The sequence below is a fragment of the Durio zibethinus genome, chromosome 23, assembly GCF_047325235.1.
Source record: "Durio zibethinus cultivar Kanyao isolate XHJ-2024 chromosome 23, ASM4732523v1, whole genome shotgun sequence".
In the NCBI taxonomy this organism is placed as follows: domain Eukaryota; kingdom Viridiplantae; phylum Streptophyta; class Magnoliopsida; order Malvales; family Malvaceae; genus Durio; species Durio zibethinus.
The window spans coordinates 8,907,151-9,048,970 of NC_143184.1; the positions used below are offsets into that span (position 1 = coordinate 8,907,151).

Consider the following 141,820-nt stretch of genomic DNA (forward strand, 5'->3'; position numbering starts at 1 on the left):
AAACCGACCCTGTTAGACTGCACGAAAATGGAGGGATTGAGAAGCAAAAAGGAGAAAAATGCCTTTTTGGGCACTGCTGTGGCGTTGGATTCGTGCAAAACGAAAGAAAGTGAATCAGAAAGTACGTGGGCACACGGGTTTCGCATCCCAAGCACCATTCACCATCTGTCTATCGCCCTCTTTCTCTCTTTCCCTAGCAATAATAGCATATTCTTTGGAATGTACTCTTTATTATTCCCCTTCTATTTCTCAAATATTTTATGCCCATTTCTTTTCTTTATTTCCTCTTTTCACTGTTTTTTTTTTTTTTATCAGATTTTGATGTTTCAATCATGATTTATTTTTCTTTTATCATAGTATTATTGGATATTGGCCCATATGTAGCTTCATTTGATTTCAGTAGTAATTTTTTTTACTTGCATGTTGCATAATGGAACAAGAAAATCAATTATTGGAAATTAAAAATAAAACGAATTTGATAAAAAAATCTTACAAAAAGTCAAATCTCAAATACGTTTATATTGACAAGTTATATTTATATTTATATATATTATATAAATACATATAAAATATAAAAATTATTATATCATATTTAATATATTTTTTAATATTTAAAAAATTTATATATTTTTTCATGAAAAATTTAATTAATATCACTTCCATATTATTTTCTCATCATATTCTTTGACTAAGTCCAAAATTATCAATCACTTCCGAATTCATGTTTTTGTTTTTCAAACGAAACTTGTTAGAACAAACAACGTAATAAATTAGACAGCTTAGATTATAACTCCTTTTGGATTAAAATATACTTAAATTATACTGTCAAAATTTAACAACGGGGAAAGTGTGTTAGTATTTTTCTTAAATTTTTTTTCTGTAGATAAAAAAATCATCTAATCTGTGTTTTTGAAGAAATTGTAAATTTATTATTAAAACAATGGAGCGTTTTCAACCCAAAAAGCCACCTGTGTTCTTTTCCATGCCGTCCGTCTCTCTTCTGTCTATTTTTCACTAAAATTTCTCACTTAAAAAAAAAAAAAAGCCTTGTTTCGATCTATAAATAAACCATGTTCATTTCAAAATCCAATCTTCAACCACTTTTAACCACCAACTTCCCCCACTCGCAGCACCAGTTTTTTCTTTCTCTTTCAACTGTCATCACCCGGCACCTCAACTCAGAATCATCCGTACCCCATAAAAGCACATTCTCTTTGATCCCAACTTTCTCTTTTTCTCTTTCTTCTGAGTATTTGTTTCATTTTTTTCATTCATGAATGAAGACACTAAAACCGAACTCAACCAAAACCAACAACAAGGGAGTCAACAGATATGCAGAACCATAGAAGTGGTTGCCACCGTTGACCACGTCGATATGTCGCCGCCGATTATGTCTCCAGTGGTGGTCGCTTACAACACGGGTGATGACCTTAGCTTGATTCCACCATTGAACTTTGCTATGGTTGACAATGGCATCTTCAGGTCGGGTTTCCCTTATTCTGCCAACTTCTCTTTTCTCCAAACGCTTAACCTCCGCTCCATCATGTAAGACCAAAGTTTCTTTTTTTTTTTTTTTATTAAATAAAGTTAATTTTTTCATGCAAATTTTTGTATTTTGAGTTAAAGGGTATCTTTCTTTTTGGTTTGTTTGCTTTTCTTTTATTTTTATTTTTTTTTTTATGTTAGATATTTGTGTCCTGAGCCGTACCCAGAAGCCAACACTGAGTTTTTAAAGTCCAATGGAATCAGGCTTTTTCAGTTTGGAATTGAAGGTAACAAGGTAACTTTTTTTTTTTTTTTAATCTTTCAAAGTTGCTTATTTTTATTGACCATATCAGGTTCTTCAAATATGTTTTGCAATTGAAATGCCAACGCCTGGAATCTTTTCCTTATCCCAGGCAGCGATCTCTTATGTGAAAAAAAAAATGTTTTGCAATTGAAATCAAATGTGATTGCCCTAGTTTGTTATGTTTCTGAGCCTAGAATTTGATGATGATCCTGATTCTTAACCAAATAATTGCCAAATTTATTCATTTAAGTGATTATTATATTTTAAAGACCTACAATGTAGCATTAGCAGGATAAGGGAATTATGGTGCTATGCTTGAGTGTCATAAACCCTAATGAACGATAAGGGGATTGGTTGTATCTTAATTTTGTTAGGCGTTACTTTAACCATCCACTATGCTATCAGGTTTAGGTTCTTACAATTATTCTCATTTAATTCGCCGAACTTCTAGAATGAGTCTAGTTAATTTTTGAGGGGTTTTTTTTCCTCAATTCTAAACAATGCTTTTAGTCCAAAAATTTGCTTGTCCAATTATTGCATTTGGTTCATTATTGTATGCTTATGAAAGCTTAGGGTTCTGATTTGTATTATTAGTCTTATTTGATTTGTTACACGTAATGGTTCGTTTTATGTTAATATGCATTCCACAAAACTACAAGTTACATTTTGGTATTTGAGTTAATCGTGAGAAATGGAATCAAGCAGCTGGCTGACATTTCAATTGTTTTTTGTGAATTCTTGCTCTTTTTAATTTTTAATTCCTAAAAGAAATTAGTTGCAACAATTAGCATAATGCATTCTTTTCTTTTTTCCTTCCAATAATCTTAGATTCTGTGGAAATATATATTTGATGCTTTAAATGCTAAAATTTCTAATTGAGGATTATAGTCTCAAAGATGAATTTGTGTATTTCCATATTACCGTTTCATAAAATCTTCAAATCTTACTCAATTCAAGAAATTTTGGATTCTTTTAAATTCAGTTGTCTAGAACTGAGGTTGGGGCAATAGTACACATGATGACATCAAGCTGGTGTGGCGAGCACAATTTGTTTGTCATCTTGTAAACTGTAGTCGAATCAGTCACTATTATAAAAACTATCTGAGCAAGTAATTTCTTCTGACTCATGGAAATTTTGTGTTCCTTCTGAATTGGCAGTATTATATGACTACATTGCACTCACTTTTGGATAGTGTTAACAAAGTAGACTCTGTTCATGGTGGCATTATTGTTGCAATTCTTAAAATCTTATGACTACTAGCTAAGCTTAGCATGATATGTAAGCATATTCATTGTGGTCCATGGATATTGTTAATTTCATGTGCTAGACGTCTTTACGAGGACTCTGCATATGATTAGCATGATATGTAAGCATATTCATTGTGGTCCATGGATATTGTTAATTTCATGTGCTAGACGTCTTTACGAGGACTCTGCATATGATTGTTTGAGGTCTTGCTGACAAATACTCCAAAGATGTTCCTTCATCATATGCTGTTAAACTTGTTTGGGGTCAAAACATTTGTTTGAAAGTGAGAGCCTTTTTGTTGCAGGCAGCATCTATTCTGTGTATATTTTAAGATTGGAATTGATTATAGTAAAAACTTATCTATTTGATAATGAACATGCTTATATATATTTGTCACAAGATTAAAGTTTTTGGTGAAATTTGCCCAAGTGAACCATACTTATGCTACGATTTGAATCATTTCAAACTTCAACCTCAATCTATGAATAAAGTGAACCTCTAAGAACCAATAATTCCTCATTTTATTTGTTCAGTTTATATGAATTTCAATTTCAGAGAAATGCAACTATGAATTTGTAATTGTGATGTCAATTATTTTGTGAGGTTGGAATGTACGGGCAATATTTTGAGTAAGAAACCAAACAAAAATTAGAGAGAAGAAATAAACTAATAACTATCCCTTAGTGGATTCACTCATATTTTCTATTTTATTTTTGCCTTGTCATCTTCATCATTCTTTTTGGTGTTGGTGATTTGTTTGAGCATGCAGCAGTAGTTGTAGCATTGTGTAAAATTCTTTTATTTCTTTTACCAAGTTGTAAGTAAATCCTTTGCAAGTAATGATATACTCCTTCTAGTCCTCTTGCCCCTTCTTGTACTTGGACCTGTGTAAGATAATTTCTCAAAATTATTCTTTTGCTTTGCCTGTGATAGACTATTGCCTTTTATAATTAACATCGAAAGCTCTTAATTTGCAATAAACTTTTCAATCCTGCTCTAGATTTAAGAATTTGAATAGGTTTCGTTTTTAGGGCAACAAGGACCACCTTGATGGGCAAAATGACAACACAATGAGGCTCTGTGCTGTGACCCTCTTTAATCATTTTTGTTTTAGCATGTTTCTTTATCCTTGTTGTTTGATTCACTGTCTTAATTTATTGGTATCTGATTTATTATGTTTTTTTAACCTTTGATTATTGCAAGATTTTGTGGCCAAAGATCTATGTATTTTTTATTTTGATTTTCTGAACTTGTTAAGCCTAAATCCGCTTTACATTTTACTTTATAGTTTAGGGACATATATGGTTGCCCATGTATTTATTCTCATCTTTATCACCAGTTGGTTCTTGGTAAAATTTGTATAGCTGCTTAATTTTTTTATTCACTTTTCAATCTATGTAGTTTTTTCTCTCAGTCCTTTCAATTTCTAAATTTCAATTGTTTTCTTTTCCATGTGCTCTCTGTATGTAAGCTATATACATGGAAGATTTTGCCTTACATCAATTTATATCTTAGGAGTTGCATTGTATGTCATTTCTTCATGAAAAGGCAGGAAGTGCCTTCTAGATATTTTTATAGTTCTTCCCTGGTCATCTCTCATTTTGCCGGCTATAACCTACTCCCTTTGCATGGTAGCATTTTTTTTTTCCCATTCTTTCTTTAGCTTGTTTTCTCTTGCATCATTTTTGGATTGGGGTGTTATTACAGAAATTGGAGAATTGGATTCCTGACTTAAATTAGTTAAGTCCCAGGGAAGTTGCTGTGGCTTTCTTAGGAAGAATACGGATGCAGCAACACTAATTTCTAAAAAAATCTCGAGAAAAGATTTGAAATTTCAGTTGTCTGAATCATAAATCTCAAGTCTAAGATAAATGTATTTATAAGAGCTTCTCAAACTTAAATAAGCCCACAAAAGTCCTTCCTTAAAAGTACTCCATCAGTTTGCACCTTCTTGCCAAATCAGCTAGGTTCTATGTTCTCCAATTTCTCCATGTGAAGAACATCCCTTATATGTCAATGAAGCATATATGATCATAAATTTCTATGCTGGTTTTACTATTTGGACTCTTATGAGTGAATCACTTGTCACAATCATAGAGATAAATATTGATAGAACAGAACCTAATTCTACCATAAGTCTAGCATAACTCGACTCATTGTTGAATGGGTATAATTTCAGAATCATGTCAATAAATCTCCATGGTGCACGAGAAGAAAGTAAAATTTTACTGATTTTGATCCTCTGAAATAAAGATAATTACTCTAGAAAGATGGTCAAATGATCTGATGCTGCGTGAGCTTGACGTAACTTTGAGTTAGCAAAGAGATGTTAGTATCATCACATGTATACTAGACATTGCAGAAACTGCAATGAAGCTGGCTTGCTCATAGATGGTTAAATAAGTGCTGCATAATATATATGGTCTATTATAAATGTGATGATTTAAAGAGATTGAGATGTCCAATATTCATGTCATATGGCATGTAGGTTATTTAATATTATATATATATATATATATATGCACGTATGTATGTATGAACTCCTTTTCTTTGAGCTTTTGAAGTGACTAGTAGCACGCTTATATATCTGTAAATGAATGCAGTATTGTTAGTATTGTAGATAGGTCTTGACAATAGGGATGCCATTTATTATCTATCCACCTTCTTCAGTTAAATGTATTGAAAAGCCTCAGTTCTTGCATAGAATACGTATTATCCATCGAAAGAAGTTTATTGCTACTTTGAAATGGGATCTTATGTAAAACTAATATACACAATTCATCCAGGAACCATTTGTAAATATACCAGAGGATACAATTCGTGAAGCTCTAAAAGTGGTCCTTGGTACTACAAGCTTTTAACACTATTACACTTCATCTCTGGTTAATTTAAACGTGGTTGATTACTTTCAGTAATTTAATTTTGTCTCTATGCGATGCAGACGTAAGGAATCACCCAGTTCTAATTCACTGTAAACGAGGGAAGGTATGTGCATGTTGATTCTTTTTTATTTCATACCTATGACAACTCAATACCTTCTGAGTTTAATAATGTTGCTTTGTTCTTGTATTTCCAGCACCGAACTGGCTGTCTGGTTGGATGCCTAAGAAAATTGCAAAGATGGTGTTTGTCTTCTGTCTTTGATGAGTATCAAAGGTTTGCAGCTGCAAAAGCTAGAGTTGCGGATCAGAGGTTTATGGAGTTGTTTGATGTTTCTAGCTTAAAGCATCTGCCAATGTCATTTTCTTGCTCCAAGAAGTAAACAACTGCATGTATTGAAAGGCTTTTGCTTTCTTTCATTTGCAGAGGAGAATGCTAGGTCCGGAATAAATAGGAAAAGGCGATGAGTTCCTGAATTGCATTTTGGCGGTAAAGGGATTATTCTTCTTTTTTCCTTTTCGAAAACAATAAAAGGCTAACATAGTAGCGATATCCTGTTGTGATGTTCGGTGTTCAGATCTCCCTCCCCATCGTTTCTTCATGTTTTTGTTTCGTTCTCTTATTGTTTTACTCAGAAGCTTCTCTGCTTGCCATAGTTGATGCCTCGAGTAGTTATATCCATGTTTCTTCTGAAAATTATTGTCAGCTTTTTCTACTGTTTTTAGACAATTTTTGACTGTGAACAAGAATCAAGATTACAGCTATTCTACCTGCCAAGCTGTTATTATAGGCAACGCAGCTAGAAAGGCAATGTATACACTTGATTCCAGTTGGCTAGTCAAATTATCAATCATATAGAATTTAAGTCAGTCCTTTGGAAACATTTTCCTTTGTGGCGTTACCTCATTGTTTTATATCTCAGTAATTATGTTTTAACATTCTGCAAATAGATATTGGAATGACCTTAAAAAGACATATTCGAATCATGCTAAGATGAAGGTGATAAGCATGGTGAGGCAAAGTGAAATTATTGAATTTTTATATATTTAGGACAGGAGGTAAAATTAAAAAGACAGTTAAATGTGTGAAGCAATGTTTTCTTGTAGATTCGTTTTATTGTTATAAGAAGGATGAAAGGAGCATAATTGCCTCTTGAACTTGAAACTAAGGCATAAATCCAAAGAAATAAAGAACCAGTCTTCACGAATGTAATCCAAAGATACACTTGAGCTCCAGCCAGTGTCACCATCCGTGATCTCCCTTCCCCATCCATTTTCTCCCTGAAAGTTGCGTCACCTCTCAAACATATTGCTTGGCTTTGCTTTTTATTTTTAATTTTTCTTAAGGTTAGTGGAATCCATATAGTATTAAGCCATGCTCAAGGCATGATTCATTGATTTGCAAGTTCCAGTTCCACAATTCAGAGTATTTCTTAAAAGAGCTCTTCGCCTTGTGGCCTTGTCCGCCAGATGGCTGGTTGTCAAGACGACCGATCCGAAGACCTTCCACACGTTTGATTCTACCAGGGGAATAGGAAGGATCTTTTGGGATGATTGAAAATTTGTATATTGAATTATTGCATCAATTCCTATAAATATTTTGAGCGGCCTACGCTGTCTGCCTGAGCAGTGCGAACTCTTATTTCCTGATCATGATATGGGCAACCCTGATATCATCAGTCATACATAATATATATATATATATATATATATATATATATTTGTTTTAGGCCTTGTACTTTTCGGGCTTGTTTTGATGGCCCCCAAAAAATAACTATAATCAATGGAGTGGAATCTCGAGCAAATACGATACCTGAATGAAACTCTATCGGAATCTTATTGAATATTTAATAATCTATTTCGTACTTTATTAAAAAATCAGTCCTTGTTTACCAATCATATATTGTTTAATCAAATTTAATTCTCTCGATATATTTCTAAAAAAATCTGATTTCTACGGATTCTTCCTCCAACTAACAAAAAGCTTTTTTTCGAAATTGTCACATGAAATTGGGTACAATTTTGTGAAAAAATAGCTCATTTACCTCTAGAGAAGAGATAAGTAACATGATCAATATTATTTGATTGAATAGTTGATCCAACTCTTTATTATTTAAAGAATCCCTTTACTTCAATTGGTATTTTTTCACGAAAAAGCAACATGAGATAACAAATTTGGTTTTTCACTAAGATTTCAAATAGCTATCCCAAGTTCAAGTCGATTATATTTCACCTCTTACTTGGAGAAAAACAATCAAACAATTCCCAATCATGATCTTTGCAGATCAAATCATCTGTATAGTATACCAAAAGAAACTCCAATATTTGATATTTTTCACCTACGTTTTCATTAGATATCTTACAACTAGAATCCCATTTTTTCGATCCAGTTTCTGAATGGGTGAAACCCACCAGGAAAACAGAAGGCCTTGTGGATTCTAAAGAACTGCCAAATTATAGTCTCCGAAGCAGCTATTTAGGCAGTTCAAGTGACTCGTTCAAATCCACTATCTTACAGGCGGTTCAAGTGACTCATTCAAATGCACTATCTTACAATTCATATATTCGTGATATCTAAAATATTAATAATTCATGTATTTATATCATGTTTTACATAAATATTGTGTCACAATTAATTTCAACATAGCAAAATACAAAATACATTTTTTGTTAACTCATATGATTTTTTTATAAAATTTTAAATTATATCATTTTTATTTTTTTATTATTTTCATATCAAATTTTAAGTTATCATCGTATTTTAAGTTTCCAGGTTGATGCTCCAACAAAAGCGAAGATAATGTAAAAATCAAAGGTTGCATCCGGACTATAGAGAGAATGCAAATTGCATTTGATATCAACACAAAAATGATCAAATCAAATTGTACTACAAAGCATTCATTGGGAAGCCATAATTACAATCATGCAATCACTTCATAAAAAACAGAATCAATTAAATTAACGAGGGGCTTTCTTCTTACCAGCAATAGTAACCCTCTTACCCTTCAAAATTCGACAGTTGTTTTTGGTGTGCTGTCCTCTACAAGGCAAGCCCTGAATATGGCGAAACCCTCTGTAGCACTGAATCTCCTTCAATCGCCTTATGTTAAGAGCATTGAACCGCCTCTACAATACCAGAGAAAAAGATAAAAACAGAAACTCAAATGGCTTAGACATATAAATGTTCACAGGTAGATGTGTTGAAACAGGGCAAGAAGGAGCAAGGCAATTACCAAGTCGCCTTTAATCATATACTTAGAGATTTCATCACGAATCGTAATGAGTTCTTCCTCGGACAAATCTTTAGTGATTTTGTTCTCCGTTTGGAGATCACATAGAATTTTACGAGCCCTAGAACGGCCGATCCCATGGATATACCGAAGAGAGAACCCCACTCTCGTTGTTTGGAATTTCCACTCCTCCAACACGAACGCATTCGATGCTTAGACTACGATACTAATTGATTCCAAAACAGAAGAGATAACAAAAAAATGAAAACCCCAAAAAAAACAAGAAAAATACGTTAGAATTTCGCTTCCAAACTTATTAAATTACAGTTAAACTAGGAAAAAGCACAAACTTTCGAATTCTTCATTTTGAATATGATTAAAAATTTTCAGTTTGAAACACCAACTAAGCATACCAAAGTTATCTTCAATTTTCAAATATATAGAACCTTGCTTTGCCTAAACCCTAAAACAACAATCAAGCAAACCAAATTAATTTCCGTTTGTCATTTTCAGGGCAATAATATGAACAAAACTGCACAGACATAATGAAATTTTAGCTAATATTTGCTACTTTCTTTGTTTCTTTTTTTAAAGAAACCTAAACAGAGGGTGAAGCAATTAAATGAAATAAAATGGCAAAAAAATAAAGGGAAAACAAAAGAGTCAAAAACCCAGAATTGAAATTGGAAATCAGAAGCCAGAAGGTATTTACCTTTGGATGGTTTGAAACTGGAAGGGAAACAGCATTAGAGAGAGAAAGAGAGCTTGTTTTGTGGCATATAAAGGAGAGAGAAGATGCGACGGGCATCGCCAAGGTTTGCGCCATTTTTCTTTCAATTTTCTGGGTAACCAAACGAGTGAAAGGAATAGCTTAAGGTTGCAAGTAACTTTATCCTGAACGGTGCACGTTTAAGGTACGGATTCAGCTACCAACCATTTACATTGCACTTAGAAGTGAAAGGACCTGTTTAGGATGCAATCATACGTCACTTTAAAAGGATATCTACAATCGAGATTATGTCATGTCATCTGTAACAGTATCCGACTACTAAAGTGCTTTACATTTTTTGGTCAATAGAGTATAATTAATCGCTTATAATTTAAAATTCCATAAATAGATTAAAATTTTATACCAAATCCACACTAATAAATATTAGAGTTTTCTAAGAGTTGGTCTTCTCTAAGAAGTTAATATGTGGTATGCAAGTGAATTTATCTCAAGATTTATTTAGTTAAGTGGTCTTGGAGTTTTGAGGATGGAAGTTGCGGTAGTAAGTTTTGTAAGGATGGATGAAGAATTGGGAGGCTTATGGAAGCATTTACAATTGGCTAAAATGGAAAAGTTGGCCAAATAGGTGGAAATTGTGGATCTGGATGATAATTTATTTCTATTTAAATTTTCAGGTTTTGATATGCGAAAAGTGATTGATAGATGGCTATGCAGCTTTGACAAACAATTGATCATGTTTAATAAATTTGATGAGAAGTTGTGGCTGGAGGATTATGTATTTTCAACTGCTCTATTCTGGATAAAGGTGTATGGCTTGCCTTTAGGGATGATGAATGAGATGAATGCGATAATGATAGGAAGGAAGATAGGTGGTCATAAGTCGGTTGATGCAACCCTGGAGCAAATGGATGGGCTCGGTTTCTACGTATCAGAATAGAAGTTGATATTACAAAACCTCTATATAGAGCGGTATTGCTCACTATTGGGAGGAAGGAAAAGAAATATGGGATAGGCTATCCTATGAACGGCTACTAAGCTTCTGTTACGCTTGTGAGAGGTTGGGTTATGGATAAATGTAAGGAAAAAAAAAAAGGGAAGGGGATCATGATAGTTCAACAAGGCAATACGGTGCATGGCTCCGTACTTCACCGTTAAAGAGCAGACCTTCGGCATGGAAGATAGGATAGGCTATTAACAGGTTTCAGGGGAACAACAAAAGCAGGAGCCACGGTAACTGATCTCCTACGATGATGGCCGGCGATGGAGTTGCACGAAATTTGGATTTGGCGTCCGATCAAGGGAATTTGAACGAGCTTGAATCACGGGATTCACTTAATAATGAGGGAGCTATTTTAGGGGATAATGATAGGAATTTATAGGATATGAAATCACACAGCTGGAGTTCCAAAAGGTATAGATCCAAGTCTAAAGAAATTAACCAAAAGTTTGAAAATATAACCAATCCAATGAATATGAGCCTACAAAAAAAAAGGTGATAATAACAAGACCATTGCACACGGGATTAATGGCCCAAATGTGGATAACTAGACTGATGATAAGGTTGCATTAATAGAGCAACTCCAACCAGACAAGGAAAGTAATATGGTAAGCACAGGGATGCACAAAGCATGCATGAAACAATGGGGAAGGTACACAACAATAAGGACTAAAAAGAGGAACAAAGAGTAGTCTCCAAACCGACATGTTAGAGGTTGGTAAGACAAGTAAGGGATACATAAACAAGTGGACAAATTGAGATGGGAAAAGGAAGCATGGAGACTGTGTACCAAAGGATATGGACGTTGATGTGATACAAAAAAGAAAAAATATGATGAGGGGGAGGTAAGAAAGGACTATTATGATGAAACGATGGTGATTGGCTTTTAGTCCCGTTAAATGCAATGAAGCGTCTAGCTTGGAACTGCCATAGACATGGGGGAACCCATGCACAATTTGTAATCTTCAGAATATTTTGAAGAAAGAAGATCCTGATGCGGATTTTTTGTCAGAAACCACGTCAACAAAACTATTGCTAAAACTTTAGCTAATAGATTAAAGCCGGTGTTACCAACTTGCATTAGTAAAAACCAAAGCACCTTTGTCCCAAGTAAGCTTATATCTAATAATGTCCTTATTAGAAAGTAAACTTTAGCCTATAAGTTACCGCATACTATGAAACAAAAAAGGAGAGGAGTTCCGTCAAGGGAATCCGCTTTCATCTTATTTGTTCCTGATATATACAGAAGAGTTGTCGACACTTTTATCCAGTCACTAAAGGGAAGGCCTGTTACAAGAAATCTAAGTTTAGTGCCTGAGGCCCAAAAACCTTATTTTTTGCAAATGAAAGCTTGCTTTTCTTTAAGGCAAAGCAAAGGGAATGCAATACGGTAAGGGACATGCTAAAGGTGTATGAGAAAGGTTCTGGGTAGCAAATCAATTATGCCAAATCAGGATTGTTTTTTAGCTCAAGTACAAGTGAAGATGCAATCAAAATGACAAAGAGGTTGTTTGGGATCCAGTCCACTTCTAATTCGAAGAGATATCTGGGCTGCCTATGTTTATTAGAAGAAAAAAAAAAGGCTTTCATGGAGATTTTAGAGAAAATGAATAAGAAAATAAAACATTGGAGTCACATATGGCTATTAACTGGAGGAAATAAAGTATTCATTAAAGCAGTTCTACAATCTATGTCCTCGTATGCTATATCCTGCTTTTTGTTCCCAAAAAGCCTATGCCATAAGATTAACATGATTATTAGTAGATTTTGGTGGCAGCACTCTATAAAAAAAAAAAAAAAAGAGAATTCACTAAATGAGTTGGAAGCAACTATGTATAAGGAAAGAAGAGGGTATAATGGGCTTTAGAGACATGAGTTTGTTCAATAAGGCCCTTATTACGAAACAAGGATAGAGACTCGTACAAAATCCTTCCTTGCTTATTTGCAAGGTGCTAAAAGCCAGGTATTTCTCTAGAACTAATTTTCTTGATATAGAATTGGATAGCACCTTCCTATACCCGGAGAAACATTTGGCAGGGAATTGTTGTCCTAAACCTTGGCTTGAGGTGGCATGTGGGAAATAGAGAAAGAATCAGGATTTGGCATGATAAGTGGATCCCAACAGTGCGCAACTTTAGTTACACTCCTCAAACAGACCACACACCAGGCAATGAAATGGTGAAGGATTTGTTCAATGCAAATGGGGTACAATGGAATGATGAAAAGCTAGATAATATATTCCATGAGGATATAGCAAAAAGATCAGAGCTATACCCATTAGCTTTGAGTAGTCAACATGATGTTTTGGTTTGGCACTACACCAAGAGTGGAGTCTACTCTATGAAGAGTGGATGTCATAGATTGGTCTTGAATGAAATGAATACAGGCCAGGGGGAAGAGGATAATGGAAGCATGGGCAATAACATTCTGAATCTATTCTAGAAGCGGGTCTGGTGACTGTCTATACCTATTGAGATTAAAATCTTTCCATAAAGGATATGGAATGATATCTTACCAATACATGAAACATTACAGAGGAAAAGAATTATAAATAATGCAAGATGTCCGAGATGCGATGAGAAAAAGGAGACAACAATGCATGCTATAAGGGACTATATACGTGCGAAAGAAAACTAGAAGCTGGCATTCGTAAATGAAGACTAGCAGGATAGGTAGATAAAGGATGTCAGACAATGGTTGGCTTGGGTGACAAATGAACTGAATAAAGATGAGCTGGGCATATTTGCAACAATGTGTTGGGCATTGTAGGGGGCTAAGAACAATGAACTCAAGAGTAATATAATCAGAACGACTTAAGCCACAGTGACATTTGTACACCAATTTTTACTAGAGTACAGCAGAGCTCAAGAAAATGAAAAGGCTACAGTGGGAAAAATGGTAGATAAATGGAAAGCACCTATGGAAGGATGGCTGAAAGTTAATTTTGATGGGGCCCTTGAAAGAAAGGATAATAGAGTAGGATTTGAAGCTATCGCAAGAAACCATTTAGGCATGGTAAAAAGAGCTTTTTCTATGAGCGTGAATGGCATCAGAGACCCAGAAGTCATTGAAGGCATCGCGTTGGCCAGAATGGCAATTTGCAAGAAACTTGTGAATGTAGAGGTTGATCATGAAGGGTGATGCACTTACGGTAATTTCACAATTTAAACAAAATATGGGACCAAACCAATTTGTGATAGAAAGCTTAGTGGGGGATACCAAAGTGGAGCTATTTAGGTTTATTGAGTGGAGAATCACTTATACGCATAAAGAAGCAAATGAGGTGGCTCGTAGGCTAGCAAAAATGACCATAGCTAGAAAGGAAAATTTTATCTAGTTGGATGAATTTTTGGATGAGCTTTATGATAATGTACTAAAAGAGAGTTGTATTTTTATTTAATGAATCCAAGTTTTATTAAAAAAATAATAAATTTTTAAATAATTTTTATTATAATTGAATAATTTAAAATTATAATAAAAAATTATAAATGAAATACTTTTTTTCGTAAATTTTGAACCCAATATTATTTTGTTTCTTAACTTTAATTTTGACTTTCAATTATTAAATTTTGCATCATTTTGATCAAGATTATTAATCTCATTTTGATATAATTCATGATGATCGATACGTTTCAATTATATTAAAATAAAATATATTTAGATATAATTTTTTATATTAAATTTAATATAAAATAATATTAATTATTTCCTTTAATTTTGACTCGTTTTAGTAGATTAATAGTTTTCGGTCAATTCATGAGTTGTTGAGTTATCTTTTCTTTTTTATTATTTTTGACGTAATAAAAGTAAAAATAAAGGATAAAATATAATAATTAAAATTGAACGAAAAGCTTGCGTTGCCATTTTTTTACTGTCTACTTGTACCTTTAAATTTAAATGGATAATATTATTTTTTATAATTTTAAGTTTATTTATTTGATATTTAAAAATATTATATACTTATTTGGTATATTATTAATAATATTATTAAATATAAATTCATATATATATTAATCTATATATTTATACTAAATTAAAATTTTTTTAAAAATATAGCTAAATAATTAATAATTTTATAAATTCAATCAATTTTACAAATATAATATAATATAATTTTAAAATATAAAAAAATAAAATTTTAGATGTTAAAAAAAATATGACATGATTTGAGATATTCCCAAAAAAAAAAAAAATGGATAGAAGGAATACTTGCTAATCAAATGACCTATAAAAGGCTTAAACTACATCAAATTAATGTTGATCTTAATCCCGGAGGTCGTATTTAGATTTGGATCAATCAACTTTCCTCATAATCCGCTCACAAATTTCAGCACAAATGCAAGTATGCGACCATCACAATGCAGAACATGGCTGATCTGTCATAAATTTGGCCTGAAAAATAATCATAATCATGAAAAATATTAAATTAAAATTTGTATATAATAAATTTTATTATATTTTTTATATTTATGAGTTAATAATTAATTAAAATTTACTTCAATTATTTTTAATATCAAATAAGATTTTAAAAATTTTATGCATGTTATTTTATATTAAAATAATAATTAAAATTTTAAATATTAAAATTATAAAAATACTTCAAAATATTTAATATTTGAAATATGGTACAATTACAAATGATATTTAAATAATTTATCTTAAATAAAAACACAAAATATTTAATAAAATAAACAAATTTAAATTAAAAACAAATTTAATATTAGAATTTTTAGCATAATATTTTGATATTTAAATATTTTATTAAATAATTTTATTTAATTTATTTAATATATAAAAAATTTAAAATTTAAAATATAATTTATTTTAAAATATATTTATTATTCGATTAATTAAAAAAATTAACTAAATTGATTAAATTAAATTCAGATTCGGTTCGATTGATAAAAATAAAACTTGCCTTGATTTATCTTTCTTTGTGGCTTTAAGGAGAGTTGACGATGCATTGAATCTGTTCTAAATTTATGCCCTGGTGGCAGCAGACTTTTTGTAAGATCTATGCATCGAGCGTGCCAAGATCCACCGTAATTGCTTTTGCAAAAGAAGACAATGAAGTCCAATATTCCATTTACAACAAATCAAGATAAGCCAACTGAGAGGCATTTCTGATCCCCGAAAAGTGCTTTAATACGTTTGTTTATGATCTGAATTATCATTGCAGCTAACCCATATTTGAATGAGGATTCAGGTTATCATTATTACAAGAGAAAAATATGTTTGATCTTTTATGGATTTTATTTTGGTATAAAAAAGTCATAGCTTAGGATAGGAAAAAAATCATGAGTACTGAAATTCCAATTTTAAATTATAATTTGAAATTAAAAAAAGAAAAGATTGTGAGTACAGATTTTCAAAATTTAATCTTCTTAAATATCAATTCGTAATTGTATAAATCAACTAATTTAAATTATAGGTTTAACTTTTATGATACTTGGTTTATTCTTCTTTCACATTCCCATTATGGCTGCTCCATGCACTTTGATTCATTAGTTGAAAGCTTATGTGGATTATAACCATAATGTGAGCATCTTAAAGACTTTCTCTTTGATGAATTGATGATGAATTCTTCATCATTCCCCACATTATTTTCTAAGATTGGTTTAAAATTAATTTCAAGCTGACAAAGTATTCATCATGCATGCTTACCCCCACAAAGAAAAGGATCGTAAAACTTCCTTACACAGCAGACAATTGGTCATATCGGCCATCTTTTAATGAAGGTCACTTGGGAAAATGAAGCATTGATTATTTTTTTAATGGTATTTCTGACGAGTATTGGAGGTGCACGTGCATCATCATGTGGATTCTTTTTGGAAATTAAACACATTTGTTTTCTTTCTTTCGGTGGGGAATACAGTACTTACCGATCAAAAATATGTCTTGGTTAGCTGTCCTACTATGAGATTATTTGATAATATATCATGTTATATTATTATAGCTGCACTCGTCCTATGTTGACAATATGTTCTTCTAATCCATTAATGGAGCTTATATGATCTTGGTTAATGACTTTCCTCTTACAAGTTTTTTCAAGGTTTTAGCCGCCAGCCTTTGTGTTACTGTGTGGTTATTCATGGGAATAATTTGACTTAGTAAAACATTAGGTTTCTATCATACACAAAGTCGTCATGTTTTCCCACAAAGAAGTAACATTTAATCCATAAATAAAGTCAACGAGGACAAGTCAAAGTACTACGGGGTTTAGATTTTTAATGATATTTTTTTAATGTTTAGCGGTATTTATATACACCACTAAAATATTTATGATGTTTACAAAAATCATCAATAAGAATGCTGATTATACACGCATCATGAAAAATAACGGTATTTTTTATAAAACGTCGCTATATTAGCAACGTTTATATCTAAAAAATGTCACTAATATGGCAATATTTGTGTCTTTGAGACGCAACTAATTTAGTGACATTTTAATTAGAAAAACATCGTAACTTTAGTGACGTTTGTATAAAAAAAAAAGCTATTAATTTTGCAAAGTTTGTATAAAAAAAAAGTCACTAAATTTAACGACGTTTTTTTATACAAACGTCACTAAATTCAGCATTTAATGGCATTTTTAAATACAAACGTCGCTAAATCAAAAATTTTATTTTTTTAATTTTCTTTTAATATTTATTATAATTAAATAAAAATTGTTAAAAGAAATAAATTTAAATTTAAATTCATAAACTGAATATTATAAATATTTAAATATTTAAATATCTAAATACATAATTTGTTCCAATATGCATGTAACACAAAGTTTAATACATACAATAACATTTCATTTTGCATTTATTATCCTCTTGCCCATCAACGAACTTTATAGAAAGAGTCACACTTGCTTTGAGTGGAGCCTACAACGCCCATTCCTTCTAATGGCTTCCATTGCTAAATAGAACATTTCTAACCGCAAAATGTGTTGTTAAAAATGCATCAAGTACATTTCATTTATCATCTCCACAACTTCATGTTCTATACTGATTGAAAAATGTCACTGAATAAGCTATAAAAAATACTATAAATTTTGTAATGCAAGATAAAATCAAGGAAGATATACAAGATCTTATTGTTACATACATGTAGAAATAACAGAGAAATATATTTAACCAAAGCAACAAACTAAGATATATTTTTTGGCCAATGATCAAGATAAATGCACAAGGTAAAAGAATATACACTCATTCTCTGAGTGCATGTCATGAAAATACCTTTCACAATCATAGTTCTTCCATTTTGCATATTTCATTATGAAATTGCTAGACTTGAAATGTAGTGTCATATAAGTTGAGGGAATGGGAACATGCGAAAGGTTGAGAGATAGATTTTCAATCAAGTTCATGTTTGATTGCATTGAAAAAAGATAAAAACTATTTGATTCCATGAAGTTAATAAGATAAACCATTTCAAATCATATTTTCAGCTTGTAAATAAATTCATAAAAATGAATGGATTCAAATGCTTCAAAAGGGAAATAAACCAATCATTCAAGATAAAATGACCACGCAACAGAGTTTCAACAAGAAAATGCAAATTATGTAATAGATAAATCAACTATGCTCAACTATGTTGTATCTTAAATTGATGGTACAGCTGTGTCTATAGAGATCAATGCTTTTTTAGACTTAGCAGCAACAAAAACTATATTATAGAATCATCAGAAAGTAATTGAAAAAAGTATAGAAGATCAATCTTATTTGATAGGTCTACAGTTTACACCTTTCAACTACAAAGGCTTCATAATAAAATCTAGAATAGCAAATGGAAGCATCACAATGGTTTCCACCCAAAATGCAAAATGCTAATTTAAATGACTGCCAACCTGTTTACTAGTTGTCTTAGATTAACATATAGGCCGAGCATAGAGCATCATAAAATATAGACAGTAGTAAAACTTGGCACATTTGAAATAAGGATGGTTATTTTATTCTTAAACTAGGAAGGAATTAAAGAGATCAGTTTAACAAATACCTATACAAAGTTAGAAAAGAAAACTTACTATTCTACCGTAAACACATCTGAGTACATATCCAATTGGCAAACACATGTAAAATATTGCTAGCCATGTTGATACAAAAGTAGAAGAAGAATAAGATTCAAGGGGATAACATCAATAAAAAGTTTCTGATTGAAAGAAATATAAACACAAAGGGCATGTTACATATAACTCCCAAACTCAATAGTTAATAGCAAGATGACTGTGATTTATAGGTGTGACAAAATAATTAGATTGAACCCTAAAACTAAATTTTTTATAATGGGTCATACTAAAACAATTAACTTAATTTTTGTTTCGACATTAAAAGCTTGAAGCTAGAACATCTTTTTTTTTACCTTTTTTAATCATGCCAATTTATGGAAAAAGCCCAAATTCCTTGATTTTTGGGATAAAATAATCCTTTGGCCACGTTTAGATCTTTATTCAAATAAACAAGTAAGAGTATCTTAACACATATCAACTTTAGGATACATTAAATAAAGGAAATTCTTCTACAAATAAGTTATCAACATTACAAGTGCTACAGCCCAAACTTTAAAGTAATTGGTTCAAAACAAATCCAACTCCAACCCTAAACACACACATATAATAGAAAGAGAATACATCTAAAAACCAGTATATTAAATCTGAATTTTCATTTTTGTTCTTTTAAATTTTCTTTAAAACAAGCTGAAATTTCAAAGATATATAAAAAAAAAATCATGAGAAATCAATTTGAAAAGCAAAAGTTGAAGAAAAATTGCACAATGTAATGAAAGAACACAAAACTACAACTAACAACTAACTTGTAACCAAATGTGAATTAATTGATCTACATCTAATTGATGCTAAAACAAGTGATCATAAATTGGAATTGAAAAGATTAACTAAGGAACCAAAAGGAAAACTAATTTGGAGAACAAAAAGTGCAAGAAAATACAAGAATTAACTAGAAACAACTAAATATAAAGTGAAATTCAACTGAAACTCACTGAGTTGATGAAAGAAAAAATTAGGTCTAGAAGCTTATAATGAAAATAAACTTGAAATGAGCTAAGAAACAATTCATCAATCAAGTTTGCTACAAAATTCAACAAGAAAATAGTAGCAAAATAGAGAAAAACTAGCTTAATGAACTGGCAACTCAAGTGATACTCAAAACAGAGAAAAACATAGCATTAACAACTAAATCTATCCAAACACTAAATGAATTCATGAAAATAAATGTAATCAATTAAAAAATAATGAGTAAACATGTAAAACTAAGAATGTAAAGTATGAGAGAATCAAATCGAACACTTAGAAGGAGAGAGGATCATCATTCATCAAGTTCTCATGCATGGATTGTTTCTGCCTTCTAGATTCAGCCTTAACTTTGAAGAATTAATTGTACTTGTAAAGATGAAATTTGAGGTTGAAATTTTACAGGATTATAGCTTTATGAACTAGGAATCTAGAAAAAAAAATTAAAGTAAATCAAGCTAGAATTCACTAAGTTTTGATCAAAAGACTGAAGATAGGTCAGGTGTGCGATTTTGAAACCATATTTGAGTTCAACGTGAATTTTACATAATTTGAAAAGGAAATCATGAGAATTTGTAAATTTCATTATGAAAACCTTAAAGAAAATTCAAAAAAAGTATAGGAAACCTAAAATTGTAACAAGATTCAATTAAGAAAACTAAAATTAAAAGCTGTTTGGTTGGAGAGAAAATGAAAATGACAGCAGATCAAGTTCTGACAAGAAAAATGAATGATAAAATATCAATTTATGCTTTAAGTTGCACCAGCAAAGATATATGGAAAGCATAAACTTCTTATAAAATAGTTGATTAGTCATAAAATATGGCTTAAACAAGGTTCAAAAAAATATGAACAAGCATCGACAAATATCATACAGACATTTATGTGAAACCATGGCCTCCCACCCCAAAATCATTTAGCTTCTGACAAATTATTAAAAAAAGTTCTTTTTATAATAGAATAAAATATTTAAGTACATTCAATTATCATGAATTTATACTTTTATACAGTTCTTTTGATTTAAAAGATCTTTTTTCAAAACAATTATGTTTCTCACTTCTCTTCACACTCACCCAAGCACATTTGACACATTAAATCGAACAGCAGGCCAAGATTTCTATATTAAACTAGCAAAGATAGAGTAAGAATCAAGGCAAAATATTCACATATAGATATGAGATAAATGAGAGTAACTTTATGCTAGAGTATTGAAAGAGCTTTCCAGTGGCTGAAAAGACTAAAAGAGTTATCTCAGCATCACAAAGAGTGGAAAGCTCATAAGTTTTCTTGAAAAGTCTTCAACTCCTCATTGAGAAAGTCATTTATCTCGTTGCTACGTTATAAATCTTCTTGATTTGAATTTTCTTTCTCGTCATTCTCTTCCAAAAAAAAAAAGCTGGGAAAAGAAAAAAAATTACAGAGAAGAAATGAGGGGTTTAAATTTTAGAAAAAAATTTTAGCCACACCATTTTTTCATGATAGCGGCGTTTACTTAAAAAAAGGTCATTATTTGCAAAAAAAAGATTATTGAAGGTGTTTCAAGCAAAAACAGCTTTGATAATCCTCTTAAATTTTTTAAAAGGAATTATTGAAGACGTTTTCTGTAAAAAAAATGCCTTCAATAATCCCCTTAAATTTTGATAAGGAGATTATTCTTCAATAATTTCCCCTATTTTTTTAGAGTGGATTATTGAAAGAGTTTTCTGCAAAAAAATGTATTCAATAATCCCTTTCATTTTTTATGAGAAGATTATTGAAGGCGTTTTAGGTAAAAAATACTTTTAATAATCCCTTCTTAAAAAATGAAGAATTATTGAAGTTATTTTTTTTTTATAGAAAATGCCTTTAATAATCTCTTCTATTTTTATGAGAGGATTATTCAAAGCGTTGTCTGTCAAAAATATCTTCAATAATCCCCTATCCATTTTTTATGAGAAAATTATTCAAAGCGTTTTCTACAAAAAAAAAAAAACTTCAATAATCACTCTAATTTTTTAAAAAAGATTATTCAAGCGCTTTAGTCAATAAACACCGTTAATTTTTGTCTTTAATGGCGTTTATAAGTAACAACGCCGCTATTGGTATATTTAGTGGCATTTTGATAGTAAATGCCTTAAATTTGATAAAGATACAGAAATTAACGGCGTTTGTAAGTGAAACGCTGCTACAAAACTGTCACTAATCTTTCATTTTCTTGTAGTGAATGTTGAAGAAGTAACATTTAATCCGTAAATAGAGCCAATGAGGAGAAGGAGAAAGTTACAAGATCTTGAGATCTCAAATTTAAACATTATCGTGCGTGAAATTGATTCAAGATGATGTTGAATTTATCATGCTATATATCTATTTAACTATTTGTACATGTAACAATGCCAAACGACCCTAAATAACTGCTTTTATCAAACAAATTTCAAGTTATAACTACTTTTCTTGCTGCAACTGTAGCAATGAAATACATAAGAAAATAGTCAATGATTCAATAACTTGTGAGATCTCGCCTTCGTAATGAAGTCTGTTTTGAGTTTAGGTATGCTGCTACAGCAAGAAAAACAGGCAGTTTATTCATGCGATCATCTCATATCTTCTTGTTCTGCATTTTTCTGCTTCTGCAGCTGTACTTATTGATTCTTTAAGTCACCACCAGCTTCGGCTTGGCCAAGGTGGTCGCTACTTTAACGTTGTTCTGTTTTTAAGATTGTTTCCAACACTGAAGATGGATTCGATAAATAATGGCATTTACTCCACTTTGTCAATCCAAATACGTTTTCATCAAAATCTATTGCAAGAGGTTGGAAAAATCTTGCAACCCACCTTCCCTTTTAAGTGATTTTTTAATTGTTTTGTTTCTCCTATGAAGAGATCATTAGATCCACCCACAAAATAAAATAATCAAAGTGAAAAACAGTGATCCATTTTACTAGTTCATAATAGTAATAAAATATTATTGTAGAATAGAAATTGCCGATGATGTTTACAATAATAAATCAACACACATCTATAGTAAAAATCCGAGTCTTTTAAGTCTTTTTCACACCACTTCAAAGTAGTTTGAAATAATATAATAAAAGCCTTTTCTCGATGATAAGCTCCAGGATTTAAGCTGTTGCAATGGGAACATTTGTTTCCATGGCTTTCATGGCTTCAAATCTTGGTTCCTTGGCCTGGAATTTCAGTGCAGCATATAGCTTCATGTAGTCTTCAAACACAAATTTTGGGTACACTTGTTTCTTCTCCTCTACTTCTTTCTCCAGCAGAGCTGGTGCTGGGTAGATAACAGCATCACTGCCAGGGTTGTAGAATGAAGCTATTGACATGCGAGCTCCGTCGGTTTGGGCAATCACTCTGTGCTCCACACTCTTGTATTTGCCATTGGTGATCACCTGCGTATTTAAGAAATCAAGATTTGAAGTTTAAATTTCGCTTCTGATAGATTTACTTCAGTACCGAGTCAAAAGCAAAATGTATTCGGCTAAAGATCTGGTGAAATTGAGTCCATACCTCGAGCTGATCCCCAAGGTTGACAACAATGGAGTGGCGCATGGGGGGAACATCGATCCACTCGCCGTTTTTAAGAAGCTGGAGGCCGCTCACTTTGGCGTCTTGAAAGAGCAAGATGATGCCACCTGCATCTGTATGCGCTCTGAGTCCCTTGATTTTATCTGGTGTTGGGCATGGTGGGTAGTTGCTCACTTTGGTGCCAAAGGTTGGACCTCTTGGCCCATAGAAGGCCTTTTTCAGGTATCCTTTCTCTAGTCCAAGGTTCTCACACAACAAATCCAGGAGCTCCTCTGCTAGTTTCTCCAATTTCAATGCAAATTCTTTCATCAACTTCCTGCAATTTTTTATTTGGACTTTCAATTTTCCAAAACAATGGGATTTTTTTTGTCTAAAATAATTTTGGTATTATTCTAAAGCTAATGATAGTCTAATTATGCAGTATTATATTCATTCATCAAGAAAGAGAGGACATCGTTAACCAATGCTGACTGTTCCGGGAAAGAAATTTAGTGGGAAAAATGGTTGCGGTCCAAATAAGCACCATGAGCAGGGGACTTTTTTTTTTTTTTTGTTATTCAATCTAGAACATTTGCCTTCATCCAGAAACTTATAATTTGCTCCCTCTATACCTGTATTCATCAGTGAGATCTGGGATTTCAGAAATGTTTGATTCAGGAAGATGGCGCAAATAGAATGTGCTTTCCCAATCCATATCAGTCACCTCTGCCTGGAGACCCTCCAGGGCCTTGCTTTTTACCAGTTCCTTAAACCTCTGCTCCATGCATTTCTTGTAATGTTCTTTGGTAATTCTTTCAACGGTGTCCAGAAAATCATGGGGAATCCCATGATTCAGCAGCTGAAAAAAAAGAGTCGGCACGCCACATCAGCAAAATATAAAGCAGAATAGAGTATAGAACTATAGCTAGCAAAGCTTTTGATACCTCAAAAAAGCCCCAATTCTCACAGGCATCCTTGATTTTCTCCATGGTCGCTGCTCTCTCCTCACCATTAAGCTTCTCCAAGTTGATAACAGGGAAAGTTGCCATTTCTCTCACCACTCCTTTTTTTCCCAAAAAATCTCTCAAAGTCTCACTCTTTTACTTTGGGTGTAGTGAAAAAGCTTCGATTTCTTTAATGCAGAGTCGAAATTGAAAGTGTGGTATTTATAGAAGTTTCACGCGAAATGGGTTTGTTGGTCAGAAAAATAACATTAACAAATTCAAGTCAAATTTATTCCAATTTATTTATTCGTGAGTTTCGTTTCAAACATTAATGGATGCAACTTTTTTCTTGTCTGATGCTGTGGTTGTTTTTAAAAATTAAAAAATAAAGGAAAATTGGGAAATAATGGTAAAAGTACAGGAAATAAAAATCATATAGAAGACTTAAAACTGGACCCGTTATCTACGACAGGCTAAATCTATGGCTGTAGTCGCTTTGCTCGTTGAAATATCTATCCATTCTTGGGCTTTAGGTCCTTTCGGTGGGATTGGACCCACTTTTTGTTCGCTCTTTTCCTTTTTTTTTTTTTTTTTTGGTTTGTTTGTACTGGTGGCTCTTTTGAGTGTAATTCTGACCAAGGTTCCTTTTCGCGTATTGAAGGAAGCTGCTCGGCTTTTTCACTCCAGTCCACTCGTGGACCGCAGACCCTCAGATAAACCCAAATCTTAGCCGTCCCTCACATTTCATAAAAAACACATTAATCATGTTCCATTTTTGTTTATTTGATGACCTAATTAGTAAATAAATCTCATTTTTTGCTAAATTTTTGTGCTAATGTTGGGATTAATAATTTTAAAATTGGCAATTCTTTTTCGTTTACTTTGTAAGATATTAATTTTGTTGTAAATTTTCGTTTATCTAAATTTATAAAAAAAAAAATACAACAAATCTTTCTGTTAAAATTTTACGTCAAAATTGAGAGATTGTATAAGAAATTTTTATAATACAATTTGTATTATTTTTTGGATAACAAGTTTTTTTTTTCCCTTTAAATAATGAAATACTACTTATTCAAAAAATTTAAAACAGATTGATTTATCGCAAAATTATAACTCAATCGACAACTATTTCCTTTAAAAAGAAATTTTCAAATTAAAATTTTCTTCCAAACCATGAAAAGAGAAGTAATATGACGAATAGGAATAGCATTCGATGGATACAGTTGAAGAGGTATGAAGATAACTTAGCCCCATTTTTTTTTTTTTTTTTAAGTAGGACAACGCCCTGCAACATGAAAAGAAAAAAGGGAGTTCGATTCGAACTCAAACTCTAATATTTTTTTTATAATTTTTTAGCCACATGATAAAAGGCGAAAAATAATTTAGCCCCAAATTTAGAATTAGAAAGGAAGTATTTTAATATTATTTTAAATATAAAATAATTATTTTATTTTATAAAAATTTAAAAACTATATAAATTAATAAAAATATACAATTTAATTTTATTTATTTTTTATACAAAAAATAAATCAAATTAAAATATTTAATATTTAAATTTAGATCCAAATAAAATAATACAATTTCTATTTTTTTTTTCTCAACCTACCAACATCTATCGATCATAATTTTAGCCCATGGAAAATACAATATTTAGGGACATAAAGCATAGCTGCCTACAATTTGCCGCCATGTCGTTAGGCCAAAACGTGGAATTAAGTGGAAAATTTTGACAAGGAACGTAGATATTATGCTCTCTCTAAATGTCTGAGCAACCTCATGCTGAATTTTCTTTTGTGGTGCAAAATTTTAAATGATGAGAAGTCATTTCAGGGTTCAAACATGTCACCGCTATTTCACAAGCTTTGAGCCAAATTTGTGGGAATTAATTTGATATAAAAGAAAGGAAAAGGAAACTCAAATTCCAGAATGGTTGGAGCATTTAGGGAAAATGGTTGGGATCAAATGGGAAGAGTAATGGCATTACTACTATTTTGGGAAAGTTACCAACAACTAGAAGTGTGTATGTACATTGTACAGATTCGATGAAGGTTCTGTTTATGGCATGTGAATTACTTTGTTATTTTATTATATTTAAAATAATTGTATAAAATTAATAATTGTATTAGTTTTACATTTTTCACATATTTTTATATGATTTATAATAACTGTTGAATTATTTATTTTATTTAAGTAAATCAATGCTAAATTTTAAGTTAATTAAAAATATTTAACTATTTGTTTGATAATAATAAAATTTTAATATTTAATATATATTTAAAAATATTAATTTTGATAACAGTGATTGAGATATCGAGTGGACTTGAAACGTAATGCTTATGATAGGTACAAATACGTTATTAAATCTAATTATCAATTTATCCAAATATTAATAATATATAAAGTTATAAAAGAATGTAAAATAAATTAGTTAAAATTATTAAAGTAAAAATTTTATCAATTTGATCCATTATTTATTTATGATAAAAAAAAAAAGTCCTCTTTACTACTTAAAAATTAGTAGAATGGTTGAAATTAATTCAAACAAATTTATTTTTAATTATTTTTATATTCAATTAAAAATCATTAAATTTTAACTATAAATTTAATTAAAAGTGTATTTAACACCTTTTAAATTAAATAGTGGAAACTTCATCTACATTTTACTCTTTTGGCCTAATGGGTTTGGATTCAGATAAGGCACATATATTTGAAAATATTTAAGGTTTATATGTAAAAAATTGAAATGAGATAATATTTCTAAAAATAAAATTTGAACCTATAATTTTAAAGTTTTCGATCTTTTTTTATCATTAAACCAAATTTTCATTGACACTAACTTGTTTCAATTTTTTTTTCATATTTAGATAACTTAAAATTTTAATTTTTTTTTCTTAATTTTTATGTTAGGAAACTTTTCTTTAATATTTCACCAACACAGTACATGTGCATACAACTAATATTATTGAAGAATAAGGATTTTATTTAGCTTCGTAATAAAAATATAGGTAACCGGTTATTCAACTTATTTGTAAGTGCAACTATAAAAAAAAAAAAAATCTTATTTATAATTGTATATGTATCTATTTACTAAAACCACGAATTTAATTTGTTTCAAAATAAAAAAAAAATTCAAATTCAAAAAAAAAAAAGCTTTGATAAAAATTGGAGGAATTGTAGATGCATTCACCCCAGCATTCAATTGTCATCACTTGATATATAAAGAAGCCACGTAACCATATAATTGAAGCTTTAAACCGGTTTCATACTATTAAAAGTTGCCTGCCTACAATGTAAATCAAATGAGCATTTGACCATAACCAGAAAAGGACGAACAATGCTTTTAGCTTCTCAAATTTGCTTTTTAAAGCTCCAAGTAACCAAAAGGAAAAAAAAAAAAAAAAGGAAATTTCATAGTGGTTGGGAAACAGAAAAAATGAAAAGACGTCTCAATGGCATAAACGACAGATGAATTTTATGAGTTTATAATTTTTTTAAAGATATACTACCGACGTCTCATTTGACAAACTTTTTAAGCGTAATACTAACGTAATAGATATTTGAAGGAGGTATTAGAAAATTTATTTCTTTTCATTTGTTGTTTTTTTTGTCATAATTAAAAAAATTATACATGTAGATATTTTAATTTATCTAAAGTTTTACTTAAGTTAATTTTGTTAATAAAAAAATAAAAAAAATAAAAAAATAGATAATTGAGTTTGTGTGAAATTATTTGAACTGATTTATAAAATTGAAGTTAGGTTTAAGCTTGAAATTCAAAAGAAATTAGAATTTCTTAGAGTTTTCATATTCAGAACTTTATAAATACATGCCTACACAGAAATAGAAATAAAAAAAATCAGAAGCAGAAAGCAATCTAAAAGTTTTTTGAAGATTTTTGAGTTTAGGAGAAAAAAAGAAATTTTTTGAAAAAATCTCAAATTCTCAAAATAATGTAAGGAACAATTTGAGAACTTTTAGTAGTAATATCACTTAACCTTGCATATAGTGTACACTTAAGAGTCCAGCCTTAGGATAAAGCCTTCCTACCCAGTGATAGATGTAACTCGAAGTTAGGACACAATAAAAAATAGTTTGTGATCTAATTATATTTTTTGTTTGACTTTGTGCATTTGCATGCATCATTTTCATTGTCATTGTGCATCTGCATCATTTTCATATTAAATTTCATCCATGAAAATACACATTCCATTTATGCATCACCATATCATGCATAAAGCATAACATTTTTTATTATAATTATGGTATTCAAGGTTCAAGTATAGCTGCGCCAATCAAAAATCTCAAACAATCAACTCACCAATACAACATAAGAGCTCGAACCAAACAAATAGAACAAAAAAATTTTAATCGTCTCGAGAGGATAGAAAAAGCTCAAGAAAAGCTAGAAGGGGAATTGAATAGGATTTTAAAGGCTTTAAACAAATTAAACAAGGGAAAGGGTATAGAAGAAAGTACTAGCCAACAAGACCATCTATTACAAGAGGTGGATGACCCACTGTACCCTCCTAGTTTTGGGCTACATCAAGCCCAACCCGCACAAGATCCACCATCCCGCCAGTTCACATACCCTGTAGGATACACATATTCTGGAATACCATCAGCTTTAAATCTAAGATAGTATCAGAGTTATGTAAATCCTGTCTTTATCGAGAAGGTAGTAGAACCAGTACCAGTCCCTAATTTGAATGATCCAAAAGAGAAAGAAAAGTTGAGGCCCAAGGAGAATGAGACTTTAGAAGCCTCAAAAGTCGAACAAAAGATGAACTTGTTAAAGGAAATGTTAGAGCCATAGAGGGCATTGGTTTTTATGGTTCAATAGATGTTGCTGGGCTTTGTTTAGCCCCAAATGTTATTATCCCTCTGAAGTTTAAAGTGCTAGAGTTTGAAAAGTATAATAGTACTAAGTGTCCAAAGACTCATATTATCATGTACTGTCGGAAGATGACAGCTTATGCTAATAATGAAAAACTGTTAATGCATGTGTTCCAAGATAGCCTTATGAGCTTTGTTGCTAGATGGTATGTCTAGCTGGATAGGACTCGTATTCATTCTTAGAACGATATGGCCCTTGCCTTCATTAATCGGTACCAACAAATTATAGACTTGGCCTCTGATAACCTTTTTTTGTAAAATATTGAAAAGATAGTGACTAAAATCATTCAAGAAATATGCCCAGAGGTGAACAGATATTGCTTCTCAGGTGTATCCTTTTTTGACTGAAAAAAAATTATAGTATTATTTGTCAGATTTTTGAAATCCTCTTAGTATGAAAAGATGATAGAAAATGTAATAAAAAATTTTGTTGATATGGTGATTTCAAGCGAAGTCATTAAGAATGCCATTAAAAATGGAAAATTAAAAAAAGGAAAAACTAAGAAGGCACTGGAGAAGAAAAAGACTGAAGCTTAAGCCATGAACTTTGATAGACAGTTCAAGAGATATCAACCCTATCTACCATAAGGCTACTATCCGTACTATCCTACTGTGAACAATATCTCTCCTTACCCTTACTAACCATATCCACAATCAGTTTACCCCTTAACCTACTAATCAGCCTTTCAAGTACTTGCATCAGCTTTAAAACCTAACAACCAACCAAATAATTTAAAGAGATCTTGAGATAACTAAAAAAGGGCACATATTGACCCTATCCCCATGACTTAGACTGAGTTATTCTTAGAATTAATCAAGAACAACTTGGCATCTCTAGTTATTCTAGAACCATTAAAGTCACCCTATCCAAAGTGGTACGATGTTAATACGATGTGCGATTATCATAATAGAAATATGGGTCATTTTATTAAAACCTGTCCTGCTTTCAAACATAAAGTGTAAAGTTTGATCCTGAAAGACTTATGAGCTTCAAAGAATCAGAGGGATAAAATGTCAATAAAAATTCTTCACCTAATTACACAAGGGCATAATTTTGAGAAAATATGTTAAGGCTGGTTGGAAGCTGCTTGTCATTTTATGATTTCTTTTAAAGTAATGTTAGGATTTCTTTTATGTAATAGGATTTCTTTTGTTATCATTTCAATAAAAGATAAGTTAATGCATTTTATTACATTTTTTTTCATCCAAGTCATTATTCGATGCTTTGTTATTTTTCACATTTTTTTATTTTCATTTTTGAACTCCAAATAATGAATGTTTAGACAATGATAACAATAATTCTGAGATTTAATTTTGAGAACTCATTCACATTGATTTAAGAAGATTATTTGAGCAAAAGAAGCAAGCTGCTGGCATATGTGAAATAGATATATCTTAAAGATGTGAAAAAATCTATGAGTTTATTTTTGTTCAATAGATGATCTTTAAAGAAAGCATTCACATTTAAGATGAAAAATGATCATATTTCTTTTATAATTTAAAAAACCATTCATTGCTACCCTTTTGAGCCTATTACGATTTTTTTTTCTAAAAAACTCCAATCAAGAATCACCTTCCACACTAGGGGATAATTTAAAAAAAAAAGAGGTAAAGGATCGCAAAAGGCCTCAATGATGGAAAGTAAAAAAACAAAGTAAAAAAAAAAGTAAAAAAAAAAAAGAGAAAGAAAAAATGCCATACATGATTTAAGGCAAGGTAAGGAGAATCTTTTTGGGAAGAATAAGGTGAATGTGAAAAAGAAAAGTAGTGAAATAGGGCAAAATGCGAAGTTGTATCAAATAATGAGAAATTATCATTTGGTTTTAAACCCTTTAAACACATGTTTTGAGCCTATCCATTTCTTTCATGACCCCTCACTATGGCCTACATTACAATATTTAAAAGTCTATTTGGATCAAATGTGAATGTTCGAATTAAATGATCATACGCTGGGCTAAGGCATGCTCATGATGGAATAACAGAATCATGCTTCGTTGCTCTAGAGATTGACATGGATGAAAGAAAAAAGAAAAGAAAAGAAAAAGATGAAAAAAAAAAGAAAATAAAATAAAAAAATAAAAAAGAGAGAAAAGAAAGACTTAAATTAAAAGCCCGAAAGGGCGGTTTGGGTAAGTCTCTAAGTTGAGACTTGGATAAACAATTATATGGATGAAAGATCAGAGATATCTGAAGATCTCTTAAAGCTAAGGCAAAGTTCGATAAGCTCAAAATAATTTCGATAGTCAATGAAATGAGTTTTTTTTATAAAAAAAATCATGGATTAATGTTCAGAATTATTTGAGTATTCATTGTTTGGATATTGTTACTCCATTTGTTCAATACCATTCCTAAGGACATGCTTTGAATTTGCTCATTTGCCTAATTATTTTTATACTAGATTCACTCATCAATGATTACCTTTCCTTCAATTCACCTTTGTGCTCTCTTATTGTTGTATCCCCAAAATAAATTGAAAAAATATCTGGTTGCATTATAATTGTCAAAAATTGAAATGATGATGAATGAATGATAATGTGCATAAAAAAAATTCTTGCATTCCTTTGAATAAAAATCAAGGATGATAAGGGGCAAAAAAAATGAAGAGTGCAGAACCTTGAAAAGATGATTTAATGAATATGGTGATGGATTGGTCAACAAATGAATATAGGGAAAAAATCTAAAAAAAAGATGATCAAGAAATGAATATAGTGATGGATTGGTCGACATAACTTATGAGTTGTGGTCAAATGATGAAATAGTAAAAATCAGTCGACGAAATTCATTCTTGAATGGCTAGTGCTGAGAAGTCTATGAATGGTGATCAACTGATGAACACAATGTAGATCAATTGACAAAATTTATTCTAAAATTACTAGTGCTAAAAAGCCTGTGAGTTGTGATTAAATGATATGGGGTAATTGACGAAATTTATTCTGAAATTGCTAGTGCTGAAAGGCCTGTGAATTACGATCAAGTATCAATTAACGAAACTTGTTCTAAATGATTAGTGCTGAAAAGTTAAAAAAAAAAAGATGAGGGATGGTGGAGTTTTGATAACCATATTATCACAATTAATTAAAATTTCATGACATGGACATTCACATTACATGCATTACGTTACATTGTTGTAAACATTTGAATCATGATTAAAAATATGGCATTGTGAAAATTTAGATTATTGCATTTGCATTGTAGACACTCAATTTGGTCCAAGCCCGAATCAATTGGGCCTGGTCCAAATAGGCAATATGGGCCCATTTTTTAATTTATTATTATTTACTATTATATTATTATTTATTTATTTTTGATTGATTTTACCTTTTCTTGATTAATTAGGAGATAATTAGTAGATTAATTAAAAATAATTTAAAAAATGGTGGAAGTGGATTTGGATGTGAATTTGGGGGCTGATAGAGTTGAGATTGGATTCAAAGTTTGAATCATAATCCTAGATGGAATTGAGATTGATCAGAAACTCTTTCAATCCTTATAAATAGATACTGAAATAGAACCTAAAGACACGAAAAAAACAAAACAGAGAGGTGAATGAAGCAAAAAGTATTTAGAGGCAGTTTAGAATTTTTTTAAAAAATTTTTCAAATTTTTTTGGAGTTTTTTTCTGAAAAATTTCTGAAAATTTTTCATAATCTAACAAAATTTTTCGACGATATTTAAGTTTTTCGGTGACTTTTTCGACGAAATACCTAATTTTTGACAAAAAACCCAAAAACCAATGAGAATCTCGTCGGCGTTCTTACCGGGTAGAGAGAGGGAGAAAAAACTGAGGGGAAGAGAGAGGAAAAGAAGAAGAAGCATCTGGCAAAAAATGAGATTTTTTGCCTTTTATACTTGCTCAAAATGACGTCGTTTTGACGTTAAATCAGCCCAAAGGATCCGTACATTTTTGTTTGGTTCGACCCGACTCGAGTGTTGATCCGTGTCTAACTCGATTGCCAGCCAACCCTTGCAGTTAAGCTAAGCCGAGCCGTTTCCCGTCGAGTCGCACCTTTGAGTCGTGTTCTGTCTCTCAAGCCGAGCTAATTCCAGCGGCTGAGCCGAACCGACTTAAGGTTTTTTTAATTTATTATTTATTTATTTATTATTATTATTTCTAAATTAAAATTATTTGGTATTCCTTAATTTTTTGTTTTTATTTTATTTTATTTTATTTTTTTAATAATTTTCCTAAAGTAAAATTTTCAAATATATATTTTTGAGGAAAAGTTGAAAGTATCAATTTTTCTTAAAAATAAAAATTTTTTAAACAAAAATATTTTTCAGGAAAAGTTGAAAGTATCAATTTCCCTAAAAATAAAAAGTTTAAAAAAATATTTTTAGGAAAAAGTTGAAAGTATCAATTTTTTTTAAAAATAAAGTTTCTAAAATAAAAATTTTCAAAAAAATTTTTTTTAGAGAAAGTTGAAAGTATCAATTTTTCCTTAAAAATAAAATTGTTAAAAAGTATTTTGAGAAAAAGTTAAAAGTATCAATTTTCCTTGAAAACAAAATTTTTAAAATAAAATTTTCTAAAAAGTATTTTGAGAAAAAGTTGAAAGTATCAATTTTTTTTAAATTAAAATTTCAAAAAAATATATATTTTGAGAAAAAATTGAAAGTATTAATTTTCCTTATACAAAGCAATGATGTTTTTTCTAAAATGAAAAGAAAAGGATTTATATCTAAAGTTGAATTGTTACTCTTTTTTATTTTATTTCTTTTTTCTTTTTTTTCCTTGAAAAATTTTTAATATTAACTAATCATACAATGGAGTCTCTGTAAGTGAAACAATAGTTTTCTTGCATACTCTTGAGGGAAAAGAATTTTCTTAATTTTTTGCTAAAAGTATTAGAATTAATTAAGAATAATTTTCAATAATTAATTACTTGACAAAATTTTTAAGGCTTATCGGATAACATAAAATCAAGCTAGTACCATCTTTTGATGGATGTTGTGAGGGTGCTATAACCTTCCTCACACGTAACCAAAATCTCAAACCCTGTTTTGGTTAATAACCTGAATTTATTTTTTTGGAGAATCTTAGTCAAGCTTAGGTGTTCCTTGAAAGGATAGATTCTTTAGGTGACTAATCGCACCTAAACAAAAAGATTGGTGGCAACTCCTCAAGTCAATGTCTAGCGATAGATCCCCAGATCTAAATGTTATGACAGTTTGACGACTTTGCTGGGGACCATCGAGAGTCAAGCTAGCAAATAAATTTGTGTTATCTAAAAACCTAATAAAATTAAACTTTTTGTATAAATTTTTTTATTCATTTATATTTATTTACTTTATTAATTATGTCATTCATATGTATATGCATAACATGAGCTTTATACCCGAGCTCTGTCCCTCTATGAGGGAGTAAAGTACCTATTGCTTTCATGAGGTTTTAATATCTCCATAGTGGCTAGCAAAATACTCCCACTCAAATTGAATATTTTTTGCTTGTAGCCTGTAATGGGTGAGAATTGGGGTGACTTACTAGTCTGTAATGGACAATGATGTAAGGAGCAATTTGAGAACCTTTAGACTTTAACCTTAAACCACATATAGTGAACCTTAGAAGTGCCTAACCTATAGATAGAGCTAGTTCTTTCCCTTTAGAATTGACCAAAAGCAGAGGATTCATTTTTTATTGTGTGTGACGTTTTAATTTATTTAGGTATTTATTTGTTTATTTCTCTTTATTTGATATACTAACCTCTTCTCTTATTCATGTTTGCATGATTCATACTCATATCATAAAATTGCATAAAAAACATTTGCCTGAAAGACAATCTTCAATAACAAGTTTTTCATAGACTCCACAGAACGACTAGTTTACTTTTCGTCTGTATAAGCTTTTTGTGAGTCACTCAATGAAGTAAAGGTTCAGTAAAAAAAGATTCAACTAAAAATGGGTGACTGTTTACCAATCGGATATGCTTCTATCTTATCTCAAGAGACATCTATCTTTATCAAACAAAACAATCTAGAGAATTTAGTTGATATATGGAAGAAGATGAGTCCATCAAGACAAGAGAAGTTTTGCCAGAGGCATGGCCACATAGCACACCTTCTTGCAGTAAAAGTCAACAATCAATTAATTAGAGTTGGAATGCAATTCTGGGATCCTGCATACAAGTATTTCATCTTCAATGAAGTTGACATGACACCAACCATTGAAGAATATTCGACCTTGTGTTAAAAATGGTGCATTGCAAGTCAAAAGATCAAATTGCAAATATTTTGACCAAGGCCTTACCAAATGCAAGGTTTGAAACACTAAGGAATAGATTCGGTGTTCCAGCAAAAATGCCAAAAAGGAGTGATAACAGTTCAAGTAACCAAGTATGGCATTTTTTCTACAACAACTTATTATGATTTTTTGTATCAGTTTATTAGACTTTAGGTAGCATGATGTATATATTTGTGGTGATCTACAAAATTTGGCAAATAACTTATGTAGTAGTTAAAAGTTGTTAACCAAAGTATTTTTTATGTTTATAAATGATGAAATACAATCTATGCTCTGTGTGAGGCTTTTACAGCAATTCAAAGTCCGTTTCTTCATTTTCTTGGTAGTTCTTCATACTCTTCATATCTTTCAATAATCTTTGAAATTTTGAAGACCCATTTCTAAGTACCTGTAAAACACTGGCATTTACTTCTATATTTTTAAAATGATTTTGCAAAAAAAGTGCCTAAACACTTATTTATAAAAAATATTTTTATTAAATATAATAATTATATGATTAAAGTTTATACTATATAATTAAAATAATATCCTTAGAAATTATTATATTACCCCTCCAAATTCCAATTGTTTGATCATTGTTTGATAATGTTCAAAAGTACAATAATACATCTATTTTCATAATTGACTAAATTATTATAATGTCTTTTAAGTGGTTCTAAATACACTCATATTTTTTTTCTTCATTTGCCTATTTTTTGTTCAAATTTTTTAAGTAAAATTATTTAATTATCCTTTTCATATCAATTTTAAAATTTTTGGATACGCATTTTTGATAAATTATATAACTTATCAGAAATATATATCTGAAAGTATAAAAAAAAGTTACATTTAAATTTGAGAAAAAATCAGTTGAGAAAAAATATCACCGTTTAGATAAAAATCACAGCAATTTGTCTCATGTGTTAAAAAAAAAAAGAGAAAAATTTACATTTATATTTGATGCAATGTCACTCTATAATACCATCTCATTAATGAGTTAATTTTTTAAAATATTAATTTTTTTATATTTTATTTTAACGGTTGATATTTGTCCGTTAATTAGGTGGCATCATTTAATTTAGTGACATTTATAGAGTTTATCACTGACAGTATATTAAATATAAACTTATATTATATTTATATTTGATATACTGTCTGTGTATAAATTTTATACATTATCAATAAATTAGATAATATCATCTTATTAATGAAATAATTAAATTATATGATACCAATTTATTAACGAGTTATTAATTTTTGTATATTTATTTTAAGGGTTAATATTTGTTCTTTAATTAAGTGGTATTATTTAATTTAGTGATAATGTATTAAGTTTATACACTAACAATATATTAAATATAAACTCATATCATAAATTCAATTCCATTTTTATTAATTTCTTTGTTGTTTAACTCGTTTGAGAAATTATATTGGTTTGATCAACAATTCATTTAATTTGTTGTAATAAATTTAAATCATTTGAAAAAATCAGTTGAGAAAAAAAAGTTACATTTAAATTTTAGAAAAAATAATTTGATTATAATAATCTTGAAAAAGATTTTTTTGACATTCAAAACTATTAAAAATTGAACTTAATCATTGAAATTAAAAATACAATAATCTATAATAAAGTACATGTTAGGTTTATTGGTAATGTAATATGATCAAAATTTTCAAGAATAAACGCAAGAAGTTTGAATGAAAAGAAATGAGGTTTTAAGTCAACATGAAAAAGTCCGAATTCAGGTAAGAGATCAAATTTTGACTTTGAAAACTAATCACAAATTATCGAAAAAAGCTGGCTGGCCAGCTTGATAAACTAGGATAACCAAAATCTTGTAAAAGATATTAGTTTAGCATTTATAGGTTAGGCAGAATTGGACTCCCCAATTCGATAGAGCTCTTCCACCAATTAGATAAGGAGAACATAAATGTCATATAAAAATAATAATTAATTTATGATTATGTCACAGATTTAAGGAAGAGCCTTGAATCTCATATCGAATATAATATAAGGGTCATTAAGGTATAAAAAGATTCACACTACCTCTTCCTTATAAGCTACCTTTTGTAGGATAAAATCATAAGGTCATGGGGGTCAGAACGGACAATACCTCATAAGGGTGTGAACCGTGATAAAAAGGTTGATTTGAGACGTCGGATGAGTGGATGCTCGAGTTACTGAGTCGCGCGGGTTCGAAGCTTAAGTCTCGACTCGTGACAAGTGGTATCAGAGCCAGCCCTAAATTGTTCGATCCACGTCAAGCACCTCGAGGGAGGTAGGTAAGGTGGTCAGCCTCCGTGACGAAAGCATCACGAGGTTGGGTGGGGGAGAATGTTACAGACCTAAGAGAAAATCCTGAATCTCACATCGAACATAATAGGAGGGTCACTGGGGTATAAAAAAGTTTATACCATCTTTTTCTTGTGAGACGTTTTTTGTAAGACAAAACCGTGAGGTCAGGAGGGCCAGAGCAGATAATACCTCATAAGGGTGTGAACCGTGGCAAGATTGATATGAGACACCAGATGGTGGATGTCCGGGTCTCGAAATCGCGCGAATTCAAAGCTTAAGTCTCGACCCATGACAATTGGACTAACCTAGGAGGATCATTCGTCATCGGTCTTCAAAACATAAAATTTCGTTGATTATAGGAAATTAAACTAGTTTAATGTAAAAATCTCCTAATAAAAAAAATTAAATATAAGAGTATATATCAGTCCATAATATAACTGGTAAATTTCACTTATGATCCCTAATTTTATATTCTGATTTCACTTTAACTTTTGAATTGTTTCATTTGATTCCTTAATTTTTTTTTTTAGAATGATTTCAATCTGATAATTTCTTCAAATTGTTTGGTTAAAATTGATGTAATGTACACAGAGTGGATTATATTATTATTTATTTTTAGTCTGTAGCAATCAAAGAGGAAAGATGAGTCAGTTCCAGCTATATTTGTCGACCAGATCGACATCCACAACCCACCACATTCTTTTACAATGATATCAAAATTTTGAAACTTCGATTTTTTATGTTTTAAATATTTTATTAAATTAAAATTTTACTACAAATTTATATCTACTAATTTTTTATTCAAAGTTTTCGGAAAGTATCTTTTATATTTTAAATAATAATATATTTATAATAAAATAAAGTCAAAACTGAAAAAAAATTTTATCATTAAGTTTCAACTTGAAATTTCAACTTGAAATTTATATTTTAAATAATTAAAAATTTCAAATTTTAAGTCGTCCAAAAATTTAAGTTTGAAATTTTACTTGAAGAGATGGTTAAATTGATGGTTGGTTTGGTATTAAAAAAATTACAGTTTCAAAATCAAAAGGATGGAAAAGAGATTTAAAAAAAAATTAGCATCCTCCAAAATATCCAAGGCATCCATATTAATTTCTAATCCAATAATTAAGGAGCTAAAAAGAGATATTAGGTTTATATATATATATATATGATTATTCATGTATTTATATTATATTTATTTTATGTCAAATATTTACAAAAATTTTGAAGTAATTATTTATGTTGGCATTTTGAATATAATTTTTTTTTGGTTTTTATAAAATTTATATATATTTTTAATTTTAAATTATATTATTTTTATATATATTCTCTTATCATTTTTTATTATGTCTAAAATTATTAAATTTAAATTTTCGTGACCTGTTATTCATACATATGATCAATATTCAGTAAATAAAAAATAATAATAAAATAAAATAATTTGCATTTCAAGTTTTCAACAATTATTGTATATTGTGAAATTGTCATCGCACTAATAGAACGTAAATGACCGAAAATGAGGGGTAGAAGAAAGTGAAGAGAAGTGATAGTGTGATAAACCACATGGAGGTCGGCAACTCCGAGTGGGAGGTGAGTACAAAAGGTGGTGGGGCTTGAATTTTGGAAGCCTAATGAGAATTGAATTGCATGATTAATATGGATTTTAATTAATTTGGACATGTCCAGTTCTGTAAAGCATGGCACACGTGAGACATGGTAATTGCCGTCCATAATTGCTAAATAGTTTATTTCAATTATAAAATTTTTATTTTTATTTTCAAATTATTTAGCATTTCTCGGGCAGCCAGTGAATTCACTTCTTTGCAAGAAAAAAAAAAAAGGAAAATCTTGAATTTTTTTATAGTTTCTCCATTTTAATAATGAAATAAAAATATAAAAATTTTAAATCCAATTCAATTAATTCATTAATTAGTATTAAAAATATCATTTAATAATTTAAATATTAATATTTATAATTTTTTTATAAAATAATAAATATAAATAAATGATATAATAAATTAAGGAAATTTCTGTCAGTCAAATTCACTCTGAGAAAAGAATATTAATGATATTTATTATTATATATGCAATTTGTAGTTAATATTTGAGTCAAGGTGTCAACAAAAAAAAAAAAAGTGGTGGAGTCATCATCAGATGGAATTTTCTTTCTCATACAAGACTACTACTTAGCAAATATTGAAAGGGACTCGGGAGTGGGGGCACACCATTAACTTTATAACTATTCTTTCATTTTCATGGTATTAAGTTTGGGATAGACAAATTAAGGATCAAATTAGTAGGGGACCGGAACTTGCTTTGAAATAACAAAAAAAAAAAAAAAATCTTTTGTTTTCTCTCTACTGGTAGGGCCTTCTTATAATGAAAGATTGAAAACCATGCTTACCCAATTTTCTTCCACTCGTTTTTCTAAATTGTATCTGACCCCCCATTTTTTATTATTTTCAATTTGATTAATTTGTTTGGATTATTTTTGCTCTTTTAAACGTGGGAATTTACCAAACTTTTGATTTTTTCTTTTTTTTTGAAAAATCCCAAGAACTATTGATTTTTTTTTTTTTCATTGGAAGTTCATTCTCAGGTGATTAGGATTAAAAAAAAAAAAAGAAACAAAAATGAAAAATATCCCAAAACTTTTTCATATCCTTGGTTTTTAACTCATTTACTATTTGTAAATGCATGTGTTTTTGGATCGGATCAAACCCAATTTATAACTCTAAAAGCTTGCTCTCCAAGTACTAAATTTATTGGTAAAATATCATTAAGTAATTTTATATTAATATTTTAATTAAATGTATTCAAACCTTTGGTCACGATTTTCAGGGGCACTTTTATAATTTTTCATCATTTTACTTACCTCCATACCTAATCATATAGACCAAACTAAAGAGTCAATCATTTAAACGTGTGCTCAAGAATAAAAGGGACTACAATTTTTTTTTTTTGGGGTAAAGGTAGTACAATTTAAAAAAAAAAAATATATATATATATATATATATCCTGTTCTACATATCTTTGGGAAGAAAAAATAAATAAAGTGTAAAAGAACAAGAGAAATGCTAGTTAAATTAATATATGTTTTATGGAAAACTTAGGGCATTCATTACTATTTTTAACTTTAGAAATATTTTATTCTTAAGTGTAAGTTGGGTTACTTAAAAAATTCCACATTGAAAATTAAAATATAACATACTTTTTTTTTTCTTTTCTTACAGATTAGTATAAACTAAATTCATAGACTATAGTTATTACATGAACATATTTCTTCAGTCTTCACCAAACTCGGACCAACCTCGAAATTGCAGAAGTCATGGGGAAGGAAGAATTGTCACGTTTTGACTCCTGTTATGTGTGGGAGTGGGTCATAAATTTTGAAACTTATATGTATTTGAAATAGTGATTAAAAAATATATTAAAAAAAAATAAGAGTGCTACCAAACACAAAAGTAGATGAAAAGTGGGGTTTTAAGTAGTGACAAATTTAGAATTTTTTTGAGTTTATTTATTATATACTAGAAGTTGGTTAGTTTTGAATCGTGATTAAATATTGGATAGTCAGAGTTAATGAAATATTTAAAAAATTAAGAAATATATGTTCAACAAAAGATTTCGAAGATGTCCAAGAAAAACTTTTAGGGGTATAAAAATTTTTTTTTTTATTTTCTAATATTTGATAGTATCCATTGATATCTTGTTAGAAAATTTTAAAAAAAATAATAATAAATTAATTTTAAGACGTGAAGAGTATTATTTAAAAGTAATTATGTCTATAAAATATAATAAAATCTAAAAAAAATTCTTCTAATAAAAAATAATAAAATTAGTCAAGCAAAAAATTTTATTTATAATAAATAAACAGTCACAAAATAAATTAATTCAAAAAGTTATGACTTTTTTTATAATCATATTTTTCTTGTTTAAATAAAATTTATTTAAATAGTTATATATTTATGTTCAGATATGTTTATTCAAATTATCATGTTTTTTTTATTTAAATATGTTTATTTAAAATAAAAAAATGTTTAAGTAATATTTAGAAATAAAAAAATTAATTTAAAAATTAAATCTAGCTACTAAATAAGCCTAAATGCTTATCTTTTACTTTTAAAATTGTTTAATCAATTAGAAAAACTTTTAACAAATTTAAATGACTTTACCCACTCCAACACATAGATCAATTACTTAAATAACATAAATAATCTCTTTTAAACTATATATAAATGATATTTTTACTCAATATAAAATACACTATATTTTAAACTACTAATATATCTTACTATAGCATTTGCATCCTCCACTGATTATAAAGTTGCTAAGGAAAAACCCAGATGTTAAATAGTAATATGCCAACTTGCATCGACTGCATTGCTTGACCTTTTCCAATTGCTTAGACTCTTGAAATTTTTTTACAAAGTATATTATAGTTTGATAATATGAGAAGGGGTAATAGGCATTAGGTTTTGAATGCAAATTTGTTAAATATTATGTTTTAAAAAAAATTATTTGAATGAATTGAGTTAAATTTTAAATTTGCTTCACTTTGTATTTTATTGCTAACTTGATATACTCAATTGATAGTATTATATATAGATGTGTATAAACATCAACAAATTGAATCAAATTAGCTCAAAATTTATGAAAAGGGATAATAGGTATTGGGTTTTGAATGCAAGTTTGTTAAATAATTATTTAAATGAATTGAGTTAAGTTCTAAATTCACTTGACTTCGAATTTTATTGATAACTTGATATACTCAATTGATAGTATTGTATATAGATGTGTATAAACATCAACAAATTAAATCAAATTAGCTCAAAATTCTTTATTTCTCATATATATATATAATATATATATGAGTAGAATCCACTTACATTAGTGCAAGTGTTATAATTTTTTTTTACTCTTAAATCAAAATAAAATGCATAAAACTTACATTTATCCATTTTGATTCGAAGATAAAAAAAAATAATGCAATATCTAAGTGGATCCCTTTTATATATATTGTTCGCTTGACTTCTAAATGTATAATACTGAAAATTCCTAACAAATTATATAGTAATATAAAATCAAAATGTAATTAAATATTTTAATTATTATTTATCTTAATGAGGTATCTGATAACTTTTTGATTTTATTAAAAAAATTTTAAAATATATTTCATTGATAATTTTCTATATGAAGAAACTAATGCATGCAAAGTGAATATGATGGTTAAAGATATGTTTTGAGTTTAACATGACTCTTCTAATTAATTTGTTTATTTATCTTTTTTATGCGATAGCATGACTCCTTATTAATCACAAAGAGCTGAAAACATGAAATAAGCGTAATTAATCCTTAATCTACATGCCTCATAGACTTTTTCTAATACACTACCAAGGAAATACTAAACTTTTGGCATCGACGTTCTACAACCACAAAAAAAAAAAAAAATGTTGCAATAGAAACTAACATCTTACTGAAACAATTAAACATAAATGTTTAATTGTTTATTATATATTAATATACTAATAATATTTTGATGCTTCTGTGAAAAAAATATTGGACGGCTCTTTTTTTTATACATATGATTTTGAATTACACACACAAAAAAAAAAAAAACATTTAATTTCAATCTAATATATTTTAGTTTTCGATTTGGGTTTGGCAGTTGGCTAAAGAAGGTTGCTCACAGGAGGACCAAGGAAACAAGCCGTTGAAATTGGGATGGTCTTTCACTGATTAAGCTAATTCTACGTAGCCCGTTAGATGGGGGCCTTTGTTCCACTCAACCAGAAGATCTGGAAAAAGAAACAAATATAAAAAAAATTAATATCGTTCGTTTTAAATTATAACAAAATATTTAATATAATATTTAAATGTAAAAAAATTTTAATTTGATATTCGTAATTATAGATTTATTAATTAATATAATATTTTAAAAGTTGTTCATCACATATTATTATTTAAAATTATTCACATTAAAATAAATATTATATTAATTAATAAATTTACAATTTTAATTTATATATTATATTAAATATTTTACAATAATTTAAAAAGTTATTTATATCGTTAACTTTAAAAAAGTATAATAAAAAATGGAAACGTGAATTTAGGGAGAGGGAGATCGTATAGTCGATAATGATAGTGGTTTTGGCGACGCCACGGGGGCCGTCGAGAATGAGTGGTTGAGGGACATGGTGGTGTTGAGCGTGGCTGTCGAGGGATTGTTTCTAGTCTAGGTTTTGGAATGAGCTTCCATGCTTTTGTTCACCGTTGGCTTCTTCCCATTTAAATAATTTTATCCTAAAAATACTGTCTACTTTGAAGTTTGAATGGATTTTTCATTTTCTTACTTTCGAGAATAAAGAACGAACATAGAAACAATTACTAAACGCAACTAATCAAAGAATTTGTAGGCAAAGCCCAATTTTTTTCCTTCGAACCTGAGCCCACGAATTTCTATCCAGTCTTCACTACCATTGACTGCAGGGATTAATCAACCCTGAGGAATGCGGCCCGTTTAACATTCACCCAATCTGTAATTCTCTAATGCTATCCTCATGACTCAAAAATTACCACTTTTTGGATTACGTAATAAAAATTAGTAATTTCTGATCAAATAAATCTCAATCTTTCTATGTGTAAGATTCAAATTGAAAATTCATCTGATAAATAGTTGAGATGTTCTTTTCAAGATTTTGTAAAGCAAATTTTATAACATTATATGCTATTTCTTTCAAAAAAATAATTTCATTTTGGATTGGGGCTGGCTTGTGACCGGGACTTTGAGGAACTGAGTGTGTGGAGAGTGACTCGGAATTGGCGATAGAAGAGGAGAGTTTATATTATGGGAGGGTGGTGCCATAATTTTTTACGTGATTTACATCTTGTTTAGGTCCAAAGGGAAAGTAACAAATTTTGCATTTTCTTAGGATTCTTATGTGTTAGACAAAAACTTACAAGGCTAAAAGAAAAAACAACTTGTGGATATTTGAATATCTTGATAACTTGTGAATTTTTTGTAGTTTTTTTTTTTTAATTTTTACATATATCTTGAGAAAGGTGGAACATTTATCTCTAATGATTTTTTCTTATAAATTTTATCTGATAAAAAATTAAATAAAAATAACCAAACAAAATAATCAAAAAGTAAAAAAATAAAAATAAAAATAAAAATATCTATATTTTTGAGAAAATGATTTTTTTTATATTTCTAAATAAAAATTTTAGCAAAAATATATTTTTTAAATGAATAGAATTAATATTAAATTTTAAGCCAAAACTATTTTATCTAACACTGAAAATAGTGCATGATTAAATAGTACCAATTTATGGACGTTGTGGATGTGCTAATCCTTCTCCACACGTAATCGACTCTCGAATCTAACTTGATTTTCGTAGATCGAAATTTATCTTTTTGATAAATTTTAAATTTGCTTTTACAATTTTATTAAAAAGATAATTTTTTTAGTGATCAAGCACACCCTAACAATGATTGGTGGTGACTCCCTCATTTATTTCGATTTTAAAATTTATTTATGTTTGACGATCCCAAAACTGTTACGACAATAATCATTTTTATCTTCTTTTAATCTCTACAAAATTAATACTGTAGATTATCTTTTCAACTTTATCTTCTATCATTCCTTAGATCTTTTCTCTTATATTTGATATATAAAAAATCAATAGGAATATAATGATTGTTCAAGGAAGAGGTGCTAAAGTTTGTTTACAAATTACAATAATTATATTAAAAAAAATTATCTTATACATAGACTTAATATTAAGTTTTAAAAGTAAAAGCTTATTTACAACTTAAAAGTAAAATTTTCCGTATCCATTTTTATTTGGATCTAAATAAAAAAAAATTATAAAAGAAATTGTGATTTGAAATAAAAAAATATAAATATTAAAATTTAAAATTATTAAATTTCATTTTTTTAAAAAAATAATTACATAAAATGAGTTAAGTTTCAAGTTGATCTAAATAAGGAATTTAGTATTGAATCTAAAACAAACAAAAATCAAATGAAATTTGATTTTCGAGTTGATTGTACATATTTAACAGCTGTACTAAATGATTTCGTCTTATTGAGAAGGGTGAGTGGGAGTAACTTCCAACAAATGGACCTCGTTAACTTGTATGTACTCCTTTAAGCCCACACATGTTGGATTTTGGCCCTCTTCAATTGAACAGTACCAGTTCGACTCTTCATTCCTATTTCGTTCCTTTATTATTATTTTTTTAAATTTAATCTATATTTGACCAATCCTTTTTAATTAATTAGATTAAAAATAGTTAAAATTTTCTTAAATTATTTTTTTAAAATAAATTTTTATATTTTTATTGTACCAAAATAAGTTCTCATATTTTGATTTATATCTAAATAAAAATTTTTTAAATAAAAAATAATTTATGTTAAATTTTTATTTAGACATAAATTAAATATTAAAAGTTTATTTGAGTGCAAATTAAAATTTAAAAAATTATTTAAATATAATACAAATATAAAAATTTATTTAAACAAAAATTTAAATTTTAAAAATATTTTTATTATATCAAACTATGCAATTAGTTTCTATACTTGTCTGAAATTTGAACTTTAGTTTCTATATAATAATTTACAGAAATTAGATCCTCATAATAGTTTGTTTTAACAATATTGGTTCGATTTATAATAGCATTACTTGATATTCATTAAATTATTTTATGTGATCGTTCAAAATGTTGATGTGGTGTTTATTTTAATAACGTGACATTGATTTATTGACTTAACAGTTGAAATTAATGAAATTAATTATCAAATTATGTAAATAATTTTTATATTTATACAAAATTTGAAATTTAAACCCTATACTCATATGAAATTTGAAAATGTGATTTTTGTACTTGCACATAAAATTTGAAATTAAGTCTTTATATTCACATAAAAAATTACTATTTAATCTCTTTAATATAAGAAATATTTTGAAAATTTTTTAGTTTTTAAAAATATTAAAATTTAAAAATATTTAATTCCTTTAATATATTAGTTTTTATTATATATAATTAATTATTAATAATATCATTGTTATCATTTACAATAATCAATTATAATATTACTAATTGAAATTAATATATCAAAATTAATTTTTTTAAATTAATATAAATATTTTATATAACAAAATTTATAATGAATTAAACTATTGAATAAAGTTGCATTGTTAATCCAATATAAATCATGAATGAAATAATCATTATATTCAATCAAACAAAATAAAAAATTCAAACCTATATTCTTACAAAGGATGATCTTCTATCTAGTTGAAGGACGAATTTTGAATCATAACAAAATGAAAGGAAAAAATATTTATTTGATAAGTTGAAACATTAATATTATGTATCATAATAAAAACTTTTAATTTTTTAAGTATTCATAAAAAAATTATTTAAATAATTATATTAAATTAAATAATATGATTAATTTTAAAATTAATACATATTAAATTTAATAAATTACTTTAAGTAAGTTAATTATCATATTAATAAGTTGATGTCACATTATTAAAATTAATTAATGCCACATTAATAACAATCACGTTAGCCAATTTAACGTTATCTAATGGTCAACGGCCACATTAGTCAATTAAGTAATAATGTTATTAATTAGATTAATATTATTAAATTAAATTAGTATAAATTTTAATTTTTTTAATTATTATTAAATATAACGATTAATTGCAGAATTTTACTTTTTTTTATTATTTAACCAACCAAAACGAAGATTTTCCTGTCTCGAAACCGAACAATAATCCGTGGCAACCCCTTAAGTCACCTTCTCATGCCTTCCAAACGTGAAACATTTTAAATCTGCAAATAAATCTACTGTAATAAACAAGGAGTTATTTGAATTTGATTTTATTTCAAAAAAAAAAAGAAGGAAGAATTAAGATATACTATTAATTGTATATTTGTATTTAGTCCCAAATCAATTATTTTCTTGAATAATGAAATGAAGCATAGATTTTTTTTTTCTTCTTCGTAGAGCAATTAAAATTTCAAACTTCTCATTTCTTCCTATTAAGAAAAAGGAAATTCTTAATTATTTGGATTAAAAAAAGAAAGAAAATCCTCAATGCTTATGTTATGCGCTTTCCACCTGCCAAATTTGAGGCCCACGGTATTCATTCTAAATTTCCCATCACCTCTGAATAATAATAATAATAATAATGTTAAATTAAATTTTATTTTAATTAAAAAGTCAACCTCTCATTTTTTTTAAATAAAGTTCATATTTCTATAAAAAAAATAAGAAATAGATCCTTTTTAAATGGTATTCTAATATGACGTGGTGGAAAGTTTTTTTTTTTAAAAAGATTTTGTCAACGTGCCGTAGCTAAGTCTTTAGCTCAAGCCAGGAACCAACCAGCCAGCTCCAGCTCCTCATTCCCTCAATACACGGTTACCCTCGCCTCCAACGCTTCTCTCACACTGAGAAACCCTTTTCTTTCCATCTCTCTCTCTTTCTCTCCATTTCCTTCTCTTTCCTTTCCGTCCAAGCAAACGCTTTCGCTTTTCATGTTTTTTCCTCTTCACCTTAATCCCAACACTTCTAGCTCCGGTTCCTGATCTGGGCTTCAACCGCAAATGCATCCATTCGAACAACTGCAACCGCCACCTCCTCCGCTGCCGTCAGAACAATTAGAACCTCAAGCACTGCAAACGCTTCTCGACTTAATCACCGGCGTCCTCTCTCTCCTCCTCTTCTCTTCCCTCACCGTTCGATCCTTCGTAGGACGGTGGCAAGTCGTTCAATCAAAGCTCTGTTCTCTCCAATGCTCTCTCTCCTTAATCTCTGAATCTCCTCACTGGAACGAGAACTCTTTGCTTCACACTCTTTTCCCTTCTCTTCTCTCTACTCTCCAACGTTTAAAAGCTCTCTCCGATCAATGTACTCTCTCTTCCTTCACCGGAGGGAAACTCCTCATGCAAAGCGACCTCGACATGGCTTCGTCTTCTCTCTCCAACCATCTCCATGACCTCGATTTGCTTCTCAGATCTGGCGTTCTTCACCAATCCAACGCCATCGTTTTGTCTCACCCGGGACCTGACTCTGATAAAGATGATTTAGGATTTTTCATCAGGGATCTCTTTACGCGACTTCAGATTGGAGGCATTGAGTTCAAAAAGAAAGCTTTAGAATCACTTCTCCAGCTTCTAACCGACGACGAGAAATCTACTGTTGTGGTTGCTAAAGAAGGAAATGTTGGCTATTTGATTACTCTTCTCGATGTTAGCAACCAACCTTTAATTCGAGAACAAGCCGTTTTAGCAGTGTCGCTGTTGGCTTCTTCAAGCGAAGATTCGAGAAGGATCGTCTTCGAGGAAGGAGGATTAGGGCCTTTGTTAAGAATCCTCGAAACAGGTTCCGTTCCTTTAAAGGAAAAGGCCGCGATTGCTGTTGAAGCAATCACCGCCGATCCCGAAAACTCGTGGGCAATTTCAGCATACGGCGGAGTCTGGGTCTTAATAGAAGCCAGCCGATCTGGTTCCCAACAAACACAAACCCACGCGGTTGGCGCTCTTCGAAACGTGGCTTCCGTGGAAGATATTAGAATGGCTTTGAGTGAAGAAGGTGTGATACCCGTTTTACTCCAGTTGTTAGTCTCAGGTACCACCGCTGCACAAGAAAAAGCAGCCAATTGCCTTTCAATACTCGCTTCTTCGGGTGAATATTTTCGCGCTTTGATTATACAAGGAAAAGGATTGCCAAGATTAATGCATTTGATTCAAGATTTATCAAGTTCAGATACAATCGAGCATGTTCTTCGTACAATCAGTTCACTTTCTGTCGCAGATTCCGTTTCACGGGTTTTGTCATCTTCAACGGCCTTCATTATCCAATTGAGTGAATTTATTAAGCACGGGAACATGATTTTACAACAGATTTCAGCTTCTTTGTTATCAAAGTTGTCGGTCAGTGATGGAAACAAGCGAGCAATTTCTAGCTGTATGGGTTCTTTGGTAAAATTAATGGAATCACCGAAGCCAGTTGGGTTACAGGAAGCGGCGGCGCAAGCGATTGTTTCGCTGTTGACTGTCCGATCAAATAGGAAGGAGTTGGTTAGAGATGAGAAGAGTGTGATGAGATTGGTGCAGATGTTGGATCCGAAGAATGCGGCTGTTTCTAAGAAGCTTCCATTGATGGTGGTGACGACGGTGTTAGGCGGAGGAAGCGATGGTTGTAGGAAGAGACTGGCGGCTGCGGGAGCCAACAAGCATCTGCAGAGTCTGGCGGAAATGGAAGTCGCCGGAGCTAAGAAGGCGCTTCAGAGACTCGCTGGGAATAGACTGAAGAGCATTTTCAGCAGGACTTGGAGGGAATAACAAGAAAAGATACTAACCCCCGCCAACTAAGGTACGTTCTTTTTTACGAGGATATAATTGGAAAAATGGGATTTTGTTTGGGTTTCGTTTCGATCTAAACTTCTTGGTGACGCGTGGAGTAACTGTCCTCTATTTTATCGCCATTAATTAGGGTTAAAAGTACGATGTTGCCCCTTCTTTTTTTCCATAAGATTTTAGTTACTTGTACTAGTTTGCCACGTCAGCACTAAAACAGGGAGGGTTTTCGATTATCCGAGTGATAATATCTTTAATCCTGAAAAAGAATGATGGCTAAAACATCGAAGCCATAGATGTTTCTGGTCCATCGTGAAAATCATCGATTCGATGGACCCAATTGTTTTGGTGAGCTTACTATTTGTAATAATGCTGACGTGGTATCTGTAAACATGCCCGTGTCCTGTAAGGGTGTAATGGAGCCAATTAGATACACTGCCAGATTCGAAGTTATTAGTATTTAGTACAACTTCAAAACTCAAACGCGCGCGAAACTCGAAAATTTGAGTCTAGTTCAATAAAATTATTTTTTATGCTTGAGCTGATTTTGTAATTTTATTGGGTCGGTTGAGTTTGATTCGTTAAATTTGATTAGATTTAATAAGATTATAAATATTAGTATTAAATATTAGATTTTTTATTATATTTAAAAAATAAAAATATTCAATCAAATTCGATATAAATTTTACGAGTAAGATATTAGATTATTTGAATTAATTTGATTTGTTATTCAAAAAAACTTCAATTCCACTTAAAAAAGAAAGCGTGAAATTCCTTTTTTGTATATTAAATTTTAGCAGGCCATTAGCAGTATGATTAGATTACTTACTCCTCTAGAATATCCTGTACATGATACGGCCTCGTTTTCCAAGACTAAATTAACGGAGCAGATTTTGTAGATACGTTTCTACTTTCTAGCACGTGAAATTTTAGTGAATAATATTTATAATTATTTTATTTTTCATATTATTGACAAATTTTTTGGGCTTAATTTATATTGCAGGAGTTCGTTTGGAATTTTCTAACTGTCAGAAGAATGAGAAACTGCTTTGGTGGAAAAGCGACAAAGACGCTTCGTATACTCCAGACTTTTTCCCCTCATATCATTAAAAAAAAAAAAGTTTTAATATACCATTTAAAATATCAATTAGCATTTAATATTTTATATATGATGACAAAAGGAATGGATGCGGTTTTTAGGGAGTATCCTCATTTTGCTCGTTTTTGTTTTTAATTTTTTTTAATTAATATTAGATTAACTTATGGAGGTGAGTTGTAAGGGAAGGATACGACGATTGTTATGTTTCCTTCCTTTTTTTTTTGTCTTTTCTTTTCTTATGGACGTTGTTTTATAATGTAAATTCCTGAAATCTTTGTTTTATGAAATGAAATGATTTGGCTTTTTGGGGTTTTCCGTTTTCCCTACCAGTAGATAATGGGAAGAAATCAACGGTAAAGATTATGGTCTTGGTATTGAACTCTTTCATCAGATTTGTGAATGTGGGTGGTGGGCCTCTATTTTTCACATTTTGTTTGAAATCCTGAATGTTTAGCTTGGCAAAGAAGACATGTTGATGATCAACGGACCCGAAAATTTAGAAGTAAAATAAATAGGATTGATGGAGCAGTGGGACTCGACTGATATTGAGAATCTGAAAAGGAGAAAGAACAGAAAAATTGGGAAGAGGGGGAGGCGGCATGCAGGAAACAGGCAGCAGCAGTCAGGAAAAGAAAAATAGGGAAGGAGGGCGCAGTTGTAGGGAAGAAGGGGAGCTATAAAGGTCGATGAAAGGCTAAAAGTGCGGGTCCCAAGCAGAAGAGTACAGCGACATCACATGGGTAAAGAAAAGATAAAAATATATAAGTAGTATTGTACTAGACCAGGATATTATCGAAAGATAATATTGAGCAGTCCTTTTCTTTGTTCACAACGTAACATGCTATGGCTTGCTTGGTTGCTTGCTTCGTTCTCGAGGCTCGAGTCATCACCCTTGTTTCGGTTGTTTTTATTTGTCATTGGTACCGAAATACTCTACCTCACTCCAGCAGATGGTGCTAAAGAAAAGGTTTATCTTTTTTTTTGTGGGGGGCAATGTTGGTTAAGGTCATATTTCCCCAGAGACCCCTTTAAAGCCACTGCGTCAACAAGCTGTAAAGCTTCATGCTTCCTTCTCTCTTAGCTTCTATCATTACCTTCACACATCACAATTCTGTCTAAACTTTTCTTTTACTCTGTCGCGCCAAAAATATATTATTCTCTCTCTCTCTCTCTCTCTCTCTCTCTCTCAAATTATTTGGGTATTTTTTATTTTTATTGAATTTATGAAAAATATTTTAATTTTAATATATTTAATATTAAAATTTATTTTTTATAAAATTAAAGGTTAATATTTTTAACATAAAAAATAAATAAAATCATAAAAAATTTGAAATATAAAAATATAAGAATTTTAGATATAAAAAACATATAATTTTGAGATATCTTAAAAAGTATATATATAAAAAAAAGAGACAAAAAGATTACTATTTGTAGGTTTTTTTTAATAAAAAAGGTTATGGTATAAATATTAAAATTTAAATGAATTGAATATTATTCTTTTAAAAATATTAGATAAATCAATTAAAATGCGTTTCAGATTTATTATAAATAGTAGTTTATTATGACAAAAAATATTTTTAAATTATAATAAAATATTTAATATAATATTTAAATTTAAAAAATTTTTAATGCATTATTTAAATTATAAATTTATTAACTAATATATTATTTAAAAATTATTTATATATTATATATTATTATTAAAATTAATCACATTAAAAATAAATATAATTTTAATTGACAGATTAATAATTTAATTAATATATTAAAAATTCTTGAAGTTAAAATATCATGTTAAATATTATACTATAATTTAAAAATCATGACATAAACCCTAAGAATATCATACTTGAGCCTTATCCCGTCGTTTGATATACGTTTGACAAATTCCACGAGTAGACATAATACTTGGTTGCTAATGCTATCCGTTCGTTTAGACGACAGTTTGAGTCTTTTAAAGTTCAATAACTCACCGTCCTTTTTAGGACAAAATCTAGACCTTGGGGGATGGCTAGAGGCAGTGCTTGATGGCTGATGCCTGGAAAAAAAAAAAAGAAGGATTCTACCTAAGACTGTACTAGCTTAGACGGCCAAGGAAATGGATGTGTGGACGCTGAAATGCTGCTGGTAGTTGAAGTTGAAGGTTAGGTGTTGGTCTAAAACTATTACTACATAAAGTGTGAAAGTGATCAAAAAAAAAAAAAAAAAGATAAGCTTTTCTCTCGAAAACAAAGAAAGTGATTTTCATTAACATGTCTTTACAAATACAAAAATATGGACAATGATTATGCAGTGCAACACCAAATTCATGTTTGCAAATTACTATAATAATTTACATTCCATTGCATTTGAGGTTAAAAGAAATGACTCCAAGTTTAACTACTTGTTACTTCCTGGAATACGGCAGACAATATTTATAATACTAGTATATGATCACCTTGCGTGTACGTTATTAATATATTTTCATATCAATATATGAAAAATTTTATTAGTTGATACTAATTTAGGAAAATCTTTTGCAGAACCTTTAGATTTGTTAGTTACAGCTTATATATGGCCGCCAAGGGTAAAAAAAAAAAAAAATGGAATCCACATAAGGGCACCAACCATGCCATAACTCCCAGTATGAGGTGTGAAGTGTGAACCATAATTCAACTTAATAATTGGACTTTTCTGTTGTTTTGTTCAAAATTTCGAATGAATATGACACAAAGCAATCCTTTTGGCTTAACAATTCTATGATACCTTTAAAAGCAGGTGCAATTTGAAACGGACACTTTGTTTTTACTCCTTTTTACTTCCAAAATAGACAGTTTAAAATTATGGAACCCAGTTCCAGAGGTATGTATGTTTTGCTTCAGTTCAGGGTCGGATTTAGGTAGTTTATTCATTGGAGCCCAATTAATTACCTCATTGCATATGTATTGCACAATATAACTAACCTGTTAGAATTAATTAAAAAAGTCATGCCAGCAGTGAAAAAACTGTTTTACTTCCGAATAAGGGACACTGCCTCACATGAGGAGATAAAAAAAACGTTTCTCTGAGTACTTTGTATGTTGGATTATCCTGGCAAACTACCAAAAAAGAGGTTGATTGAAAAAATTGTAAACTAGTAAATTTGTTTTACGAAGTTATTTACAAAATGAATATACATTTTTATTCAAGAATAGATCAAACTATGTGCCTTGCCATAATCTTGTCTTGGTTCTGCAACCACAACTCTTGTTGAAGTAACACATTTTGTTGATCTACTGATCCATCAGGAGAAACATTGTTTTTAGCTTTCATAGTAGGCCATTGACCGAAAGGGTCATAGTCGTCATCCTTAAACGCTGCTGTTGTCCCTTTAGGATCCTGGGAAATAGATGTTGGTATCGCATGAAATGTTGGTGTGGACATTTCATTAGGACTCTGAGCGAAGAAAGCTGGTGTTGCCTGAAATGTTGGTGCCATCGAGAAATTATCAGGAAAAGCTGCATTGTCATTGGTAGTGGTGGCAATGGATGCTGATGTATCTGTTTCATCAAGACTCTGAGCGAAGAAAGTTGGTGCTGCCTGAAATTTTGGTGCCATTGAGAACTTATCACGAAAGGCTGCATTGTCATTGGTAGTGGTGGCAATAGATGCTGATATATCTGTTTCATCTTCAAGAAATGGATTGTATTGGCGTGGAGGTAATATTGGCCTTTGATCAAATAAATAATTTGCCATTGAGGGCTCAATTCCATAGGCTAAATGTTGAGAAGCTTGTGCAGGTTGTGTTGCGGCTTCTACTGACACAATCTCCCAACCTTCCTTACTACCATTGCTCCAATTCGATGCTGAATGTTGTTCTTCTTCTGGTTCTTTTTTATCTTCCTGAAGCCAGTCATCAAAATAGGAGTGGCCATTATTAGCTACAATTTGAGAAGCTGGTTCTAGTTTTTTATCTTCCTGTAACCAACCATCAAAAAACAAATGGCCCTTGGCTACGTTGTGAGTAGCTTGCTCATGCTGTTGATTTTCTTGTAGCCAGTCATTGATATATGAATGACCATTGCCTTCAATTTGAGAAGCTTGTTCTTTTCTATGATCTTCTTGCAGCCAGCTGTTGAAAAGAGAGAGATCATTGGCTCCATTTTGAGAAGCTTGTACTTGCTTATGATCTTGTTGTAACCAGTTGTCAAAGAAAGAGTGATCGTTTGCTAAGTTTTGAGAAACCTCTACAGGTTGTGCTGTCGCCTCTAGTAAATCAAGCTCCCAACAACCCTTTTCACCCCTAGTTGAATTCGAAATTGCTGAATTTTGTTGCCTTTGGGTTTTATCAACCGTTGGCCAGTCATCAAAGGATACAAAATCTATAGTCACATTTGTCCCTTGATCAATGGGCAAGGAATGATTTGAACCAGTTTCAGTGACATTATACATATCTTCTTGTTCGTGACACCGTTTTTCAGACAGCTCCGAAAAATGTCCGACTGAGAAAGATGGGCTTAGAGTTTCAGCAGGTTCTGTCTGACTCATCAAATCTTCCAAGGATGTGCATCTTGAACCAGCTTGAGATTCTCTCTCTGTAGTTTCTGAAGGATCCTTGGCTGATGGTGCCGGTAGAAGAAGCAAATGAGCCGAATTAGAAGATGGGGATTTCCCAGGAGATGGGAACGAAGCTTGGTCTTTCAAGAATTCTTGTAAAGTTTCCATAAGCTCTTCTGATATCTTCTGCACACTTGGATATTCTGAGGTTCTCCCAACTCCAAGGCTCTTACAAAAATCATAAAACGAAGAAAGCTCTTCGAATTGTTTTGTGGCTTTCACACAATATTGAAAGGCATTGACGCAGGATTGATATTGCAAATGAAAGAAACCATCTAAAAGAAGACCGAGTCCATCAGATATGTCCCTGTAAAGATCAAAGCTTTCTTGGACGACATCATAAAGAGAAATCAGAACCAGACGGTTTGTCTTGGCTGCGCCTGTTGGCTTTGTGGCAATGGCTCTATCAAGCAATCGTTGCCAATAAGAAATCCTGTCAAGCAACATTGGCGGTTTCAAATCTCGAACAGGCTGTTGCTTAACTCGATGGCTTCTTGGATAGCTACTTAGCCTCTCTTTGTTCGTAAATCTTCTTTGAAGCTTCCCTGTGACAAAGCAATCTAAACGCTCATCAAGATAAAAGCTAAACGACCTTACAAAGGCCGTGTAATCATAAGGGCTTGAATTGGAGTAATCCCTGAAATTGGAAAGGTTTAGAATCTTGGCTCCACGATTCCTTGCATGAAGGACTTCTATAGGGAAAAAGGGGTCGCCATCTTGAAAAATTCGAAGAACAAGCATCAAAGATTTGAGGGCAACAACCCAGTTCTTTGTTTTGCCAATTCTTTTAGCAATGGCATGGGCACAAATTGCAGCATGGAGCTTGTTGGATGAGATTGTCTGAAGGATTTCACTAACGTAACGCTCGTCAATGGGCACTTGGTCACGGGTTGTGGCCTTGAGAACAGCCACATCAAGATTTGAGGAATTAGTGTTAACAACCTTGGCTAGGCTGATGCTTGTTTGGTCCTTCACTGCCTCAATTGCCTTCTTTAACTTGCTTGGCATCTTTCTTCTCTGAGCTTTCTCGTTTTCTTTTTCTTTTGGGACTTGTTCTCTTGGAAAATTATGATCCTAAGAAAAGCATTGGATGGAAATGTGTCATTTATTTTGGGTGATGGACTATAACCAAAACCCTTGAGACTCTCCCTGCCTCGTAAACATGACGAAGACTCGTAAATTTCGTTGACCCATTCCTTTGAACATTGGAATTTCCTATTCCTAGTGCGGAGTGGATAGCCATTCGCCAAACAGAGGGTTTATGCATATATATGAACCTACATCCGTTACTGAAGATGTATCATATAGCATATATCAAGACACATATGAGAAATGTTAGGCAGACCAAGATTTAATACATATTTAGAAGGAATATTAAGAATTGGAAAGAATGATCTGTATTTGAGCTGTAAAAATCTCCTACCGCATAAATCCATCTCATATGCGGTGTCTTATTATGGTGTAATGATGGTGGTTTTGGACTTATAAAATAAGGTTATATCCTCTATTTATTAGGCATGTTTTTTGAGTTAGACCCGTGAAACATGGAAAAAAGCAGTGAAAAAAATTGAAAGTAGGAATTGCAATAATAGAGCATGTGAGTCGACAGTAAGAAGAGCCAAGTTCTAAATGGGAGGCAGGCAGGCAAGGGAATCCGGATCTCTGCTCCAACTGAGCTTTCATGTTTCTGGAGAGATAGATCCCTTCACCCTTCACTTGTTTAACCTTTCATAATGCCCCCCACCCAACCATTTTGGGTGGTTCACCACTACCGCTATATATTATTGCCAATAATAATTTTCCTTTATAAGTAATTACTGTCACCAATAATCAACACCATAATTACTCTCATCCCTCGATATCCTCACCTCCCATCTTTAGTCACTGCAAAGTCAATTCTCCGATGTCTCTTTTTTTTTTTTAATTTTTTGAGTTAATTATTTTTTTAATTGAAATTTTAGAAAATATATAAATTGATGCCTAAAAAATAAAATATATAATTTGCATATTAAAATTTCAAATTATGTATGATGTTAATTCAAAATTTAATTTTTTTAATTATATCAATTTATATATATGACGTTTAACAAATATTATCAAATATAAATAATAAAAATATATTTTAATAAGTTACTGCAAAGTCAACTATCCAATGTCTCTTTTTTTTTAATTTTTTGATTTAATTATTTTTTAATTGAATTTTGAGAAAACATATGAATTGATGCCTAAAAAATAAAATATATAATTTTCATATTAAAATTTCAAATTATGTATGATGTTAATTTAAAATTTAATTTTTTTAATTATATCAATTTATATATACGACGTTTAACAAATATTATCGAATATAAATAATAAAAATATATTTTAATAAATTATTTTTTATCATGTGATATTCACATAAAATGTTTACGAAATATTTACCATATTTATTTAATAAATAATAGTTATATAATAAAATTATATTAATTAAATAATATATAAATGAGTTATATTGATATTATTATAATTTGGATAAAATAACACATTATTTAAAAATTTATAATATAAATTATATATTTTATTTTTTTGGATGTCAATGTTTTCATTTTACTAAAATTTAAGTACAAAAAAATATTATTGACTCTTTATTTTTCTCGAAATGGATTGGGGAGGTGGGAGAGGAGCTGATCTGCTGGTCTGCATACAACTGATCAAAGACTTCAAACAGCCTACGGTTGGAAATATTGCTGGTTCGTAAATAAGATTATAGTCGAGTTGCTTGGCATTAGCTCCAAAAATATCTGAGCTTGACTCTTCACTGTCATACCGAGCTAGAATTTGGGTCACTTGAGCAACGTAGTTGGTTAAAGTTTATTTTTTTTTTATAAAAAAAAATTTGAGTTTAAATTTTATTGATAATTATTTGTTGAGATCATATCGAATGCATAATTTATAATTATTTGTTTTAAGTTATCAGATATGATATATCTTATCTTAATTCGAGAGATTGAATAATTTATTTATTTTTAATTTTTTTATAAAAAAAATTAACTAAATTTTAATATTTTAATATTTTTATAGAGTAATTTGCATATTTATTTTATTTTTTGTTTTTAATTATATGTATTTTTAGTTTGTGATTTTATGAATTTTATCCAAAAAATTTATTTAAATATTGGCTTTTTTTTTTCTTAAAAATGATATCGCTCCTTTTCAATTAAATGGCAAGCCATAGACCATGCTCATACGCTCCTCCAAGTTGACGAAATTACCTGATTTCTTCTTCTCAATAGCAACAACAGTACATTTCAATATTAGATACTAGACCAGTAGACCCTTGGTGCGATTGAGTAGATGGGACCTCAAGCACATGGGATCAACCTCTCTCATTTTCAGGGCTTAAAAAATGTGTACTTTTTCTTTTCCCTCAAAAGAACATTGTCGTCTGCTTATGAAAAAAAAAAAAAAAAATGAAACATGCTTTTGATTTACATCAATAGTTTTCTCACCACCACGTCTTTCCAGGATCACATCATTATTATGCCTTGTATTTGCAATTTCAGTGGTGTTTTCTACAGACAAAGCCATTTACAAACTCCCCATTTTCCCTGATTGAAATGTTCACAATTTTCCATTGAAACAAAAAGCAGAGTTCAATCTGGATCCAAGGTAACTTTTACACAGCATGATACTTTTGATCATCTCTCCTGCCGACTTTCCAATTATCCAATCAGGGCCTACAAGTTTATACCTTTTCATTATTATCTTATCCTCTTGTAGAAGAGTCATCTTGATAAGAAATTAAGTGATTTTTTTTGTTTGTCAAGGTTATTGATATTCTAACCTTGGTTTACGATTAAAATTTTAACCAGCAAGAAGTTGGTTGGATTGATAATGTCACTCACCTTGAGTGAAGTGGTCCTGGTGGAGTTTAAGTCTTATTGATAACCTGTCTCGGTATTATTCGATAAAGAGGTAGTTTTCAGTATTTAAGATGAATATATACGAATTTTTGTTATATTTATGATTTGTTTGATTAATTAATAAATATTAAAATTTTATTTATAATTATTTATTAAATTTAATAAAAAATAAAAATTAAACCTATTTACACATTATTCATGATCATTCAACAAATTTAATAAATAAATATAAACAAATAAAAATAAAGTATATTCACAAATTATTAATAAACGCTCTTTTCATTACACTCTTAACTAAATCCTTTTTCCGAGCCAGTGACAATGACCCAATTGGGTTATTGCTGCGATCATGGCTATAGTACATGTACAACTGAGGCAGGGAATTGGTTAGCATACGATGTAAAAAATTTGATTTAGAATGTTGGGTTTTCTTTCCAGTGTTTTGAGAAGTGGAATCCAAATTTGACTTTGGTTATTCTCTTCGTGTACAAGAGTTTTTTTTTTTTTTTTTACTTCAGTTCATATCATGTATAATATTTTAAGTTATAATAAAATATTTAATATAATATTTAAATTTTAAAAAATTTTAATATGATAATTAAATTATAAATTTAACAACTAACATGATATTTACTTTTAGTATAACTAATTTTAAATAATGATACATGATAAAAATAAAATTTTATAAATATCATATTAATTAATAAATTCATAATTTTAATTTTTAAATGCTATAATAAATATTTCATTATAATTTAAAAAGTTTTTTGGACCTTTTTGTTTATCCTTCTTCTATGCCTCCATTGGTTTAAGTTCTCACCTATACTTCTAGTGGCGTTCAATTAAAGGACTTTTTTTTTTTTTTTGTATGTGCAAATAGCAAGAGTCTATTTAGAGGTAGAGAAATGGAAGCAATTTGGTGCTCGAAAGAATCCAATTACTTGGCTATTTGAGCAAAACAGGGAATAAGTGTAGATATGCGATTGGATTAATACTAAATCAAACGTGGTATCAACTCGGTGGCACATTCTTGCAAATCATTATTTCCAAATCCAACTATGATATCTAACAAGTTATTCAAGTAAAGAAAGCTTGAGGAATTTTAAAAACTGTTGGAACCATGTAGACTACATTAAACGAATGGACAAAGGATCAAGCCACTGAAATCCTTTTCTTCTTTGGGAATCAATCACTCAATCAATGCACCTATTTGGAGCAAAACAGCAACTGTAGAATGCCAACAAATATGAAGTAACTGAGCACTATAGACATATAGATTGCCCAAAGTGAGTATGGATCACCACTCTTTGTGGTTTCCAGCCTATCTCAATTCACTCCCAGTTTGGCATTGTCTCAACTTTTAGCTTTAAGTTGGTAATCAAGGTAAAAATAACACTAGTACTAGTAGTAATCAACTGATCATTCCATTCAAGGTTGAGCTACAAACGTAATTTATAATCCATTTATACACAGAGGTAGCCTAAACATTTGCCTCACAAATCCAACAAGTAAATACACAATAGTCCCCACCCTCCAACCTCAAAAAAATTCCAAACCCTAAAATCCCTATAATAAAAAGTAGCATTAATCTCTTTCAACCAGTCAATTCTTCCCAACCTTTTGACCCTTTATGGTTGGTCTTCAGTATCCTGTGGGAAACTCGCAATTACCATACTCTGTAAAAGAAAAACAGGCACTTACTTTTAGTAACAGTAAAACAAATGATAGATTCAGAAGAAATAAATCTCATATTTAAAATTTCAGCCGTAGGCCCACACTTTACTAGGACAACAATAATTCAGGTAGGCAAATTGCAGGGCTGCATAATTATCATTTATTTAACACTGTTTATCTCAGAAAAAAGGAGCCATAATATTAACCCAATAGATGGACACCACGTAAGCATTTGAAAGATTTCTATTTCACTTTCATGGGTTTTTTTGACCTGGCGTGCACCATAGATTTCTCACTCAAGTGGCCGACTAACTCTTCCGGTGCACATTAGCAAAGCTTGCAAAAAAAAAAAAACGCCGCATTAAAATTAAAAGCAAGGGTTTATGATAGAGTACGAACTGGGTGGTTGAGTGACGACATAGGCCGCCCCGCCGAAGTAACAAGCTCCCATTTGGCGTCCGTTCTTTTGATAATAACTATTGAATGCGAACGATGCGTGGGCTTCGATGGTGTTAGGATCGTAACACGTGGAACCTCGCTGGATTGGATGGCAATCAGCACCTCCTTCACCACATGCGTAATCTAGAGCCGCCTGTAGCTTCTCCTTACCCACTTCACCATTCGCAACGCACCACGTGTTCCCCGTCGTACTTTTCGACACGCCTCCTCCTCCGCCGTTGACGGGAGTCGCTACCCTTTGTTGGTTCCCAGAGACCGGCGACGGGTTATCCTGGTAATTCTTCAACCCCTCTACAGTGAAAGGGATATCGTAAACTTTTTCCTCGTTCGGGTAAAAAAGCCCGTAATTTCTTTCCGACGTGGGCCCGAACTTCATGTTCTCATTAAAAAGGGCAAACAGATAAACGGTCAGATCTGCTTTGGGTCTCAAAGGGGTTCCACCACCGGTCAAGATCCGACGGACCAGATTCCCATTATATGCGGCGGCGTTTTGGATACTCGCACCATTCTCATTCTCATCGCCCTTTGACGGCCAACCCGTTTCCGTCACAACCAATTTAATATCGTCATATTTCAAAGCAGACATTGCCGCGAAAACGGCGTCGATTTGAGCATCGAAAAGACTGAAATACTTCATCCCATTACCCGTATCCACCACACCCGGGTTCTCTCTAAACAATGCGTAGTCCAACGAGATGACGTCAGTGTTTGACTCGTAAGCGAAAAACGGGTATGCATTGACCATGAGGAAAGACCCGGTTTGGCGAAGGAAATCCAGCATGGGTTTAAAAACGGGCTCAACGAGTTCGGGTCGGAAAGATCCAGCTGAAGACGGGTAAGAGTTTTGGAGAGCGGAAAGGGCAATGGGGGAAGAGACTTTAATATCAGATTGAAGGTTGAACTTAACCAAAGCTTGGTGGATGTTCTTCATTGCGTGTAGGAGGAACTTGGTCGTATTGTAGGGGTCCACGAAGACTTCGTTACCAACGGCAATGGCTTCGATTTCAGTGTGAGGATAGTAAGCCGCGACGTTTTGCTGGACCCAAGTGTTTGCAAAGGAAGTGCTTTTGGCTGCAGCTAAGAGTTGTTCGTTGGGAAGGTCGACGGTCACTTTGATTCCGGATCCGGATAATGCATGTAGGACAGCAGGATCCGTATCGTAGACTTTGACACGGTTTAGACCTTGGGATTTTAGTAGTTTCACTACTTTGGATGCTGACGGAAGGTTGCTGGCGATTCTTCCATAGTTTACTCCAATAGAACCACAATCTGAAAAATGGTAAGAACAAATGCGTGATCTTTTCAGAAGAGAAAAAGCAAGGAACAAAAAATGAAAACTGAAAATGTAGGTTACCTGCAATAGTGAAAACAGAAATGAGTAAAAGGAAGAGAGAAACTAAAAAGTGCTCCATTGCTCTGCTCTAGTATTTTTAAGAAGCGGATCTAAAAATAACTGATCAGGTGGAAATGGTAGTGTTAGAGTTTAATGGTAGGGTTTTCCGTTTACAAAATGAGAGATGGGGGAGAGTTAGGGAGATTAGGCGTGTGAGTGGGAATAGTGTTTTTAAAGAGATCGAGATGGACCCCACTCCCCAGTGTCTGGGGAAATTGACAAGAACCGAAGAGCGGAGAGAGAACGGTGGCAGACCGGGCAAGGTAAAGACGGACCGAGGCAGGGGCAAACTCTGCACGGACCACGATTTATCCACTTAGGCAATCAGGGCCTATAAGAGCGAGGAAATTAGTAAAAAAATTGGTAAACATTGGCCACTACAACCCCACGTGGCCCCACTTACTCGACCGTTTTCTATGATGTACTTTTTTTTTTTTTTTCACTCACAATCTAAGACATTAAAAATTATAGATGAGAATGAATTTAAAATTTTAATAAAAATTATATAAATTTTATGTTTATATTATATATATAAATTATGATATATAAATTTTATTAAAACATAATATAAATATATAAACTATTAGTTTTTGTGAGAAATAAATATATAATTATTGTTTTTTTGTTTATGCGAATGCTGCATTCCTATGCTACTCACCCTCATTACCATCAATGCTTATCATTTCTCCATTTCATCTCGTTTACCATTCTTAGCTGGAAGTGTGGAAACGTTGGATTTGAGGGTGGTCGTAGTGAGAAATAGGAGATAAAGGAAATAAAGTGAGTCCGGAAAGGTGTATTAGGTGAATGGGATGCTGTGGACCTTGAAGGGTCCCCCTTTTTACTCATTTTTTTTGAACGTTGGGTTGGGACAGGGAAGTAGGGAACCGCCGGTGCTTATAACTGGATGGGAGAAAAAAGTAAAATTGCACAATTATTGTGCTTTTTTTGTGTTGTAGTCAAACCACATCTAAATCTATAAAAAAGTGTGTCAACGTTCGGATTCTTCTCCCATGGATTTTGATGAACAAAATACTGTACAATAAGGGACAAATACAAAGCAATATGTAATATCACATTCATTATTCAATATAGATATGAATGATGTGATCATGTAATTTAACGGTAATATAAAATAAGAATAATAAAAAAAATACAAAAATAATATATTTTAAAATTTTAAAAAAATTATATAAATTTAATAAAATTAAAAATATATTTTATATTTTCATATCATATAAATTATCAATATTTAAAATAATATTAATATACAAATGATTAAATTTAAATTTATATAATCCAATGATCCAATTGATTATGAATAGTTTATTGTCGTAATATTGAATTTTTTTTTTTTACGAATGAAACTTGGTCTAAAAATAAGGAAATGTATTATTTTATGTTAATTAATTGAATTAAATTTTAAATTTTATTATTAAAATTTAATTTAATGATAAGATAAATATCTGTCAATTTTAAATATAAAAAAGAAATTACGAAAGATCAAATCTATTACTATTACTGACAATTCCAGCTTAAAAAATTGTCGGTCTGCAGTGATTTATTTTTGGTACGGGACTCTGGAGCGCTACAATAAACATTGTTGTGATCAGAATTTTTTTTATGAGATATTTCAATATTACGTAATCATTTTAAATTTTAATTATTTTGAAATTGAATTGGATCAGGAGAAATAATTTTTTTTATTCATAAAATTTAAAATTAAAATTTTACTTAACAGAAATGGAGCTATTTATTATTTAAACTAACAAACGTCGGTATTGTGATCAGATTTATCATTTATGAGTGAATGGTGATTTCTTTATTTATTTCTAGAACTTTTGTTTACCTGGAGATATGAATAAAAATATTTAATGAAACATGACCTGTCCAGCCTCATTGAGGCCAAACGAGGAATGGTGGAAATACTCAGGAAACAGCCAATTTGGTTGATGTTGTTGCATTACAGTCAAGACCATAGCTCTCTAATGGGCACAAACAGTACTTAATCTCTGCTTTGGTTCCATTACCCATTAACAAACTGTGATAAAAACTTTCCCATTGGCTTAAATTTGTTTGATAACATTAATTCTATGTTTATTAAAATTAAAAATTTAGCATTCTATCAAATCAGACTGTTGTTAAAAAAGTTTTACAATATTTACCTACCCAACATGTATTAAAATTCAAAATTTTTTTTATCAACTCAATTGAAATTGCAGTACTTATTATTTAAGTTGAAATTTAAAAATTATTGATACATATGTATGTAAATAGATACATATTTTATGAACAATACTATTTGCCTCTACATTTTTGTCCCATCTAACATGGAAATAACTTATTCATTTGATTATAACATCTTATTTTATGAATTAATTGATTAATTTATAAATTATTAAACTTTATATATTGAAATTTATCCAATAAATAATTATATATCATGTTAAAAATACAAATGTTTGAAAAAAAAAAAGTTACGGGACAAGCTAGTAGCATGAGTGCATGACTCCTATTTCATATGTTCTTTGTCTTTGATATATATTCAATACCTAGCTCATTTATTTTTGAACATGCAAGTTTTCATGTAAAATACTTTTTTTTTTTGGTTGAAGTTTTGGGATAAGTTGTTTTAGAAGCTTTGAGTTACAAGTAATTTTAAAATGTTTACTTTTTATACTAAATTAATAATATATTCGTACTTGTTATACATGAAAAAGGATGAACTAAAATGAAAAAAAAAAAAAAAAAAAAAAAAAAAAACAATGCGACACTCAATCTAACAAAATAAAAAACATTGCAACAAAAAGCATGTCGTCCCACTGAAGTTTCCTACAAATTTGCTACTAATACAAAGGCTAAAGTTGATAGCCTATCAAAGATAGCAGAAACACTTGCTAATAGAATGCTTTGTCAGGGTTAGGCACTTATAAACATAGATATAAGTGGTTTAACAGTCATATAATGCGATGATTAAGTACTGAAATGTTGTTTCAGAACAATAATCAAACTGTACCAATCTCAAATACCAAAAGAAAACATAGATATCAGTGAGGATGCAACTTCCTTTTGGGTTTGCCTGGTTGTTATTCTCTTCTTTCCATCTATTATAGTTTTTCCTCTGCCATGATTTCTCTATCTTGCTCTATTTAAGCAACTTCTAGGTTTATTTTGCTGTGGATATTCTCTTTTTTTATTGAATAAAAACATTTTATTTAAATGTGAATAAAAATATAAATTACTATTATTTAATTATTTATATGTTCAAAATATGTGTAAAATATTAATAATATAATTAAAATATCCAATCATAATAAAAAATAGTTTTTAATTAAAAATTGGACAAAATTTAAAATATACAATAAATAATATTAAAAGAAAAAAAATAATAAAAGAGATCAAATTAGATTTAAGTTTATCCTAATTTTTATAAATAAAAAGAGTGTTATGACTTCGAAGAGAAGGAAGTATAAAAGATTATAAATTTTTTATATAGAGTAACGATCAATGAGCTATTTATATTATATATAATATGATTTTCATATTAAATTAATTCTTGTTATTTTTAACAATATTTTGACTTAAATAACATGTTTAAATTATTGTAATCAAGCAAATTGATAACATAATTTTTTTTGAAATTGTAAGAAAGCTTAATTGAGAGAAAAAAAAAAAGATCTATGGACAACACCTATAAAAGATAAGAATAAATGTTTTTGTAACTTTACACTATATAATATATGAAAAAGGAAAATCAATTGAAAGTAAAAATATTATCTGATTAAGTGAGAAGTCAAAAGTAAAGATAAAATATTTGTGAATAGCATCTACAAAAAATAAGAATACATGTGTTTATATAACTTTGCAAATTGTAATATATGAAAAAAAAAAAAAAGTTAAACACAAAGGGTTATGGTTAAGGGTGATAATGGTTCGAATTTGATTGAATTAGGTTTGGTTTTTGGGATAATGTGCAAAATTATAAATATTTAAAATTCGATTTAAATTTGAACTGAATTTCCATACAATATGATTTGATCTAAATTAAATTATATTGATTCAATTCATCAATTTTTACATGTGGCAGGTGAACTTTTTTATATGTGGAAAAAAAAAGCTGTTTATGTAACCGTTCACATCAATAAAATTTTGTTTTGTAATCATGTATATTGTAATATATATATATATATATAATTTCATTTGTAAAAATATTAAAGAGAATTCTATTTACACTCCATTTAATACTATATACACTTTACTTCTATATACACCTCAAAATCAAAACTAAATTTTTATTTTCACTAAATACACACCACCCCTTACTTTTTATATTTTATTTATACTTTTTCTCTTTTTTTCTCTCTTCACTTCCTGAAATTGAGTTTCTCATAAATAAAATGTCTGAGAAACTTTAAGAATTCTCAGATATCTATTTTCGAGAGGTCTCAAAACTTCTCCGATATTCATTTTCGAAAATACTCAATTTTTTTTAGATATATCTGAAAAGCCTTGAATCTTCTTAAAAATGGATATCTGAGAAGATATGAGACTTTTTTTATCTTTATATCCAAAAATCTCGATTTCACTTTTAATCAAAAACCTTAATCATGTGCTTATGAATCTATTTAGTTGATTATGTGTACAAATGGAATTGAAATTGATGTTCTTAACATGCATAGGATAAGCGCGCTCTTTCTCTTTAGCTTTAAAAAATAAAAAACATCGTTTATTTTATTTTTTGATTTTGTATAGGCAAAATAGAGTTATTGGTTTTTTGGACTTAGGACAAAAACATTTTTGTCTTATGCATGCTTGAGAATTTAGTTTATTCCATTTGCACATATGATCAAGTAATAATGGGTATATCGACAACTTATGTGTGTGCATCATGCTAGTTGAAGCTTGATAAATTCGACAATATCTAATCTTTTGACCACTAGTTTTTACTGTTAAATTTGTTAGTCTGTTGATGATATTTTTCAATGTCTAAAAAATTAGAGATATAAATTTTTTTCATTATCAATAGTTTATAATTACATATATACATATATAAATTATGTATTCATGGAATCGGATTTTCAAAAATATAGATGACTCTCGAAAATTTATTTTTGAAAAAATAATATAAATTTCGAAAATGAAATTTTGAGAAGTGTGTTTTATTCTTAGTAATCTATTTTTAAAAATTATATTGCTTTCTCAAAAATAAATTTTTGAAAAAATAATATAATTTTTGAAAATTCATTTCCAAGAAATACGATATAGTTTTTGGATGTATAAATTATTAAGGATACTTTTATCATTTACTAAATGTTAAAATTGACATTTGGTATATGAATATTTAAAAAAAATTTGGAGATATATAAAAAGAGTTTGGTGATGTATTTAGAACAACCTAAATACTAGTAATATATATAAGGACAAATTCTAAAAAAAAAAAATAAAGAAACAACACTTTAAAACCATTAGACACCTATACTTCTAAGAACCAAGTGCTACCTTTAGTGTTACCCAAAAATAATTTATATATCTTAATCGAGGTTCATCATAAGGTTAAAGTAGCATTCAACATATCTAAATCATAACTCTCAAATTTTCCTTATTATTATTTTTTTACATCTGATCATTTGATTTAATTAGTTAGTTAATAAATTTTTTTAATAATTTTTTTTATAAAAGAGATGATAACCCAAAAAATAAATTATGTGTTAAAATTTAAATTTTAAATGTGTGAAATATTTTTTTTTAAATGACAATATAAACAAACCAAATTAAAACTTCATGATCTATGTGATAAAGTTCACATCACTTTTGGATTGTAAAAACTCCTAAAATGAACCAAAGCAAGACCGAGGGTAGAGGGTCCACTATCATTTAGCAAGTGAGATGTCCGTCCATGAATTTGAAGATGTATTACTATTTTCAAATCATTTATTATAATTATTCAATTACATTTAAAACTCGTGAATATATATAAATTATCAAATCAATATTTTAGAAAAATCACACGTCAATAAATAACAAATTTTAATTTTAAAGTTTGATTTCCTAAAAATTAGCATAAAACTTTAACCAAAAGTAAACAATTTTATACTCATAATAAATATGTAAATTTTATTTTAAATATTTCATTTGGATAAATCTAATTTTTATTGATAAATCTGATTTGAATTTTAATTTTATAACTGTGATTAACGACATCAAAAATTTAATAATTCTCACAATAAAAATTTTAAGCTTTATAAACGAAATTAAAAGACTAATAAGTGTATTTGTTTTTGTTATATTATGAAAAGAATTATTCGATACCATGTTGACTCCATAATGCCACAAATTCTGTAAATCAAAATTATCCTCCTCTTCTTAATGTTTGGCTTGATAAACCTCAGACTCCCTAATTGGAAAAATTAGCAAGTTAAATATATATTTTTTAATTTATTTTTTATTTAAAGTTGTTAAAATTTAAACTCCTAACTATTAAAATTAAGAGTTATATTTTATGAATAGATTACATTACTGATGATAATTTATTTTTAATCTTCTTAATTTAAACGAATATTATGCATTTAATTTTTTTTTTCATTCATAATTTTTAAAAATCTAAAAAAAATTCGGATCAGCATAATATTCTCGGAAAGGTTTATCTAATACTCGCCGATTTTTTAAAGGATACTGGTTAGAGGATATTCGCAATTCCATGATCCATAAAAAGAATCTGGTTGAAAGTTTAAATGCTTAATAAAATAGTATTGGATGAAAAAAAAATAAATAATAATTAGTATTTAAACAGAAATGCCCTTCTGACCAGAAAAAAAAGGCTGAAGTTTTTTTTATATTATATATAAAAAAATGGCGCTGCTTAAGTACTTCTCAATTACCAAATGGTACAACGTGTCAATCGATGATTAGTTAATAGAAAAGGCCAATTTGAAAAGTAAATGATCGGGTACTAGTTTTCCACGTCATTAAGCTCATGAAAGTCGAGCTTAGCGGAAATGATAAATTGAGAGAGAAAAAGGAAAGTAGGAGTCTACCGTGGTTTTCAATAAAAACCCTAATTCTATAAAATATCGAATTAGAGAAGTATCGGAAGCAGAAATCGCTGAGACAAAAAAAAAAAATGTCGGGGCAGCAGGAAGAAGATAAGAAGCCCGGCGATCAATCCGCCGCCCATATCAACCTCAAAGTCAAAGGCCAGGTCTCTCTCCATTTTTCTCTTTTTTTTTTTTTGCCTTTTTTTTTTCAAAAGTCTTTTAGGGTTTGAATCCGTAGATTCTCATTTTTAGTTTATTAATGTTGGAAGGTAAAATATCTACCTTTAAAAATTTTCCGTTTTCCCCTTTCATTTTTTTGTTGGGTTGTTGTAAATTTTCTATCACATAATGAAAATTATGCTTATATAGGTAAGGGTTAATTTCATAATTCTAAAGGCTTAAATATGTTTTTGTATTTTCTGTTCGTGATGTTTGAGCTTTAGAATGAAATGAGATGATGATTGGGTAGTTGCATAGATTGATCTTGTTATCTTTTTCTTTGGCTGACTTGTTCTTGTGTTTAATATTTGGGATTAGAGTTAATTTCTGTTATTTTTCTTTTAATTGTGTAATAATTGATTGTTTTTTCTCTCGGCCCATGTGTTGGCATATGAGTTGGCATATGTTAGAATGATATCTGTTTGTATTGCATCAATCTCGGATTTATTTCTAGCCTTGTTGTGCTTGTTTTTATTTCTTGTAATCCAGTTTGGGAACCATATAAAAATAAGAATTTTGGATTTGATATATGAATAACGGGAAGTCAATCGTTGATCAAATTATGGGGCTTAGGAAATTTGTAGGTTCATATAGTTTTCTTGCTTTTGAGCTGATAAAGAACCGCAAATTTGGGGAAATGATCTGGTTTGAATTATTGGTGTGGCCTTGAACAGACCTTGATTTGACTTATCTATTTGTAGAAACTCTGTTAATTTACTATTGAATGATGTACCTGTTTTGGCTTAAGAAGCTTATTCACTCTTATTAAGTAAGATCAACTCAAGAAGTGTCCAGAGTGAAGGTGTTGATATTGTGGTAGTGAATTTGGGTTTTATAATACAACTTCTTGGATTAATGCTCTCTCTTTTATTTTGGTCTAATTTGTATTTTGACCATAGGATGGGAATGAGGTTTTCTTCAGGATTAAAAGAAGCACGCAACTGAAGAAGCTTATGAATGCATATTGTGATCGACAGTCTGTGGATTTCAACTCAATTGCCTTCTTGTTTGATGGTCGCCGCCTACGAGGCGAGCAAACTCCTGATGAGGTATTGTTCTATTTCTCTCCCTTACATAATTGCTCGTAATAATCTGCAGGTGCAGATTGGAAATTGTTCAATGCATGATGAAATTTCATTTTTCTTTTGCTTTAGCTGGAAATGGAGGATGGCGATGAGATCGATGCTATGCTGCACCAAACTGGTGGCACAAATCCTTCATCTGTGTTCTCATTTGTGTGACGCAAGATTTAGTTTACTGTTTTTAGCACGTAGAGGGTGAGTTATTGCCGGACTACTTAGATGTTATATATAGATTTATTGCTATGGAGTGTTAGACTTGTCTTGTTCTGAATATCTAGCTCTTCTAGAGCTTTAATGGCTACTGTTTGGAACTTCATTTTCTTTATACCTTTGCTTTGATGGCTGTTTAACAATTACTTGCTATTTATATTCTATAAGTAACGATTTCTTGGTTTGCTACAAATTTAGGATTGTGATTTTTTTTTTTTTGTCTTGCATTTTTAGAGTGGCTTTACATTGTGAATATCAGCTATCCCTGCATTCTTTGTTAGATGACAGATTAACACAGGTGGTCAATCATTTCAAAGGGGAAGGAAATTATTTTGTTATATGGTGTTACTACATTAACATTTACATACCTACATGAATCATCATTTACATTTACAGACATACATACATACATGAATCATGTCAAGATAATTTGACATCCATCAATATCATCCTTGATCCAGTGAAGGGGCTGCAATGAATTTATTCACACATCGCCATGAAGGTTTTGTCTTTTATATGTATAAAACCACTTAACGCAATCATTGATATGATAGACAAAGTTGAAAACATTTGTTTAAGACACTAGTAAACTGTAATTAGGTGTGTTTTATACAGTAACCTCCATTCAAACTGTAGATCCGTCGACAAATCATGTTTCGACCTGACCCCTGAGGTTGAAAGATGGGAAAACGACGGTTGGCGGAAGATTGAATGAAAGAAGATTGATTTGAAAGAGAAAAAAGAGTGTAAAATTAAAAAGGAAGGAAGAAATTAGAGGAGGGGATGTCGGCAAAGAGAGTTTGAGAAAAAAAATTCGCTTCCTCTCTTGATCCAACTTGTCTCTCTCTCTTCCTATGTATATACTTTTGAACTTTATTTTTTTTCTTTCGAGACTCATTTCCTTATCTGTCTGCCTTTCTTGAATATTTTTGTCTTTTTCAACATACTTAGGATTCTAAATGAATAGAAATTTTATTGGAATATTTGTAAACATATTTGGTTTTTATTCATTTATTAAGTTTAACAAATAATTTTAAATAGTATTTTTATGTTCATTTATTAAACAAATCGAATATGAATATGAACAAAAATTTATTTAGTTCATTTACATTCATAAATAAATTCGTTTAAAATTTATTTAATTATAATTTATTTTATATTTATTTATAATAATATTAATAAAATTTTATTTTTGTCTTTTATCTTGATTTTAGTTTTAAAGGTCATTTATATTCGTTTGGATTTATTTATGTTTATTTAAAATTTGTCTAAATTTGTTCGATTATGATTTTTTAAAAAAAATATATTTGTGAACATATTCATTTGATATTAACAAATAAGCTCGTTTAATTTAATTGAACTGAATACGAATCAAACACAAATATATTAACACTTAAACGAATCGAGTTTGAACAAATATAATAATTTTTTTATTAAATATAGATAAAATCGAATATTTTTAAAAATAAATGAATAAATTACAAATATGTATTTATTCGTTAACGTTATTCTTTTTATAGCTTTAAACATGATAATCTCAACAAACGATAAAATTTCTTTTATGTCCTTTAGTGGATAGGTGTCAGACGAGAGAAAAACTGGAAACAAACTTATAAGATAGTTAGATATTACAACCTTATGACATTCAGCATGCTGTTGTAGTTAAGAATTTTATTAAATATTTTTTATATTAAAAAATTAAAAAATTAATGAGATTAAATATATTATATTATACAAATTAAAATGCGCATGATTAATTTAGTATTATGAGTGAAATGATACTAACTCAATTATTAAATTTACTTAAACCGTAATTATAATAACACAAACAAATTTAAAGTTAAATATATTTGTTATTTTAATTCTTTTACAAAAACATATTTTTCTAAAAAATAAATTACCAACTTAAAAAATATCACAGCTTTAATCCCATAACTTCATTTCCTTTAAACATTTTTTCAAAACACCTCCATTGTTGGTGACCAATATAAAATACTTATATATAAGTAATGGATATTATATTGACAATTTGATTGAATCAATTCATATTTAAATATATTATTGAGTTCATACTAAATTAATTTGAACGGTCATCATCTACTTTCTAACAATCAAATTGTAAAATTGCATAAAAAACATGAAAAAATGAAGGGATAAATATAAAGCTTTTAATCAACTAAGTAGGTAAATTTGACTATTATCTCTGAAATCATTGCAATAATAATTGTATTATCATCCCTTATAATAGTAGCTAGAGGTGTAAATGATACATTAATACTCATAAATTACTATGATTCGATTCAAAAAAAATTTGAATTCGGTTCGATTATTATCAAGTCGAGCTTGAGTAACTCGACTTATCGATCGAGCCGAATTCGAGTATTCTTATATCTGACTCGAGTAGCTCGTAAGCCTAATCAAGCTTTTTATATTTAAATATATTTTTATTATTTTAATTAATAAAATATTTTCGAGTCCGAGTTCGAGTTCGAGCATGAATAATCGAACTCTTGTCGAGTATACGAATTGAGCTTATTTTTACATATTAATTGAACTTAATCGAGCGAACTCGAGTAGTTCGAATTCAATCACGAATCGAGATCGAGCTTGAAAAATAAAACTCGATCGAGCTCAAGTCGAGTATCTAGCCTTGAATTGTGAGTCGAGCTCGAACTTCTCACTATTCGACTCGATTCAACTCGATTACACCCCTAATAATAGCATACAACAGACAACATCCAAAAAACTTAAATATATAGCTGAAGAAATAAAACAGTAACATATTGTGATATTACTGAAGACTCCAAATAGCCAGAACAAAGCAATAGAATCCAAAAAAATGAACTTTTATCAAACATGGTTAAATTCAAAACTTTCCAACTTTTTTTTTTTTTTTGGATGAATATACAGATCACATTAATATTTACACACTAGAAGCTGACTTTTTAGATACTATAGAGAAGCAAGTATGGAAGAAAAAGAAGCTAAAGTCCTGTACATATGATTATGAATGCACCAAAGTTCTTAATGTGAGTATGAGCATAGTTCAAAAAGGCAAATGAAGAAGAAACTATAGACTTGAAGAATCTAACATTCAAGAGTCAAAAGTGGGTTCTTTTGCAGAATATACAAAAAGCATGGGGTCAAACATCATTCTATCATTGCTCCAAGGTAGCAGGGCATTTAAAGGAAGTTGAAGTTTTTAAACACAACCAGAAGAAAAGAACCCAAAACAACTGGCAAAAGTAGTAATGCCAGACTGGCATACCATCACAAGAATGTAGTGACATCAATAGAAGAAAAATATATCCGTCTTAATAACTGACCATATGATCCAGAACTTAAAAACTTAATTTGGGGGAAATTGCAAAGCAATTTTTTAGGGTGATAACTGATAATGTGGGGGAAAAGGTGCAAATTTATTCCCCTTCTCATCATAGATGAACCCTTAGTCCATTGATAAAACAGTTAAGAGTTCAGAACTTTGATCTTAAAAAAGCTTTTCAAAATTTAGAACTTAGGAAATAAAATTGAATGGATATATACCTATTCAATATATTTTTTTATAAGAGACCCGTAACTTGAAGATAAGAAAGAAGATTACAATGCTGTGTTTTGAACTCAGATCACTTCAATCGCTTCATTATGTAACATTCATTTCAAACTCCAGCTGCATAGTTTTTAAATCAGTACATTAAATGGATATATAATAAGTTTAGCCAAACAAAAAAAAAAGTACGTATAACATGCACCTCTCACCTCTCACTTTTCATTTTTCCTTTTTCACAATTTTCAAGCTAACATACTACCATGAACTAAATGCTGAAGGGATTTGACAGAATTAAAGACCATTCTTTTTAACTGATGGAGGCCAAGATAATCTCCGGTGGCTTGTACCATCAACCTGATGAAAATCCCCCACCTCCTCTGCTTCTTGAGGCTCAGGTTCTTCGCTTCTAAGGCTTTTGATGGCCAAGTCATCAAAACTTGATTCGTTTTTCCAAGGGGGTGGAGTCATGCACTCCGAGTCTCCTGGTGCTCTTTGGGAGGAATCCTTGGCTGGTGTTGTCGGCAAAGAGGAAGCAGAATGCCCCACTCTCAGATTTTGGAGTGTTGAAAACGATTCTCTCATCGCAGACATGGCTTCAAAGAATCGCGTGCATGATGCTAAAGCAACAGGAATTGGACGGAGCATCTCCTGTGTGAGGAAAAGAAAAAGAATACCAGATGCGGAAACAAATGGTAGTTAGAGAGATAGAGATGGTAGATGTCACACTCCTTGAACATAATAACAAAATATATCAAAATGTGTCTTTAAGCCTACCCCCCAAACTGAAGGAGACTCCTTGAAGTTCTGACTCCATTGGAAGTCGGTAACAGATGCTGTCAATGCACCATAATCACTTGCAGCCTTCATCAGTAGTTCAGAAAATTGTTTCTGCAAAAATCCAAGTAAAACTGCCATTAGCAATGGAATTAGAATCTTTCTGTTTATCCTAATGGAACTGAATCAACCAGCGACCCCCAAGGTTCAAGCATAAATATTTACTTCTTTTCAGTTAAATTTTTGTGTGGAAGAATGTTTAAGTACTAAAACTCGCATTCAATAATTTGAAATGGGAGTATTTTAAAGTAATTTTTTTTTCAATATTTAGGTTTACAATTTTTAATTTTGTTCTTTAAAAATTTGCATTTAAATAATTGAATTCCTTTATAAAAATTTTCTGTCTTGTTCCAACTTCAGTAAAACTAAAATCCCAGAAATTTTTTTATTTTCCATTCTGATAATACAAGGTTCTTGTGCAAATAGCGGATATCAAAATCATCGCATATCCAAAACAATTATACCAGTTATAAACTAACAAAAAGTTCACACAAGAGTTCATATTTATTTGATGTAACTGTAATGTCAAGAAGCCAGATGGGCAATATATTTAATTTCCCAATGATTATATTTTCCTGTAAAAATTTCAGAAAATCTGAAAGTTTGGAAATTTTAATCCCATTTTACAGCATATGGAATTCATTGGCCCAAAAATTCAAGGTAGCAAAGAGATAAATATGAATTGTGGACAGAAACATGAAGGGAAGGGAAAAATAAATAAATAGTTCCATATATCAAATGATCATTCATCCATCTCAGGTAAATATTTCTATAAACTTCAAGTCAAGCCCATGAAATTCAAAATTTTTTCAGGTGATCATCACCATATTTGAATTATCTGGTTCATAAACAAACCTAAATTGTATTTTGCAAATAACTACCAAATTGGCATGAGTAAAGTAGCCAATAAAGTTCCCAGTTATACTCTAATAAACTTTTCAGAGTCATATTCAATAGCTAAGAATGTAAATGCAGGTGAACTTATATTAATGAATGGTATATAAAGAAGTTCTCCCTGTAAGCAATCATCCCAAGGGAACAAGAACTAACACCACTAGGTTTTCAAATTTAATGTAGCTAGAGTCAACCACTGAAGAATTACAAACCTGATATTCTGCTTCCACTGGAATACAATCTAGGGAATATGGTTGTTGCAGACGAGCTATAATTCGATCCTGCCAGAATAATGAACAGAGAAAAATAGTCAGACAACTAAATAAAGTCATTTTGGTAGTGTAATCTGAAAAGGAGGAATTTAATGTGTTAGGGCAAAGACAAGCTTCTTGTGCCAACCATCTTAGCTATGGACAAATTTCTTGGGACAAAAGAAATAAGCCAATGATGTAATCCTCAGAAGGGCATATATACAAATAGGTAAATTTTCGTCTCAATTCAGAACAATATATTAATAACAGAGCCTTCCAGGACACCAATTAATGGCATACACATATTTCTATAATTCTATTATTGTTTATAGCAGCATTTTGAGCATGAATTCTTAGTTAAATTTGGTTTGAATCAAGGGAAATTTTAAAACCAAACTCAGAATAGGAGTGGAAATATATTTTCACCCATCACCTAACCCCATTGAAAAAGTAAGAAGATAAAAAGGAATTGTTGCAGAAAGTAGTGGCACAGAGGAATTTGGAACTGAGGTGTAAAATGGAAGCCATGTTGTTATGCATATGAGTGTATATATATAAAAATCATAGAAACCACTGTCATGAGGCATTCTTGACGTTAGCACTCTGCAGTACACAATAAAAAAACCTGAAATTACCTTATTCTGAATAACATCTTTCAATATAGTAGTAATCCTCGCCAGTGTCTCACACTTCTTTTCCATTTCACTTACATGTGTCAGATGTGCAACATTTTTATCATCCTAAAAATGCCATAAAACAGGTCAGTTAAAAGAAGAGCAGACTTCCAGTTAAAGATCCTAGGCTGTGCTTGAATCAGCAACATTAACTTAACAAATAAAATTCTATGTTTTATAAAAAATATTTTCAAATATATATAAAAAAAAACCCTAAAAACAATAGCAGTAAATAGTAAATAAAAAGACTAGTTTTCTTTTTGTGTGTGTGTGTGTGTGTGGTTGCATTATTATTATTATTATTATGTTTTACATGAACAAAACTGAAACTGAACTGCTTTTATTTTAATTATCAATCACAAACCCAACCCTTTTAAAAAGTCAAAACACCAGTTTGATTTAGGTTCTTCTGGTCAATCACAAACCTTTAACGCTATCCAATTATGCTAAAATTAATGTGAAAGAATAAAAACTGGGAAGCATTACCTTTCGGCCTTGTAATTCCACTTGCAAATCTGCTATTTTTCTCTGTACAGTGGTTAGCTCTCTTAATACCTTTATCAAGTCATCACCCTTTTCTCCAGTAGTAGAGGATAAGTTTTGCACTTCTTCCTACAGAAGAAAAACAATATTATCTGTCCCTTCGATTTTCTAGCTTTACCATAAACGTGCAGATTAAACATTTGTAACTAATCGTCTTAGAGGGCAGCAAGTGCCTATCCAAGATTTCCAAATAAAAACAAAAGTAAACGAATAAATTCAAGAGACGTATTCAAAATATCAAGGAATTGGAACAATTTTCACACTTACGGTTCCATGAGCGACAATATACAAACTATATGTTTAAAAAATGCTCTAAAACCCGAAGCTTAGCTCAATTGGTTCATGCAATCACCCTTAAGATGCGGCATCTAATAGGTTTAGGGTTCAAATCCTAGCACCTGTAACCCATTCCCCTATCCTCAGGCTATTGCCTCCTTTGTACCAAAAAAGAAAATGCTCTTAAGGCAATATATCTTAAATTCAATTTCATCAGACTTGCAGAAGTAACTGATCTGTCATTTTAGTTTACTGCCTAAAACCCTATATCTTAAAGGTTGAATGAAAATCTCAGACTTGAGCTAGTGCTCATGATCCTAAATTAAATTCTCGCAAAGAGATTACATCCACATGCTATTGATGGTGAATTCCTCTTACTTGACCATCTAAGGGGGAAAAGGGCTAAATAATTTCAGTATAAGCTTCAAAAAACCAAGTTCATTTCACAAAATGCAGCTAGAAATGATATTATATTCAATTGCTCAGCATAAAAGCCCAGAATAAAGAACGCGATCTACCCTAGAAAGTAGTGTAATTTGGGAGTTTCAAATTGCATAATTGGAGTGTTTAAACATAAAATCCAATAATTAATGCGAATGAAATCTGGCTCAAAAACAAATTATGAGCAGCAAAGCAAATGGAATTGTAAAAGAAAAAAGAGGACCTGAGAAGGAGGAGGGGGAACAGAGAAACCAAGATCGGCAGCAATGGAGAGAGCATCGGACATTCCTCCGATGCGCCTCAATGGCTTCTTCCCAACCCACGTGGTGTCGCTTCCCATCGACATTTGACGCTCAAACACTCTCTGATTTTGCTGGCTCGAAATTACTTTCGTGAACGGATGTCATGAACGGACGGCTAGTGCCAGATGTGTCGGGCCTCTCCTTATGCTTTGAGTATTTTTTTTAAACCTGCAACTTATTTGAATTTAAAATTTTTTCCTGCTTTAAAAATGAGTTATCCATTGAGTCTGCATAATACAAACGGCTAGAAAATACTTAAAAAAATCGATTTAAAATTATAATATTTGATTTGATTTTTTTATTTAATTTAAATTAAATTTGAATGTTAAATATTTTTATTAAATTTGGATAGAAAAATTAAAAAAATTAAAAATATCTAAATTGAAATAAATTATATGTTTTTATTAATATATATATATATATATTAAAATTTTATATAATAAAAATAATTATTTTATATCTAAATTTAGTTAAATATATTAAAAATTATATTAAAATAATAAAAAAAATAAAATTAAAAAAGATGAATCTAATTGAATTATAACAATAAAATTCAGTTTGAATCAAATTTATTTCAAAAAAATTGAGTCAAATTCAGATTATATATTAAAAATTTATAATATTATACAATTTGATTCGTTTTCACTCATAATAATTTAATCCAAACAATTTTTAAATGATAATTTATGTATTTATATTTATTATTTTGTATTTAACAAATATAAAATATAAAAATTATTATATAATAATTCGTGTCAACAAGTCATATACAAAATATAATTTTTAATTTTTGTTAAATATATATATTTTTTTGTTAAAATTTAAAATTATATTATTTTTATTATATCATTATATCATGTTTAAAATTATCATATTTATATCAATTAACTTTAAATTAATTGACATATTATTAAAGTTTACTCTCAAAAAATTGAGGGCTCGAAAAAATTTACATGTATATATTTTTCTTCAACCGATACGAAAATTTAAAGACATATTAAGAATTTAAAACAAAAATTATCATGTCTAGCTATTTATAAGGCGGAAATCCCTTCGGTCATTTCAAACCCAGCAAAGAAGCCCAACTTGATATCTTTAGGCCCTGGATTTTAGGGTCCGTCTCTCTACAAAATAACCAAATCCGGTCGATCCCCAAAGCGTGTTACGTTGTGTGCTTGATTTGAACCGGGTCTATGTGTGGTTTGACCAATGATCATCTTTTCTATTGCTGAATAATCACAGAATTTTGAGCATCTTAACTTCTCATCAATTTTAATATCATCAAGGAGGACTGAATCAACTGATTTCGTTACTTTATTGTTATTGCCACCTTTACAAGAAACAGAGATTAAATGCTATAGAACCCTACCTGGACCCGTCTTACAACGGCCCACAAAAAATTGGAATAACAGTGAAAACAAAATGGAAGATAAGACCATCAGGGACGTGTTTGTTTCTCATATGAATATCATCTTTCTTTCTGAATATTTATAAACTTAATGGAAAAAAATAATTAACAAAAATCCAAATCTTCAACTCCACTACGTTGGTGGAAAGAACCTGTTGAGATTGAATGGCAAAGTGTAGAATTCCTCATTCCTGTTGTCTCCTCTAAATGTTCTGAACTTCACCCACCATGGCATCCCTCGATCTTTTTTCGATTTTTCCACCTCTATTGTGTTGTCCAAAAACACCGCGATGATCAGACCTACTGTTGCCGGAGATGAGAATATGGTATTCAGAGATGCATTGAACTGCAAGGACACTTGCCCGAATCATTATGGTTTAAATACCTTACCATACCATTTTGGCAGGATTCTAAATAGGTTTGGCAACAATACATACCCATCCAGCTTTGGTGTGAACAAGCCCCCGGCGTGTTGGATTCCAATATTCATTAAAGAATTGTGGGATAGAAATTCCAAGGAAGAGTGATAGCCCAGTAATGATGAGGTTTCTCATACAATTCATGTTTGTGAATTGGAGAAATGACAATCCAACTGAAGCTGCAAGCAAGCAGGAAATTGTAATCAAGGCTAATAAACAGCACAAAAATAACAGAAAAAACGACTTGGATATAAGTAATACATACCCACAAGGCCAAAGAGTATACAATATAGTGCTGCAAATATTGGGAAAGGTATGGATGCAAACACAGCTCCAAATTTTCCTGCAAAAACACGAGTTAAAACACCATAACGGGGGAAGAATATGTCAAGAATTTGTTGATGCTGACAAACTAAATTTCTTGGCTCCCAGAGAAAAGGAGAAAAAAATGCAACACAGGTAAGTATGATTCCTCTTAAGATATAATTGACTGTCACAATTAAGTCGTCTTAATTGTGATTTGTAAGTCAAAAAACACTGTTTGTCTAACTCTAAGCCACAGATGGCTGGACACTGGTTAAGAGAATTATAAATGCTTCCTCAGGATTCCAGAGTAAGGTGGAAAGTACCTAAGATTGAGAAAAATATCATGAAGGCAGCAGATATCTGAACAACTCTGCGACTTCCAACTCGGGTTAGTCCAAGTAGTCCAACATTTTCCCTGAAACATAACATGATGTCTATAAACGTGGGGGAAAATACAAGACTAGCAGCATACAGCAATAGCTGATCTAAAAGTATGTCTTACACAGAAACAGTAGAACCAGTTCCCGTTCCAAATAGACCATCAAGCAATATGCCAATCCCCTGCCAAATGATTATGAAAATCATCAAGCTTGTCAATGTGCTTGGTTGAAGTATGACAAAAAAAAAGGGCATTTGAATGAAATAATCAAATTAATAAGTTAAATATAAGGTACACAGACTGACAAAAGGTGAAAATGATAAAATTGTGTATAGTCCATAGCGAATAAAAGCTAGAAGGATGATACTCATGGCTGAGAATGAAACAGCTCAGTTGTTTTTTACACTGAAGCATAATTTGAAGCAATCATGGAAAGATATTGTTCTACCCTACATGTAAGTTATTTCTTCATTATATCATTCAGGGACTGCTTAAACTTTAAATGATATTAAAATGTACAAAACTCTTTAAAATGGCAACCCTAAACTACAAGTAAGCAATCATGGTTTGTTGGTTATTGTTAGTCCGTTTTCTCTCTGTGAGGGCTTGTTTTGTTAATCATTTATGCATTTTCTTTAGCTACTTGTACCTGTTTGGTTGATAAAAAAAAAAAAAAGGTAATAGAAACATTAAACCTGCCCACCTGCCAGCCAATCCCACGGCTTAATACATAAGCTGGAGGTGGAGTTGCAATAGCCAATCGAGATGCTGCCTTGTATGCTCCAGTCGACTATAGCATGATAGGTAACATTAACAAGCAATTTCATCAACCAAGAAATTATTCTCGGTAGGCTTGTTAGTTTGAACTTTAAGTAGAATGTATCATCAATAAGATGTACCTCAACCATAGACACTAGAACTGTAGACATCATAGCAAAGGAATGGCCAGCTGAAAATGTAGGAGGACCCCACTGAAGAGGATATGGGAACTTGAACCTAAATCATAAAACATCAATGTCACAACCAGTGATAACAAAATACAAGTAAAGAGAAGCTGAAGTTGATATTTTGATATACCACGGAGCAGTAGATATGAGATTTGCTCTGTCAGTACGGCAACTAAGTTGAGTAGTATTTGGCTTGTCGCGGTAAGCCCCACTGGCAGTCAGTATAAGCGAATAGATCCAAATGATTGCAACACAGATCAATACAGGAAACCTTTCAAAAATAGGGAGATCTCTTAATGGCCTCACATGCTTTAGATACTGCAATTCCCATAAAGCCAAACATGCGAAACTTAGGAAAAATAAATAAGTAAATGAATAAATAGAAAATAAAAAATAAAAGGAGAGAAAAAATAACTGATATAGTGATATGGTAACAGTTATACTAAACACTTACTAGTGACACTCCAATCACCAACAACAGCATTGGCAGCCCGATTTCCACACAATTTCCCAGCTGAAACAAATATGCAAACAATGAATTAGAGGTGTGTGATACTCACATAGAAACAAGAAATACACCATTCAGCTGATCTCAGTACTGATATAGTGGTTGCTGAAACAGTAAGTCATCTGTTTAAACTAAAACATTGTGGTGAAAATGAAATGTGGATGGTTTACACTCCAAGTCAACATTGGAATTTAAGAATCTCATTCCTTAAAGAGCTAAATAACTATCTTAGCATTGATATCAAACAGCCCACTTAACTGAGAAAATGACATGAAATGTGTTTGAACAGAACTATAATATGATTACTTAATGTTAGCTAGACTTATGCATCCATTACTTTTCATTTAATTTAAGTAATAGTCTTTTTTTTTTTTTATTGAGAAATTGCATAGTTATCATAATAAAATGGTCCCAATGGAATCTAATTTTCTTTACTTAAAGGAATTAACGCTTGGCACCATTTTAAGAGACCAAAATAATCATCCAAAGACAATGAAGATAGTCTAGTAACTTTCAATGACACTTGTAAAAAGAATTTTGATAGCACACAAAGATAACAATCATATTCAATGAGCTAGAACTAAAAACCTACAATTCAGATGTTAGGATTCCTTATACGTGGCTGCAAGGGGTGCTGAACATATTAAATAGAAGTTCCATACCCAGGGTAAACTAAATGGATGCTCAATGTAATAAAAAAATCCCTTCTATAGCAATACCTACCAAAGGAAATCCTCTCTGAAACAATCCCAATCCTACCAATGCAACCACTGGTGCCGTACCAAGAGGGCTGAAAAACCTGCATGGAAAACCCAAACAACAGTGAAGAAAAAATATCCAACAATGGTGGGCTAAAAACTTCACACTTTCATATGCTACCAATGTACCGTGAAAAGAGACCCCAAACTTGGCTGTATCCCAGGATAATTTGTATGCTTGAGGCTACAATAAGAGCTCCTTGAATAGCTCGCATTGTTTGTATAAATCTCTGCAAACCAATCACATGGGAAGATCTCTTTCAAACTACCCCTAACAAATGAGAAAGTTCAATTTCTGAGAAGGAAATCAAATTGACAGACTCTAGTGGGATGTAAGCTGGCAGTGACGGGAAGCCATGCTAACAGTAGCACAGCTTTTGACACCATGAGTTTGAAGATGTTAGATTCATCAACTTAAAAGCATAATTCTGTAGGGTTAAAACAATTGTTTGCAACAAGCATCTTATTCTCAAGAGAAAGAAACCCATTAAACTCATGTTTCACTGGAGCATTTTTTTTTTAATTCAATGTTGATATGTGGGTCTAACAAGCAATTCAAACTTCAGCATTTTCATGTCTGGTTGACTACAATATTGTCCATGATGAATCGATTTTACAAGGTAAGCTAGTTAGCACATTGAAACCTGCTCCCTTGATATTGTTCTGAAAGGTCAGATTTCTGTCTCAATAACAAGTCCTGACAATTAGAATGGTGACAAAAGAAATCTCACATCAGTTAAATTGGGGTATCCTAGGAACATAAATATAACAAGTGCCTCTTCACCTATTGTCAATTGGTTTTAGGTTAGATACTCATTCTAAACTTTAACATGGTATTAGAGCAACCAATTGGTTTTAGGTTGGATGTCCACCTAAAATTTTAACATTCACAATGTAAGAGTTCTTTGTCTTCCTATAATTGAATATGGGAAAAATAAAGAGTTTCTCTTTATCTGGTCGCTAGGTTAGAAGGCAGAATTTCACTACTTTGTTTGCTATCCTGCATATGTTCACACAGTTCTGGTGTTCAAATGCTATGAAATAAAAATTTTTTATTTTTTCAAACTTATCAGCTATGTTTGTATGGTTAGCATGTGCTCAAAAATAAAGAAACAGGTGGTTGCAAGCAACTTACTTCATGTCGATCAGTAATCCGTTGCAATGACGAGTCATTTATTATATAGGCAATTGGGATGACATAGGCATAAGAGCCACCAACAATTGCTGGCAACCTTGTTCCAAAAAGTTCTTGGAGAAGTGTGTTAATGCCAGCTACAAAGAGCAAAGTCTGTATTACCCGTGCTTTGTCCCCCTGGTTATGAGCAACAAAGGATAAAGAAACAGAATAGGTGTTAAAGAAAATAAGGAAATTTTAGCAGAGGGATAAATGCATGAGCTAAAACGGTAAATAGTGCCTCTAAGATCCTCTAGACCAAAGTTCAACCATATATGATTACCAGTTTTCAATCTACTGTAAAGTTGAGAAGAAGAGAAAAGAAGAAAAAGGAAAAAAAAAAAAGCAAAGACAAGGTCTAATCTCAACTCCTTAATCAAAGGCGTATTAACCTAAAAAATGATCCTAGTTGGGAACTAATGTTCAAAATTACCAGCATAGTTCCATTGTCCTGGCAGCAACTCATGATATAAACCAAGCATGAATCAATATGATAACAAACTAATAAAGTTGAGTATAACCATCTTACATCGCTTCCACCCATCGCTGGGACAAGCAATGAAGGGATCATTACACTTGTACCCAATATCAGGATATAGTTCTGAAATGCTAATAGGATGGTTTCAGCTGCAAGAAAAAGCTGTGTTTATAAGCATGGGCAAGATATTCAGGAATAAACTTTACGCCTACACATGTGAACTGACAAAGTCAAAATGAAGACTTGTTTCTAATATGCATTAGTTTAGACTTAATCGAACTGAATATTTAAGCAATTGATGAATTATTTACAATAACAAGGTATAAAGCGACAAAGCTGTACATGTACATTACAAAAAAATATGCGGCAAATATACAGTGAGAGAAATGTGATTGCAGTACAGCTACAGGAATGAATAAATAACTAGCATTTTATCTCCTAAATTTTACTCGGCATGCAGCTGTAGGTGTGAAGAAATAACTAGAATCCCTTAATTCTTGGTGTAGATCAGCATTGATTAATGGTGAAAGAAATTATTACTAAACCCTTATTGTAGGGCACAAATGAGATCTACATCAATGAAACTGTTTAAAAGAAACCCGGTGCACGGCAAGAGCAAAGTATTTCCTTCATCGGCTCATGATGGGAAAATTAATCAGATTTCAACTACTTATCTACTAGACTAAATCATAACTACAGTCATAAAAACATTAACATCCATCAAAAGCATCTTATTGTAGTTGCATCTATGATGGAATGCAATCCTTCAGCATAACTTACTCCCTATAAGGACCACTGTGTTATTCATCCAACTCTCACCTTTTCTTCACCTTATGTTTGTCTCAACGAGGCCAGATGTTATGCTTATAGGTTGGTGAAAGTCAGGGTTCCATACACAGGGCAAGAGAAGAGTACCCCAGTGGCCAGTAATGCAATTGGAAAATGAGAATTAACTAGCAGCCTAGTCAACAATGTGGCCCAATCTTAAAACCAGGGAATACAAGAAATATCCTTATGAAAACTGAATTGATTACTATTCTTTAAGCTGCAAAGCATTTAGCTTGTTTACTTCTCGGTTATATCGAATTCACATAGAGGGTATAAAACCCTACAAAAGAACCAAAATTCAACCTATGTTTTTCTTAGACATTCATCTCACAGTATATCAACTATTATCAACCTTCTCCCAGCTTCATATTATATTGTAGTAAATAGGTAGAACCATTGCTGGATGGAGATAGGTGAGACCTTCAGAAGTCTGATGCTACATAGCCAGTACACTGGTATGATTTGTAGCGAGGTCACTTTCAAGGAAGGTGGCAATGGTGGTCAAATAGGTTCCCTTAAGGGTGGGCAATCCAATATAATTAGCAGGTGCTGGCAAGGATTTTCAGAAGTCTGATGGTTCACATGGCAAAAATACCTTTGGCGTTCAAAAAAAAAATGCAATGATCAAATCTCTAAACAAAACAAAATAGACCTGTCTCGCTCAGAATCTAATTATTATCCTATAAGAAATGCTGAAGTTGAAAGCCTCCTTAATAGGTCAAAAACCATCATCACCCTCATCAATCACCAAATAATTCTTACATTTGGAGGGTTGATCCAATTTAACATGCACATAGAAACAGCATATCCTAATCTGGATTTGCTATAAGCAAATGCACAAGGTGCATGATCTCTTCCAACATGGCATCAATCATCTGAGTGAATCTTACCATACACCAAGAGAGGATAATTATAAATACAAGTATGTCAGTGTTGTGTGCCTGAGACAATAGATATCTTGTCTTACAAAAAAAAATGATCCTCTTCTAGGCTGTGGTCATTGCAGTCATACTGAAGGCACATATCCCCAAAACTTGCATGAGTTGACTGGATTTCCAAGTTGATGACTATCTTCATACAAAGCAAATAATACCCAGTAGTTGCATTCATCAAGTACGACGACTATTGCAGGCATTACGCAACCAAAGAGGATTATTCTTTAGGTAAAGGAGAAACTACAGAAATGCTATTCCATTCAGTAAAGTCCCAAACACCATGAATATCAAGGAATTTTCTGTTTGGTACCCGAGAAAATAAAGGGAAAAAAAAACCAATAAAATCATTACAGAAATTCATTGCTTTCTTGATGAATTCTGACTATCCAAGGAAATGTTTGCGCTAAAATGTTACACTCATGGTAAACAATCACGCCATAAACAACATTCAGGAAGCAAAATTAAAAAGTGGAAAAAAAAAAGTCATCTCTTGAAAAAGAAAATTATTTTGCCGCTACTGGTCTGGGGTCAAGTTCATAATAATGTCATAATGTCTACTATTTCATTCACAGAAATACAAAGTTACTGGCTTTACAGACTATAAAAAGAAAATTATTGTTTTTAGCCATAACTATGACCCACAACTTCATTTCTTTTCTTTCTTTTTTTCTCTTTATGCACCATCCCAGTTTAATAACTCATAAAGCTTAAAGCCATTACCATAATGAGAACAGCAAAGAGAAAAATGGGAGAGACCAGAAAAAAAACATAAAAGCCATTTTTTTTCATTAACTGCTTCTTTTAGTTATAAAATAATCAAAACAACAGTAGACAAAAGAGAACGTACCCCAAGGAGGGTTAGAGTCGATGCAGTACTCAAGGTCTTGAAGCTGATCCATGGGAGGATGGGTTATTTCTGCCATTGTTCTTACGCTTTGGGAAAGAGAGAACAGAAGAAGTTGAGGTAGGAAGAAGTAGTAGCAGTGGAAGAAGAAAAAGGAGGAGAGAAACTTATAACAAAGGAAAGTACAGATATAAAGTGAAGAAACGTAGCTTCCAAGGAAATAAAATTTTTAAAAGAGTACAATATGTCAATGAGCAAAAGCAAGGCAGCAGTAGCCTCTCAATGAAGCCCACCAACACTCTATTTGTTTATCTCTCTTTTCCTTTCCTCACCTTTCCTCTCTGAAGCTTCTTCTTTTGAACCTGTTTTTTTTTTTTTTAAACACTGTTTGCCCTTGGTATCTTACTTTAATAGCCTTCTGTCCCTCACGTTTCCTCCACCAAGAGTCAATGAAACAAATACAACAGTATACCATCAGAAAGCCACAACAGGAAGCTCTTAGGCTAGCGACCCCACCATGAAATCCTTGATGGCGTCCTTTGGCAAGTCACAATTCTCTTCTAGCTTAACCCTTCCACTTGACATTATTACACCTGCTGTTACAACTTTACTAATTATAGGCCAACAACGGTACCCATTTAGGCTTTGTACTCTGTCCTATTCCCATCCTATGGAACAAAAATGAGTGTAGACTTGTTGTATTCATCCATTAATTACTTCTGACTTCACATTTTTATACGACATTTTAGTGTATTTCTTTCATATTTTAACTTTTGTTATAGGATTTTATCATAAATAATTTTTAAATTACAATAAAATATTTAATATAGTAATTAAATTTAAAAAATATTTAATATGATATATAAATTATAAATATATCATATATCATATATCATATATAATATTATATTATAATATATATAAAAATTTGATAAAATTTACTTCGTTAATGTTTAAGTGAATAATTTATATTATTAACACATAAGATAGTTCTAAATAAATTTATCCAATCAATTATTCAATTTTTAAAAATTTAAAATTTTATATTTATCAAAATCTTTCAAAGTATATAAATTTTATCTTAATTTAAACTTGAAAAAACATATCTCATATATTACTCTTATTCATTTATATGAAATATAAATTTTAAATAGTTTTTAAAGGTTAAATCCCTATATCTTAGTAATTATAAAAAATTACACATCATCTAAATCAATATTTACATAAATTTAAATAAAAAAATTTTGTAGTTGAACCAATATTATTTAATAATCTTTTTGTCTTTATTTTTCTATGATTTAAAATAAAAGAAAAAAGATATTTTATCTCAATTTAAATTACACATATATCTATATTGAAAATTATATTAACTTCTTTATCATAATTTAAAATTAAATTTGGATAAACTACATTTTTTAAAATTTAAAAAATTTTAAATAAATAATTATCAAATATGTATTTATGATTTTTTTCTCGATATTTTTTTCTTTATAAAATATAGAATAATCAGATATTTGTCACAAAAATTTGGCATGATAAAGTTGCAAAATCAATTATGAAAATGTCTTTCATAATATATCACATGTATAAATCTTAGTTTTCATACTAAAATAATATATATTTTAAAGAGTATATGTAATTGTGAACTAGAAATTAATTTTTTCATTGAGGTTTGTATATAATTTTATTCTCATAAGTCAAAGCTTTCATAATACTTATTTGGATTCTTTCATAATAATTTATATATACACGATTTTTGTAATTTTACATTACAAATTATAAAATGATTATGAATATTTTTATTTATCTATATATAATATAAAATTAATATAAATTCAAATTTTAAATTATAAAAAAATATAATAAAAATTTTCATGCATGACATGAGTAAAAAAAATTAGTTAATTAATATAATATTTAAAAAGTTATTTGTTTGTCAATATCATCATTTAAAATTAATAATAATAAAAATAATTATCATTTTAATTAAAAAATTTATAATTTAAATATCATAATAAATATTTTTAAAATTTAAAAATTATATTAAATATTTTATTATACTTTAATAATTATTCATAATATTTAAATTTGGCATACATATTAATGTAAATCAAATTTGTACATCAAAATGGTAAGATGGTCCATGATTTGAGTGATAAAGAGCTCGATTTTTTTAAGCAAGATCTCGATTTTGAGTCTTGTTAATAAAAAAAATAAATTTGAGAGAATTTGTTTATCTTATGGAATCCAACTTTGCTCAACTCTAAATTAATCAGAATTTAAAATAATTATTGATGTAAAAAAATCTCAAAAAAAAAAAAAAAAAAAAGAGAGAATCAGGCCCTACATTTGTCTGCGTGTTTTTCTTTTTCTTTTTGTTTTTTGGAGTATGGTCCCAGAAAAAAGGTGAGCAAAGTAGTTGGGGATGGAAAGAAGAAAATAAATGTTGTGATGATTTGAAGCAAGTGTTCGGTAAAGAAGCTAATAAGGCATTAAACGTTGGATGAAAGAGTTTTACTCTCTTTGTTTCTTTATGGCATGGGGTGGAAAAGACACAAGAAAAGAATATGTGCTGAGCTTGGATTGAGCAGCAACAGACTGTGAGAGGTCAGCTTTAGAAATAATAATAATAATAATAATAATGATAAATTATATCATTTGTAACTCAATTATAACAAGTAGTTACTATAAACAAATAAAAAATTTAATTTAATCATTAAAATAATAAATTATTTTTGTCATTTAAATGATACTTCCTAATAAGACATTAATGTAACATTATCACATTAATTATTAAATTTTATGTGATATTATTATATTAATAATTTTTTAAATTTATAATGTGACTAGACATAAAATAATATAATAATATCATGTGACATAGATAGTTGACGTGATCATTAAAGAATAAATACATATTTAAGTTTTAATAATTAGGTGATACTTTAAAAATAAGATCAAAATTATTTATCTTAATAAAAAAATTAAGAAAACAAAAAAAGGCAAAGTCAGATGAAAAATGAGGGAGAAGTGGCTTATTAAAAACAAAAATGTAAGCTTTCGGTGTATCCTTCGTAAGGGCCAAAGCGCGTGATTGCGACATCCCTTTGCCGCCCCAAAATCCGATTCCCATGAGATTATGATATTATGGAACCAATATCAAAACAAAGGGGGTAACACCCAAATTCTAACGTAACCATTTGCATGCGGGGCGGCCTGTCCTTTTCATATCTCTCTCCCTCCCTCTAAAGATAAGAATCTTACTACTACTGCTTACTCCTTTTTATTTCTTTATTCATGATTGCTCCATCTTTGTTTGCTTAGTTACTAAATTTATAATAACTAATAATTATATCTGAATCCGAAGCTTTCATCCAAACAATTCATCCAATTATTTAATGAAGTGAATTACTTGTAGAATAGAAATTCGGGTTCGTATGCATCAACGAATCTCCTGATCTTAATATAATAATAATAATAATAATAATTATTATTATTATTATATATGCACTAACCCAACATAATCCTAGTCAAAATAGTTTTTAGTTCATTAATTTCTAATAACTTATGGGTGTAAATAATCTTCACATGGAACACATATTTATTGACATGGTTTTTTTAATGCATGTGACAAATAAGTAGAAAAGAATATCCATAATTATTTTTTTTTCATTTTTATTATTTTAAATAATGAAGTGGCACACAATCTACTCGATTTTAGGGATATATCTTACTTTAACACGTTTAAATTTTCATTTTTGATAATGAAAATTTCAAAATTTAAAAAGATTGATAAAGGTTTCTTATCCTTTGCTTTTAAAAAGTACACGTTAAAAGAAAACCTATAAAAATAAAATTATTATTTTTTCAATTAAAATAATTTAGAAATTGGCAGTGCATTATTTGTTTTTTCTATGATTTGTTGGATATCATAAAATGCAAAGTTTAGTCAAAAACCTATTATAACGAAGCCTAATAACCAAACATTGTTTTAAAAAAAAAGATTGACATTCTAAAAAAAGCAAGTCATTAATAGTTTAGTACAATCAATTTTTTTTTTTTAAAGATGAAACTCTAATAAAATTCATCAATTTTGAAAGTAAGTTTCAAATTTGAAAATTTCAAGTATATTAGTGGATTTCTATTATTTCATTAATGGATTCAAACCCATTAAACATATATATATATATATATATATATTATAAGTTTGATGGAATGTAAATTTAGGTATTAATCATGAATTTTAATTTTTAATTACCAACATGAAATAAGTGAAATAGTATAAGATTCAAATGAATATTTAATCCTTTGTCTTATGTGGCTATTATTATTATTATTATTATTTTGGTTTTAGATGTGTTTTAATTTCAAGGGCAATTGTTAAGATAAAACTACTATTATATGAAAATGGTAATCAGTGATAATTAACGTTATAATAACGTGAATATGTTATTTTAGAGGGTGATGAATGTTACATTGTTCGATAATTGGACAGTTGATCATTCACATAGTGTATAGAGGTCTATAAACATTTATTTTTGGTGATCAATTAGATAATCAAATTGTTACATTTCTCTTAATTCAAATATTAATCTCAATTTCCAACAAAGGTGTAATTCAATTGGTAAAAATAAGAGTTTTTTATTGTCAGTAGGAATTCAATTCTTACAGAAAAATATTTCAAAAGTAAATTTTTTAAATGCATTAAAGGATATGGGAGACGTTTTTAAAATCACCCCATAAAAAGATTAAATCTAAATAAAAAATTAAAATCACACCTAATTATATTATTAAATAATAATTATAATAAATAGAAATTTTATTGTTGATATTTGAATCTAAAATCTCAATATTTTTAAAATAGAGATGACAATCGTTCATATTCTATTTGGATTTGTTGAAATTCGAAGGTTTTTGAATGATCAGGTGTCGTCGACGCTCTCTGTAATCTAGAAAGTAACATTCAAAATTCTATTTTGTAAAGTACATCGACTTTCTTCGCCACATGGTTTACGAAGCTTCCTGAGAATTTTGAAGCACACGGCCCAACTCTTTGGACCCAATTTCATAATTCCAATTTCCAAGTTAGGAAATTTTATTTGCCTGAGGACTCGACTAGTTTTTTTCCTATACTTTTTGTGCTTACTCTTTATTCTCCATCAAAAAGTTGTATTTCCAATGGTTTCCAATTTCCAATGGATTTAATTCTAGTGAGATTTTGGCTCAACATAAGCAAGAAAATTCCATTTTTGCCGACCAATATACAAGTAAAAAAAAAAGTTATTTATGAAAGGAAACTATAAAAGCAAAAACTACTAGAAACAACTAAGAAATTTTATGATAAAAAAAGTTGAAAACAAAAATTTGGGTGCTAAAGAAAAGAATGCACCATTTTCTCATTCAATTTCTTTTTCGGGTCCAAAATACATAGTACAAGACTCTGAGATCAAGATAAGTAGGCACCCAACAAGTCGACCAAATGAAGGAGCGATTCCTGAGGTGCCTATGCCCCATAACTGTGACAAGGTGGCCATAAACATTAACCAAACCCAAAAATCAATATGATTAGTGAATACCTGTAACAATTACTAGACAATGATTAACTATTTTAAATAGGAAGTAAAGAAATTTAAAGTTTAGTTTAGTTAATTTATATAATCATCTTTAAATGGTGACGTCAAATTCATTTAAGGTTTAAATTTTAATACGTGCAATATTTTTTTTTATCTTTAAATGGCAATCTCTTTTGTATCCAAAAAAAAAAAAAAATCACAAAACCCTAGTTTGATTTACATCAAGAATGCTAAAGCAACAAAAATAGATTGTTATATTGGAAACAAACCTGTGCTAAGAAGGACAGAATACCAAGTGCAAGCATAAGAGAGAGTGAATAGAAACTTGGCAGCACAAACTCCTGCGATAAAAATGCAAAGTTATGTTGAGAAATGCTCTAAGCACTTGAATACCAAGAAATGCAACAAATTTAAACCATATCCAAAATAACTATTTCTAGCTCCACCTGGTAGAATCTCTAGTTAAAACAAGTAGATATCCAAGCTGATTGATTTGCAAGTCTAACTAGGAGCAAGCGCATAATACATGAAATGATTAACATAATTTATTATCATGAAGTAGCTTCTCATAAGAAATAAAGATAGGTCCAGCAGAATTAATTCTTTGGTTAAACATAACTAGAACAGCACAATGCTTCAAGCAAAAGATTTTTTGTTACTTTATTGCCAATAGGTAATATTTAAGACATTAGCAAACAACATATTTTTGTTTGGTCATTTAGGTAGCAAACTATAAAAGGTTGGCTGCCATGTTCTAATCCCCAGACTATCTACTTTTAAGAACATAATGGTTACGCTATTCTCCATGGCTTAAAAAATGCAATCCACAGACTTCCAAAGTGAAATCGAGAACCTGTTGGCAGATAGGCACTAAAAGTGCTAATCTGCATATTTGGAGCATGATGTCCCCGTGGAGGAATGGATTAATATTTGGCAGTCAATACAAGGCAGAAGTAAAAAATTTTAGCTTATTTCTTAATCAATGGAAGTCAAGCAATATAACTAGTTATTCATGTTCACCTCTTGTTTTTACATGATTAGCCTATGGCATGTATTGAGTCTATAAATATTAAATGTTCCCCATTACCAGTTTGAAATGTTTTGCTTGTTTGGAACAACTGCATTTATATAGAAGGCGCTTTCAATGCACAAGAATAGAGGTTTAGGCTCCTACAATGCATTCAAGCTACCCTTAACTACTCTCATTGACATCACTTGATAAGTTTATACACAAACAAGGATTTGCTAAGAAATGTTGAAAAAAATCCATGGAAGTATGATATGTAAGGTAAACCAGATATTTTGGACAAATTATCACGAGATTTCTGATTTGCTTACAAAATTGGCACTTTGTGGGGAAGTAATAAATGGTACAATTATGCAGCGGAAATGGAGCTTTAAGACATTAGATCAACTGTGGTCAAAACTGTGATTTTTTACATATACAAAAATGTGTCTCTATGAACATTTACAAATCGATCATTTTATGGCACTCACCTCAAAGGCAAATGTGCATATTCCTGCAGCAGGGCTAGCCAGAATGCCAAATGAAAAACCTGTCAGCAAAGAACAGGAATATTTGTGTCAAGTATTAATACAATTAAAGATAAAATGGGGGTAGATATCATAATAAGGTTTGCAAACATAAATATTGGAATGAAGATTGCAGAAAAAGTCAGGATCAAGTTTGATGGTAAGCAAAACTTTTAAAACATGGAAAAATAGCGAGAATTGCAGAAGGTGAAAATTTCAAAGGATTCCATTCTAACTCAAAAATAAAAAAAACTTACACAGGTTGATCTGAAGCCTTTGCTGCAACCTTTATGAGACAGTAGCCGACTCCACCAGTTATTGATGAAGAAAAACCAATCAAGGCCGCATATAAATGCTGACTTCCTGTGAAATTTATATTGCTTGCTTCCTCAACTTTAAGTAGCCCTCCTGCTCCATGCCAGGAAGAGTGAAAAAGACTTGCAATAACGGATTTGCCACCTGTAATGAACAAGTACAATAAATGATATAATTAATTCCCTAAGCCAAGAAGAGAAAACAAAATCAAAGGACATGATTTGTTCATGCCCACTCCTCGTGCAAGCATTGATGTGTTTACTGTAAAGAAATTGAAAAGGTATTGCACTAGCTTAATCAGAATTTATTAAAGAAAACATGTGTACCGTGCCTGCCACTTGGATAAAATCCGTGTATATAAACCTTTCCATAGAAAAGCACAAAAAAAATGCAATGTACTCCTCAAGGATGTCAACTCTCCAGCTAGGATAATGTCATGGAAAAAGAAGATAAATACATGAAGAAAATAAAAAACTTTGAATTTACGCATACTTGAAGAATTAATTTAAAATGGATTTAAACTATTGCCTCAAACTGCTTTGTTGTGGTTTATGATAATTTGGTTTAGAGATCAGAATTCGTTTATGGAAAGTAAAATGACAACAAAAAGTTGAAAATAAGTTTTAATGAAAGTAGGTAGATGGAATTTTCTGGCATTACTAAGAAGATGAGTATGACTTTTGAGGTTTCTTATGATTTGGCTAATTGATGGAATTGGCTAGTATTGAAAAAAGTCTTCTAATTTAAGGCTCTGAATAAGGTAAGAGAGGGCGGAAACTTGGTAGGACTAAACAGTGACCTGAGAACAGTGAAATTAGGATTTAGAGTTTGAAGGTTTGGGATTTTTGGTGTTGGAAAAATGAAGAATCACTGCTAGCTACAAACTTAAATCGAGAACAAAAATCTACATTAACACAGAGAAGGGAAAATAAATCCATATATACCAATACTCTAATATATGGAAAAAAGAAGAACAAGAAAATCCAATTGCACTAAGTAATCAACAAAACTCAAATCCTTAAGACTCTTTAATAGTTATATCTCTTGATAGTACCTCTCATATCCTACCAGAACGAGGTCTCTTAATCATGAAATTTAGAATGGGACTAACATCAACTAAAGACCATATAAAATAATTAGTAATTTAATAAAAAATGAATGAAACATATTTTCAATGTGGAATTTTAAACTAAATGGTCATTCAGTTTGTTGAAGTGAAAGAAATTCACGATAAAAAGATAAAATTTTCACTTTTAGTATTTTCGCAACTAGAGACAACAGACGGACAAAGAAATAAAATAGTAGCAAGCATATAGAAAGAGACAATAAAAATCATGCGTTAGCATAAATGGAAATGCTCTATTATCATTATAAATCAAACATAAAGTGGCAAACTAACATAAAATTCCCACTATACTTCAACCTTTAACATATCTAGGCATTCATTCTGAGCACATTCGAGAAGGTTCTGTTAACTCACTTCTGTACCTTGTGTAGTGAGCATCTGAAGAAAAATGAAAAGCACGCCAAAGAAATTGCAAGCAAGAGCTGGAAAGCGATGATAATCAATAAAGTAATCAAACCCCTACCACTGTAAGGCAAGTCAAATTTTATAGCATAAGTCAAGGTAGAAGGTGAGAAAATGTTAACAGACCTCTGATTTCTGTAATTTTCAACTTCTCATGCAAAATAATTCTAGCCATGACTGAAGCCATTATTGGAGTCATAAAGCTTAATCCATTAGCCTGAGAGAAAGGTATTCTGTGAATGCTGAAAAAAAAAATTGACCAAATCAGTTATGACTAGAGCATTATCTTAGCTTTGTTCACGAGGATAAAGCTTACAGGCCATAGCAAGAGCAGTCCAAGAATGGAGGGACATTACAACGACTAGACAAATGAAAAAAGAAGCAAAACCTAGTACGGAAACTGAGAATGTAGTAAAGGGTGAAACTATTCAAATTTATTTAAACCAATACCAACGGTGGCTATCCTAGCAAACAGATAGGTTCATGTTTACCTTGTTAACAATCTATGTCCTATGCCAACCTGATGATTTTAATTTTCCAATTGCAGGTAGAGCAATGCTTCAATTAGTTTATATAAAAACTATGGCATTGCAGGTCATTGTAAGTTGCAAAGATCGTAAGTTGCAAAGATAGGACTCTCAACAACTGATATAAGCAGGCATAAACATGATGCGGTTGCAGACAAACCTACCACCCCTCCCTCCCCAACAAACACACAAAAAAAATCTTCAATGCCTTATGTATCATTGGAACAAAATCAGTGTCTGTATAATCTAGCAAAACTGCAAAGGAAGCTTATAACTTTAGCAAGATGAGTATGCTGTATGAAATTTTCAAATAGATAAAGAGAGAGCAGCCCAATATGATGAAAGCTTTTTTATTTTCCTTTCTTCTTGGGTTATTCTCTCTCTGTTTCAGAAGAAGAGGGAAAGGGTCCCCAATTTAAGCAAACTCTAAAAAAGGCAGATAAGCAAGAATAAGAAGTGAACTAATAGATAAAACTCAATAACGAGAGATATCCCACTAGGGCTATTAAAACTAAAAGATTCCAGGATAATGTTGCTCCAAAAATTGGTTGCTCACTTCTTCTCAACCATAAATATGATAATATCAAGGTAGCTGTGCATCTTGTAAATGCAGTCTCAAATAAACGAATTGACGGATCTGCCATCATAAAACAAAAAAGATAACTAAATCAATGGAAGCTTTGTGCAAAAATATCTTATGCCAAAAATAATTTGGAATCATCGAAAAGAGATGTCAAAAGCTAGAAAGAAAGAGAAAGCATAAATGCTTAAAATTACAAGAGGTGAAGCACCGTATAACATATATACCTATGAGTCAATAACAATCATATAAACTGAAACTTTCACTTCCTCAAAATTTTGTAGCTTTTACAATCCATTAAACAGAATGTGTGAAAAGAGTTTCTACTCTTTTTCCATGCACATAAAGACCAAGCACTCCTCCACATGATGACCAAAAATTACATACTTAATGTAAAGAGATTCTGCTTCCAATGTCTAGTAGTATTATCCCACATTAGTCAAGAATGGAATTTGTTGCAAACTTATACTCAGGTTGCACGTCTCCACCTACTACCATCAATTAGCTGTATATTTGACACTTAAAATGGAATTAGAGCTTAAGTTATTGTCCGCATTGTCGTTGGTGTTTGTTGGCAAATTTTCACAGTCGAAATGATAACCTCATTTGTCTCAATTATTTTACTAGGGCCTCCACATGAGGGAGAGTGCTAAGTAGCATTATCAAATAACACTTAAGAGTTTAGAGTTCATTGTGGTCTTAGATTTAGGATGAAATCTGCCTGCCTATAGCTGACTGGTTTTATGTTGGAAACACGACAAGTTGACAAGGTGCAAAATTGTGGGTTGTTTATTACATACATTTCGTAGTCAACATGATAGTCCATTAATCTTAGCTGTTTTATGGAGGCCTACAAATAAGGAGAGTATTAAATCATGTTATCCCACATAAAATTGAGTTTGTGTTTTGCTGTAACATTATACTCAAGTGGGTCCTCTCCTGATTATCAATTGTTCTAAAATTAAATCCATACTCACTCAGGCTATAGCAAACAACGGTAGAATATCAAATTTCCCTACGAACTTACGATGGATTTTATTAGGATGATGAAGTTGCAGGACAATAAACTAAAGAGAAAGAAAATATGTAATTTGATTTTTATTTATGTAATTGAAGCTTAAGAATGATTGATGCTGTTTAGAATTTATAGCTATTATATCCCATACAGTTCTATTTAGATTAACTAGGGTTACACCTAAAATTTCATTCACCAGAACTAGAGTTGCATGGATAGGAGTAAAAGATAATTTAGAGGAGAAAAGGGACTATTACATGGGGAGCAAGATCTATGACAAGCCTCGTCAGCTGACTTCAGCCATAGAGGAGCAGAATCCTACTAACCCAGTTAAAGTATCAGAAAGAACTTCCCTGACAAAGTAGATTATAGATGTTAGGGCCATGCATACTAGACCAGAGTATCTGGATCCATTCCATTCATACAAAATAAACCATGAAACCAGAGATATATCTGTTTCTGGTACTTGTATCACTTGCTTCTGCAAACAGATCAAACGGGATAACCTAAATTCAGTCCATAAAAAAAATCAATATTACTTTTTACATTCTTGGTAAGCAAATGTTAGTATTAGTTTTAGCATAAGCAATATAGTTAACCAATAATTTAAATCAACCAGACAAACCCTAATTTCATGAGCATTGTCGTTTGACATCGCTCTGATTTAAATCTATATAAAATTGTTTTTTTTAACCATTAAGCTACTTCATTGAATGCAACATTATCCATTCTTTTCTAAGAAAATGAAATAGCAAAGAGAATAATTAAAGCTGCTTTTACTAATTGCATTGTACTTTCTTGGATTCTGTTTGGTTATTGATTTTGCAAATTTCTTTTCCTCAAGGCGGCATTAGAAGTTCAACAACAAAATGTGGCCAAACAAAGTCCTTTGATATTCAATATAAATTGTAAGAAGCAAAAAAAAAATAAAAAAATAGAACAATAATTGGATTATCGAGTCAAGCAGTCAAATTTCAATGCAAAATGTTTCCAATAAACAAGTAAAATAAATCATAGAACAAACTAAAGATTCAGGCAGTCAGCAATAGATAATTTTAAAGTAACAGAAAAAAAATGTAAAAATAGAATTAAGGCTTTACTTGACTTACCCTAGGTTTTCTTCGGGAACGAGAGACCGAGAAAATGTTGATCTTGGGCCTCTCGCTCTGCGTCAAGAGAGGTGCAATCTCCTCCAAAGCAGACGCGGCTGAGCCACCATCAGCCGCCGATTTGGAGTTGCCAAGTACGATGAGTTCCACCGTATGATCCCCACCGTTGATATCTGCTGAAGCCGCCATCGTCACACATCAAAGAGAAGAAGAAAAAAAGATACCGTAATGCGTCCGTACAATGGAATTTTGTGTGAGTATCAACTAAAAGTGAATCAACAAAGTTGAGTCCCGGCGACTTGCGAAGGGAAAAAAATGGTTAATGTTTCTAGTAGTTCGTTGGTGGAGGTGACCGGTCAACGGTCAAGTTGTTTTGTACACGTGGCAGAAAAAGGTTTGAGAGTGGGACCCTTAAGTTATACTTGATGATTCTGACATTCTGTTCAGGTCAACCATTTGATTTGACAATCATGGAGAGTTTCACCATTTTCAAAACAACATGATGAAATTCAAATTAATTAGGTTGTGAACTTCATCATTTTTTTTTCTTAAAAGAAAAGTAACACCACATGTTCGCCGTGCAAGTCACATATAGAAAAGGGAGCTCTTTGATGCAGTAATGGTGGAATGGTAATCCGTTGATAACAGCGTCGACGATGACTCCTTTCTTTTTCTAGAAAAGTGGATGAATATTGCCTGCCTTGCTACATTGTTCTCGAATTACAGCTGGTATTTGGCCCAGTCATTGACTTCAGAGCGGGCCCATTTCTTCATTGTTGACTTTCTCAACTCAGAATGCCCATCTATTCGCCGATTCCGAAGTCAAAGGGAGTAGCAAATTTCTATTTTGCCCTTTTCACAACTAGCAATGTCGCCCGTCTCGTATAAACAGTTAGCCCTGTACCCCATTTCTCTTCACCCTTTTCAAGCTTTGCACCACTTTTTTCTTAAACTTTGATCATGTCACCTGCTGTCGCAACCAACGGCTTCCCTATCACCCGCAGGGAGGAATTCCCCAGCGTTCTCCCCTCCGCCGGCTACAGTGAACTCCAAAGTTACCGATTGAACCACAGCCCTCCCCTTCCATCTATCCTTAAAAACTCCTTCAAAGTCGTCGATGGCCCCCCTACCTCTGCTGCTGCAAACCCAAGTGCGTAACTGTTCCACATTATAATCTCCATATATGTTTCTTTAAGCTCTGTTTTTTTTTTTTTTTCTAGATTCATTTGAATATTGGGTTGTAGTCATCTCCCATTCATATGTCCAGGCCATTTCATATTATAAGGATTTGAACTCCAAGTTTTATAAGTGAAGTTTCAAGTTCTGATCACTGGGGTGTCTTCGTACAGTTTATGTTGTTATAAGTTATAATATCCTCGAGTAGTTATGTAGTTTCATGGATGAATTTGCAGATGAGATAGCGAACTTGTTTCCAAATCTTTATGGACAACCATCGGTTTCGTTGGTTCCGGGTCATTCTGAGGTGAAGGGTCAGAGTTTGAAGATTGGAGTTGTCTTATCTGGAGGCCAAGCTCCTGGTGGACACAATGTGATAGCTGGGATTTTCGGTATGGACCTTGTTTTATATTTCTACCGGCTGATTACTTCAGTCTGATCATTGCTAATTTTGTTTAGATTTTGAGTGTATTTTTGTCTGATTATTGGGTTAGACTACTTGCAAGAACGCGCAAAAGGAAGTATACTTTATGGGTTTAAGGGCGGTCCAGCAGGCATCATGAAGTGCAAATATGCTAGGCTGACTACAGAGTTAATTTATCTTTACAGAAACCAGGTGAAAACTTTGAGTTTTTATTGCATTTTTTCCTCTTTAGTCATGTCTACTGATTACTGCTTACTCACTTGACCAAGTTTTTATTTAATTTAAAAGTGGATATATGCACATAGGATAGTTAGAAAAAACTGGTGAGATAGACAAACTTTAATTCAGCACATGAAAACAAGAATATGTGCTTGTGTTTTTGGTGTTTCTGTCTTTTGCCTCTACTCTACATCATTTAATCCCTTTTTCTTGTGAAGAAAACCTTTTGCTGGGAATAGCTCTCACTATTACCTATATTTGACACAAGTTGGAATAAATTTACAGGGTGGCTTTCATATGATTTGCAGTGGTAGAGACAAAATTGAAACTCCAGAACAGGTTAGTTCCACAACAATTTGGTTTGTTCTGCATTTCACTTAATCTAGTTCGCAAATTTCAATTGAACATGAAAAGATATACTGAGTTAAAATCTTTAAACTGTAATGTATCCTAATTAATGCTGGTAGATATTTGTGAAAATTTTTTTATTAAGTCTAGCATAACCAAATTCAATTTGGCTAGCCTTTCTAATTTTTAAACTTATATAATTGAGTTTGCATAGAAAATTGCTTTCAGTTTAAGCAAGCTGAAGAAACAGTGAAGAAGCTTGATTTGGATGGGCTTGTTGTCATTGGTGGGGATGACTCAAACACAAATGCTTGCCTTCTTGCTGAGAACTTTAGGTCCACTATCCATCTCTACTTAACAATGTTCTGTCAATTTACTATGATTTTCTGGAATTGTTAAAACATGACCTACCATGCTCTTCAAAAGAAAATTTAGTTTTGAACTGCTAACTCACATGATGACCTACAGTTCCTGATTGATGCTGTATGATTCATTTCATTAAAATGTTGCAGGAGTAAAAATATGAAGACACAAGTTATTGGATGCCCAAAGACCATTGATGGCGATTTGAAATGCAAAGAGGTGCCTATAAGTTTTGGATTTGACACTGCATGCAAGGTATTTGTATTTTGCTTGGTGGAATCTTTATAGTAATTTTCATCTGTTGTGATGCAAAATCAAGGTATAATACATCATAACTCGCCCGAGACTGTATTCTCTTTGGTGACACATGGATAAAGATTGCTTACCAACTCAAAATCCTGACTACAATCTGACGCAGATAAGCAGGTCTTATTGTCATTTAATGATCTGCATTTACTTGGAATATGCAGATATACTCAGAGACGATTGGAAATGTCATGACAGATGCTCGTTCAACTGGAAAATACTACCACTGTAAGTGTTTTAATCAAGAAATATATCAAATTGGATGAGGAATATTAGTATAATGAAAACTTTGTTCTCAATTATGCGAGAATTTTCATAGAAGCCTCTTATTTGCTCTCTTTCCACTTTATCAGGTTTTATGTGTCTCTCTAGATCTATTATTGTAAATATTTTCATACGAATTACTAATATTCTCTTTGGCTTTGTTCCCATAGTGGTTGCAATAATCCTAACCATCTGTTTTCAGTCATAAGGCTCATGGGCCGTGCAGCTTCTCACATAACATTGGAATGTGCTTTGCAGACTCACCCAAACATCGCGCTTATTGGAGAAGAGGTGACCTGATTTGATATTATCTGTTGTTTTCAGTTTTAGAAATTTCTTCTGTTTTGTGCATTCACAACAAGAACAGTGATGCAATGTCAGAAACGATGATCAAAGTTGTTAACTTAAGAATGACATTATTATTATTATTATTTTTTTTTGTGGTGCTGATTCTTAAAACTTTTTTAGGCTTCTGGAGAAAAAAAAAAAATCTTTTAGGCTTCAGTTCAGATTTTAAATTGAAATATTTGGACATATTTGTATTAACATTATGGAAGTTACTAGTATATTTTTTCTACATGTGGTTCCATAGATTTTCTTGACGCATCTCTTACTTGCAAGGTTTGTCATCTTTTGTATTTCTTTTTTCACTTGTTTTCTATCAATTATAGTGCTGAAATTGATGTTCCACTGTTTTTGAGCTATGAATTGGTGATGAATATGATTTTACAACCTAGAAATATGTTTATTATTTTTGTTTTTGCAGTGAAACTTTTTCTCTAAAGCTGTCCAAATGGGAGTTCTGTTTATTATTATTATTATTATTATTATTTTTGTACAAGTAGGAATTTTCAGATGAAGAATTTCTCATGGTACTAGTTATTACTGATTAAATGATATTGTTGATATTGCAATTCATATTCCGTTACATTATATGATGGGGTATAAACTCATGCAGCATATTTCATTAGATGATCGGTTGGTTCATATTGTTTATCTTTCTGACCTTTCTGGTATTGTATATATGAGCTAACCTAAATGATATTGTTGATATTGCAATTCATATTCCGTTACATTATATGATGGGATATAAACTCATGCAGCATATTTCATTAGATGATCGGTTGGCTCATATTGTTTATCTTTCTGACCTTTCTGGTATTGTATATATGAGCTAACCTATGAATTTGTTGACAATCATTTCAAAAAATGTGCAAAGACTTCTGTATTTTTGTCACCACATAATTACTGGCAACTGAATGGTGGAACTGAGAAGTTATATTTTCAATTCTAAAATAAATTGAATAAATAACGTGCATGATTCAATGTCTTCTTTTTCCTTTTCTTTTGGGATCATTAACATTTGTTTCGTGAATGCTTCTCATTGACTTCACAGTTTGACAAGGTTTTATCTTTGATGTAGGTTGCTGCCAAGAAGCTAACAATGAAGAATGTTACAAATTATATTACAGATATAATTTGCAAACGTATGGAACTTGGCTTTAATTATGGTGTAATACTTTTACCAGAAGGGCTTATTGATTTTATTCCTGAGGTATAATTTTTGAAACTAGAAGTTACTCCTTACGTTCATTCTTTCCTACTTACTCCATCTTACTAATATCAGTGAGGTGAATCACCTGCCTGTCAATTTGAAATTTCTTGGATCATAGATTTGAGGTGTAAGATGAATTACTTGCAGGTAAAACAACTTATTGCTGAGCTAAATGAAATTTTAGCTCATGGTATAATTGATAAAGCTGGGATGTGGAAAAGGAAACTTCGAAGCCAATCTCAAGAGCTTTTTGAGTTCCTACCTCAAGCGATTCAGGAGCAGTTGCTGCTTGAAAGAGATCCACATGGGAATGTGCAGGTTTTTTTTCTTCTCTTTTGTTCCGCAATACCTTTAACTTTCACCTCCTACCCAAAATGGAGCTATATTTTTAAATCACATGTGTGTCATATGTTTAGGTTGCCAAGATAGAAACAGAAAAAATGCTCATCGAAATGGTGGAAGCTGAATTGGATCAAAGGAAACAAAATGGCGCATACAAGGGAAAATTTCAAGCGCAGCCCCACTTTTTTGGGTGACTACTAAAATATTTCTTTTATCTGGATAACCATGAAAAAATATTCAATGACTTTTTATAAAAGTGATGACTTTCTGTTCATAATATCAATTTAACATGATATTTGCCTTTCACTCCATAGCTATGAGGGTAGATGTGGTTTTCCAACAAACTTTGATGCAAACTACTGTTATGCATTGGGTTATGCTACTGGAGCCCTCCTTCGTTCTGGAAAAACTGGATTGATTTCATCGGTCTGTGTTATATTTTCTCCTTTTTTTGTTATCTCTTTCTTTTGATTTTTCACCATCTCATTTTTCTTTTAATAATCCATCTTCTAACAACTTCGATATTTTCTTCAAGAACGATGACATTCAACATGCTTTATAAGTAACTTATACAAGTTTATATCTTATGTTTCAGGTTGGTAATTTGATTGCTCCAGTAGATGAATGGACTGTTGGAGGAACAGCATTAACATCCTTAATGGACGTTGAGCGGAGACATGGTATATCACTACATACTTTGATGACATAACTCGAAGGGTAACTGCTATTGCAAGAACCCTTCTTGCTTGTATTAATTAATTGCAAGCTTGGTTTGCTTTGTCCCAGTGCTTTCACCACTAATCACAAGCAAGTTTCTTGTGCCCCTATTTGGCAATTTCACCCCAAAGAAGCTTTTCAATAATGGACATCAAAGTCCTAAAACTTTGCTAATTTCTTTATGCGTATATGTATGATATATTCCTCATCATGCACAAGGATCCCTCTGATTTTTTCTGGTTTAAACTTTCTGCCAGGGAAGTTCAAGCCCGTAATTAAGAAGGCAATGGTGGACCTTGAAGGTAAACGAAATTTGCACCTTTTTCTTGACTTAAATGCTTGCTGAATTAATTAGTTCGAATTTCCAAGTATTAATTTGCATACCATTTCAGTTTATCAGTGTTTAATTGCCTTTAGTTGCTGCAGTTGTAAAAGACTAACAGTGGGCTGTTAGACAAACAGCTATCCTTCAGAGGGATAAAAAAGAGATCCCATTTTGAGAATGTTAGGATATTTTTGTTCATTTTGTTGCCATATTGAAATTTCAGGTGCACCATTCATGAAATTTGCATCATTGCGAGACGATTGGACCCTTAAAAATCGATATATAAGCCCAGGTATCAGCCTTCTTTCTATATCACTGAATAACAATAGCATTGACTCATTGAGTTCAGTTAATATCATATGATATCGTCTTTAATTATATCACTTCTTTCGTATCGGTAACTAGATAAAAATTCTTAATTAGGTATCTGAACTTGTACAGTAAACAAAAGTTCGTAATTATGATATGAGTTAGTCTGTTAGGGTAAATTGCTTGATGGAATACAAGTTCATGTATCTAATTGCGAATTTTTATTTTCTAAGTACCAAACTGACAAAGTGATAAAATTAGAGGACCAAATTACTCATTACCCTTTATGATATCTTTTGACATGTTCGTTTGGTTGATAGAAGATTGAGGAGAATAAAGTAAAAGACAGTGTACATTAATATAACTGACGGTAGAATATATGCATTTTAAATAAGAATGGAAATAATCTGATGCTAAATCAAAACCTGCAAAGCTCTGTTTTTTTTTTTTTTTTAAATAAAAATTCCTTTAACTTGGAGTATTTAGAACCAAAGAATTTCATGTAGTTTTTTGTATGTAATTCATATTTATCTTCAAATTAATGTGTCATAATTTATGTATGAAACGAATATTTTGATTTTTGTTGGATTTATATACTTTTTGTTAAAATTTTAAATCGTGTTATTTTTATATTTTTTGTATTATTTTCAAACCGTGTATGTGTTTAAAATTGCCAATCCTGCTATCAATGTTGTGTATGATATAATTGTAATTGATAAAGTTTTAGTTGCCTCAATTTAAACAGTATTTGATGTTATTATTTTATGTGTTTGATTCAGGTCCTATTCAGTTCGTTGGCCCTTTTGCAAATAAAATCAACTACACTCTCACGTTGGAACTTGGGGCATAGTTTCATTTCTTTTAACAATGAGCATGTCTCAACATCCAATAGCCTTTTTTTTTTTCCAACAAAAATAATAAAGACATTATGTAAATAAATTCACTTTGTTTGGCACTCTCCATAGACAGAACGTTGAATTTCTAATGCTTGGAGTTTGGACAGGAATCGAATTGTTTCCTTTTGTAAAAAAGATCAATAAAGTTAAAAACAATGGCTGTTCTTTGGTGGGAGAAATGATCAACGGCCTTATTAGGTTCATTGCTAGAATTAGAGCCTCAAAAACTGTTGATAACCCAGTTTTAACTTCAACCTGGCGATTCTATTGCTTACTGTCACCTTCTCCGTCTCCCTTTCCTCCCAACAACAAACTCTTTGTAGCAGGTCTCCTCTTTTCTCTCTTTCATTCTCATAATCCTATTTTGGCAACGTCTCTGAAGGTTAGTAGAGTCGTTTAGGTGTTCGACGAATTGTCTGAATGATCTCAGTGTCAAAAACTAAATTTTGTTAATCATAACGAAATAAAATTTTCCTAGTCTTCTGGGAGAAAACGAGAGTAAGACTTTGTTTTTTCATGAAGATATAACTTGTAAAATGATTTTCTTTATTTTCTTATATTCACAGCATCACAGGCATATGAATTCACACAGAAAAAGTCTTCTATTTTTTTTTTTTTTTATGACCAATCAAAATTCAAGCTCAAACATACATAATTAATACCCACTAACTTTGATCAATCACTCCATTATCAGCCATGAGCAACTTTAATGGCCAAGAAGTATAATTGGTGATGTTCGCTAAAATTACCAGTCTTTCGGTCCATTTCAAAGGATTATAAGATATATAACTTATTTTCTATTGCATACCAAATATTTCCATTGGAAAATATCAGAGAAATGTGTGCTAATAAAACGAATAAAACCTGACCTTAAGCTCATTTGAGGAAACAACAATACCATCTGAAGGTTGCCCCACCGAACGACTTGGACATGTTCAAACCTGAACTTGAAGCTTGCTCACATTTTTTTTAAATGGTAATAATTTTTGCAGTTAAATCATCCTTTAGCCTGTTCTACCTACCACTATGATTGCTCTCTGATCCTGCTGATGTTTCCTTTTCTAGTGAGGACAATGTATGACAAAGACACGGGTAGGTCAATAGGCTTTGGGTTTGTTCACTTTTCTAAAGAAGATGCAAAAGAGGCTATGGAAGAAAAGTTATGCAAATTATTTTGATACTGTTGAACCTGAAGTCATCTTCTCTAGGAGATCATTTATGGGATATTGGAAACTACTTCCGCTGATATATATTTTATTTGGCTGCAGGATTGTTAGGTCGACTGCTAGGGATTAGCTTTGCTCTTGAAAAGGTTCGTGGTGCTCCGGTTGTTGTCCCTCGCCTGCCTAACGCTTGAATTTTCTCTAACGGGAAGGCTTGAACTTTGTAAGTACTTTCAATCTTCTTATCTTTAAGGAGGGTTAGAGCAGTGATGCTGCAGTGGAGGGTGATGAACTAAATTGGGATAATATGCCAAAAATAAAATGGCATAATCAATAAGCTATAGGAGTTGAAACATATGATAAAAAATAGTCATTGCCAATTGCAATGCATTTTCTTAGAATATTTTATGAAATGAAAAAGAAAAGAAAAAGCTGCTGCTTTTTAATACATTTATTCAAGATATGCTGATATAGTACTGAATGAATGTCTATCTTTGAGGTAGAATTTTAGTTCAAGACTTGATGAAACAGAATGTTTGAAGGCATATTTATCTTTATCTTCAACTTCAAGAAACAAAACAAACATCTTGTAGATTGAGAGAGAAAATTCAACTTCAAGAAACAAACATCTTCAAGAAACTGCCAGTTGTTGACAATGGGGTTCCCTCCTAAAAAATTGACTGATTTGGACCAGACAGTGGAGCAGGCTGGCATTGCTAACTCAGTTGTTGTCAAGAAATACTAGCAAAGGTGTTTTTTTTTTCCCCTTTCTTTTTTTACCTTCGTGACATGTTGACTCCGTGATTCGTCATGCACACTAAACATTTCTCTATTTCTCAGAACTGATGGAATTCATGTGATAGACGAAAAAAATTTGCTGTTGATTATGTTAGAATTGTTTAGTTAGTATGTCTTATATAGGGTAAATCCCAAAAAATTACTTTGAGAGGTTGCATCAAAGAACACTTTCAGTTCAACCTTATATATTGTAAAACCTATCACTTTTTCAAAATGGAAAAAAAAAAAAAAAAACCTTTTAATGTTTTTAATTTACGTCCTGAAGAGAGTGGTAAGTGTACGTAAAAATTGAAGTGCATCTTTTGGCAAAAGATTTGTACGTGGTTTGGAGGCAGTATAGTTCTTAAATGACGAAATTCGAGCCATCGGCATCCAACATTGTTGATGGTTTGACAAGAATCGCATTGAGCAAGAAGTAGACTGGAAGTCCGAAATATGGGCTTCGGGCTTCCTATCCTAGCATTTGCTCTATGCAAACAGAGCTCTTTTCCTTCTGTTCCAACTTCTGCTTCAGCTTCTATCTATATATAATGTACCTCAAATATGAGTTATTTTCTATAACAATAGGCCTTATGAGATAAATTGTAAGCCAATCTTGCATGTTCGTCTGCAGATTACATGTTTACAGTATACACACAGGGCCGAAGACAGTTACAGGAAACCATGCATGTGAAATTTATTAGGAATATTTAAGCTAAAAATTATTGGATAACACTGAGTTCGATAAGAGGTAAAAGAGGGAGGTGAGGATGGACCGAAGGAAAAAAGATGAATGGATTTTTATATATTTTTTAAATTTTATTTTTTCTAAAGTGAAAGTAAAAGAATCATTCAAGTTTCAATCATTTTATTTACAGTTTTACTTTTAATTTTTTTTCCTTTATTTTTCATAGTCCATGTTGAACATAAGCTAACTTCTAAAATAATTGCTGGATAATGGCTTTGTCCTTAATATTTGTTAACGGCAGATCAGAGCTTGTGGTTCAATGCCTTGGGTTAATGAGATTGTTGCACGTCATGGAGGAAAAATTGAATAGGACTGTTACATTCTTGACACTTCGGAGCAATACCTTGATGGCTAGACAAAGCATTCTGGCAACTTCCTGAGAAACAGAAAATTTTTGTATGAATAGAAATGCTGTTAGTGGAATGATAGAATTTGATGGTTTATAAATAACAAAGGACATGGTTTGTTCTAAAATAAAAATGGAGATCGACTGTGTTAATATCGGAAGGAAATAATACTTGGCTTACTGGCACTCCCAACACTTTGATCCACCTGTTTTTCCTCTTTCACATCCCAACAAAAGTTACTTCTCTGTTTTCTCCATCAGCAGTCCTTTATCTCCCAGTATCTAGGGTTTGTTTCTTTGTCTCCCCCTCTCATGATTCGTTAAACCGTCACCTTCCTCTCCTCAATTTTCCTTTTTCTTTAAACCATTTAAGAGAAGTAACCCTAAAAAATCCCTTCTTTCTCACATTTTTATTAACATTCCTCTCACAAAGGACCGCCCATCAGTTTTTTTTCCCTTGATAATAATAAAAAAAATAAAGAACTCTTTCATGGCCAAGACCAAACCTGGCAAAAAGGACCTTGATTCCTACACTATCAAAGGCACCAACAAAGTTGTTCGACGTATGTTTCTCCCAAAACCCATCTCATAGTTTCGTTTCAACATTTGAAAAAGAAACCCCAAAAATCCCTTTTTAAAAAAACCCGAAATTCGTTTCTATACTTTTTTTTAAAAATTTTTTTAAGCTTTTGGGTCTTAAAATTTAAAACCCAGAAAATCTTTTGGCTGTAGAAAAGTTTTGACCTTTTTTTTGGGTTTGTTTTGCAGCTGGTGATTGTGTGCTGATGAGACCATCGGACTCAGATAAACCACCGTACGTGGCACGGGTAGAGAAGATCGAGGCCGATCATCGGAACAACGTCAAGGTCCGAGTTCAATGGTACTATCGGCCGGAGGAGTCTATTGGAGGGAGAAGACAGTTCCATGGAGCCAAGGAGCTCTTTTTATCAGACCATTATGATGTGCAAAGTGCCCACACCATTGAAGGAAAGTGTATAGTTCACACTTTCAAAAACTATACTAAGCTTGAAAATGTTGGTGCTGAAGATTACTTTTGTAGGTTCGAATATAAGGCTGCCACTGGTGGCTTCACTCCAGATCGGGTGGCAGTGTGAGTTTCTATATATCTTGTGTTTTTGGGTTGAGTTCGGGTAGTTTTTTCCTTTGTTTTACGTGTTTTAGAGTGTGTTTAGAAATTGGTTATTGATTAATTTGTTTTTTCCTCGTGGGTTTCGATTTTGAAGGTATTGCAAATGTGAGATGCCATATAACCCAGATGACCTCATGGTGCAATGTGAGGGTTGCAAGGATTGGTAAACTTGTTATTCATTTAGTTTCGTTGTATAATTAAAGTGGAATATAAATTTCCCTTTTGTATGTGTGTGTGTGTGCAGAACTGTTGATTGAGTTCATTTATTTTTAGTGGTCCTGTAATGATCTGTGAGCTGAAAGAGTTTCAAATTAATGTTATACTTAATTTTGCACCAGGTTAATGGTTGCATCACAACTATGATGAATTTCACCTTTAATTTTAAGTCTTTCTAAGTTGTTTAACTCGACTGCTTTTGCGTCTTATATACACTTTGTTAATCCATTTAGCATTAAAAAGTTTGTCTTTTATTAGTACTACTTTTGTATAATTTAGAGCTCTTGTAGCAAAAGGATATTTGGTTTTGTTCCATTCAAATGCTTTTAACTCCTTGTTACATTATTCATGGAACATAAAATGATGAAAGAATTGCCATTTAATTTGAGTTTTCTGTAATTGAATAGTGGGTAGTGTACATTTACTTAATGATGATTGTCTAAATGGTTTTTTAGTATTCGAAATTTCCTTTCCAATAATGACTTATTTGGATACTGTTCTATTTGGTATTTTATCTATGAAAATCTACTTCCTAGGAAGCTGTGGTTTTGTTGGGACTGAAGGTAATTGATTTAACGCATTGTAGTGAGCTGTAATAGTCGATTCATTAAGACATGAACAAGTATGAGCTAGATCAGCTTCAATTCCAATCTAAAAGAGAAATTTCTGTATGTTCCCGATTAGGAATCCTTAAGTAGATCTGCTGATGCCATCTGATTTAACTTCTCTATTCTGTTTTCTTCTAAAATGGTTCATTCCCCTATTTACGTTTTATGTTAATGTATAATATCCTCTTTTGGTCTTCATCTCACCTGATTCACTGTGTATCATGGTAAAACCCAGTCTGTCATGGTAGGATTAAACGTTACTGTATCTTACATTTGGTTCACTTGTCTGCTTTTTTATTTTGGAATTCATATTTAACATGTTGGTGGTATTCTTGCATAGGCAAGATTTTTGCATGATTTTTCTTTTTGAGGGTTTTTTTTTTTGGGGGGGGGGGGGTGGTTGCATTGATGTTTCCTACTTGGCTATATAACAAGGTTAGGTTTGAGAAAATTTAGCAATTTTATGGTTTAGAGTTGGATAAGGTTTAGAGTTAGATAAAAGTTCATTGCTAATGAATCAACTATTTTAGTTAATTGATATTTTATGGCAAAAGAGTGGCTGGAAGGAAGGAATTAGCTTGCTGTTAATATCCAGCGGTAGTGCAATTTTTATTGAAGGAAAGGTGGTGGAATGGCTCTAAGTTGTTTTAAGGATTTTATTGTTCTGGGGAATAAGATTCATTGTTTCTATAAGTGGAAAGTTCAAATTAGCAGCAAATCTATTAGAGAAAATTGCCGGAAATAGCTAAAGAATAGAATAGATAATTTAAATAAGGAAAAGAAAAGGATGGACAGAGAAAATAGAGTGAAAAGAATATTGGCATTTACATCTATGCCCAAAAAGCAAAGAAATTTGTAACTTGATTGAGTAAAAGTTAATGATCTATACAGAAAAATATGAAAGCTTGAATCTTAAACTCCAGAATGGGGCCTAATAAACACATAAAAGACTACTTGAATTGACATAGTGCAGAATAGGACTTTTAGATCTCCTTAAAACTTTAGATTTTGCTAGATTATTGAAATACCTTAAGTGAACAAATTATAAAAGTTTTAGCTTGCACCGCAAAACTAGGTTAAATTTGACAATTTAACTCTAAACTAGTTGTGGCTTAACTTTCTAGGTCATTTAATCTTACAAAAGCTAATAACTACAATGACAGGAGCAATGGACTTGTCTTGCATCTTGGTCTGGAGACACAGAAAAGTAAACATATTTTAGAAGAGTCTTTTGAAGATTGCTAAAGCTCTTCTTTCTTAAGAACATAATGAGTTTGACATTTATTATGTAGCTAGATGTAACATACTGTGTCTTAGTTATGCCCGTTAAGACTGGCCGAGCTGAAATATTTTGGTTGTACCTTTAGGAGTGTAATGTATTTATCCTTTAAAGTTATATTGCCTAGCTTCAATTTTAAGTTCTTTTTCCCCTTGTAAAATTGGCCTGACAATATGGCTAAGCATTGAGTTGTATTTCTAGCTACCTCTGGGTGCTTATGGGCTGGAAGTACGACCAGCTTGTTAACAAGTAGATTGTTTTGTTCAATCAATCTATTGATCAATTTTTGACTTCAAGCAGGGATGGATTTAGTTGCCCCCACTCAAATCTTGGATAATTAATTTTACTATTAGTAAAAAACCTAAAATTTTTGCAGTTCTTGTGTTCTGCCCGTGAAAAAAAAAAAAGTGGGATTATTAGTAACAAACACAAATTTTTTTGTTTTTTTGCCTCCCGAAAAAATATTTATGGGTCTTCTATAGTATTGAAAGGTATATGGATGTATCAACAAAAAAAAAAAAAAAGAATAATTGAGTTAAGTAATGGTTCAAAATGCAAATATGAAATTATTAGCGGTAGTTCTTTTGGTATTAGTTGAAATTAACTCTAAAAAGATAACTTAAAAAGTTAACAAGACTTGGAAAGAAAGAAAATTGTAAAGTAAAAAAATGAAATAACTATTGTGGAATCAAACAACTAGGAAAAAGAGAAGGAAAATAGAAACTTGTAGGAAAGGAGATGTAATTCATTTAGTGTAAATACCGAAATAAGATTTCTACCAAAAAACTAAATATAGATTTTTTGACATTTTCCATCTTAATTTGATCAAGCTTTATTTGATAATTTGAATTCTTTATTTAAGGTCTTAGATTTAGATTAATTTGGATAGCAAGATATGAAGTTATATTATCATATGAAGTTATCTAAAATAGTTTTTATTCTTTGAAGTAATTACGTGATATATTTTATTATTGCTTGTAGACTTTATTTATTTAATTATGACCCAAAGTTAACTTGGACAATATTCTTTTAAACCTTTGGAACAAAATAAATTCTAAAACAGTTAAAAAAAAAAATCTTAAACAACTTTGCAAAAATGTAAAAAAAAAAAAAAAAAATCTTGTAGGTTGTTATATATATATATATATATATATGACTTTTTATACTTTTTAATTTTTTATATAAATCTTTTATTATTTTTTATATTTCTAGAAGTATTTGATATTATTGTTTTATTAAAATATATTCTACTTTCTAATAATTTTTGAATAAAATAGTATAAACAAATATCACCTAATAGTTTGCCCCCACTTAGTATAAATCTTGGATCTGTCCCTGACTTCAAAAGACCTTTGCATGAGTTGTTTGCCTCTTTTATGCTTGAACCTCAACTAATCTTGGAATATTCTTGCTAGAAATGAAAATCATTTTTGGTCTGAAGACATGTTATTTATGTCTGGTAGTATGTTTAGTATTGTTCTCTCTGTTCCTTGCCAATGATTTCCATTGTTCTGCATATAAATACACAGAAACAGCTCTGTATATAGTGATGTTGCTTCTTTCATGTGAAATGAGATTTGATATAATTAATAGGAATAGCAATTATCATATTTTCCTGACTGAACATTAGTATGTTTCAGGTTTCATCCTTCCTGCATGGGTATGACCATTGAAGAAGCAAAAAAATTGGATCGCTTTTTATGTTCTGATTGTTCTTCAGAGGATGATGCCAAAAGATCTTTGAATGCATTCCCAGTATCACCATCCCTTGAGGCAAAGGTTAGATCATTTATGTTCACCGTTTGAGTGTGTGCAAAAATATATGCTTTATTTCCTTTTTTTGTTACTCCATTTAGTTATTGGCAAATTTAGTTATATTGTATTAGACCAGCTGTCATTATTTCTTTTTGATTCTCTTGCAATGTAATTGTTACTTCTGACTTTTTCCCAGCAGACCATACCGTAACCAATCATTTCTTGTTTGAAGTTTCCCTTTGTGGATACTTTCCAGTCCTTTCCTTTTCCATTCTCCCCTCCTAGATAAGAGTCTTGGGATTTTGTTTTTTTTTTAAATTATGAGAATAGATTCATAATGCCTTGTCCTTATGTTCCTACTGAAGCCTGAAGGTAGCATCTCTTTCTGTAAACTGTGTTCCACGTTTCCCACTGCCACCTCCCCCTGTTCTTTTTTTTACTCTTCAGTAGATTAGAATAAGCTTACTCAATTGATCAAGGACTGATATAAAAAATGGAATGTTGACTAACTAATCTAGCAGTTTTCGTCAGCTATGAAGCTTAGATGAGAATGCATTATATACACCCCAGAGATACATTTACTTCAAAAAATTAGGAGCCAATATGGTGGGATATGCAAAATGATGACATTTATATTATATATCTATATATTAGCTGTAATAAGAACATAAAATATGCAAATCAACTTATTATGAAACAGTATATATTAAAGAAAATTTGAAACTACCATGGGGTTAGCTGCCACACTCATCACAGTGTAGCACCATTTCTGAATAGATCAATGCCTTCCTCCCCCAACAATGAACCTCCCTTCTCCCAAAAGAGAGAGACATAGAGGGGTTTTTATGTAGGGTAAAAAATAAATATGGTTTATCATTGAATGACATCAAATTCAATGTTAGAACTCTACTTGCAAGGATTTGGTCTGTCTATGTGCATTAATCAAGCCAGTCTGCCAACAACTGTTATTTGAAACTTTTAACTGTTCTTTCAACTTCAAGAATCATTCATTAAATTTTTATAAGTTAACTGGGTTATATAATTTTAATATATATAATTGCATAGTTGCTTGACCAGTAGGCTGCACTAGACCGGTGTCAACATTATTCCTAAAATATGTCCAGGGACTGTCATTGCTGCATCAACCTAAAACTACTTTCCGAAATTAGAAATTGGCTTTTAACACCATGGTGCTGGTAATGTGATGTCTGACTTCATTTACTTTCAATGAAAAAGTGGATACCAAACAGAGTGCATGTTGGTTACAAGGAGAAGCATAAATTTTAGCTGGTGACTCCCTTTCTTCCAGGTTGCCGTTGTCTTTTGTGAATACGAGGGTGACAGTAAAAACAGATTGAGTAGGAGAAGAATACATTTTCAATTATGATAAAACTTAGAAAGGAATTATACAGTTACTTGGGAATACTAAAAAGGCTTTTTTTTCTTTGACAAAGGGTGAAGTTTTATGGTAATGATGACATATAGTTAATATGCTGGCTGCACAGTTTGAAATACTCTGAATGTTGTCTAACTGTTGTTTTTGTGTGTGTATGCATACATGCACTTATGCTTTTGCTTCTTGGTAGAGAAAATCTGAAGCTTTCTAAATGTCATTTTAAAACAGTAGTATTCCCTATTGGTTGCAAGTTTTTCTCTGCTTTGATTGTATCAATAGCCGCAATGTCGATGGTATCAATTGTCAGAATTGCCTGTGGGCATGTTATGTATCTGATCAGATTCCATGCTACTTGTGTGTTTCCTGTTCAAGGCATTTATGGACTTTAAATTAACTATATCATTAATATGGTTTTCCATATAGAATGATGATGAACAATGAGAATAGGTTTAGTTTTTAACCTCATATCTCTTTTGGTACATATTAACCTCATATTAAGGAAATAAAACATTTGATTATTTTCTACTTCTGCTTGAAGGAATGAACAAGTATAAGGAAGTACAATTAGTTGGTAATTTTTTAATATATTTAATTACTACAAAAAATGAATTTCCTTGATGCTTTGGTATCCGGAAGGGAAGTTGGATTTCATGATAATTAATTAAACCAATTCAGTTGTTAGTTTCATTCTAATAGTGCATCTAATGCTTTATTTGATAACCAACTATTCTTTCTTTTCCCTTTCCCTCTTAGCTATTTTATTCTTTTTGACTTAGGTGGAATCAAAGCGTAGAAAGAGATAACCATTATCACAATGCGGAACGAGGAGGTACCGATTTTCTTCCGCATTAGCTCAAGTATTATTGTTCTTGTTTGTTTTGTGGAATTGTACAGAGCAGAGAAGATACTGTGCTTGCACAAACAATAGAGAGGCTTCTTTCATGATTTACCATGTTCTTATATGTCTGTATGTGTGGTTGGATTTAAGAGATGACTTTGTGGTCAATGATGTTGCGAGTGCAGTCCCTGCAAAATGTCAAGTTAATAATATAAGCTGCGAACCATAACAATGGCTTAAACTTAAAAATTGGGAAAACCTTGGCTTCTGTTGTTATATCACAGTTTGTAGTATCATTATGAAGTGGTGCAAAACAGCTTTGGTCTATTGGGTTTCTCATATGAAAAGTTTTCCTGCGATGCTATTGAAGTTGAGGCAGCATCCCTGATATACTTGATTTATCAGACCACATTTTACTTGAAAGAGCTGTGTTTTCAACTGATGCATGATAAAAACTGCCATGTTTCTGATGTAGCTTTCATGCATGCAAGATAAAGGGCTATAGCCGCTGATATCCCTCAAAACTTGAAATTTGAATCACTTGCTTCCCTTCGTTGATGAGATTTCATGAAGGCGTGTGGCATTCTGGCGGTGATTCCTTGCCCCTCACTACTACTAATAAAATTCGGTTAGGATCGCATTAATTTCAAACCTCATTCGATTTGATTCAATAAAATTTTAAGAAATTTAATGCACTTTTGACAACAGTCGCTTAGACTGTTTGATACAAGGAGAGCTTTCTAATTTTAATTATTGGAGTTTAAATTTTCGTAACTTAAAATGTTAAAAGGAAAATCAACCAAAAGGATGAAATATCCCAACCACTAAAAATAAAAATTGAAAAATTAAAAAAAAAAAAAAAAAGGAAAATGTCCGATAGTGAGCAGGATCATCAGGAAGTTAGTTGTGAAGTCAAAACCCAATACACAAAGGAATGAGAGATATGGGACCAAATCCTCACCTCCCAAATGTATGTGGTGGGTCCATTTGCATCGTGATAACTTGTCAACCAAAAGCGAAATTCAGGGTCATTATTGTAATACCATATTTTCTTATTATTTCTTATCTTTTTTGAATTTTTTCTTTTTCTGCCCCTCCCGTCCAAAAACCTCAATTTCCGCGTGATTTTTTCTGTCTATTTTCTTTTCTTCCAAACAGACCCGTTAAGACAGCGAGAGAGAGAGAGAGAGAGAGAGAGAGAGAGAGAGAGAGAGAGGGAAGGATCCCTATTTCTTTACTATTTTTATATTGGTTTTTGTATTACTAGGCATTATCTGATTTCTCTTTTTTTTCTTTGGTTTTTTTGCCTGGTAGTGTTTTTGCTTCTTTTTTTCCCCTCTCCTCTTCTCTCTCTTAAATCGAACTGATTTTTAGGGTTTATCTGATCGGAGATCGTTTTAAGGGGCTTTAATTTTCTCTTGTTCTACTTTCCTTTTTTCTTTTCTCGCGCTTTTTTTTTTCTTTTTTGGATCCCTTCAAATATTTCTTCAAATGTAAGTTGAAAATACCTTATCTTTTTCGATTCCTTCGTTTCAGTTACTTTTTTTTTTTTTAGAGAATCGTAATTTCGAAAACATTAGATTCTGAATAGGGTTATATATATATTTAAATTTTTTCTTTTAAATGCAAATATTCCCTTTCCATTGCTTGAATCCGTAAATTATGTATGAAAGAAATGTCTATAATCTGATGTCTTTCAAGTTGGAATCTTTGATAATTGTGGATTAGGGTTAGGCTTAGGGTTCTGGTAGATATGATCAAGCAGATATTAGGAAAGCTACCTCGGAAACCATCGAAATCATCCCAAAATGATTCAAATGGTGATGGAGGAGTCAATGGTAATTCCTCTTCGTACTCTTCTCTAGGACCCAATTCTTTAAACAACTCAAAACCCAGTTGGGCTTCTTCAAAATCTTCAGGTTCACGTTTGAACAATGGGACTCTTAATTCTTATTCATCCAGTTCGAATAAATCTAATCAAGGCCAGAAAACAGCCTCTCTTGCAAGCCAAGCGGGTCCTGTGTTAGCTTCAGGGGTTTATGAGGCTTTGCCTAGTTTACGGGATGTTCCTAGCTCGGAAAAGCAGAGTCTTTTTCTTCGGAAGTTGAGTATGTGTTGTGTGTTTTTTGATTTTAGTGATCCATCTAAGAACCTTAGGGAAAAGGATATAAAGAGGCAGACGTTGTTGGAGCTTGTTGATTATATTTTGTCGGTTACATCCAAGTTCAATGAAGTTGCAATGCAAGAGATTACTAGAATGGTGGCCGCTAATCTCTTTCGAACATTTCCATCTCCGAATCATGATAACAAGCTTCTAGAAATGTATGATTTGGAAGATGAGGAACCGGCCATGGATCCTGCTTGGCCCCATCTGCAGATTGTATATGAACTTTTACTTAGATTTGTGGCCTCAACGGAGACTGATGCCAAGCTTGCTAAAAGATATATCGACCATTCATTCGTGTTGAAATTGTTGGATTTGTTTGATTCAGATGACCAAAGAGAGAGGGAGTATCTAAAGACAATTCTACATCGGATTTATGGGAAGTTCATGGTGCATCGGCCATTTATTAGAAAAGCCATCAACAATATCTTCTATAGGTTTATTTTTGAGACCGAGAAACACAATGGTATCGCTGAGTTGCTTGAAATCTTGGGTAGTATAATAAATGGGTTTGCTTTGCCATTGAAGGAGGAGCACAAGCTCTTCTTGGTCCGAGCTCTGATTCCTCTGCACAAGCCCAAGTGTGTATCCATGTACCATCAGCAAGTTTCTTATTGCATTACTCAGTTTGTTGAGAAAGACTTCAAGTTGGCTGATACTGTCATCCGAGGCCTTCTAAAGTATTGGCCTGTAACTAATAGTTCAAAGGAGGTAATGTTCCTTGGAGAGCTGGAAGAAGTTCTAGAAGCTACTCAGGCAGCTGAATTCCAACGCTGCATGGTTCCTCTTTTCCGGCAGATTGGTCGCTGCCTCAACAGCTCTCATTTTCAGGTACTTTTAGATTTTTTATTTTTGTTATTCCTTCCACCGACTTTGTTATAAGCTTCTTGCCTTCTGCTGACTGCTTTATCACGTTCTTCATCACCATAGCAATTTTTTTTTCATTGATTGGAGGTTAGTATTGATTTTTTTCTTCCCCAAGTGTTGCTGTTGGAAATTGTACATGTGGATGCTGCTTTCGGCCCCATCCTTTGCGGACAATGATTATTGATCAATTTTTAATTGAATATTTATCCAAATTGTTTTTCTATCGATCAGCATACTTGTTTTGGACTTTTAATCATGATTTTCAATCATGGCATGAGGCATCCACTCATAGAAAACTGGTTTCATTTATCTATTGCAAATATGGGAATCATTCACAATATTTTGGCACTTCGGTTGAAATCGAGGATGCCAAGATATTGATGATTTGAACATCTTGTATGGGAAGTGTTATAAAACATGGTTTTTGGAATTGAGCAATTATCAGGATAGGTCATGCACATAACTACCTCATGTTTAAAGTTAGTTTCTACGTGCACCTGAAAACCTTCCAACCCAAAAAATCCTATTGTTCAATGGTCCACCTTCTATATGTGTAATTTGTTAAACTAAACTCCTATAGTAAGTGCAACTGTTACAAGAATTTGGTTGGGGACAAAAGTTCTCTGGAATTGTAGAACCAGCTACAATAAATTTCTGGCATAAATAATAGAATTTAGGATCTTTTGGTGAGGTAAGGATGTAGGATTTTTATAGATTGATCTAAGGTGATATTAGTTTCTTGGTTAAGGAAAGGATTGAATTGGATCTGGTTGTGATTGGGAAAATTTACATTTATTATAAGAAAATGGAATTGTCTTAAAATCACATTAGCCTATAATTAAAAGAAAAGACAAGGTAGGCACTAGGCATTCATGCCTCACTAGGCCAGATAACTTATAATTTTCCCTAAATAGTTCTAAGCAACTGTGTTTTTTCCCTTTCTTTCTGTTCAATGCTTACTCCCAGCTGCATCTTCTCTGAGAAATATAATTTTGATGGTTTCTATGGATTGAAGCATGACGGAGAGTGTATATGGGGTGGAAATTGTCGTAGTTTTGCATTTGGGGCATAAGTTGGCTGCTATGTTTTTTGGCCAAGAGTTGACTAGTATGTTTAATTTCTGGGGGATGATGTGTATTTGACTCCAGAAGATATCAATGTTTTCTAGATTATGAATGACATTTTCATGAAGAATGCATATCTGCTAAGCGTACTGTCTGCTTGAGAAAAGAATTCCAGATATGTTTTCAACCAGTAGTTGATTATATTTAGGTTCAACAGAGCGGTAGTGGTTTTGCTGTGGTAGCAGATGGCAATTTAATCCTGCTAGTGAGTTGCATGTTCTTTGTTCCATAAGGTTGATCCTGTTCTAATAGCCTGAAATGAATTAAACACCTTCATTCCTCAGCAATGAAAGCACCTTTAAACTGTCTTTGATTAGGGCTTTCTTGCTTCAAAATGAATGTTCTGTGTTAGTGGATTGGGGTACATGACCCTGGTTTCATTGTCACAAAACCTAAAAATGGATCACTGATGCAATTTGAGTACCCCTCCAGGACAGGTTAGCAAGCAACTTTTGAGTAACGGCCACACCTGTTCTGTTAAGTAGTTTCTTTTATGTTGGGTTTAAAGTGACAACCTAAGGAGAAGAATTATCCGTTCTGTGGAAGTTACATGCATTAGTCATTATATTTGCCTGGTATCTGATTTGATTCGATTAGAGTTTTGTACTTGCAACTTTTTGCTATTAGATTCATGGAATATTTTAATCTGTCATAACATGTTATTTTGGCAGGTAGCTGAACGTGCTTTGTTTTTGTGGAACAATGATCACATAAGAAATCTGATCACCCATAACCGCACAATAATACTACCTATGATCTTCCCAGCATTGGAGAGAAACACACGTGGTCATTGGAACCAGGCAGTTCAGAGTCTTACACTGAATGTCAGGAAGATATTCTCCGATGCTGATCAACCGCTCTTTGATGAATGTTTGGCCAGATTCCAAGAAGATGAACTGAAGGAAAAAGAGATGCAGGAGAAGCGGGAACTAACCTGGAAGCGGTTGGAAGATGTGGCTGCATCTACCGCTGTAAGTAATGAAGCTGTTCTGGTTTCAAGATTTATCTCTTCCATTGCCATCTCCACCAGCACAAGTACAAAGGCAATGGCAGGCAGTTGAGATATGCACTGAATGCAATTTGTAAGGAATCATTCACATCCATCAAAGTGAAATGATCCAGGTTTAGCCCAAATGATGCACCATGGGAATCGGTTGATGTCACTTCAGTTTTTAACAGCTAATCTCTACCTCCTGAATGACAAGTGGTAGGGTTCTGTGGATATTAAGGTTGCTTCTATTTTGGTTCTGGGCTCATTCATTTTTCTATCTTCCTTTTGCCTTTTTCCTTTCTCTCCCCTGCCCCCTTCCTCTTCATGACGGAGGTGCAAGTGTGTATCATAAGGGATTTAGTTTATGAAGTAAGTTGTTGGATTTACTATCAGATACTATTTATTTTTACTATTATATTTTTTGTAATGATGCAAGGATATATTTTTCCCCTGTTCCCTGCTACCCCTCGCCCCCCCCCCCCCCCCACCCGGGGAGGCCCTGAACTCTTCTTTGCTGTTGGGTTCTGAATGATATTTCTTGATACGAGGAAAAACTTTTATGAACAGTGTCTTAACTGATTAGATAGAACGCAGCTAAACCACTGTGATTTGCACTGGCACAAAGGGGGTTAACGTATTTGTCCATTATGACGATTGTCGGTTATTTTCTCGGCTTCAGGTTTACAACTATGGGAGCTCTAGCAAGAGGAAAAAAAATGAGAAGAAAACAAGAAACCAGCCACTGAAACTGTAAAAACTGCCGATGTACTTACAACCGTCTTCCTCACAACTTAAAAATAATTTTTTACGATGTATGGTTATCCCAAAGTTCTAGCACAATCAGCCAATCTGTCTATCACCGCACTGCTTAGAAGCAATGAAAGAAACAGCTGATCTTCCTGTCAGTGATCACTCTTCAAACTTACGCATTTTACCCTCTATATTCAGTCCAGTAATCTTTCTCGCATTCCTTGTCTCCTCATTGCTTCTTTGATTCTGCCCACCTCTTCCCACCTCCATGCCAAGGATTCCAGTTTCTGTAGCTCCTTAAATTGCTACAAATCTAATAGTCCACCAAGAGGCATCCACAATAACTAAAACATAATCCTCCAGTACTCACATTGCCATAATCACCATCCTGTTGTACGCTAATGTTCCTTAGTATCCAGTCTAGTAATGAAACGTGAAAACTAGTATCTGCATTCAATGAGTGATAACAAGAACAGAGGTTGTCGAATGAGAATGATATGTTCCATTCTCAATGCAAAAAGGACAAAAAGGGTAATTTGCACTTGCCTGTCTTCCCTACTGACCATTCTGAAACCCTAAGCTGTGTCAGTCGCTCTGGTAACACTTTCCTTTCCATCCTCACATTGTACAATTCCTCTAAAGGTTTGTCTACCCTTAATGCTTTTACGCCGCAAGATGAAGATGCCCCAACACCATTGTTAGACCTGCTGCTTCTCTCGAAAGAGAAGTAGCCAAGAGTTGGACTGGACATCATGCTTGCCATATTTTAATTTCCTACACCAAATTTACTGTTGCCTACCTGCAAATTTGAAGTAGACAGAATGTGGATTCATATACAAGCTATCAACAGTTACAATTACGGATAATTCCAAATAGTTATATGAGCAAATTACAGATTCTTAAGCCCAACTTCTTTCCTAGGTTTTCTTAGCCACCAAACAGAGGAATACACAGGCATAGATAATGAAGATAAACAAAGGAAATACTGAAGATAGAAGCGCATCAAAATCAGAAGAAAATGAACAAAGAAAAAGCTGGATTCTTTTCCCTGTTGAAAAAATTTATATATTCAAACTTGTACAGTCCAAAAGAAAGACAAAGATGGAGTCACTGGTTTCTAAAACCCGTTCTATGCTTCAGCCGAGGTTTATCAGATCATCCTCGAAAACATAACTTATTTCCTGTAAACTCACCTGTAGCTTACCCGCAGCTCTTACTTTCTAACTTACCTGATACCGGTTCTCTCAGTCAACCAGATAACGACAATTGTGACCTCTCTTACACATAGTTTGTCGTTCTTGCAAAGATTCTTGAGACTATTTTGTCTTGTTTTATATTGTGCATGAAATGCTCATTCACCGTTCTGCTTCTGTATGGACATTTTTTTAATTTATATAATAAAATAAAATTGTGCATATGTTTGATATTTTCCGTATCTAAATGCAAAATATGATCACTTCTCCAAAGAGATTAAAACTTTTTCATAATTTTCATAAAAAAACCTATTTGAATAAAACAAAAACTTTTTCTTTTACTTTAAGTTATGTAATAAAAATTTAATTTTTATTCAATATTTTGCCACCCATTTGAGCAGAGCTGGTTTAAAATTTGGCGTGAGGGGTAAGTCCCACAGGAGCGGAGAGCAGCGATAATTGGCCCACATTCAGGTCCCAGTTCCCACGTGCCTTGACTGATGGGCGGGGTCGCAATTTCTAATTTCTAGTGTAGTTTGATGACAATAACATTGGGGAGAGATTTTTTTGTTTTTTCAACTTTGTCATAATTTGCTCAACTAATTTCAAGTATTTATATTTCATGCGCACATGCATAAATCAGGGTCGGTGGAATGTGAAAGTGCACGGTGTCTCCTGCATTTTGCACTTTCACACTGTGGACCATGCCCACCTTCACGATCTACACCTCATTTTTCATCCTTTGCTCTCAACTGCACCATGTCTTGGACTTCATTGTCCTCGGTTTTAGATCAATTTAATGATTAATTTGTTTGATTTGACATGAGTGGTGAATCAATTTAAAAAAAAAAAAAAGGAATAATAAGCTGCAAGGCAAGCTGTAAATCTGAAGGGTGGCAGCAGCTGAGTAGTGTGCATAGTATGTGAATGTATGGTCCAATGGCTTACAAAATATTCCTTTCTGTACAGATATATATATATATATATATATATATGTTATCCAACCTTAATTGCATGGTTGTTGTATGAAATAATGAGCAATTAAACTGCCATTAAAATCCCGGTCTGCCAGTAAGGAGGTGACCGAACTAGCTAACCCTGTCCACATGTATGATGTATATCACTCGATATTACTTTCAGACTAGAAAAACAAGAGTAGGTCATTTAGATTGGTAATTTATGAGTTTTTGCCAGTGGCAATCTATTAAAATCTTGACTTTTTTTTTTTTTCGGTTATAGTGTAACGATAGAGAAAAGTAGTGCATGCGATGCGATTTAAATTCCGAATCTAAAATCTCATGATCGACTCAAAATCTTGGGCTTTGTGTAGTAGCTTTGAATTGTAAATCAGAATTGCATTCAGTGCCAAGAAAATAGATCATGATGTTGATGGTTCACAAAGCTGCAATTTTCCCTCTTGGTGCAGTTTCCTGGAAAACCCATGCTGGAAATTGGGTGCACAAGCACAAATTTGGTTTCATACAAGTAAACCATTCCAACTACATTCACTGGGCGTTCTGGTTTTTACTTCCTTGTAATCAGGATTCTAGGCAGGCAAAGGAAAGGCAACAAGCAAGCTTCTCCGCCCTATTAAATTCTGGTGAAGACTACTTTCAAATATACAAATTATATATGCATCTCATATCCTTTCTCAAAATACTAAAAAAATAATTCTGCATAAAAGATGCAATGAAATTGAAATATGTAATAGGTATAAAAATCTCTGCAAAGCTTACATATGATAATTATTGACCCATTTCTGTATAGGATACAAAGCCTAAAAACAAATAAATATAAAATAATGCCTTGTGATTAATCTAAAACATGCAAGAGTTTGATCCCAAAAAAAAAAAAAAAAACATTAACTCATATCTCTACCTCCTGTACAATATTTCTTGTCTCTACACAACTAAATAGGTATAATATAATTTATGATATTGTTACATAAATCATCCAAAAATATGCTTAAAGCATATATAAGAGGAAAGATGCTGCAAATGCAAAGCCTATACATGCAACAGGAAAAGAAAGGAGAAGAAAGAAGAAAAAAGATATATTATCTGAATTTGAATTCTTCAATTGTATCTGGTCTTGACTATCATCGCTTGTTGTGTAATGGGTTTGACCCTGTTGGAACTCTTCGCTTCTCCTCATCGAATTGCCTGGATTGGCCTGTAAAGGGTGAACTACCTGACCCTGGATGAAAAACCTGTTGGCCAGCTGGTTGTCTGGTACCTTTGGTTGAAGTGCCTGCTGAAGCAAGGAAGTTTCTCCGGATTGCTTGAATCCTGGGAGAAAAGAGAAGGAGAACAACAACAAGGGAGCAAAGCTGAAAGTGATTCATCTTTTCTTTGACAGATATGGAAAGGCAGTCATAGCCTAGCCAGCTTGCTATTATATATATCGGCAGGCTTTGGTCCATTTCTATGTCTTGTTGACCCCATTTGCCTTAGGATCTTGGTTAGATGGGTGATATATTGTTGTAGGCCATAGCCTTGCTACCGTTGGATGAAGATAAAATGGTGAATGAAGATTTTGGGAATGTAGAATTGATAGCAAGGGTCAAACATGGGGTCACTGGCCTTATAATGAAGGTTGGGGTGCGGTGGTGGAAGTCACCATTCAGTAGGGACATTCACACCAGAAAATATACACAAAACTTGGAGAAGAAGGGAAGCGTTCGCTGTGACTGAAATATTATTCGGGAAGACCAAAATGCCTATTCACTTTTCACACTATATTTACTAAATTATATCCATATGCCTTGCATGAAAAAGGGTATTTTGGTCATAAAAAATCAAAATTTTTACACCGACGCACTCGATTATATTTGTGGAAAATATATTAAGCTTGGCCACTAATTACACAGCTGCGTGAGTGCATTAACACATTAATCAAATACAAAATATAAATACGTGTAAAAAAATATTGAAATTTTAATTTGAGTAATTAAAATTCAATTGATAACTTGTATAAAAAATACAGAACATAACCAGCTATGGATATTGAAAATTCAATTTTTTTTTTTTGAAAAAAAAAAAAGACACATGGGATCATACAACTGTACAAATTTTTGCGACAACATTCATCCCCAACACACAATATGATGCTTCCAGGAGAACAAATTTCATCTGCCAAACCAAGTGAAAATCCTTGTTATTTGCTTCACCAAAAACCAAACCATATAGTTGGCATTAAAAGTGGTTCTTTTATTGCAAAGTTAAGGAATTTTCTTGTCCTAAATGATGAAACGTTGAATATAGTAACAAAGATCCTCTGAAATGTCGGGAAAAAAGGATTAGACTTGACCCTTTTGGTGCACGGGCAGCCAAAGTTTCCTACTTTTCCGTATATCTCTTTTTCTACTTTATATATTTCATGACTATGATGTATGATATATATATATATATATATATATATATATATAGATATTAGAGATACCCTTCTTTATCCGTGTTCTCATTTCCATTTTCAGTAACGAGTATGCAAAACTGATTGGGAAGAGATCAGCAGTCAAGATTAAGAAATTAGTCAAAACAAATTATTTAACTCATATAAATTGACGTTTTAGAAATATTTAAGAGAGGGAAAGAGTTTCATTAATTCTTACAAAGATGCAAAGAATGCTTCTTAAATGTTTTTTTTTTTTTTGTTTTTGATGTAAGCCAGTTTTTATCATTGCACATGAGAAGTGGAGGAAACCTACAATGAGTAAAATAATAAAGGTGTAGGTGCCATTTTCAAAGCTTGTACGGAAAAAACTTTCTGGTAATTAGGTTTGAAATCAATTTGTTCCAAACTTTTTTTTTTTTTTTATCGAAATATGGGTTAAATTAAATTTGATAATTTTAAATATAATATAGTTATATGATATAAAAATAATAAAAATAATATGATTTAAAATTTTAATAAAAAATATATAAATTTAATAAAAATAAAAAATATATTTTATATTTGATGTATAAATATGAATTATAACATAATAATTTTTATATTTTATATCATTTTAATATAAAATAACCATAATAAAAGCACATAAAATTATTAGATTTAAATCAAAGCATGACTAATAGACTCGAGAAATGCATACGTAAAAATGCACTATGCATGTCCATGAATCTATCTTTACAGCAACACTATTTAGTTCAAAAAAAAACTAGTTCGTAAATTGTGAGTGACGAGACAAAAATAATAGCAAAATTAGTAAATAATGTCAATTCAAAAGATAAAACTTGGGATCTCTTTATTTTTATTAGATTTATTTAATATTATTATTATTATTATTATTGTCGTCATGGTTTTTTGAACCAATTGGTTGATCATGAAACAATGAGGGTTGGTGTAGCTGTCTTGTCGAATATTCACTCAAATTCAAGTCTGAAATGCCATCAAATGATCTTTGAACATCAAAATCTTAGTCAAGATCAAATGAAACCTTGAATTTCAGGGACAATTGTTCACTACTACAACTTTCTCCTTGTCATCGGGATTGCCGCCAGTGTCATGGATTTCATTTGCATATACTAATAATTTACATTTGATTTTAATATTCATTTTGCCTTTAATGATATTCGTAATCATTCATTACTAATAGTCTTTAGTTATAATTACGCGTAGAATAATGGTCCGACAGATTGAAAATATTGGAAAAGATAAAGTGAAAATTAATTATTGTGCTCAAAAATAATTTAATAATAATTACAAGTCTTAGTTTCAAAATAATATGTTAGTCTCACCATACATATTAATTATTTATTAAAAATAATCTAAAAATAATAAAGCATTAATTTAATTTAATCTATTGCTTTCACCTTATATTTATATTCAAACCAAAATGCAATGACATTAATATATACATATATATGTATATACATCTATATATAACTTTTGTCAAAAAGGGTATAATCTAATTCATTAGTTGGTAATTACTCATCAATCTATTAGGAGATAATTGCCCTTAATTTATATTTAAAATGCAAGATTTAATATTTGAACGATTAGAGAGTTGGATTGAAATCTTAGCTCTTTTTTTTTGTTTTTTGGGTGCATAAATCTTAGTTTGTTTCTTCGAAATGATACTTAATTTGTTTCTCTCCCATATATTATGTCTTTTGTATAAAAAAATTGTAACTTAAAAATAAAAAAATAATTATCAATTATGAAATTAAAACTTTAAATTTATTAAATATTATATTTTAGAATGATTATATAAATCAATTAAATCAGACTTTGATTTTACTCATATATTATATATAATCATCAAAAGTGACTAGCCAGGTATGTACATTAATACCCATTTTCGCACCATTCATCATACCTGTCCTAAACTAAAACCCAAACCAACTAACCAACCCATTAATGTCTAGAAATCAAACAGCACCACGACCTCAACACATGACATGCAGTTGTTCCAAACACTGATCCTAAATGGTTTCTCTCAATGGCCTGAGTTGACTTAAATTAATTAAATCAAAATGTGTGAATAAGTTTTTTTAGGTAGCATGCGTTGACAAATATATATATATATATTATGTATATATAAAACTCCATTTTATGAGCACTGGTTTTATAGTTGTCTTCATGATCCCATGAAATCATTATATATGCACTAAGGGTAATTTTAAACGAGTTCCTCCTGCCCATGTGTAGCCAGGCCACCACAACTCTCCCACAATCTTTTCCACAGGTATTGCACCTCAGTTACACTATCCTTGAATCTTGTTTGCATTTTTTCTTCTTCTTCTTCTTAATTAACTGAAATGCTAAACCATACTCTGACTTGGTACGACCACTTGTTTTTTTTTTATATAGAAAGCTGAATTTTAGTCTTGTAATAAATTCTAAGTTCAAATTGCCACTTGTTTTTGACCTAAAAAAAATCAACCTAAAGCTAGCAAGGTTGTTTTCTTAATCCGCATATGATCAGAATTAAGGTTTTTAAAGTTTATAGGATATAGTATTAATAGGTTACTTTCACGATCGTTAGAAATTAAATTTTGGTTGTTGGAATTAAAACTTATATTTTATCAATAAATCACGTAGTTATCAATTAGTTTAATTTACTATATATCTAGTGGGACCATTTCATAAACTAAATATTTCTCCAGTAGAAAATCTTGCCAATGAAGCTCGAGCCAATACAAAAGCATTAGAGAAACACAGTGGCGTTAGCCTTCTTGAAGACAAAAGAGGAATAATTGGCCATCCAAATCAGCAGATATAATGATACCCTTTAAATTTCTAATGTGACAATCAAACTTTGACATTCTTCCATTTTTGTAACCCATCATCCTAACATATTGTTTGCAGTTCCATTCTTGTTGTCAATATATATATTTCTAAAACTTTATTGCAGACATGAGACATTATTTCAGTGCAGCTAAGTACTGTTAGAGAAATGAAAATTGAACTTCCCATTGTTTGTTTCCTCATGATCCAGTCAGCGTATAATGGAAGTGGTGGCCACAAATGAGCCATATCAATCAATCAACATTCAAGTTGGGGCCATAAGTGATAAAGAATTTCATTCCACTTTTATTCAATAAATGTGTAGTAAATCATTTTGGTGATTTCTGATGGACGACCAATCAATAGTTTAATTACTTAATTAAGCTGACAAACATATATATGAAATCTCGATAATTAAATAACGATTTACTTGTATTTTTGAAGAAATGATCTTCTTCAATCTTTTTATCTATCAATTCACAATTATCACAAGGCATATATATGGTAAGATATAATCTCCACCGTATAATCAAATCATAGCTTATTTTTTCCGTACCTAAATCTAGCTAGTTCCAAGATGCATTATGTTGGGCACCTTCTTTTTAATTTGTATGCTATTATTTTGTATGTGCCAAGCTACCATAATAAGGTCCATCACGCGTGCACAAAGGAGGAAATGGATACAAGGGTTAAAACTAGACAAATAAAAGAGACATGGAAGAAACTTGATAAGATATTGGGAAAGAAAAGCATTCAATTATATAATTTATCCGTAGTAAGGGTTAGTTGTGGCATCAACTCCATTAGACCTGAAAGGCATCTTTTACTTTATATGGTCCTTGTCTACAAAATCGCTTGAGTGAGAGGTTGAATAAATTTAATATTTGTCCCTTTGATAAAAATATAACTATTACTATACAACTTTTGGGGTTATGGTCAATCGCACTTGCAAGACTGTTTTTTTAAAGGTTTTATTAATGCTACTTCCAATGGGCTTACGTTAAAGGATTTTGGCTAACGTGGAGTTTAAAATATATTTTGTTAGAGCAAAATTTTGGTTTAACATTTAATAATAAAGAAGAGGTTTTAAAATTTTGAGATTTTAAAATTTAATTTTATTGTAGGTGAGTTTGATTTAATTTTATGTTAAATTTATTTAAATATATTATAATTTATTAATTGATTATATAGTGATTTTTTTATATATATGTGTAATATTTAATTATAATTATATTTTTTTTTGTTTTTATAATTTTATAAAATAATATGTTTTGTTGGATATTAAGCCAAAATAATAAGAAAAAAGGTAAGTGATTTTTTTTATTCTTAAATAAAATCATGACATCGGTTAAAATTGCTGATTTATAATTGATTTGAATTTTTAAAAACATGGATCGAAAACGTAAAGTGGTCGTCATAGCTAGGTACACTCTAACTAATAAAATACGATTGTATGGATAACTGACGGAGGACCCGACGTCATTTAGTTTGACGTTCAAAGCTTTTGACTGGGTTCATCATTCGTTCGCCTGCGGAGGGCTATGCCTACTGCCTCATGCCTGCGGTTTAACCTTTTTTTTTTTTTTTAATATTAATTTTATATTCCTTTTTATTTCTTATTGTTGGCTGCTTCCATCGGGTCTATTACTGTTTATAATTTGAATAAAAAGTATAGTAAAAAATAGTGAAGATAATAATATACATATATAAATTATTATTTCATATATTATTTTTAAAATTTTAAACTCTACAAAATTAAAACATTATAATTTTTAATTTTTTTTACATTGATTATTGATTTTTAATATATCTTAAAAGAGTATATGATAACATTCTAATATTATTAATGAAGTTTTTAAATTTTATTGACCATGTATTAGATTTTTTTTTTTTTTTTTGTTTATGATACTAGTTAAGTATTACACTGTTAATCAATGTAGAATTTTTTTATATTATTAATATAATTTTTAAATTTCACAAATAAAATTAAGAAATTTATAGAATGTATTTCTCTTTATTACATTAATTTTTTTAAAATTATCTCATCCATCAAGTTTTAAAATTTTAGCAAAAAAATTAAAAAAGATAAATATATTTTTAAATATATTGAAAAATTAAAATAATAGAAATATACACGTCAATTTTTTTAATTTGAAATTTAAAAACTTCAATGGTAATATAAGAAAATACTCTTAATTTTTTTTTTTTTTTTAATAAATCTGAAAGGATGTGTCACTCTTTATTTTTTTTAGCGTGGAATTTATGCCTAAAATCTTATTCAATCAATGTAATGTATTTTTATTGTATCAAATTATGTCTAAAAGTATCCATGGCCAATGTCCGGCTTACTTAATGCATATAAAAGCTTATTCAAGGCCTCCCTTGACCAATTTATTAGAAGTCGTTCGATATAAATTAATCATTAAAATGTTAAAAATTTTATATTACTGTAAATTAAAATTTTAAATTTATATTAAAATTAAAAATAAATAAAAATATTATTATGGGACAGACTACGTCAGTTTTGAGATTAGTAAATCTTGTCCAAGACTTGGCTTGGGCTAGCCCAATCGAACCTTAGACAATTTTAACTCTATTTGATTTTGTCAAATTTTTTCTAAAAAAAAAAAATGGTTTTAGTTTATTTAACAATAAATTTTTTAAAATTAATGTTTCATTATATTATATTTATTCTCCAAAAAAAAATATAAAAAATAAATTGAAAATATAAAAAATACTACCATTGTGTGTTTAAAAAAGAGAAGGACGACATAATTTTGAGGCATTAAAACATAAACAAACAAACAAAATGTGACAAAAAAGTAAGTATTTTAATGTTATTTAAGTAAAATTTGTAAAGTTTTTTACTAAAAATAAGTAAATAAAAATTAAAATTAAAAAATTAAATCGATAAATTAAAAAATATTATTACATAAATCAAGTGTGTAAATTTTATTATATTTTTTATAATTATTTTTATAAAAAAAATTGATAAAATTTTTACTATTAAATAAGCATTAACCAAATTTGAATTATAAATAATATTTCAATAATTTTTTTATATATTATTAATTTTATCAATCCTATTAATTTATTAGTTAGAATTTTTATTAAAAATTTTATTAAATAATTTTTAGTAAAAATTTTTATGAACTTCATTTAAGAATTTTTTCTAAATATTGTCCTGAAAAAAATTATTAGATAAATCCTTCTTACCACATCAATCTTAGGTCCATCCAATAATATTACACCTCGTAAGCATATTTTCAATGTCATCTTTAATTAAGGGCTAGTTTAGCATTACATTGTAGTTGAAAAATGTATATTTAAAAAGTATGGTAGAAAAATGTAGTTAGAAATTTTAAGTGTTTGGTATTGTTGTAAAAAAGTGTTGTATCATACAAAAAAAAATATTTTGAGTAATTAATATGTCTAAAAAATGTATAAAATAAAAAAAATTAAAAATATAGGATAAAAAAGTGATATTTTATCCCAAACGCACTTTTTTACTACAAAAGCTCATTTGAAAAGTTTTTTTATTTGGGTTAGAAAACTAAGGCTCAGTTTGGTTTGAAAAAATATTTTTTGTTTTTTTTTTTCATTTTCAAGAAAATAGTTTTTATTTTTTATTTTTTCCTAAAAAATGTATTTGGTAAACAAAAATAAAAATTGTTTTCTAAAAATGAAAAAATTAAAAATTAAATAAAATACTCAATGATAGTACTATTAATGTCATCTAATTACAAATATAATATATTTATATTAATTAATGACATTAAAAAGTGTTTAAATATGGTAACTTACAAAACATAAATAAAAAAGTAAAAATAATGTGCATCTTTGTTTTCACAAGTAAAAACATCTTTTTCCTTTTATATTTCAACCTTTTTCCATTTTTATTTTTTAAAAAATTATTTTTATTTTCAATTACCAGATACGCTTTCAATCATATTTTTCAGTTTTTAACAAAATGAAAACAAAAAATGACTTTATTTTCTGAAACCGAACACTAACTAAACTTTTAAATTGAAAAGCCAAAATTTTTTATTGTTTAGCATTGTGTTTGGGTCAAAAGTAGCTTTTAAACGTAAAAACTATTTTCAACAATTATACTAAACAAGGTTTAAGCCGACAAATATTATGACTAATTTAGCATTGCTATTGCAGTTGAAAAAAGTTTAAGTTGAAAAAACTGCGTTTAAAAAGTGTGGTTAGAAATTTTAAATGTTTGGTATTACTGTGAAAAAGTATTGAGTAATTGAAATATCTAAAGCTATATATATATATAAAATAACAAAATATTATAAATATAGAGATAATAAAATAATTTTTATCCCAAACATAATTTTTCACTGCAAAAGAACCTTTTGAGAAGCTTTTTAATTTGGATTGAAAAATCAAAAAAAAAATTTTTTGTTATGTACCATTGCATTTGGAGTTAAAAGAGCTTCTAAATAGAAAACCTATTTTTAAAATGAATGCTAAATAAGATATTAAAAGCGGTTAACTCAATACAACTATTAACTTATGATAAAAGAAAAAGATACAATTTAAGTAAGCAAGAGTAATAGTTTTAAAATTATTATATAGTTAAACAATCTAGAAAGAAAGCAATTTTATTATAATGGCCGATGCAAATATAAAGGTAAGTGTTATTAAACATCTTAAAATTTTAAAAAATAAAAAAAAAATTTAAAGAAAAATTTTTTTTGAACACCTTACAATATTTTCTTGAACATTTTAAAATTTTTTTTTCTCCATCTATTGCTTTTACTTAATACTCAATCATAACTCATAACCAACAACATTAAGCAAACACCTACTATAATAAATAAACAAATAATATCTTGAATTCACCATTAATATTCTACCACCTGAGTTTTTTTTTTCCTTAGTAGTTTCTCAATTTTAAATTCAAAGATGTGACCTTCAGACATTTTTCTCTCTTCAACTATAGTTTCAAGATGTTTTTATTTGAGTTCAAGCATCTTAATGAACCCTTTAAAGATTTTATCCCACATGTGATATTTGTGTAAAAAAGACTAATTGAGGTCATGTATTCATAGCTGCTGGGCAATTGTACTTTACCAATATATAAATAAATTTATAAATAAAAAATATATCAATTCAATATAATATAATAATGAATTGAAAATTAATTACTTTAATATATAATTTTATTTGAGTGTAAAAAGTTTCAAAAGAAAAAAAATATTGAATATAAATTAAAAATAATAATATTTTAATGGTGTAATATTATTTAATTTTAAAGTATATAATATTGTTTAATATATTAGGATATTGCAATTAATTAATTAATGAAACCAAAATTAATTAATGATATAGTACCTCATGTTAAAGTGGTGTTATTTCATATTTAATAAATATCTAATTTTTAATAGTCTTATATTCAAGTTAGGCCCTCCGTTTTTAGTCAATTATTTTTAGATTGGATCCTTAACATGATATTAGAGCCATAATTTCTTTATGTTGCCCTTTACAAAATTATCACATGGTAAGTTTCTTTCATCTCTACCTACACATGATAAAGCCTTGTTAAAATGAGATCATCTCACATTTAATAAATATTTAATTTTCTATAATCTTATATTCAAGTTAAGCCTTTAAACGTGATGAGGGTCTGTTAAAGTAACGTTATCCCATATCTAACAAATATCTAATTTTCTATGGTCTTATATTCAATTTAGACCCATTGACTTACTTCTAATTGGTTTTAGGTTAGATGTTTAACATGATATTGGAATCATAGTTTTTTTTATTATCTTTTTCAAATTTGTCACATTATAGGTTTCTTCCATCTCTGCCTACACATGATGAAGCTTGTTAAAATACTATTATCTCATATTTAATAAATATCTAATTTTTGCTAATGAAGCCTTAGCTTAGTGGAAAAAAAAAGGTCCTAAAATCTTAAGGTCTTAGGTTCAAGTCTCACTATGCATGGATTTAATTATTTAATTAAGTTATAGTTTATTGTTAAAGTGGTGTTATCCCATATATAATAAATATCTAATTTTTGCCAATGAAACTTTGACTTAATGGCAAATAAGAGGCTCTAGAACCTTAAAGTCTAGGTTCAAATTTCACCGTGTTTGGGTTTGATTGTTTAGTTAAGCTATAGTTTATTTGTTGATTATTCAATGATGTAATAGCTGATTATATGAATGTAATACTTGATTATGAGTTTGATTCTGAGTGTAACTTAAAAATATATATATAATTTTTTGTAGTCTTATATTCAAGTTAGGTTTTTTCACTGATAACCAATTGGTTTTAGGTTGGATTCTTAACACCTCTAAACTTACGAAAATTGAATAATGTCAAAATAAACAAACAAAGATGTAGTCACCCTATTTGGTTTGAGGTCCATACTAATTGGCCCAAACCAATTGGGCTCGAATATGATCCAAGCTCAATTGTACAATTTCTCTTTTTTTTTTCTTTTTTTATGTTTTTATTTTTTTTATTATTTGATGTTTATTTATCTATATGTCTTTATATCTTGTCTATATTATTTATTTATTTATTTTATTTTTAGTGTTTTATTTGTCCGATTTTAAATTTTTATGGTTTATCTTTAATTTTAATGGTATTTATCTTTAAACATTTTTATTTTATTTTTTTCGATTAGCTTTTCTTAAAAAAAATAATAAAAAAGAGAAAACAGGTAATGGAGAAAGGGACTAAATGGTCAAAATTCAATTAGGAATGACTGGTGATAAGGTTGGAGTTGAGTTTAAATTTTTCAAGATTAGTGATGATCTCTTTTGATAATACTAAAATTTTGAATCTTGAGTGATCAGAAATTCTGTCAATTATGACTTATAAATAGATAGCAATCAGAGTTGGAAACATAAGAGGAACAAACAGAGAAGAAAGATCAGCAAAACCCCTTACCAAATTTCCACACCCATTACTTATTGTCACCAACCACTCAAACATATACAAAAGTAGCACCCAGAAGCAACCAAAATTCCAACTACAACCTAAAAACTAAGAAAACAAAGCCTTTTTTCAGTAAGCCACAAATCATTAGATTGTTTAAACAAATACCTAAAATCACTAGTCTAAGCCACCCATTACCACCAATTCACTGACAGAGAATTCAAAGCAAACACATAAAGACAAAACCTAGCAAATTGAAGAACCCAGCTTTAAACAAAAACTAAGTAGTTGACACCCAGTACAACCACCAACTTTTACCCCCAAAACCAAGTTTTATCACCATTATCAACTCCATCTAAATAGTAATCAACTATCACACAAATAAAAAGAGAAGTAAAAAATTAGAAACAAAAAAGAGATTTATTTTTAGGTTTTAGTTTAACCTATTTTTAAGAAGATTAGGGTCTTCAAAATTTGTGAAAAAGTGGTTGAGGGCAAGGTTAAGAATATTTCTCAAGTCGGTAACTATTGAAACGGTGGAGAATGGGGGCAAAGTCATAACTTTAAGCTCTGATCGATGAAAACCCTACAAGTTTATGAAGAAACCAGTTATAATATGTGAAAAGAGGAGGTTAAGATAAGCTTGTGAAGATTTTTTAGAACATTTCCACCTACTAGTGGATGGCTAAAATATGGTAGTGTATGACGGTGATGATGGTGAAGCTTTTCAATTTTTAGGTTGGTTTTAAAATCTGACCAACATTCATCATTTTGTAAAGAAAGGTTGGAGAATCATATATTTATATAAAGAAGATAAAAAGGAAACATGAATGACAGAGCTTAAAAGAAGGCATTTATACTAAAGATAAAATGGTACCATTTTGGCCAAAGGAAACCGGGTTCCCTTTGACCCATTTCAATGGTTTGTGCTTCGACCTGTGGATAGTCCAACCTAATTACAACCCACCCATTTTCTAAATTGCTGAGCTGCCAAGTGGAGTCTTGAGTCGTACCATCCCGAGTCGATTTCTATGTCTACAACTAAGCCATAACCTAAGCAATCCGAGCCAACTTTTTTTTTTTTTGTATTTTGTATGCAGTATTTTGTATGGTTTTTATTTATTTATTTATGATATATATTTTCTTTATTTTTATTAGGGAAGTCATAATAAAAATATAAAATAAAACTTTAATAAAATTTTGAAAATGAATAATAATTATTCAAAGATGAAATTCTTAGAACTTATAAATGTATAATTTTTTAGGAAATTTCTAGGTGAGAGATTTCTTTAAATTTGAACTAAATGAAGAAAAAATTTAGATAAAATTTCAATAACAATAATTACTATTTATTTTCAGAATAAAACGAAAAATACATGTCTTAATAAAATTTTGGGAATGAATTAATAATTATCCAATAATTAAATTCTTAGAAATTTCAAATAGTAAATTTTTTAAGAAATCTTTAGATGAGAAATTTCTCTAATTTTAACCTAAATGGTGAAATAATTTAGATAAAAATTTTAATAAAAGTAATTACATTCCCTTTTAAACAAAAAATATATAATTTATACAATTTTATTGAAAATATATGACAATTATCCAATGATAAAATCTCAAGTAAATTACATATGGTTGAATTTTTATGAGATTTCTAGGTGAAGAGTCTTTTTTAAATTCAACTCAAATAGTGAAAGAATTTGGATAAAATTTCAAACAATCATTGTCATTTTATTTTCATTCTAAAAATTAGGAAATAAATAACGAATAAAATTCAATAATATGATTTTGAATCCTAGGAAAGATATTTTTAAATTTGGCCAAAATGGTAAAAAATTTTGAAATCTCTAGGTGAGAAAATATTTCTAATTTAGGTCTAGATGGTAGAAGAATTATATATTTTTTTGAAAAAATAAAAAATAATTGATTAAGCCTTTTTTTTACGGTAGAGTCTCTTTAAAAAAATAAATGAGATTCTTAAATACTTTTAAAGTGATGAAGTATTTTAAGAATTTTGTCAGATCCATGGAGAAATCTTAATAGTTATTTTCGATATTTAATAGTAAAATTTAATAAAAGACCATTAGAACCATAAACCTTTAGGATAATTTAAAATTAAATGATATTGTGCTTTGGATAGATATATAGGGGTGTTATAATATTTCTCATATGTAATCAAACTCTTAAATCCAGTTCTGAAACACATACTAAAACCTATTCTTTTAAAAGTCTATGTCAAGCTTAGGATGATTATAAAAGAATATATTAATTAGATGGTTAATCACATCTTAACAAAAAAAATTGGTAGCAATTCCTTAAATTGTGTCTAGTGAAAGGTTCACGGATTTATACGTTATAACAAAAGATGCAAACATTAAGGAATTAAAGCAACTTTAATGCAAAATCACATAATTAATATAGGATGGAATAAGGAAAAAATATAAAATACCCAATAAAAGTAAAATTAAAGAAAAAATATCATAAAAATGGTTTATATGAATTGTATGGGATTCATCAAGGATTTTATAAAAACATTATCCATAAAAAAAATTTAAAGAAAAATAATAAAAAAAGTAGTATAAAAAAGGGGGTAATTGCCATGGAAGAAAAAGAACATAAGTGGATGGAAAAATAAAAAAGGAAAAAAAAAACGATAATAGGAGTAGAAATGTAAGGTTACCTTGATGTTGGTAATCATAAGGAATTTCATTTAAAGTTAATAATTAGATGTTCACGAGTTGGATTGACCTTTTTGTAAATTCGATTAGATTCGAGTCCAACGTATAATGAGAGTAATAAGGTTAAAGTAAGTCATACTCCTAGCAAGAAAAACACCAAAATATATAATGAAAGTAAATTTAGAGGAATCAATTTAACCCTAATAATGAAGACAAATATATCATATCACAATAAAACAACAAGGAAAATGAGTTGAAATTTATTTATTTATATAATCAACTCATAGAGGATATATATATATATATATATATATATATAAAAGAAGAGATCAACTTATATAATATAAAATTTTAAAAAATTTATCTATTATTTTAATTAGTGATTTTGATAAATTCAAAATATGAGAGGGACAAGTGAAAATAAAAAAATATTTTAATCTCATCCCTTAAATTTGTTGAAATTAATAATTAAAAATGTATTAAACTAAAAAATTTTATATTATTTAAATTGATTCCTCCTCTTTCTCTCTTTCTCTCTCTATATATATATGTATATATATTTATATATTTATATATAAGAGATACATTTACATTAATATAAGAGTTACATATTTTTTTACTTTTTGATCAAAATGATTAAGTGTAAGTGTTATGAATTTAATTTTAAATAATATATAAAGAGAAATACACTTATACT

At 30.8% G+C, this 141,820-nt stretch overlaps 12 protein-coding genes and 1 pseudogene across 32 annotated transcripts; 6 read left to right on the forward strand and 7 right to left on the reverse strand.

The window, feature by feature from the left end:
- Positions 1-827: 827 nt before the first annotated feature.
- On the forward strand, positions 828-6,801 carry LOC111314545 (inositol diphosphatase DSP1-like). 3 transcript variants are annotated; one of them, XM_022916003.2, is made up of 6 exons: positions 831-1,545; positions 1,687-1,780; positions 5,825-5,882; positions 5,980-6,023; positions 6,115-6,230; positions 6,345-6,801. In XM_022916003.2, the coding sequence occupies exons 1-6, from the start codon at positions 1,274-1,276 to the stop codon at positions 6,355-6,357; spliced, it is 597 nt and encodes a 198-aa protein (XP_022771738.1). In that variant the 5' UTR covers positions 831-1,273; the 3' UTR covers positions 6,358-6,801. The 3 variants fall into 3 exon arrangements, with proteins under 3 accessions (XP_089608388.1, XP_022771738.1, XP_022771737.1); XM_022916002.2 differs by having other exon boundaries at positions 835-1,545; positions 6,115-6,801; XM_089752262.1 differs by lacking the exon at positions 5,825-5,882 and having other exon boundaries at positions 828-1,545; positions 1,687-1,772; positions 6,115-6,801.
- Positions 6,802-8,747: 1,946 nt separating this feature from the next.
- On the reverse strand, positions 8,748-11,225 carry LOC111313530 (small ribosomal subunit protein uS13c-like; annotated as a pseudogene). The gene is made up of 3 exons (XR_016332427.1): positions 9,860-11,225; positions 9,151-9,373; positions 8,748-9,043 (listed from the first exon to the last, which is right to left on the reverse strand). The product of XR_016332427.1 is annotated as a small ribosomal subunit protein uS13c-like (transcript).
- Positions 11,226-22,815: 11,590 nt separating this feature from the next.
- On the reverse strand, positions 22,816-24,526 carry LOC111314546 (1-aminocyclopropane-1-carboxylate oxidase). The gene is made up of 4 exons (XM_022916006.2): positions 24,330-24,526; positions 24,018-24,244; positions 23,389-23,722; positions 22,816-23,270 (listed from the first exon to the last, which is right to left on the reverse strand). Exons 1-4 carry the CDS (start codon positions 24,432-24,434, stop codon positions 22,986-22,988), a joined length of 951 nt encoding a protein of 316 aa, XP_022771741.1. The 5' UTR covers positions 24,435-24,526; the 3' UTR covers positions 22,816-22,985.
- A 23,626-nt stretch (positions 24,527-48,152) lies between these two features.
- On the forward strand, positions 48,153-52,108 carry LOC111314547 (uncharacterized). Its single transcript, XM_022916007.2, has 2 exons — positions 48,153-50,139; positions 51,127-52,108. The coding sequence occupies exon 1, from the start codon at positions 48,369-48,371 to the stop codon at positions 50,106-50,108; it is 1,740 nt and encodes a 579-aa protein (XP_022771742.2). The 5' UTR covers positions 48,153-48,368; the 3' UTR covers positions 50,109-50,139; positions 51,127-52,108.
- A 1,774-nt stretch (positions 52,109-53,882) lies between these two features.
- On the reverse strand, positions 53,883-57,054 carry LOC111313531 (clathrin coat assembly protein AP180-like). The gene has a single exon (XM_089752560.1). The coding sequence runs from the start codon at positions 56,803-56,805 to the stop codon at positions 54,397-54,399; it is 2,409 nt and encodes an 802-aa protein (XP_089608686.1). The 5' UTR covers positions 56,806-57,054; the 3' UTR covers positions 53,883-54,396.
- Positions 57,055-61,103: 4,049 nt separating this feature from the next.
- On the reverse strand, positions 61,104-63,533 carry LOC111313532 (glucan endo-1,3-beta-glucosidase 3-like). The gene is made up of 3 exons (XM_022914217.2): positions 63,190-63,533; positions 61,776-63,104; positions 61,104-61,378 (listed from the first exon to the last, which is right to left on the reverse strand). The coding sequence occupies exons 1-3, from the start codon at positions 63,245-63,247 to the stop codon at positions 61,344-61,346; spliced, it is 1,422 nt and encodes a 473-aa protein (XP_022769952.2). The 5' UTR covers positions 63,248-63,533; the 3' UTR covers positions 61,104-61,343.
- A 6,656-nt stretch (positions 63,534-70,189) lies between these two features.
- On the forward strand, positions 70,190-71,966 carry LOC111314548 (small ubiquitin-related modifier 1-like). Its single transcript, XM_022916008.2, has 3 exons — positions 70,190-70,426; positions 71,381-71,530; positions 71,636-71,966. Exons 1-3 carry the CDS (start codon positions 70,349-70,351, stop codon positions 71,720-71,722), a joined length of 315 nt encoding a protein of 104 aa, XP_022771743.2. The 5' UTR covers positions 70,190-70,348; the 3' UTR covers positions 71,723-71,966.
- Positions 71,967-75,382: 3,416 nt separating this feature from the next.
- On the reverse strand, positions 75,383-79,761 carry LOC111313534 (AUGMIN subunit 2-like). Its single transcript, XM_022914218.2, has 6 exons — positions 79,460-79,761; positions 78,463-78,588; positions 77,938-78,042; positions 77,264-77,332; positions 76,098-76,211; positions 75,383-75,971 (listed from the first exon to the last, which is right to left on the reverse strand). The coding sequence occupies exons 1-6, from the start codon at positions 79,580-79,582 to the stop codon at positions 75,615-75,617; spliced, it is 894 nt and encodes a 297-aa protein (XP_022769953.2). The 5' UTR covers positions 79,583-79,761; the 3' UTR covers positions 75,383-75,614.
- Positions 79,762-80,782: 1,021 nt separating this feature from the next.
- Positions 80,783-88,852, reverse strand: LOC111314549 (nucleobase-ascorbate transporter 1-like). The gene is made up of 14 exons (XM_089752423.1): positions 88,526-88,852; positions 85,967-86,064; positions 85,399-85,575; positions 84,393-84,493; positions 84,229-84,304; positions 83,452-83,511; positions 83,128-83,315; positions 82,950-83,046; positions 82,754-82,840; positions 82,174-82,232; positions 81,995-82,086; positions 81,631-81,708; positions 81,384-81,544; positions 80,783-81,292 (listed from the first exon to the last, which is right to left on the reverse strand). Exons 1-14 carry the CDS (start codon positions 88,599-88,601, stop codon positions 81,080-81,082), a joined length of 1,563 nt encoding a protein of 520 aa, XP_089608549.1. The 5' UTR covers positions 88,602-88,852; the 3' UTR covers positions 80,783-81,079.
- Positions 88,853-93,894: 5,042 nt separating this feature from the next.
- On the reverse strand, positions 93,895-100,891 carry LOC111314550 (uncharacterized). 14 transcript variants are annotated; one of them, XM_089752663.1, is made up of 10 exons: positions 100,703-100,891; positions 99,851-100,074; positions 98,555-98,635; positions 97,598-97,713; positions 97,424-97,491; positions 96,270-96,366; positions 95,886-96,087; positions 95,593-95,651; positions 94,365-94,436; positions 93,895-94,098 (listed from the first exon to the last, which is right to left on the reverse strand). In XM_089752663.1, the coding sequence occupies exons 1-2, from the start codon at positions 100,889-100,891 to the stop codon at positions 99,880-99,882; spliced, it is 384 nt and encodes a 127-aa protein (XP_089608789.1). In that variant the 3' UTR covers positions 93,895-94,098; positions 94,365-94,436; positions 95,593-95,651; positions 95,886-96,087; positions 96,270-96,366; positions 97,424-97,491; positions 97,598-97,713; positions 98,555-98,635; positions 99,851-99,879. The 14 variants fall into 14 exon arrangements, with proteins under 14 accessions (XP_089608789.1, XP_089608779.1, XP_089608784.1 ...); XM_089752653.1 differs by lacking the exon at positions 96,270-96,366 and having other exon boundaries at positions 97,432-97,491; positions 99,851-99,946; positions 100,060-100,099; positions 100,703-100,828; XM_089752658.1 differs by lacking the exon at positions 96,270-96,366 and having other exon boundaries at positions 93,895-94,038; positions 97,432-97,491; positions 99,851-99,946; positions 100,019-100,099; positions 100,703-100,828.
- Positions 100,892-101,364: 473 nt separating this feature from the next.
- Positions 101,365-108,200, forward strand: LOC111314551 (pyrophosphate--fructose 6-phosphate 1-phosphotransferase subunit beta-like). Of its 2 annotated transcripts, none has more exons than XM_022916011.2 (16): positions 101,365-101,852; positions 102,115-102,270; positions 102,373-102,494; positions 102,807-102,860; positions 103,098-103,204; positions 103,382-103,487; positions 103,703-103,766; positions 104,005-104,093; positions 105,226-105,357; positions 105,505-105,675; positions 105,774-105,889; positions 106,014-106,125; positions 106,295-106,379; positions 106,674-106,718; positions 106,965-107,033; positions 107,830-108,200. In XM_022916011.2, exons 1-16 carry the CDS (start codon positions 101,663-101,665, stop codon positions 107,898-107,900), a joined length of 1,689 nt encoding a protein of 562 aa, XP_022771746.1. In that variant the 5' UTR covers positions 101,365-101,662; the 3' UTR covers positions 107,901-108,200. The 2 variants fall into 2 exon arrangements, with proteins under 2 accessions (XP_022771746.1, XP_089608775.1); XM_089752649.1 differs by having other exon boundaries at positions 103,382-103,451.
- A 1,415-nt stretch (positions 108,201-109,615) lies between these two features.
- LOC111314553 (chromatin remodeling protein EBS-like) lies at positions 109,616-118,498 on the forward strand. 4 transcript variants are annotated; one of them, XM_022916015.2, is made up of 6 exons: positions 109,634-109,859; positions 110,876-111,267; positions 111,749-112,091; positions 112,225-112,293; positions 115,874-116,012; positions 118,161-118,498. In XM_022916015.2, exons 3-6 carry the CDS (start codon positions 111,766-111,768, stop codon positions 118,185-118,187), a joined length of 561 nt encoding a protein of 186 aa, XP_022771750.1. In that variant the 5' UTR covers positions 109,634-109,859; positions 110,876-111,267; positions 111,749-111,765; the 3' UTR covers positions 118,188-118,498. The 4 variants fall into 4 exon arrangements, with proteins under 4 accessions (XP_089608777.1, XP_022771750.1, XP_089608776.1 ...); XM_089752650.1 differs by lacking the exon at positions 110,876-111,267; XM_022916014.2 differs by lacking the exon at positions 109,634-109,859 and having other exon boundaries at positions 110,901-111,543.
- Positions 118,499-119,315: 817 nt separating this feature from the next.
- LOC111314552 (serine/threonine protein phosphatase 2A 59 kDa regulatory subunit B' zeta isoform-like) lies at positions 119,316-123,817 on the forward strand. The gene is made up of 2 exons (XM_022916013.2): positions 119,316-121,217; positions 123,049-123,817. The coding sequence occupies exons 1-2, from the start codon at positions 119,976-119,978 to the stop codon at positions 123,436-123,438; spliced, it is 1,632 nt and encodes a 543-aa protein (XP_022771748.2). The 5' UTR covers positions 119,316-119,975; the 3' UTR covers positions 123,439-123,817.
- The last annotated feature ends 18,003 nt before the right edge of the window (positions 123,818-141,820 follow it).

Excerpts from the sequence above, each read along its gene's own strand:
- LOC111314552 (XM_022916013.2), top strand. The coding sequence starts at position 119,976 with ATGATCAAGCAGATATTAGGAAAGCTACCTCGGAAACCATCGAAATCA. Across the intron at positions 121,218-123,048 it reads TCAACAGCTCTCATTTTCAG|GTAGCTGAACGTGCTTTGTT; the intron begins GTACTTTTAGAT and ends TTATTTTGGCAG.
- LOC111314548 (XM_022916008.2), top strand. The coding sequence starts at position 70,349 with ATGTCGGGGCAGCAGGAAGAAGATAAGAAGCCCGGCGATCAATCCGCC. Across the intron at positions 70,427-71,380 it reads ACCTCAAAGTCAAAGGCCAG|GATGGGAATGAGGTTTTCTT; the intron begins GTCTCTCTCCAT and ends TTTTGACCATAG. Across the intron at positions 71,531-71,635 it reads GCGAGCAAACTCCTGATGAG|CTGGAAATGGAGGATGGCGA; the intron begins GTATTGTTCTAT and ends CTTTTGCTTTAG.
- LOC111313534 (XM_022914218.2), bottom strand. The coding sequence starts at position 79,582 with ATGTCGATGGGAAGCGACACCACGTGGGTTGGGAAGAAGCCATTGAGG. Across the intron at positions 78,043-78,462 it reads TGGAATTACAAGGCCGAAAG|GATGATAAAAATGTTGCACA; the intron begins GTAATGCTTCCC and ends TGGCATTTTTAG. Across the intron at positions 75,972-76,097 it reads AGTCTCCTTCAGTTTGGGGG|GAGATGCTCCGTCCAATTCC; the intron begins GTAGGCTTAAAG and ends TTCCTCACACAG.
- LOC111313532 (XM_022914217.2), bottom strand. The coding sequence starts at position 63,247 with ATGGAGCACTTTTTAGTTTCTCTCTTCCTTTTACTCATTTCTGTTTTC. Across the intron at positions 63,105-63,189 it reads TTCTGTTTTCACTATTGCAG|ATTGTGGTTCTATTGGAGTA; the intron begins GTAACCTACATT and ends ACCATTTTTCAG. Across the intron at positions 61,379-61,775 it reads TGTCGTCACTCAACCACCCA|AGTATGGTAATTGCGAGTTT; the intron begins GTTCGTACTCTA and ends TTTCTTTTACAG.
- LOC111314549 (XM_089752423.1), bottom strand. The coding sequence starts at position 88,601 with ATGGCAGAAATAACCCATCCTCCCATGGATCAGCTTCAAGACCTTGAG. Across the intron at positions 84,494-85,398 it reads GGATTACTGATCGACATGAA|AGATTTATACAAACAATGCG; the intron begins GTAAGTTGCTTG and ends ATTGGTTTGCAG. Across the intron at positions 81,293-81,383 it reads TTCACACCAAAGCTGGATGG|TTCAATGCATCTCTGAATAC; the intron begins GTATGTATTGTT and ends GTGTCCTTGCAG.
- LOC111313531 (XM_089752560.1), bottom strand. The coding sequence starts at position 56,805 with ATGCCAAGCAAGTTAAAGAAGGCAATTGAGGCAGTGAAGGACCAAACA.
- LOC111314550 (XM_089752657.1), bottom strand. The coding sequence starts at position 98,598 with ATGCACAGCTACCTTGATATTATCATATTTATGGTTGAGAAGAA. Across the intron at positions 97,714-98,554 it reads ATATTTATGGTTGAGAAGAA|CATTCACAGAATACCTTTCT; the intron begins GTGAGCAACCAA and ends TTTTTTTTTCAG. Across the intron at positions 96,088-97,431 it reads TCAGATGCTCACTACACAAG|GTGGCAAATCCGTTATTGCA; the intron begins GTACAGAAGTGA and ends TGTTCATTACAG.
- LOC111314551 (XM_022916011.2), top strand. The coding sequence starts at position 101,663 with ATGTCACCTGCTGTCGCAACCAACGGCTTCCCTATCACCCGCAGGGAG. Across the intron at positions 105,358-105,504 it reads TTATTGATTTTATTCCTGAG|GTAAAACAACTTATTGCTGA; the intron begins GTATAATTTTTG and ends AATTACTTGCAG. Across the intron at positions 107,034-107,829 it reads AAATCGATATATAAGCCCAG|GTCCTATTCAGTTCGTTGGC; the intron begins GTATCAGCCTTC and ends TGTTTGATTCAG.
- LOC111314547 (XM_022916007.2), top strand. The coding sequence starts at position 48,369 with ATGCATCCATTCGAACAACTGCAACCGCCACCTCCTCCGCTGCCGTCA.
- LOC111314553 (XM_022916014.2), top strand. The coding sequence starts at position 111,471 with ATGGCCAAGACCAAACCTGGCAAAAAGGACCTTGATTCCTACACTATC. Across the intron at positions 111,544-111,748 it reads CACCAACAAAGTTGTTCGAC|CTGGTGATTGTGTGCTGATG; the intron begins GTATGTTTCTCC and ends TTTGTTTTGCAG. Across the intron at positions 112,092-112,224 it reads ACTCCAGATCGGGTGGCAGT|GTATTGCAAATGTGAGATGC; the intron begins GTGAGTTTCTAT and ends TCGATTTTGAAG.
- LOC111314545 (XM_022916002.2), top strand. The coding sequence starts at position 1,274 with ATGAATGAAGACACTAAAACCGAACTCAACCAAAACCAACAACAAGGG. Across the intron at positions 1,781-5,824 it reads TTGGAATTGAAGGTAACAAG|GAACCATTTGTAAATATACC; the intron begins GTAACTTTTTTT and ends CAATTCATCCAG. Across the intron at positions 6,024-6,114 it reads TTCACTGTAAACGAGGGAAG|CACCGAACTGGCTGTCTGGT; the intron begins GTATGTGCATGT and ends TTGTATTTCCAG.
- LOC111314546 (XM_022916006.2), bottom strand. The coding sequence starts at position 24,434 with ATGGCAACTTTCCCTGTTATCAACTTGGAGAAGCTTAATGGTGAGGAG. Across the intron at positions 24,245-24,329 it reads AGAATTGGGGCTTTTTTGAG|CTGCTGAATCATGGGATTCC; the intron begins GTATCAAAAGCT and ends CTTTTTTTTCAG. Across the intron at positions 23,723-24,017 it reads GATCTCACTGATGAATACAG|GAAGTTGATGAAAGAATTTG; the intron begins GTATAGAGGGAG and ends AAAAAATTGCAG.